This window comes from Mesoplodon mirus (assembly GCF_964341445.2).
Source record: "Mesoplodon mirus genome assembly, chromosome: 12".
NCBI classification, from domain to species: Eukaryota; Metazoa; Chordata; class Mammalia; order Artiodactyla; family Ziphiidae; genus Mesoplodon; species Mesoplodon mirus.
The window spans coordinates 103,824,682-103,967,910 of record NC_138988.1 but is presented as its reverse complement, the minus strand read 5'-3'; the positions used below and the strand labels follow the sequence as shown (position 1 = coordinate 103,967,910).

Below are 143,229 nucleotides of genomic sequence, written 5' to 3'. Positions count from 1 at the left end.
GTTAGGATGGAATATGCCCAGGTGTTCGGGAGAAAGCCCTGTGGATGATTCGGATTATCTTCACTGGCCCGTGAGCACGGAACATAAAGTTTTGGGTTCGGTAGGGCCATCTCAAAGGAAATAAAAGTTTTACTGTCAATTGTCCAGTATTTCTGAATACGTGCTTTGCTCGTTGTGTATATGTTTTGTTTCTGCAGCTGCTTTCAAAGAGATTGAGACTGACTCTGTGAGACGTATCCTCGGAGCTCTTTTCCTGTCTCCCCTTCACAGTTTCTACCCCTTTGCCTCTTTATCCCGGAGGGCACCTTCTTCAGTTCCTCTATCAACTCCAGAATTGTATTTTCAGCAGTGTTCTTTCTGCGGCTCGGTTCCTGGATTAAATATTGTACTTCTTGGGCTTCCCTGGTGGCGCAGCGGTTGGGAGTCCGCCTGCCGATTCAGGGGACAAGGGTTCGTGCCCTGGTCCGGGTAGATCCCACATGCCGCAGAGCGGCTGGGCCCGTGAGCCACAACTACTGAGCCTGCGTGTCTGGAGCCTGTGCTCCGCAACAAGAGAGGCCGCGACAGTGAGAGGCCCATCGTTGTCATCATTGGTTACATCGTTGTCTTTCAGTGAATAAGGATGGCATTTAATTCAACCCAAACTCTGTTCAATCCTGCTGATAGTTCTTCAAGTTGGTAAAAATGACACAGAAGATTTCCTCAGTTCCAGTGTAGTTATAACTCTTAAGATTCCTTTGGGGAGGTTTTTTTCTTTTCTTTTTTTAAAATTATAGGCAATATCATTATCATTCTCAGAAGTCTCCCCAAAATGTTTAACAGAGTAAATGTACTTTTCTGTCTATTTAAATACCTTTTAATGACTGAAATCATGAAATCTGTTTCAATTTTCTTATCTGTTAAATGAAGGTAGATTATTCAAACACCTTGCACCCCACCAGGATTACTCGTTCCTTCATTCAGCAGGGATCCATAGCCAGATATGGAACTATGCACACGAATATAAAAATAAAATACTAAGAGAAGAAGAGGAAAAGGAGGAGAAGGAGGAAGAACAGGGGGGAGGAGGACCAGGAAAACCAGTGCCTGCTTAATACTTCCTCACAAGTATGATATTTAAATTTAAAGGCACAACGGCCATTTAAATTAAGTTGCTGGCCAGTCCAAACAGAGCCGTTGGAAAGCAATGGGGGCCCGATCATTACTTCATGAGCTGAGTGACAACACCGTCCCCTCCCCGGCCACGTCCGGGATGCTGTTGCCAGCTCCCCTCCCAGCTTCCCCGGTTGCTGGCAGTTGCATCTCAAAGCTCTTCCAGTTAATGGCTCTTGAGTTAGAAATGGCCACTGACAATCGTGGTGCAGATTCCCACAGGTAACACATGGCCTTCAGAAGCTAACTTGTACCTAAATGTATTTCTAATTACGCAACAGGAACAATCACTCCAAGCAGGGCCAGCTCAGCAGTTCCACTGCGTCTCAGGTGGAGGTTGGGACACTCAAGGTGGAGTCGTGCCGGGGCAGGGAGTGTGACCCAGTCAAGGCACGGGCTTGTCTAGGGAACACCCACAGGGAGGATGGCATTACTAAACAGAGTAAGATGATTTCACCTTCCTTGACCTGCAGCCATCACTTGTTGGGATACACTGTGGCTATTGTTAGAAACAAGCCCCGTCCCTAGGTACACAGTCCTGATGGCTTGTCAGACACCATCTCAAAAGTATACACATCTTAAGTTTTCCTGCTATGGTTTTTCTACCCTACATTTGGTTACTATACTTACTTCATATCGACTCCCCCAAATCCTCTAGAGGCCCTCAGAACAAATTCCTGCCACCTGGGAACAGCGGCCCAAGCCGCGCAAATCCCCTCCCCTCTTGGCACCTCCTAGGACACCTGGTCACCCCTCTAGCCCTGCACCCCACTCTGGGCTCCCGGGCGGGCACCGGGAGTCCAGGATTTATTGCCGAGGCTGCACCAGGGTGAGTGTATTCCTGGCATCCCAAGTTGGAATGATAGTAGCTTTGCAAAACAATGTTTAGAAAAGCGATTTGGTTGTCTGGAATAATTAGTAATGTAGTCACAGTGCAGAAGAGCATTTGGAAGGGGAGACATGCTGCAGTTGTCTTTGGAAACACAATGTTCTGCAGGGTCTTTCCAGGTGAGGGGAAGGACCCGGGAGAATGGGGAGGACTCTGATTCTACCGTAGGAGACAAAGCAGTATTGGGCTTGCCAGAAGCTGCATTGTTTACTTCTCCCAACACTCTAATAGTATAACACAACGAGTATGTCCATTTTACAGGGGAACGTGAGTCATGGAGAAATTATGTCATTTTTAAATGTCACCCAGTTAGTAAGTAGTGGCGTCAGGATTCCCACCCTGTCCACACAGCTCTAGAATCTGCATCTCCATTGCAACTGGTACCATCTAGACCCGTGGTTCTCCTTCACAAACTCCTCCATCAATATTAATCAGGGGCTTCCCCGGTGGCGCAGTGGTTGAGAGTCCACCTGCCGATGCAGGGAACGCGGGTTTGTGCCCCGGGCCGGGAGGATCCCGCGTGCCGCGGGGCGGCTGGGTCCGTGAGCCATGGCCGCTGGGCCTGCGTGTCCGGAGCCTGTGCTCCGCAACGGGAGAGGACACAACAGTGAGAGGCCCACGTACCGCAAAAAATAATAATAATAATTGAGGTAGGGAAGGTGACACATGCAAATTTCAAAGCCCGTCTCCACTCATTAGGCTCTAGCTATTAATCCGGTATTTTTGTGGTATCTAATTTCCACGGTACTGAAATTTGCAGGCCTCTCCTGTTCCCTGTAATGTGGTCTGCTTTATCCTCATCATTAAAAACATGTTGATGTTGAATCCACGGTCCCTCTGTCCGTGACCGTTCCCCGCTCAGCAGAGCACAGGTAACTGTATTTAGAGATATTTCCCAGCCTTGAAGGTAGCTTGCAGCTGCTGGCAACACACTTTCAGTTTGCAGGCGCTAGGCTTCACATGCTGTTGGGAAGCTAAAGGCTTCCATTGTGGGAACAGCACAGGTGGCCCATCGATTTTTGCTCTAGTGGTGAAAGCAGCTATTTTAGCCCTGCTTTGTAATCCGCAAGCTCCAGTGAACCCGGCATTTTTTTGTTTTTCCCAAATGGAGCAGGCTCAGAGATTTAGTTGCTATTCAGAGAAGTGGCGAGTGTGTGTATGTACATGTGTGTTTTACAAAACAAAACCTGAGGTCTAAAAAGAAGCAAGTGAACACTCCCTGCTCCTGTCAGCAGGGGCTGGTGCCTCTCCCCTTTGCTCCTGCAGGTGGGTTTAGAGGAGACTAAGGCCCCCAGGACACACAGACACAACGTCTGTGTTAGCGACCGAAGACCAGGACAGGTGGAGTGTGGCTGTGTAAGGAATGGAGTCTCATCTGCTTTTATCTTGTTGTTTATTTTTTCAGTTCTAATATTGAAGTTCACGCTGATCTTGTCATTTTTCTGGGAAGGGCTCCAGGTTCATTTTGTCCCTACTCTTCAAGCATTTGCACACAGTAGGTGGTCACCAGATATTTGTCAAATAAATCAATGCGAAATTTTGCCTTTTTATTAAATAACTTTGTACAATGTGATGCCAAGGCAGGCCTAGATCTTACCAGATCTCACTGCTAACGCCAGGATGTCGTAGACTTCCGTGGCTGAGGTCCTGGCATCACCTTCCCATGTATCGAACAGCAGGTGGACAGGCAGGTGGGGGGAAGGATTGGTCACCAGTGCAGAGAAGACTGTCTGAGGTCTCAGGGACTGCTGCTGTGTGTACAAACAGCCCCGCCTGTGTGAAGATCACTGTCAAGGCTGCTCTGGCACAAGTGGGAATCCTGTCTGGATTTCCAGGGGTCAGAAAGTACAGAGGTGGAAGCACGGAAGAATTTCACCCATGGGAGGGCCTCACCCAGAGCCTGCCCGCCCTCATTTTAGTTGCAAACATGGTCATTCCATTTCCCATGGCAGGTTAGAAGTTGTAGATGACATGGGGCAGGGGTGATGCTGCCAGAACAGCCCAAGCAGGTGTCCTTACGGCAGCCTCTGCCTCTCGGTGGAGGAGCTATTCTGCCACTGCAGAGACCACGCACCACAAGTGGTCTCAGCATCTTTCTCAACCCGAGCTGCAGGCAGCTCATGGGAACCTACTATTCTCTGCTGTTTAGAGGGGCCGCGGAGAGCATCAGGATTAGGCCTCGGATTGGAGTTCTTGAGAAGGCAAATCAACGTGGTCCTCCTTGGGCAGGTTTTTTCTTTTTAATTAAAAACATGTTTTAAATTGCTCAGAGTTAATAGTTTTAATGATTTGGGATGAAATTTGTAATTTGTTTTCCATGGTCAAACTTTCCTGCAGTAAAAAAGCAAACTTTTCGTAACTGTGCTATTGGGACCCTGTATCCACCCTCCTTCCCCACAGGGGAGAGGCAGAGAGACAGACATGGCTTTGTTTTGTTTTTAAGCACTCATTTTTTTTTTTTTTTTTTTTTTTTTTGCGGTACACGGGCCTCTCACTGTTGTGGCCTCTCCCGTTGCGGAGCACAGGCTCCGGACGCGCAGGCTCAGCGGCCACGGCTCACGGGCCCAGCCGCTCCGCGGCATGTGGGATCTTCCCGGACCGGGACACGAACCAGTGTCCCCTGCGTTGGCAGATGGACTCTCAACCACTGCGCCACCAGGGAAGCCCAGCACTCATTTTTAAGCAGTTTTTGTTTCTCGGGTTTATAATCATGGTCTAATTCTATATGCCGTGAAGGCAGGGCCAGAAAAGGATGCCTTAAAATGTACTTGCAAAAAGAAACCCGTGGAGTCTGCTCTGGGGAAGGAAAGTTATCGGTACGTAAAGTTCTCTCTCTCTCCAAAGAGAGTCTGGCCCAGGGTCTCTCAGAGGTTGCAGTCCAGCCGTCAGCAAGACCGTCTCATCTGAAGGCGTGACTGAGGCTGGAGAAGCTGCTTCCAAGCTCAGGCCCTGGGCTGCGGCGGGAGACGCCACGGCCTCCGATGCTCCCCGTTCCTGACAGAGTTGGGGGTCTCCACAGCGCAACGTGCAGCCCCTTCCATGAGTGAGGGGTCCACGACAGCAAGGCAGAGCCAATGACTTTAATACCCTGGACTCCGGGGGACTCACCATCACTTCTGTACTCTTGGTCACACAGACCAACCCTGCAGAGTGTGGGAAGGAGCACACAAGGATGCGAATGCCAGGAGGCAGCTTCATGGAGGGTCACCTCGGAGGCTGACTGCCATAACCCTGCTCTGAGGGGCTGATTCATACTCGTCTTTTCATGCCCAGTATGTGGCACAGGTCTGTTTAGGTAGGAGGTACCCCAGAGAGGTCTGTGGATGACAAATGAGGGACACTCAACAGAAGCTGGAATTAAAATACTCCTGAGGATGAGGCATAATCGGAAGTATTTCCTAATGAGCATAATAAATCCTGCAGAATTTTTCTTTGATTTTTTCAATGGTTTTCATTTATATTAATGAAGTAAGGCTTGAGCCTAAATAGAATACAATTAAATGTCTGGGGGAAGATCTGGATGGGCTCTAGCTGATTATTTCCTCCCTAACAACCGTAATAGTCACTGATTCTGTTAAAAAAAAACATCAGAAAGATAAGGCATCATCAGAGAATAATCCTCACATTTACATCTCATGTCATTCCACATGGATTTATAGTGAGTCCTTGCCTCTTGTATTCTCAGAAAACTGAAGTTGGACTCCTTGGGAAGAATGAAAAATCTAAATTCAACAGCCGTTAACTAAGGATTTGTTTATCTATAGATTTGAAGGAAGAAGTTGTCTCTTCTCCTAACTTATTTGTTCTCCATGAGTTCTTAATTCCCAAGACCAGAAGAAAAAAGTATTTTTAGGTATAAAAAAAGTTTGGTATAAAAACTTCCCCATCATTTTTCACACTGTTTTCCAATTTACAGAAAAATAAAGCTGAAGTAAAAATAATGACAGCTACCATTTTTTGTGTGCTTCAATATGCCCTACACTGTGCTGTGAGGTGGACTCATTTTTTTTCTTCCATATTTCATGGTGATGGAGACCCAAGACTAAGGGAGTAAAGTAATTTGCCTGAGGTCATAAATGCACCGTGCGATGTCAGGGTCTCTTAACTACTACCTTATCCGTCACAGCCTACAAAAATATAAATCTTCCTTCAAGAGAAAATGGCACTGAATTATAGCGTTTAATAAAACTTTATATGAGAAATGACTGGGAGTTACATATGTAAGGATAACTTTTGGTAAATGAGGTCTCGGTATTTAATGTTTTAGAAAAGATGAACATACACTGGTCTTTCTTCTACTTGATTCATGCTTTACCTCCCAGAATAGGCTTAAAAGACAAGTCTGAGCAATACAAATTCCTTTTAAAAAAATTTTATTGAAATATAGTTGATTTACAATGTTGCGTTAGTTTCAGATGTACAGCAAAGGGATTCAGTTATACATATGTATATAAATATATATATTCTTTTTACATTCTCTTCCATTATAGGTTAGTACAAAATACTGAGCATAGTTCCCTGTGCTATACAGTAGGTCCTTGTTGTTTACCTATTTTGTATATAGTAGTGCGTATATTTTAATCCCAAACTCCCAATTTATCCCCCCCTTTCCCCTTCGGTAGCCATACATTTTTTTTCTATGTCTGTGAGTCTGTTTCCATTTTGTGAATAAGTTCATTTGTATCATATTTTAAAAAATTTTTATTGGAGTATAGTTGATTTACAATGCTGTGCTAGTTTCTGCTGTACAGCAAAGTGAATCAGTTATACGTATACCTATATCCACTCTTTAAATCTTTTCCCATATAGGTCATTACAGAGTATTGAGTAGCGTTCCCTGTGCTCTACAGCAGGTCCTTATTAGTTACCTATTTTACATATAGTCGTGTGTATAAGTCAGTTCCAATCTCCCGATTTATCCCTCCCTCCCTTCCCCCCTGGTAACCATAAGTTTGTTTTCTACATCTGTAACTCTATTTCTGTTTTGTAAATAAGTTCATCTGTATCATTTTTTTTAGATTCCACATATAAGTGACATCATATGATATTTGTCTTTGTCTGACTTACTTAGTATGATCATCTCTAGGTCCATCCATGTTGCTGCAAATGGCATTATTTCATTCTTTTTTATGGCTGAGTAATATTCCTTTGTGTATACGTACCACATCTTCTTTATCCACTCATCTGTCGATACACTGTTGGTGGGAATGTAAATTGGTGCAGCCACTGTGGAGAACAGTATGGAGGTTCCTTTAAAAACTAAAAATAGAACTACTATATGACCCAGCAATCCCACTCCTGGGCATATTCTGGAAAGGATGGAAGCTCTAACTTGAAAAGACACATGCGCCCCAATGTTCATTGCAGCACTATTTACAATAGTCAAGACATGGAAGCAACCTGAGTGTCCACAGGCAACACAGATTCTTATTTAATAAGAGCCTGCTCTCCGCTTGATACACTTGATGATGTTGGGTTGAGATATCATAATAAACTATAAAGCCAATAAGAAAAATTGTCACAAGAATTTGGCTTACAAGTGACATTTGGGTCAGTCTAGATGTATTGAAAAGAAACTTTGGAGAAAGAAAGACAAAGGAAAACGGAAAAGACTCACATGCTTGTGAGCCTCGTCCAAATGCAGCAGCGGGACAGGCATCCGATCTCATTGTTTCCATCGAGTTAAAAATGGTCACCTGGGCTTCTCTGGTGGCGCAGTGGTTGAGAGCCCATCTGCCGATGCAGGGGACACGGGTTCGTGCCCCGGTCCGGGAGGATCCCACATGCCGCGGAGCGGCTGGGCCCGTGAGCCATGGCCGCTGAGCCTGCGCGCAACGGGAGAGGCCATAGCAGTGAGAGGCCCGCGTACCGCAAAAGAAAAAAAAAAAAAAATGGCCACCTGATCAGCTCTCAACTGACTGTTCATTTTTTATCCTTCAGCAAGTATTGCTGAAGAATAGGTTTCTAGACTCCAATTACTTTGTCCCTCCAGAGCCTCTCACTCCCAGTTACCCACACGGACACTCAGCAGGGACACGGTGGGATGAAGTCTGGGCCCTCTTGCTGGGAAGAGGCAGGTCCTAGAAAAGCACTGGGACAGCCTCCCTTGGAAGGCATTCCTGGTGGCCTGGCCGAGTCCCTCCTTGGCCTTTTCTGAGGGGCAAGCCAGTTCCCCGAGGCTGATTAGAGCGCAGGGAAGTCACTGCTGTCCCCTCACCTCTTAGGGGGAGAGCATGTTCTCGGAGCCCCCGTAAGCCGTGTCCGCAGTCGTCCGGATGTCCAGGGAGCTGGCTCCTTGACGTGAGAAGTGAAGCAGGAAACTCCTCTGGGCATGGCTGGTCCTCATATTTTGTGGTTATTCTAAGAAGTTCCCTGCCTCTGTAAACAGTGCGTGGGCTCAGGGCTCTGAGGGCAGAGTGGCCGCTGGGGTTGTGCTTGTCCCCCGCGTGCTGCCGTGACTGTGAGCCTCAGTTTCCCCACCGGGGAAGTTAGGTTGCTGTGGGAATTAAATGGGACGATATGTTCAGAAAATTCACAATAGTTCCTGGCAAACGGCAAATTCTCAATAAATGTCAGTATTTCTTGTCCACGTGGCTGAGTGCATTTCCTGGAATCCTCACAGCTGGGTGAGTGCGGGTGCGATCCCATTTTACAGATGACGAGATGAATTTGGAAGGAACTCACAGCCCAAGGCCACCTGGTAGCAGGTGGGACCAGAAGGTCTGAACCTCGGGCTTCTGACCCCAGAAGCAAAGCTTGTCATGGAGGCGACAGCTGCCTCAGAAGGAGAGGCTGTGGTAATGGGCCGGTTGCGGGGGTGGCAGGATGGAGAGCCCGGGACTGGACCAGACGGGCTTCCGCTGCTTCTCCGCTCCTTCCTTCACCGCAGACTGAGCACCTGCTGGGACCCTGGGGGGTGAAGAGGCGCCACGCGGGGTCCGCAGAGACGGACTTCACGCCCTAATGGGAGGAGAGAGGCACAGGGCGGGGGGCGTTTGACCTGCGCGGAGCGGCGGCGTCTGAGCTGACGCTTCAGAGGACGAAGAGCACACGGGGGAGGGGAGAAGGGAGTCTGCAGGCCAGGCGCTCCCGGGGATAGGGGGCCTGCGGTGGTCTGCGGTCCTTCGAGAAGTCGGGGAGGCTGCAGCCAAGGAGTGGGTGGGTGGAGGCAGGGCGGGAGAGAGGTCTGGACCAGGTCAGTGGCCGTTCAGCCTCGTGCAGGGTGTCACCCCCGACGTGACAAGACGAGGGACGTAGGGATGAAGGATGGTCTGGCTGAGGGTGGACAGTGGTTTGGGGGGCAGCCCTTCAGAGGAGGGAGGAGGCCAGCTCTCTGCTCATCCAGCCTCGTCCCCTGCAGTGCCCCCCGCCCAGGAACATTCTAGGTACCCAGGACCATCCTTGAGTCACTCGGGACGCTAAGGGGCTCCAGACCTTCCACCACCGGCTTCCTCCCTCCAGTCAGCGTCCCGCTTTGCCTGTGCCCGGAGGGGGGAGGCCGCCCCTCGTGTCCCCTCTACCGACCGTCTTCTGCCTCTTCTCTTGGCCTCCTTGCCTCCACCCGCGGATGCTGCGCTTATTGTGATAAAAACGTCCCACAGCGCCGTCTCCCTGGCAATGCTTCTCCACTAACGTCAGAATTAATGATCTAAATTTGATTTGCACGGGGGCTCACGTTTCATTTGAACATTTCCTGAGTTAAAAGCAATTTAATAAATGATATTTAACATACCCATGAGGTACCAAATATTAAAATAATTTAATTTCTTAATATAGGGCTTTTTTTCATAAAATGAAAATTTTTTATTTTTCATAAAATGAAAAAGAAGAGTATTGCCAGTGAGAAACTCCTTGCCTGGACCATGTTCTTACTGTAATCTGTAGTTTTGCTCTAATCTCACGTTGCACGGTGACACATTCTGTAAGGGGGAAATGACAGAGAACTGGAAGAGTCCCAGGTAGAAGCTTTCCAGTTGGTTTCGGCACCGTGCTCCTCTCCTAGTCCCAGGGTTGTCACCACTCCCTCCCCTGTCTTGGCCTGAGATGTGGACTGAATCACGTGATTCCAGAAAAGCATAGAAAGGGGTTGGTTGGCCTCTGGCTTAGGATGACCATTGGCTGAAAATATGGTTTTTTTCACTGCGTTATGTTGAGAAATAAAAATGCTCATGTGTGTTTCATTGTTTGATCTGAACATTGCACCTCACGGCAAATATCATGCGTTTCATTATCCCAGCAGCTATGTCCACTGAAAGTGACATTTCTGATTATCATCCCGGTTTGAGGAATTCTGACAAAGGGGCTCATCCCTCACCTCCACCTCCACCCCCGCCCAGTGCTGCCCATCCCCACCTGTGTGCTGACCTCGGACCAGGGAAGGACTGGAGAGGAGAATAATCGAGGAGACACCTGGCCACTCATTCCTGCCTTGAGCCAGCTTGGCAAGCGTCCTGCCTGCCTAGCTGGGGTCCACCTCAGCTCCGGACACCCCGTGTGCCCTGCGTCCACCTCCTAAGCAGCAGGTGGCCGGGCTCTCTCTCCAGCTGTGCTCGTGGCCCCTCTAGACACCTCCACTCTGCCCTCATGGCCCGTGGCTCTCACCTCGACCCTCTCTGGTCCTCTGCATTTGGTGTTTGCCCACGAGCGCCCCATGTTTGACCCTCCCCCAGGGACTGGGCCTCGCTTGGCTGGTCCCTCTGGCTGGGCACTGATTTGGGGGAGGCAACGTCTTTTCTTGCTGGGAACAGAACTGTGTCCTCAGGCCGCTGCACCCCCCTAACCCCTCGCATACTGTAGGCCGATGATCAGGGCTCCCCACCAAGGTGGGTGGTCCGAGGTGTTTCAGAATGTCAGGCTTCTGAGCTCAAGTCCCTATTCCGACAGCCTGGCGCTAAGTTACACAGGGCCTGGTGTCATGCACCCGTGGTTCTCAGACCTGAGCCCCTCAGAACCCCCTGGGGGGTTGTGAAGACAGATTGGGGCCTACCCCAGAGGTTCTGATTCGGCAGGTCTGGGATGGGGCATTTCCAACCGGTTGCCAAGTGACGCTGTTGCCCCCGCCAGGTGTTTGGGAGACAGTCAGGCAGCTGGTGAGGGGAGGCTGGCCATCCCCTATGGGACCCGCACAGGGTCAGAGGGCACCTTCCAGCAGCCTGCTCAGTGGTGGAGGGGGCTCTTTTATTTGGGGGCCTGGCTTAAAGGCAGAGCCAGCTTTGCTGTGTAGCTGGGGAGCCAAAGAAAGAACATGGGCTTCGGAGTCAAGCACGCTTGGGTCAGAATCCGGCCCCCGTAACTGAAGGTTTGCACAGCCTCCCTGAACCCATGGGAGAGGGGACAAGCATCCGTCTGGAGGGCGAGGATGTCATGGGGCTTCGATGATGCAGCAAGGGGTTGCGGAAGGAGCTCACTGGGGGGTGGATGTCTCTATGAATGGGTCCCCAGGGACTTTTCTCCTGAATTCCAGCCTCTGGGAATGCAGGGTCGGGGGAGGCTTGCGTGTAGTTTTCCTCAGTATTTTTCCACCCCCTGCAGAGTTTCCATTAGGAGGCTTCTGACAGGCAGGAAGGAGAGGGAGGGAACAGACACCAGCGTCAGGAGCACCGTCACACTGGGAAAAGCAGGGACGGGAAGTGGGAAAGGGAAACACAGATAACTGTGTGCCTGCTCCAGGCCAGCATCGTGCTGTGTGAAGAAGGCACTGTTCCCATTTTACAGATGAGGAGACTGAGGTTGAGGGACTTGCTGTAGGAGAAGCAAAACTCATGGGTTAGCTCCAGGCAACCTCATTTCAGAGAGGAGAGAACCAGAGACATTAAGTGACTTGCTCCAGGTAACAGCTGGTGTGGTGGTAGAGTTATAGGACAGGCCCCTGCTTCTAAAATCTGGACTCGTCTCACTGTATCATAGGTTCCTCCTCACCCTGCACATGGAACAGCTAAACCAGGAGGAAAGGGGTGAAAGCATTTGAGCCCTAAATAACTTCCTGGTTCCGTTATGGTTGTTTTAAACAAATGGAAGCTGGCGTTGGTTTCCTCTTTTAGGAGACTAACTGTCATTTAGGGAAGGCTGAGGGTGTCTCTCTTGATGACAGGCTTTGATGTACAAAACCTTAACCCCAGTGGCCACACCACACCTGAGGAAGTGGCCCCAGGACCCTTGCCCAAGGCAGCTGTCACCTTCAATAAGTTTTGTGAAATGTTCTGCCCGCAGAGATTCATTTTTATGGACCAAATAATGCGTGATACGTGGTGATTCCAGCTCTGGGGCAATTCCAGACCCCATGGGAGGTTTTCACGTCATCAGTAGTGGGGGACGAGACCTCGGCTCTGAAGGATCAGGGTTAGCCCCAGGAGAGCAGCCTCAGGCTCATGGTTGATATGAAGGGACCCATCTTCTAGATCTGCCCTCTGGTTTCATCTCAATCCCCTACACACACACACACACACACCCCATTTCCTCTCTATTTCCTTGTATCCGGAATAGAGTCTTCATGATATGGAGTCTGAATAAGTAAATTGTTCATTAAAATAGGATAAAATAGGATATGATCCCGTGCTTCTGTTTGGGTATTTTATTTTTAAAAATCTGGATGTAGAATGTCTTAACTAGTTAAAAACCCCATCACAATCTAATTTCACTTTTTCTCCGTCTGAGAGCCATGGCACCAATATCCACCAGCATCTTCTTAGGGGCAGATGGGGTTGTGGGTTGTGGTGATACATCAGGGGACAAAGCAGACTCCTGCCCCCTCACCTTAGCAAACGGTAAACGATGGGCTTGGTAAATAGGGACATTTTTAAGGAGATAAATGCTAAAAGGACGAAGCAGAGCGGGGAGGGGCTGGGGCGGGGCGTCCAGTGTGCATGTGCTGAGGGCAGTGGAGGCGAGGTCAGGCTAGGCCTCACTAGGGGAGAGAGGTGAACGCAGGCTTGAAAGAGGTACCAGGTTATGGTCCATAATGCGGGGAGGGAAGCAGATTTTCTCTCCAGGGATTTTCCTTCCTACTCACAGGGAATAGCTCTCCAGAAGCAGCATGGAGATGAGGCTTCTTGCTCAGGAAACATCTAGAAGTTCCCCTATGTTCTTGGTAGGCTTTGCTGACATGAGTCAGCTGCTCGTATGCAATGGGATTTAGAAACACAACTTTTCAAGGCAACCTGCGGCCTCCCTGGGACTGAAGTGGATACACCATCTCGGGGTGACTTGGATGACGCTGGTCTCCACAAAGGCAGACAGGGACACGGGAGAGGCTGCTGCCGGGCTTGCTGGTTTTACTGCCAGAGTAGCCTTCCCAGCAAACCCTCACAGTCGGCAAGGCCAGGGACCAGGACGGGGCAGGGACGGCCAACAGAAACGCCCCTGGGATCCAGGGAGACAGACATAAAGGATGGACCGCAAGGAACTAGGAAAAACCAGCAAACACACCTGACGGAAGATGCTCCGGCCACCCCACTGACCTGGAACCTTAGGGTGGCAGAGCCTGGGGTCCTGGGGTCAGATCCTGTTCTGAAGATGGGTGACACAACGGCCAATGTTTGTTTTTATGGGAAGGATCGCCCTGTACATTTCATATCGAAATACACACAGATGCTCTGAGCCTGCTGCCTGCCGGGTCAATCTGGCTGCCAGATGGTTCTCCACCCACAGGAAATCAGCGGTGGGGACAGCTGCTTGGCACTGTGGGCACACCGGGGTGGAACTTTAGGGCCAGGCACCGAGTTTCATCATGCTCCCTCTTTGCTGTGTGGCCGGAGGGCGCAGCCCTTTCCCCGTCCTGCATTATTCAGAACTCGCTGCAGGGCCCGCAGACGCCGGTGTGGTCGCACGAAGGAGAAGGGTGACTTTAGAGGCCTGTGGCCTGGGTACCCGCCTACCCTCGAGCATGGACACCAGGTGCTGTTCCATCAAGTTCCAGTGACCATGGTCCTTAATGTCACCACGGCTGGAAAAATGGATCCTCAGAGCCTGGTTCGCTGCTGTGCCTAACTTGAAAGATACGCTTTAAAACATTCCTGCGGTGACGGAAAAAGGCCAGTTGGTGCCTTACCTTCCGTTAGAAACACGTCTTCAGCAATGCGGCTCAGAGAGTTCTTAGGAAACATCACAGGGATGAATGAGACAGGAAATGCAAGTGGTTCACATCAAAGAGATTCAGAATGAAGGTCTGACAGGAATGGAAGTCCTGTCTCTTTTGACTTCCAATTCCAAGTTTAATTACTGCCCAGAGAGATAGTCCTGGGAAGTTGCGAGTATATTGAATTTTTATATATTCATTTCCTTTACACCCTTGATGTATAAAGTCAGTACCACCCTTTGATCCAGGCAAGCTGCCTCCTGCCTGTGGAGGCTGGGGATGGCAGGGTACCCTGAGCCTGGTCTGAGACCGCGTGGGTCCCAGACCTCATTTCTACCTTTGGGACAGTCTCTCCAGCCCACTACTCTCCGTCCTCTGCCTAGGGTTGACCAGATGCCCAGAGCTCTGGGTCTCGCACAGCAGGGTCATCCTGGAGGGTTGCCTGGCAATCTCTCACCGGCTGGTACCCAACTTCTTTCATGGCCACACATGAAATCGGGCAGCCAAATGATGCCAGCAGGCTGGCTTTGAGTGACTCATATTGTTCATATAATAGGGACCCCACACAAAAAAATTTTTGCCTCCCTCTTCCCACAGTAGGTGTACATAGAGTACAATTTCCACTAATTCTGAATTTCTGATAATTTGGCCAGGAGATGATTTTTTTAATTTTTTAAAACTTTTTATTTTATATTGGAGTATAGTCGATTAACAATATTGTGTTAGTTTCGGGTGTACAGCAAAGTGATTCACTTCTACATATACCTGTATCTATTCTTTTGCAAATTCTTTTCCCATTTAGGTTGTTATATACTATTGAACAGAGTTCTCTGTGCTATACAGTAGCCAGGAGATGATTCAACATTTTAATTTTTTACCATTAAGTGTAAAAGTGGTAGGATTAAAAACTGTCCTGTCAGCACATGTATGATGGTCAAAATATTATATCTTGCTTTAAAACATATCAGGATAATAAACCAAATTATTATACAATTTACTCTAAATTTTATCAACTCTTAGGAGGTTGGTAAAGATTATAATTATGCTTTAGACTGAATCATAACTCTTAGAAAATTTACAGTTAATAATTGTGTTTATTATTTTTTTCTGGTTCCTCAATTTTATTTATCTTGATAAAAAGCATAACCCTCAAACTTGATAGTACAATATATGTGAAGATTTTTTCTCTAATGTATTTCTTTACTGGGATTAGAATAATAGCATATATTTGGCTGTTAGAAAGCTCATTACCTGAAAGCACCTTTTCTCACATTCTTATTTTTGCCCTCAAGTCTGTGTCTCTCTATGAAAATCACTGGTTAAGGTGAATTAACGGTCAACTAAATACCTGAAAAAAGGGCCTCCCTGGTGGCGCAGTGGTTGAGAGTCCGCCTGCCGATGCAGGGGATACGGGTTCGTGCCCCGGTCTGGGAGGATCCCATATGCCGCGGAGCGGCTGGGCCCGTGAGCCATGGCCGCTGGGCCTGCGCGTCCGGAGCCTGTGCTCCGCAACGGGAGAGGCCACAACAGTGAGAGGCCCGCATACCGCAAAAAAAAAAATAAATAAATAAATAAATAAATAAATAAATAAATAAATAAATACCTGAAAAATAATTTGTCTTTTACTTCAGCTGAGATAGTGTCAGCTTTGGGACCCTGGAGCAGGTGGCTTCACCTCTCTCAGGCCCCTGGTCCACTTCTGTGAAATGATGGGCTGGGCCAAGTGGCCAGTGATTCTGCGTCCTGCACTTGTGAGGTATTTTCCAAAATACAATTCTTTTTTTTTTTTTTATTGAAGTATAGCTGATTTATAATGTTGTGTTAGTTTTTGGTGTACAACAAAGTGAATCAATTATACATATATACATGTTGTTTTTCACATTCTTTTCCATTACGGTTTATTACAGGATACTGAATATAGTTCCCTTTGCTATACAGTAGGTCCTTGTTGTTTATCTACTTTATATTTAGTAGTTTGTACCTGCTAATCCTAAATTCCTGATTTACCTCTTCCCTCTTTCTCCTTTGGTAAACATAGGTTTCTTTTCTATGTCTGTGAGTCTGCTTCTGTTTTGTAAATAAGTTCATTTGTGTCATATTTTAGGTTCCACATATAAGTGATATCATATGATATTCCTCTTTCTGACTTATCTCACTTAGTATGATCATCTCTAGGTCCATCCATGTTGCTGCAAATGGCAATATTTCATTCTTTTTTATGGCTGAGTAATACTCCGTTGTGTATATGTACCACATCTTCTTTATCAATTCATTTGTTGGTGGACACCTAGGTTGCTTCCATGTCTTGGCTATTGCAAATAGTGCTGCTATGAACATAGGGGTGCATGTATTTTTTTGAATTAGAGTTTTTTCTGGATATATGCCCATGAGTGGATTGCAGGATCATATGGTAGCTCTCTATTTTTAATTTTTTAAGGAACCTCCATACTGTTCTCCATAGTGGCTGCACCAATTTACATTCCCACCAACACCCTCTCCAGCATTTATTATATGTATATATCAGTGAGGCATCAGAGAATGGAAGTAGTTTTCGTAAGATCACACAAGTGGGTGGTGGCAGAACCAGGACTAGAGCCCAAGTCCCTTGCTTTGCCCGTAAGTCCAAAGCCAGAGGGGCTCCGACGCCATGAGGCGGGCTTGTGTGATGAGTCATGGGCATCGCAGATTGAAACCACGTGATTCAGTGTCCCCATTGCTCAAACCCTTTATCACAAGGTGCACTTGTCCTGCAGGCATTTTTCACTCTCTTGATGTGGCAAGTGAAAGAAATATCCTTACTGAAAAGAAATCAGAACTTTGCTTGGAAATACACTCCCAAAACAATAGTAGGGAAATTTCAAGTTAGTGAGTATCTGTTAAGCTATTTCATTATTCCTTCCTTGGATGAAAGAGTTTGAAAGGTACCTGCCAGAATAAAACCACTGACGTCTACTAATTTCATGTTTCCAATTGACATATAGATATTAGTTCAACTCAGCAAATTGCTCTATGTAAAGAAGTGTTCTTTATTACCGGATGTAAAGATTTTGACTATCTACATCTTACATTTATGTGGTCCTTAAACTTTTTCAGACTAGTTTTCATTATATTTTTACCCTCCTTTAACCTATAAAATCTCCTGAGATAGACACTGTTTGTTACCCCCTTTTAAAAGACGAGGAAAGGAAGCCCTGGACAGAATACATGACTCATTTTAAGATGGTGCATCTAGATAATGTCAGTCTCCTACCTCCCACTTGGGCAATCTTTCCAGAAGACACAAGTTCTACAAGATCTACAAGATCAGGTCCTGTCCTACCTGTTTCAATGTTGTCTCTGATGCTGACACCAAAAAAAAAGAATATTGTATAAGAACACAAGCCCCCTGCTGAGACTGTGCTTGGTGGTTATGATTTACAGCAAAAGTGGTTTGACCTCCTTATCATCTTGGATCGCTCATTAATTCTCTTACATTTTACTGAATACTCACCCTGTGTGTCCGCTGATTTGACTGGGATCAGGGTACCTGGAGGTGTTGGCTGGGTTCTCTGGGCTCCCCTTACCAGCCTCTTGAACCTGGCTGTGTGCTGTGAACTTGCACAGACCCTCCTGGATTCCTGTGACCAGCACCTCCTCTTGCCTTTCTCCTGAGTGCCTGATGGTCCATGCAGCCCTGAAGGTGATGCAGGACAGGTTCCTGTGAATTGTGATTTCATATCCCAAGCTTGTCTCAATAGCTTGCTCGACAGAGAATTAAATTCTATTAGCTCCAATTTTTTCTGCACTGCCCTCTGGCCCTGAATTTGTCCTGGTCCCTTCAAAGAGGTAGGTTGGCCCTGCTCCTCCGGGCATTTAAATATGTGCCTGGATTTTCACTCATGAGCCTCTCACACATCACTGATATTTTAAGGTGACGAGTCAGGTATGAAGCCTCAAGAATTAATCCAATGGTGAACCCAGGAAGAAAGAGTTAAAATGGTCCCAGGAATCTCTGGAAATCTTACAAGTATTTCATGAGACCAAGCATTCCTAAATCATACTGACAAAATTACAGGAGAGTTAATTGTTGTCCAGGGCTTTTTATTCTTGCCTAGAAGTTGTAATGAGGTAGACTTCACATACAATAAACTGCACATATTTCACCTGTGCAATTTGATGTTTTGCCCTATGAATGTACCTGTGAAACTGTCACCACAATCAAGAAAATGAACATGTCTATCACACCCCGAAGTTTCCTCATTTCTAGAATCTTATGTAAATAGAACCACACAGCATGTCTTCTTTTTTTGGTCTGGCTTCTGTCAGCCGGCGTAATTACTGTGGATTTCTCCACTTTGCTGTGGACAGCAGCACACATTTTATCACTGAGTAACGTTGCATGCGCGCCATGGTTTGCTCACCCGTCCAACTGCTGATGGGTACCAGGGTTGTTTACCGTTTGGGCCTCTTCCAAATAAAGCTGCTATGAATGTTTGTGTACATGTCCTTCATTCTTCTGGGGGAAGTGCCGGGAGTAGACAGCTGGTCGGAAGGTGGCATCAGTGAAGTAACTGACAAGCTGGTTTCCAATGTTTTGGCACCGTTTTGCATTCCACCAGTTGTGTACGAGAGTTCCACTTCCTCGCATCCTCTTCCACCTCTGGCCTCATCAATCTTTTCACTTCCAGCCATTCTAATAGGTGTGTAGCAGTAGCTACGCGCTGGCTTTATCTTGCATATAGGGCTGTGTTTAAAATGTAATTTAGAACACAAGTTCTGGGATCATCACCTATACTATAATGTACATATACCTCTGTGTAAGTTATCCAATGCCTTATAATTCTGTTTCGTCATCTAAGACTTAAAGACATGAACACCCTACTTCTTCTCCGAGCAGAGTCAAGAGAAGCGTAAAATGTCTGTGGTCCTATGGTCGGACACACTGACCCTTCCTCACCTGCCCTCAGGTGTGGAGTCTCATGTGTGCTCCTGCAGCTCCCAGCTCTGCCAGGCGCCACAGACTTGGGCAGCGCATGTGGGCATCAGCAAGGCCTCTTGCTGGGGTTTGGCTGCTGGTCCCCTGAGCCTGTTCTCTCAACCACTGCGCCACCAGGGAAGCCCGAAAAGCCCTATTTTTATTGTCGGGAAATCTAGTACAATAACACCACTGAGAGCTCATATAACAATTTGAGATTTTCAAAACATTTTGGCAACAAGAATTATCTGAAGTCTTAAATAAAATAATCGTGTATCTTGCAGAGCTCTGAAATTTCTAGGATGAACAAAGGGGGTGACGGAAGCCAGTAGTTAATTTTTCAGAGCTGTGACGGGCGGTTTTATTGGAACATGGGCTTTTCAAACCCAGATGTATCCTCACATCATGTCGTTAGTGGAGTTTAAAGAGAGGGTGAAGCTTAGCGATTAAAGGACGGAATCAAGGAGCTCAATGTCACCTCTCTCATTCGGAGAGCCTTTGTAGCACCCACTGAAATGTTCTCTCAACGTGTGGTCTGAGAATCAAATAAACCAGAGCCTCCCAGGCAGCTTGAGAATTCCGATCCTTGGTCTCTGTTGCCTCTGAGTCAGTGTCTGGGGGGCCAGGGAAGATGCCTTTAAACATCTCACCAGGTGCTTCTCGTCCTTCTGGAGAGTGGGAGCCCCACTGCGGAGGGCGTTCTTGCTCAAAGTGTCACAGACACAGACAGGGAGATGTAGCAGCAGCCGGAGGAGAAGGGTGGTGGCTTTGGGCAGACCCCGGGGAAACCTATCAGTATTCTAGAGTGACCTGGGGCTGGCTCGTGGGTGATGCGCTCCCTCCGTGGTCTGCAATACGGCGTCAGCGCTTTTGAACGGTTCCCCACGGTGCAATTTCTCCATCTGGAAACCAGAGTCACATACACAAGTAACACAGTTCCAGCCCGAGCCCCTCAGACAAAGCACAGTGTATGGTCACCAAGAGCTGTGTCATCGTCACACCCCTGGGCCCTGGGAAAGCCTCTCAGACTCACTCACCGGACACCTGGCCAATGGTCTTGGACGGTCAGGCCCTGCGAAGGTTCAGGAAACTGTATCAGTAAGACATTTCTGTTCTTCCCTTTTTCTCTCTCTTACACTAAGTGAGAAATTATTTAATTCAATTCAACTTGGTACCCACTAAGAGCTTAGCACTTACTTAAAATTTTTCATTTATTTTATTCAGAAAACAATAACCAATAACAGCACTGAGAGCTGACGTCAATGGCACACCGCTGGGCCAGTTGACTCCTGCTGTGTTGAATGGTCTTCACAGCCCCGTGGGGAAGGCACCGTAATTAACCTCTTTTGTACCTTATTAGGCGTGTACTAACCTCCATCGTAAGGGGACAGAGGTTGAGGAGCTAAGTTACAAGGTTGTAGATCTTGTGAGTCTTGACCCCGGGCCTGCGCCGCCTCTAGCACAGATGACAGGCAGGTAGCCACCAGGTTCTCCCTTGGGGCTCCATCTGTAGAAATAGTTTGCTATTCAATATACATTATGTGAGAATCGACCATGTGCAAACCTGTGGGACAAAGCCTAGTAAACGTTCCTCAAACAGAAGGGACTGGGCTGCAGGTCGGGAGTGGGCAGTCAGTGTGGCCAGGAGCCCGGCCCTCCAGGCAGAGACGCAAGGGGAGACACAGCTGCTCGTAAGTGACTGTAAGTCAAGGGCAAAACATGCCACAAAAATGGCACTGAAATCTGCTGTGAGCATTTGGTAAAGTGAGAAATTAATCCTGATCTGCAGACAGAGACTACAGCAAACCCGAGGATGTTCCATTGAAACGGTGCAGAGGGTGACCTGAATGTCTGGCATCGGGAGCCATTAGATAAATTGTTAATCACCCACTCAGTGTAATATAAGACAGCGATTTTAAATGATGCCACAGCAGAAAGAGGTCTATTGGTGTGGAAAGACGTGCACAGTCCAAAAGCAGAAAACAAAACAAAGTGAAAATATCAGCTTACACGAGAGTAGGTTATACATCATCTATTTTTGAAAAATAATAGATATACACACATATAAAGGTACACGTGATAGGCATGTATGTTCTTATGAGCACAAAAGACACATGAGGTTCATATGTGTTTGTATACATATTAAAGCCACACATTATACACCTGTGTTTGTATGTCTATGAAAGGCACAAGTGACTTGCATGTGTGTTTGTATACATGGGAAAGACACATATAATGTATGTGTGCACCTGCAAGCATGTGAAAGAACCATCAGAGGTACCTATGTGTTTGCCTGCATTTGGAAGACACACAGTGCATGTATTTATATGTTTATATAGAAGACACATATAATGTACATGTCTGCATGCACAGGGAGGCATATGTGATGCACTCTTTGGAAAGTGTGGAATTTGCCATTTCTACCTGATCTTTCCTAAATGAAAATCTAGGAAGTAGAAATCCTTTGTAAGGCCTTTCCTCCTCCAGCACAAGACACACACGCTCTCACACATGCACTTTTACACTCATACACATATTCACACATACACCACACACACACTCTCACAGACATACACTTTCACACTCACATACACACACTTTTATACTCACACACACATATTCGCACACACACTCTTACACTCATATACACACACTCTCTCACATACACACACTTTTACACACACGTAAAGACACACTCTCTCTCACACACATTCACACACACGCCATACTCACAGCCTGACCAAAATAAACCAAGTTGGGGTGTGGAGACAGGGGGATTCCTGTGACCTTTGCAGGCACAAAGTGTCTTTTTTCCCCCTCCACCTGATTTTAAGATTTTCTCTTTACCTTTGGTGTTTAGAAATTTCACCCTGAATTTGCCAGATGTGTTTTTTTTTTAATCTTGATTTATGATACACTAAGTTTGGGCCATTGGTTGATCCTCCATCATTTGGAAAATTCTCACCTATTATCTTTTCCAATATTTATCCTGCATTATTCAATCTCCCCTCTCTTGGGACTTCTATGTCCTGGTCTTAGCTCATTTGATATTGTCCCACAGATCTTGTGCACTTTGCTTCTTTTTTCTCCTATTCTTCTCCATTTGGATAATTCTTGCCAATCTGTCTGCTGCATCCAATCTATTGAAAAGCCTATAGATTGAATTCTTCATTTGTGCTATTTTTTATATCTAGCATTTCCATTTGGCCCTTTTTTGTCTCTATGCTGAAATTCTCCATCTGTTCACACATACTGCCCACCTTTTCCACTACATCCTTTAACATATTTATCACAGTCACTTTTAAAGTCCTTCTTATTTTGAAGTCCAACATTTGGATTTAGTGTAGATGTAATTATAGTTACTGTTTTCTCTCTTGACTGAAGGTCATATTTTCTTCCTTTGTTGCGTGTATTGCAATTTTTATTGTGTGCCAGGCATTGTGCGCAAAACAGAGTAGAGACTGTAGTAAACATTTCCTGCAGAAAAGGACAGACCCTTCTTCTTCCAGGCTGCATCATGGGTGCTGAATCAGTCTCATCTGCAGTCGAGCTGGGTCTGAGTTTTGTTGAAACCTTAGTGACATTCAGTTCACCACTAGTTTCAAATGCCTTCGAGGAAGGGGGTCGCAACTTCTCCCCAGCACAACTCAGTGCCTGAGTCCTGGCAAGACTCTGGGATCTCCTCCTGCTGCACGGCTCAGACACCGGCCATGTGAGGTGTGGGAGTTTTCTCTGTGCCAGCTCTTTGGCTCACCGGGAATCCTTGCTGGCCTCCAGTCCCACTCACGTCTTTCTGTTCTTCACTCCACCTGCTGCCTTGCCCCAGCCTTTGGACGTTCATTGCCGGACACAGGGGCCCACAGAGATTTCTCTCAGCTCTCCTGCCTCATCCTGAGCATTCAGCAGGCTGCTGCCTTGTACTTGAGCCTGGATGGAAGTCTGACCCGTGGTGTCTCAGAAGGGCTAGGTGCTTGGTTTGACCCTTGCTGGCTGTGCAGAAATTCTTTATAGTCTATCTTTGACTTTGTGCTTTGTAAGTCACGTCTGATGGGCTCGTGGCGTGCGCACCATGGAGAGACACTGGGCAGCTGTGCAAACACGACAGGCCCAGGCCTGCCAACGTAGGAAGCAGTGTGGGCGCCGAGGCATGGGCCGGGGGCCCAGGTGCACGCTGCAGGGCCATCCAGGGCACTGGAAGGGGGCCGGGTCAGAACACAGGCCCAGAACGGCAGTGGCAACGGTGGCAGCAGCAGTGGGAGTGGCGGTGGCCATGGCTGTAGGCGAGGACAGGGGCCTGCACAGGAGCCGCTGGGCCCTGAGGCGGGAGGCCGGCTCATCTGTCCGTCTGTAGGTCCCATCCCGGTGGCATCTGCACAGACACTCACCCTGTGGCCTGACCACCAGGACAGGAAGGGCTGGTGCTCAGGAAGGAAACTCTGTCAGTAAATCATTACAGAAGGAAAGTGTGGACACCGCAATCAAGCAGATCGGGGTGTTAATTTAACAACCTCCATCCAGAAATATGTTCTGTTGGGCAACCCGCTCGTAAATCATGCTCTAACGCAAGACCATCAGCGTGCGCTTGGTCAGGCTTGAGCGCCCAGACCAGCCGTCTTCCCACTGGCACCTGCCTGCATCTCCTTTCTGCTTTCGCCACCCGTCCCCCCCTCCCCCCTCCCCCCTCCCCCTCCCCTCCCCTCCCCTCCCCTCCCCTCCCCCTCCCTCCCCTCCCCCCTCCTCCCTCCCCTCCCTCCCTCCCCTCCCCATGTCCTCCGGCTTTAAGTTATGACACACTTTTTTTTTTTTTTTTTTTTTTTGCGGTATGCGGGCCTCTCACTGCTGTGGCCTCTCCCGTTGTGGAGCACAGGCTCCGGACGCACAGGCTCAGCGGCCATGGCTCACGGGCCCAGCCGCTCCGCGGCATGTGGGATCTTCCCGGACCGGGGCATGAACCCATGTCTCCTGCATCGGCAGGCAGACTCCCAACCACTGCGCCACCAGGGAAGCCCTATGACACACTTTTTAAAAGTACTGTGATCTCTCAGGCTGGGAGCTTTATGGTCCTCACTTAGGGTCGCCCCCGGAGCACAGGAAACTGGGGGAAATTGTCCTTGGTGTTCACGTTGGGATCCTCACACCAGGATGTGGGGAGCAGCAGGCATAGGCCAACAGAAGGGGGCCACTTGATGAAAGAACCTTAAAGAGACCACAGTCACCCCTGAGCCTGGCGCCGTCACCCCTCTGCAAGCAGCCCCCCACCCCGCTTCTTCCCTCACTCTCTGGCTTTCTTCTTTTTTTTTTTTTTTTTTTTTTTTGCGGTACGCAGGCCTCTCACTGTTGTGGCCTCTCCCGTTGCAGAGCACAGGCTCCGGATGCGCAGGCTCAGCGGCCATGGCTCACGGGCCCAGCCTCTCCGCGGCACGTGGGATCTTCCCGGACCGGGGCACGAACCCGTGTCCCCTGCATCGGCAGGCGGACTCTCAACCACTGTGCCACCAGGGAAGCCCTGGCTTTCTTCTTTGACGTTGCCTTCAGTGTTTATTTTAGCCCATTTAAAGTGTTGGTGGCTAAGAAGGGTGGGGAAGGCAGAGAGGCTGGCTAAGTTGTGCTCAACCTCCGAGACCCAGCTTGGCAGCCATGCCCCGGGTCCCCCAGGCCCAGCCTGACACTCCCCGTCCTGCGAAACTGCCGCCCTAGGCTTCCCTGGCTCCTGACCCTCTGATCCCCGGGGCAGGAGAGGAAACAAACGTCTACAGACTCAACGAGGAGCTTAGCTGCTTGGGGAGCCCTCTCCCTTTCCCATCTGAGAAGGGTTTGGAATGGAGGTGTCAAGGCTTTAGGAAAAGAAGATTTAGGCCCTTGGAACGAAGCTGTCTTGTTCTTGTGGAAGAACAGGAGGGGAGAAGAAAGAACTTGCTGGAAGGTACACGAGGCAAAGGAAAGAAGATTTACACACACACACGAGATTTTTTGGAAAAAAATAAGCATAAATCATTTTCTGAAAGTGGATTTTTTGGGGAGGCCAATTAGTTTGCTCTAAGGTTAAGATGAGGGTGAAGAGATGTTATAAGGAAACAAGAGGGTGGAGAACGTTGTCAAAGACGTAACTTCCTGAATGTTCTTGATGTCCCCTCACCCCTACCGACAGCTTGGCCTGTCCACCTAGATTGGCCCAGACCCCAGGCCACTCCTGGAGGTCACCTCCTGTGATGGGATCACCAGCCGCTCCCAAAGGCCTCCGGCCCCAGCCCGGCAGCAGTGTGGCCGAGGGCCCGCGGGGGCAGCCGTGGAAAGGGCATCGTTCCCGGGCCTCCTCCAAGCCTTTCCTTGGGGGCACCTTGAAACACCGGTGCCTAGGCTCCAAGCTTCTCTCTGGGAATGAGCGAGTTAATCCATCAGCAGCCAGCTGATTTTCCAGCTACCAACCCGCGAGTCTCTCCTTGTTCGAGCCTTGCCAGGCTGCTGGATTCCTGCTGGCTAAGCACAGGTGGACAACCCTGCAAGGCCGCCTCCACAGCATCTCCACAGCATCTCCAAACCCGTCCAAAGGGAGGGTCACAGAGTCACGCTGGGCAGGGAGTGTAACCTGAGCCACATCAAGACCCCCTGACCTGGGATGGAGGTCTGTGGCGTTCCTAGAGCCCAGGGGTCCTTTGAGGGCGGGGCTGTGTCTTCTCTGTGTTTCTCCAGCACCCAACACAGTACCTGAAATGGCAGGAGCCCAATAATGAGGATGGGGGGGGGGTGGGGGTGGGGGCAAAGGATGGGAAGGCAGTTAGGACGTGGAGAGAGAAAGCACTGTCCCGGCCCAGTGGCCTCGGGGAGAGCGGGGTTCTGCCTCTAACTCGCGGCCCTGCCTTCAGAGCACGGACGGCGGTGGAACCAGGACGCCTGTTCCCTGCTTGCAGGCCCACCTCCCCACTGTTTCCTCCGGAGCAATGACCAGGTGACGGTCTCCTCCCGTGATGCCCCTGGGAGATGGAGCTGGCCAGCTGCAGCCGGCACTGGGTACGGACGCTGACATCCCTTCAGCCTGCTTGCCTTAGCCTGAAACACGCTGCCAGCTCATCCCCACCCTCGTGAGGGATGCAGCAAGGCGAGTCCCAGATAATCCCAGCAATGATGCCGTGACGACACTTCAGCGGGGCAAGACGGAGACGCGGGTTTCCAATCTCCAGGATCCAGAAGATGATACACAAGTGGTGATTCACTCTGCCCTGCAGGAGAAGCCACCTGGCCTGCTCCTCCACTCAGGAGGCCTCGCAAGCGACAGGGCTGCCCTTGCACATGCTGTCTATGAGACAGAGCGTCCGTTTGTTCCCGGAAATTGAGCGATTTGTTTGGAGAAGGTTTGATTCAGTCTTGGTCCTTTCTCTTGACCATGAGATACCTTACACACCTTCTTACTATTAGACAGGTCCTTGTGGGAGGGCAGGGATTGTGTCAGTCTTGCTGGATACCAGGCCCCTAACCCCAGCCGTGCAGTGGGGCCCAGGATAGAAGAAACTGTGAATGTTGCAGGACAGTTCCGAGTCTGACTGAAAAAACCGGAAAGGGCGTGGATTTTCTGAGGCAGGGAAGGTGCGGGGGGCGGGGGGGGGGCTGGAATCCAGGACTCAGGACTAATCGCAGGGCCTTGTCTCGTCCCGCAGTTCTGGCTGCCGGTACCCGGACCTCAGAACCTCCCTGAAGCCCACACCGTGCGCCAGCCCCTCCCACACCTCACATCTGTGACACTTGTGTTGTTTTTCCTAGAATAAGCTGGCACGGGACCAGAGGCGATTCAAATCAAGCCTGGGAAAGAGTTCTTCTCTTCCTCCTGAAAGGCTGGCTGATGAGGCCACGAGGAGAGAGCAGGAAACACACTGAAATAGCGCTGCTTTCAGCTTCCCCGCACCTTTCGTCTGAGGGTTTCAAAGCGCTCCCTGAATTTCAATCACATTTTCATGACGACACGTCTTATGGCAGGTGGGGAGCTAAACCTTCGCCACGGCTGTTCCACATGTGCACCTCACACACATGCTGCTGACAAAAGTTACTGACTTTTCCCAAAAACTCTTCTTTCCTCTGCATTCCCCTTGGCAAATGCCCACCAGAGCTGGGCATCAGTCCGGCGTCCAGCTGTCCACCCCCCGCATTGATTCCCTTCCCAGGGCTCCTTCTCTCCAGCCCTCACCTCACTGGGCTGTTACCCACGTCCTAACTGGAATTCCCACCTCCTCCACCAGCCTCCACTCTGGTCCTTGGGTGTCTTCCTTCAAGGCCAATGTGATGATGGCCACCCTCGGCCTGAAGCCCTTCAGAAGCCCCGCCTTCTCCTGTGGGCAAATTCAGACTCCTCGTCACATCGCACAAGTCCCTCCAGGATGTGTCTCTGCGGCCACCCCGTCACTCCTCAGCTGCTTCCCCACGACACACACTTGCAAGTGAGAACATGCACACATGCACATGCTCATACGCATACATACATGCTCACACACATGCTTACACATACTCACAAACATACGCGCTCTCACACACACACACATGCTCTCATACACATTCCCACGCTCACACACATGCACACACCCCTACACAAGTTTCAAGCCCATAATCCCCTGAGCTCGCCACGCGGATTCTCCCCTCCCCCTGGGCCCGCCCACTCCCAGTTCCCCCTCTGTCTTTCTTCATCTTGCAGGATGCAGCCCAAGTGGGACTTCCTCCAAGGGGCCTCCTGTCTCTCCAGGAAAATTGTTCATTTTCTTTTGTGCCATAGCTGGAACGTGCGCTTGCTTCATTTCCATCACTTACCATCCCGTGTGACAGCGATGAGGTTGGATCCACAGGCTTTACTAGACTGAGGTTTCCTCTGGGTGCGGCCTCAGCTGACTCATCTTCATGTGCCCGGCACATGGCAGAGCCTCCGTGCGTGTCCAAGGGCCTCGATGGGTCAGAAGTGGGACCCAGGGAGATTGCACACCTCACGCCAAGGACAGAGACAGAAGGGTGGGTTGCAGCCAGGAGTCCCGTCCACTCCGATGCTTCGTGAAGTTGGAACTCTTATTTTTATGGAACTACTTCAGACCAACACCCCATAGGAATGATGCCTGGAGGGACCGACACCAAACCTGAGGACACTTTCTAGAAATGCAGCTGGGGGAGGGGACGGTGTCAGGATGATCCCATGAGTCAGTGGGGCTCTAAAGTATCTTTGGACGAAGGATATTTATGCACCCATAGGGTATGCTCTAGTCTCACAACCTATGAAAAAATAGGTGACTCACTGATGGGAAAGCTTAACGGCAGGGAATGAATTCGTGACCAGTGGGCCAGAGTGAGGACTTGTGCGGCAGATTACACGAAGGGGCAGCTTGGAGGGTGAGCAGACTACGCGTTAGACAGGGACTGGGGGTGGGGGCCTGAGGATGCTGTCCTCCGGGCTGGCTGACCGGCGAGCTGACCGGACAGACTAAGAAGCCTCTTTGCCTCTAGAATTTTAGAGTGGAAGAAACAGTAAAAACGATGTACTTCAGCGTTTCTCATCCAGAGTGTCAGAATGTCCTGGGATTCCTGATCAGGTGTGAGAAAGGGTGACGTCCACTACAAACTAGGGAGTGTGCTCCCCCGGGCGATTGGACCACCAGTGCTGCTAAATTGCAGTGTCCCCACCGTCAACATGGATTCCAGCAAAAGAAACAGGAAAACCACAGGTTTGGCCCAATTGCTTCCTTCTAAGAAGGAAGGAACTAAGGGCCAACCCCCACTGTTCCCCTCCTCCTGGGTCCCAGAGCTTAGCTAGGTCTCAGGGCTCCAGGTCTGCAGCCCATGGTCCTCTTGGTCCTGTGGGCTGCTCTTAGCGTCACTTTTGTTATATCCCACAGATGTAACACGAGCGACCCTGAACTTTAACAAAGTGCTAAAGGTTTGTGGTTTGGAATCCTGAAATTCCTTTAGGACCCATCTGCTTTCTGTGCTAATTTAATAACGTAAATAACAGTAATTGTTGTTTTTGTGTGCATGTGTAATTATTATTGCTAGGGTAAAGATTTTAACCTATAGTACATCTAAAACAGTGATCCTCAACGGAGGGCTTTCTGTACTCTCCCACTCTCACCCGCACCCCCAAGCACTTGCCAATGTCTGGAGACAGTTTTTTGTTTTGTTTTGTTTTGTTTTGTTTGTGGTACACGGGCCTCTCACTGTTGTGGCCTCTCCCGTTGCTGAGCACAGGCTCCGGATGCGCAGGCTCAGCGGCCATGGCTCACGGGCCCAGCCACTCTGCGGCATGTGGGATCTTCCCGGACCGGGGCACAAACCCGTGTCCCCTGCATCGGCAGGCAGACTCTCAACCACTGTGCCACCAGGGAAGCCCTGGAGACAGTTTTGATTGATGCAGCTTAGGGAAGAAGTGCCACGGGCATCTAGTGGGCAGAGGCCAGGGATCCTGCTAACACCCCACAGGGCGCTGAGAGGACCCACAGCAAAGAACGATCCGGCCCCAAATGCCAGTTGCGCCCAGATTGAAAAACCCTCGTCTGAAACAAACACCTCGTCTTGAAACAGGGCTCTGTCTCCTTGGGGGCAAGTGGGTTCCGCAAGAATGCCTCCTCCTCCTGGATGGATCCAACCCTTTGAGTAATCTTGGCCAGAGGAATGGAAAAGGTTTCCAAATAAATCCTCCCAAGCTTTAGGCTCGTTCCAAGGTGCGTAGGTGGGAGTGAAGCCACAGCCTGTTTTCAGGAGCTAATCCCCAAACCACCCAGATGAACCAAACCAGCAGGAGAAACTGTCCTCCAGCGAAAGGTGGGGCTGTGAGGACCTGAAGGAGAGGGACCAGCCCTTCCAGCCTCAGAGAGCCTGGAGGAAGGTCCTGGCCCCGGTCCTGGGGAGGGGAGGGGCCGAGCTGGGGGTAGTCGCTGGATGGGGGCTTTGATCCAGTAACTGTCACTTTGACAACGTCTCCCCACTGTTGCGCCTCTCCCTGCCGTGACGTGGATGCTGAGGTGACAAAGATGTTCAGATTCTACTGTTTACAGGGAAGCTATTGAGAGAAAGGGGGTGAAGCCGTACACAGCACTTCTGCACAGCCAGAGGTTCCCATATACTTGTGCCTTTGCCCGTCAGCATTCTTTTCCTTGGGTTTTGCAATCCCAGAAGTCAGGGACGGGGACGGTTCATCTGACAGAGCCTCTGGCAGAGTCCTACTTACATGCATGCCAAGTGTGTGATAACGGTGATGGTGATGATGAACAGAAATGCACCGCGTTGCAGATTTCTCTCCCACAGGGACAGGTCTCCCAGGTGGTGAGTTCATCATACATCTTAGACCCTACTTCTTAAGGGAGAAGAAAGAGAAAAAAGTGCTTGTTGCTTCTAGTCATTTTAACAAGAAGACAGAGTTCTAGGCTTCTCGCCTTTAAACAACCAAGTATTAGATGAGAGTCCTTCAAATGTCAGAATGGCATTTAGCCTGACAGCTCTCTCCTTGTCATGCGCAGACAGCTGCTCTAATCAAACCTGTTCGTGTGGAGTCAGTATCTCAGCCTTGGGTCACTGTTTCGAAGCTTTGAGCAAGTTGGAGATAGAGAAGCCGGCCTGGGTGTCCTCTGACACCGCGGGACACCAAGGTGTCCCTCCCCACCATCACGTCTGGAAGAGGAAGGAGGAAGGCTGATGTGAGAAGGGCCCGGGAGGGACACCTTCAAGTGACTGCTCTGGGGAGACCCTAACGCCTCTGTTGTGATGGGTTCAGAGACAGAACAAGGCGCCATCCATCCGGGGAGCTTCTGGGGCTCCAGGAGCACTGAGGCCTCGCTGAGGTAGACTGGGATTGTGAGTCAGTTCCCACTTTCCACGTGGACTCCTGACACAATCTGTGGCACGGACACTGGGTCCACTGCTGCCAAGGAAGCCACGATGGATGGAGATTCGCCAACAGTCCAGGCAAAGGGTGCCATTCCTTTGGTGCAAGGGGAGTACACACCTCCCCACCCTCTGACAGCCTCGCAGGATGGGAGAAGCGGTTCACTGGGCCAGAGTTCAGGTGCCCCTGGGCCTTTGGCATCCACGGAGGCACCCGTGTTGCATCAGAACCGATGGTGCAGGAGAGAGTGGAGCTGAAAATGCAGAAGCTCTCTTTGCCACTTCCCCTGGGACTCCAGACCCTCCTGACTGTTCTAGAGGCCCAGGCTCTGCACCTGCCTCCTGGGCAGTTACTCTGGCAGGTAACCTGGACGTTTCCCAGGTCGACGCTCCGGCGCTTCCTGCCCCCCACGTACCCTGCAGGTGTGGTGCCACCTGAGTCTCTCTCCCCTGAGTAACTAGGGTGGAACTTCAGCACAGACCCAGCCCAGCCCTGACATCAGGCAGCCAAGAGTCACCCCAAGGCAGCAGTCAAGAGTCAGCAAGAATCATGAAAGTGATGAAGGCAGCACAGTGTCGTGCTTTTTATTGGAAGCGTGGGATTCATTCCATTATCCACGGTTTAGGCCGTTTAACTTGTTCACGGCTGCCAATAAATCATGTGGTTTGGAGAATGACATCTAACGGATGCATGTAATAAATCCCTTACTTTGGACAAAAAATAAAGGATACATGATATTTATTTGTGAAAATTGCCACCACTTCTAAATAAATGTTGGATTGTTATTTAAAGAACACTGTCAGGGGACTTCCCTGGTGGTGCAGTGGTTAAGAATCCACCTGCCAATACAGGGGACACAGGTTTGATCCCTGGTCTGGGAAGATCCCACATGCCACAGAGCAACAAAGCCCGTGCGCCACAACTACCAAGCCTGAGCTCTAGAGCCCGCGAGCCACAACTGCTGAGCCTGTGTGCCACAACTGCTGAGCCTGTGTGCCACAACTGCTGAGCCTGTGTGCCACAACTGCTGAGCCCACGCGCCTCAACTACTGAAGCCTGCGTGCTATAGGGTCTGTGTGCCGCAACTGCTGAGCCCGCATACTGCAACTACGGAAGCCTGTGTGCCTAGAGCCCGTGCTCTGCAACAAGAGAAGCCACCACAATGAGAAGCCCGCGCACCGCAACGAAGAGAAGCCACTGTTCGCCGCAACTGGAGAAAGCCCGCACGCAGCAACAAAGACCCAACACAGCCAAACATAAATAAAATTTAAAAAAATAAAGTGAAGAATGAACATTGTCCAGGAAGGGTCCAAATTATCCTTGGGGTGTCTGTCTGTCTTGCTTCTGCCCTGCAGGCAGAGATCGGTGGAGATATCTCAAAGTTTGGGAAAAAGTAGTTTATGCCTCAGCTAAAGGAGGGCCTTTTCTCTTTCTGCTACTTGCAGGGTGGGGTTGGGAGGGGGGCTGAGAGGGGAGGAAGGGAGGGACTTCAAGCAAAGATCGGAGTCCTATAGAGAACAGACTTGTGGCTGCCAAGGGGGAGGGGAGTGGGGGAGGGATGGAGTGGGAGTTTAGGATTGACAGATGTAAACTAGTATATACAAAATGGATAAACAACAAGGTCCTACCATATAGCACAGGGAACCATATTCAATATCCTGGGGCAAACCATAATGGAAAAGAATATGAGAAAGGATGTATATATATGAATCACTTTGCTGTACAGCAGAAATTAACACAACATCATAAATCAACTATACTCCAATTTAAAACCGATGGGGGTCCTTTCTTACCCGCTAGGGAGTCCATTTCCACAAGATTATGAGGCGGGGAGTTTGGGGACACCGTCTTTGCCACTGAGAAACTAAAGTTTGCCATGTGATAAGCCAGTGGGCCAAGGCTGGCAATAATTTAGGGGAAGAGAGCACATCACTTTCAGGGTCTGCCTCTAAGAGCTGGCAGAGCCGTGACAGGATTTTCATTCTGGACACACCCACTCCTCTCTGGGTTTGGGCTCAGAGTCCACGGCCAAATCTATGCCAAGTCTCCTGTGTTCAGACTCGGTAGGCGGTGGGTGGAAGGCGTGGAGACCCCTTCTTAGAGCGACAGTGTCGGCCAGCGCCACCGGCTAGGGCCAGCCAGGCAGGGAGCAGCCCACTCCATCATGCCGAGGGAAGCCAGGCCTCCTCAGTGAAGGTTTTGTTTTCAGCAGGAAAACAGGAGAGGAGGCCACGGAGCCACTGTGCGAACTGCAGTCTCTGTGCTCCCCAGACCCCATGCCCTCCGCAGCCCTGAGCACCGTGCTCGGCCCTCTGGGCAGCAGAGCTCAGGTGAGGGCCACCTCCCTGGGGAACGCGGCTCTGAAACCGGGCTCACAGCTTGGTGAGCGGATATTAGCTCTCTCCCACCTTGGCTGGGAGCCGGTCCCCCTGAAGACCGGCCACCGCCACTCTCTTAGATGACCCGTCCCATCACTGTCATGGTTCACTGTCCACGTGGCCCCGTCAGTCCAGGCACCGGTCCTGATGCGGGGATGGGAAGTGGAGCCGGTCCGCTTGGAATGAACCTGAGTCTCCCTGGGTGGCCAGTGGCCGCTGGGAGATGGTCACCCTCCTGGTCAATGCCAAGGCCCTGGTTTCAGCCTGGAGTCTGAGTTACAGGTGGTCTGGCTGCCGTGGTGAAGGCCGGTGACAGAGTCCCCTCAGCTCAGTGCTCAGGGCATCTCCTGACACCTCCAGCGCCCCTGTCTTTCTGACACACCGCCTGACCTGCCCCAGGAGGGACTTAGCTGTGAAAACCTGTGTTTCTCCAGGGCCGAGAGTCAAAACTCACATACATTTGTCCCCAGCCTGGGCGGACGTCACCTTGAATGTTTTTTTTTTTTTTTTTTTTTTTTCTTTTTGCGGTATGCGGGCCTCTCACTGTTGTGGCCTCTCCCGTTGCGGAGCACAGGCTCCGGACGCGCAAGCCCAGCGGCCATGGCTCACGGGCCCAGCCGCTCCGCGGCATATGGGATCCTCCCAGACCGGGGCACGAACCCGTATCCCCTGCATCGGCAGGCGGACTCTCAACCACTGCGCCACCAGGGAGGCCCTGCCTTGAATGTTTTGAGGTATCTTGGTTGTCAACCTCTTGAAGCTTAGGCTCTATGTAGAGTTCTCCTACGTCACGCAGAGCCCAGCCGTGTGCTTTGTGGCGGTGGAGATGGTATGTGATGGGTGGAGATCCACTTGGTACCCAGGAGACCGAGCCCTGCTCCCCACCGTGTCCCGACCGCCAAGCTCACACGCGGAGGGTGGGTGGGCAAAGCGCCGGGTGGACTCTCCATCTGGTCTTTGTCAGGACCTTCTCCACCCTTGGGGGGTCTTCCCCCACCCCGCGTGCAGCATCCCCCTGTGTCTCTAAGCCACGGCCCTTAGTGAGCTCCCCTCGGGGAGACACCCAAAGCTCTGCCTACTTTGACGCGTGAACAGTCATTTCTGTCACCGCGTGGCCATGAGGCTTCTTCTGGGAAGAGGTGTGGAGTCAAACATCTGGCGACCTGTCCACATGATGGCCGGCGGAGGGGCCGCAGGCCAAAAGGAGCCTGAAAGTCCTTGAGAGCCTCTCCTGCCGTGGCCGGGAGGAATCTAAGCCCCTTCCCAGCCCCACCCCGACTGAAGCCACTGGTCTCTCCTGGGTTCATTATCATCTGTTGCTGGGGGGGCTCGGAGGGACAAAGCGCCCTCCCACTGGGGCACATCCCACGTTCACTGGCAACATGACTGTCCTGCAGTGCTCTTCCGCACAAACGGACCCAGGGCCACACCCGGGCCCCGACAGGCGCCCTGACCAGGAGGTATGTGTTCACCCGACCTTCGTGCCATCCGTGCTGCCCCGGAGCCCACAAAGCTCCCTCTCCAGCCTTGGAGGGTGGGGCGTCTCAGCTGCCAGGCCAGCAGCTTCCAGATTTCCTGAGCCATGGCCATCCTGAGGAAGACATTGTGCGTTGGAGGGCTGTCTACGCGCACACGCACACTCACACACACGTACACACACTCACACTGGCCCACACCCACACACAGACATGCACACACACAGACATGCACACACACTCACACACATACACAGACACGCACACACTCACATTCACTCTCACACACATTCATACACACTCACACACACGTACACACACTCAATTCACCCACACCCACACACAGACATGCACACACTCACATTCACACACACACATGCACAGACATACACACTCACATTCACACACATACACACACTCACACATGTACACACACTCACATTCACCCACACACACAAATACACAGACACGCACACACTCACATTTGCACATACACATGCACACCCATGCACACCACACACACGTACACACAACAATCAAATGTGCAATGTGTCCTGATAGCTCCTCTTTTATTTTGCCCACTTCCCAGTTTTCATTTAAAGCTGCTCACAACCTACGAACCCGATTTTATGAGTTACTGACGGGTCACAGTCCACAGTATGAAAAGCATGACTTAGGTCTCCCAGGACCACCAGGTAAAACTGAGCCCAGGCCATTCCCTAAAATCAGGTCTGACCGTGTCTCTGCTTTTAAGCAGCCTCTGGATGTCTCCTGGGAGCCTGTCAGAGATGCAGATCCTCAGGCCCCACCCGAGACCTGCTGACTCAGAATCTGCATTTTACCAAGGTCCCCAGGTGACTCACACGCCATTAAAATTCAAGAAACACTGATTTAAACAACTCTCCCCGTGGAGCCGGCAAGAATTTCACAACTCGGTGCTGGCGAAGCAGCGCTGAAATCACCCCCAGGGAAACCAGCCAGGGCGGGGCGGCTCTCTAGTTTGTTTAAGGAGCAGTAGGAACACCAGCTGCCCAGGCCCCCAAACTCTGCGGAAGGGTGGGTGTGACCACTGGAAGCTGTGCGAAGGGGAGGGGTCACCCCGATGAAAGGCGCAGGAAGCTCGGGGTGACCAAGTAGGGTAGCCAGGCCTAGCAGATACGAACACAGGCAGCACGGGGGACACACTCATATTGAAAAGGTTTTTGCTGTTATCTAAAGTTCCGGTTGCACCGGGCATCCTGAATTTCCCCTGCAGCCCTGCAGCAGAAGCCGATCTCCCCGTGCAGTGCACACGTCTTTCTCTCTCCTGTCCCAGCACCGCCACCCAGCCCCGCCACCTCCCCCCTGCAATCTTCCAAAACAACGGACAGAAATGGGGCGCTGGGGACGCGGTGGCCCCAGGCACCCTGGGAGGTTGGTTCTCGCCCTCTGTCCCTCTGGTCTGTTACAAGGTCTACCGGCACCTGGCAGCTGGGCTGGGACCGCCCCCCCCGCCCCCCCCCGCCGCCCCCGCCGCCCCCCGCCGCCCTGGTTCTTTCCACCCGGGGACCGCCTCTGAGCGGCCGCAGCCCAAGAGCCCTCCAGCCCTTACAGGCAGCCCTACTCCCCCCTGGGCAGGAGGGCAGACACGCCCACAGGCCCCGAGCAAAGCTCTCCGGGACCCCCTTCACTTTAGCTCAGTGAGGCTTTCCCGCAGTGGCTAGAAGGCTTTCAGCAATGGCAGCCTCCAGTCCAGTGGGGGAGAAGGGTGGTTTCTCATGGGAGAATCTCCCTCTCTCGGCGAGCGCATCATCGTGTGCCTTCAGTGGAGGCTGGAGAGAAGTGCTGCAAGGTGAGGGGTCCCCAGGGCCAGTAGGGGTCTTACTCTCAGGGGAGATGTCAGGGAGAGGGGCCGGAAGGCACCCTGGGCGCACCCAATCCAGGCCGCCTGGTGTTGGTTCTCAGGTAACTATGGTGTTTCCTACCATCCGGTGTGACAGGCCACCTCCCACCCCCAGGGCTGCCCGGCAGGCTCCTGGGCACCCTGCTATTGGAGAAACCCAGCAAAGTGCCTGGGGATGGGGGCAGCAAATGAGGAACTGCTGGATATTTTGCAAAAGAGGCGACTGGGTTATTAGACAAATTATTTTAAATATTCAACACGATTCGGGCTGCTGCAGAGTTCATAGAAATATGTTACAAAACCAGACAAAACATGCTCCCTTCCCTTAAGGAAGGGAGACCAAATACTTACGTAGCTAAACCGAAACAGAACATGGGCTGTAGCACAGCGATCCTTTGCAGGAGATGCAGGCAGCTCTCTGGTACCTTGGACTTGTGCCTGTGACGGTCACGGCCTCAGCTGGCTGTGTCACCCGCCCTGACCTGGCCAAGGACCCTTCTGCCCTGACATAACATCCATTCATTCCTTTAGTCGCAAAAGCTGATGTCCTTTTCCTTGGAACACAGGCATTTCCAATGGAGCCTATAGCGTGGATTAGATTTTATTCTGCCGGGAAATTCTGTAGAACACAACGATGCCCTTGTTTATACATTGGGCAAATTTAGAAAAATTAAATAGGAATTAGCCTATCTTTCCACCATGTGCCCTTTGAGTGTGTGCATTACCTTCACTCACCCAGTAGAACATGGAGACTGAGATGAATGCCAAGGGCAAGTCCCTGAGGGGTGTCAAGCAGCCTCCAGGCGGGGGGAGGAACCGGTGAGGAAAACACAGGGGAGGATGGGGTCACAGTTGTCGAACCAAGGGAGGGTTTCGTTGTTGTTGTTTGTTGTTTTTCCCAGAAGGAGGAGATGCTGTCATGAGGTGAGCATAGACATGGGGGTCTGATTCCCCCACCCGTGCAATCTTGCACGGGTCACTTAGTCCAAATCAGCCCAGTTTCCTCGCGAGGGAACAGAGACCCAACAGTGCCCATCACCCTAGAAGTTGGTTGAGAGACTCCGTGAACTGCCCAGAACTAGGGGGCCTCCCTGAGGTTTCCTCCTCCTGGGGAGGACGTTTTCACAGCCTCAGATAAGCAGGGGTGACATGACCCAGCTCACCAAACTGACACCTCACTCTTTGTTCACAGCCCATCTCCATAATTAGAACATGAGTTTCAGGAGGACAAGACAAGAATGTCAGGAGGGAAAAGACAACGTCCTATTCACAGGTAACTGGCACTTGATAAATGTTTACTGGACAAGTGGCTGAAAATGGGAAAGAATGAATGGTTAAGGGCTACTGCTGCTGAGTGGCAGAGTTTTGTTCACACATTGGACACACGCACTTGAAAATCAAAGGATATCCTTATTTGCTTGGCAATTATGTAAATGTTTGTCCTTTCCCCAGAAGGGTTCTGGGAAGCAAGTTGAAAAGGGCAATAGAAACAATACCACAGCTGTATTCGGAGGACAGGTATGGGCAGGTGTTAGAAAAAGCGTTACAGGAAGAGCTCAGGCATTCAAAAGAGGGAAAAGGGCAAGGCTCGGTGTGGCAACACCACCACTTTTTCAACCCAGAAATATTTGGAGAAGGATTTGCAACTTTGTGCTTTTCTTTTTTTTTTTTTTTTTTTTTTTGCAGTACTCAGGCCTCTCACCGCTGTGGCCTCTCCCGTTGCGGAGCACAGGCTCCGGACGCGCAGGCTCAGCGGCCATGGCTCACGGGCCCAGCCGCTCCGCGGCATGTGGGATCCTCCCGGACCGGGGCATGAACCCACGTCCCCTGCATCGGCAGGCGGACGTTCAACCACTGCGCCACCAGGGAAGCCCAACTTTGTGCTTTTAAAGCCAATTGTCATTAGTGAACACAGACGTAAGACCACACAAGTGAGTGTGACCGCAGTTTACACTGAGTAGCTGTACCCACGTCCCCACCTGCCCGCCCATGGTGCCCTCCAGGTTAGAATCACAAGGAAACGTGGCAGGTTCTCTTCTTTGCAAAGGGGCCTGGAGGCCAGGCGGTCTTCTGCCTGTTATTTGGAGCTTAATTTCCCTTGTGAAAGAGGCACATACGCCAAGAATGCCCACAATGTGTCTATTTTTTAAAAAAATCTTGAACGTGCCAAGTTGCATGTGATGCAGGCATCAAAAGTTAAGTGAACGAGATTAGAAGCCAGATACAACTGAGCGGGTGAGAAGCATGGATCGTGGAGGGGCTTGGCAGTGCTGGGGAGGGCCAGCCCATGGTCTTAGACTTGGAGCTGGAAACTTCTGAGCCGAGCCGGCCTGTCTTCCTCTGGAACAGGAGTCCTTCCACCTACAGTCCCGCCCTCATTTCCAAGCCTCATCAGCAGACAGTACAGACCATCTCCCATCACTAGCCCTTTCTCCGAGGGCTCCGTAGGGAGTGGCATTTGCTGGAGAATGATTTGCCTAATTGCTGGCAATGTCACTTTCTTGAAACCTACTTTGATGGCCAAGGACCTCAGCAAACCATGCCCTGTCACACAAACGTCTTGTCAAGTGTGTATCAGTGCTTGATGTGCCTCCACCACTAAGTTCAAACTCAAAACTCTTAAAATAGGGATGATTAAATGCAACTGAATCTGCGTGCTTTTTTTTTCAATTGCCTTGAAAGTTCACTCTCAATTTTTGTCTGGGCGCCTCAAAAGAAATGTAATCTATTATTATTAGATCATCACTATTATTAGATCACTGAAATGCCACCTTATACGAGAGGAGCTGCTTAGGGGTTTAAGCACCCCTTGAAAGGAAGCACGGAACTTTCTGAGAATAAATTAAAACATTTATCTTTTCTCTTCCATAAAGATAAAATGCAAATGAAGAAAATCCGATTCAAACTAATTTAGGAGAAAGAGTAAGTTACTGGCTCTTGTAAGGGAAAACAGAGGTGGAGTTGGCTTCAGGGACGGCTGGATTCAGGAGTCAGATGCCCCAGCCTCCCCTCTCCCCACTCCTCTCTGCTTCCCTCTATATCTGGACTCTGTTCTCTCCACATGCAGAGTGGGTCCCTAGCTCTACTAGAAAATCCTGGAAATGAACCTTGGCCCCCTAAGGTCAGGTGGCCAAGCCAGTTGCTTGGCCACCTGACCAGTTGCTGAAACCATGGAGACGATTGCATGAGAAGATGCATCATGACAGAGAAGGGAAGAACTTCCTCAAGAGAAGAAAGTGCTGGGCAGACAGAGCAACAATTTTCTCATTAATCATGTCTCTTTACTCTGTATTTGATGCTTTGATGTCTGGGATGGACTGCCCCTCCCAGGGTCAGCCAACGCCTAGAGATAGTAAACAGCTCACCTGCTGGGGAGCCTTTCATACAAACCAGCCAAAACAGACCAACCACCTCCTATAAGGGGCTCTCGCACTCAGGCCACGACCCCTCTGCCCCAATTGCTCAGGTCCAGGGACCAGACAACCAGGGTCTGCTTGGTCTGTGTGGTCTCTGCTGGGCTCTCACAAGGCCACGGCCCCAGACAGGCTGCCCTGGGCGAGGAACCCTCCCCGTTCCTGTCACGTGCGTCCAGGGCAGCGGGCCTGGTCACGGCACGATGGTCACTCAGATGGTCACTCCGTCCAGCGCGGCCAGGTAGCATGCTAGGTGCTGGAGACAGTCCCAGAAGAAAACCTCTCCTTTTCCACTGTGTTAGAACCTGTGACAGCTGAGAGGGACCCTTGGCAGCCACACGTTCCATGATACAAAGTGGGGCCCCAGGGCCAGGCAGATGGTCAATTATTCACTTTCCCTTGGGGGAAAGGAGATACAGTGGCTCTTTTTCAACCCCATGGAATTTTCCAGCTTCCAGTGTGGCTTTTGTGAGGTGTTAATTATTGGTTAGGGTCTTAGGAGAGGTCAGCATATCCGAGGTTGGAAGCAAGGAGTCGCTTGACGGAGGGGAGGGCGGGGGAGCGCGGGCTCATCCTCAGCTCAGCCCCCGACACAGCCTGTAAACTCACGTCCAAGAGCCTCCCTAAGCTTCGTCTTCCCACCAGTCAAATCGCGGTGATACCTCCCCACCTCACAGTCCAGCCGAGGGGATCAAATGAGACACTGACTGTGAAGATTTTTTGGCAAATATAAGGTAACCAATATTATGGCTGTTCATTGTGTGTCATCATTAATATCACTGGTTCTCAGTTTTGCCCCAAGCCTGCCACTGAGAATTATTTCCCCTGTGTCCCAGTGGGCAGCTTTAGCAGCCCTCTTTTGAGATGGGGATGGGGAGCATCACAAACCTGAGGCTAAAGCCCACGACCAGACTTGCCTCATCACCCCACGAGCCACGGAGGAAAGGAGGAGAAGCCTCCTGGACTAAGTTCTGGCGCGGGTAGAGACAACGGGGACCTTTGTGTCGGCAGGTTTCACTCGAGCATGTCCCCAGGCCCGTCCCGAGTCCCCATGCGCCCCTTCACTACGTACTTGCTCCATCAGGGCCTGTGGCCTCCATCCTTCTTAGGGAAGGCTGTTCTAGCCACTTGTAAGTTAGGGCCGCACGGAGCCATAACCAAGGCCTAATGTGAGCCACGTGCCTCGTGACCCTCACCTGGCCCGATCTTTTCTTTTGACAGCTCTGCACCACATCCTTCTGACACATAATGTTAAGAGTGTGACAAAGCAGAGGCTCACTCCCTTAGCTGGGCTGACACCTGGCCAGTCACTCATGGAGCAAGGCCTATGACGCTCGCTGCTCCATGCGAAACCCAGGGTCTCAGGACATCCCCCCCAGAGGTGTGGCTGGGCCCACGCAGCCCCGCAGAGCTTGGGGATCTGCAGGTAGGATTCCCAGGATTGCCAAGGGCATCCTTCCCACAGGCAGGGGTTTTATCTCCTCTTTCCTAGTACCCCAGGCCAACACAGTGTCTGGAGTTTTCTGTTTCCACTAAGCAGTTAATTAAATGGGTTGGCCAAGCACACGTTCTACATCTCAAAATCCCATTGCCTGCTGTGTTCTCCATTAGGTGTTTATTGATGTCCCATTAGTAAAACATGCACTCTTGGGAGTGTGAACCTAGGTGAAGATAGGAATTTAAAACCACATATAAATGGTCATGTCGGTGACGTGTGGGAGGAACCTTGGCCCGGGATGATGCTCCAAAAATGGAGCTGGGGGCTTCCCTGGTGGTGCAGTGGTTGAGAGTCCACCTGCCAATGCAGGGGACACGGGTTTGTGCCCCGGTCCGGGAAGATCCCACATGCCGCGGAGCGGCTGGGCCCGTGAGCCGTGGCTGCTGGGCCTGCGCGTCTGGAGCCGGTGCTCCGCAACGGGAGAGGCCACGACAGTGAGAGACCCGCATACCGCCAAAAAAAAAAAAAAAAAAATGGAGCTGGATGCTTTCAAGTCAGATAATCACTTGAATACAAGAGTCCTTAATACTGCATCTCAAAGGAAGCTTATAGATCCAAAGGAATGAGTGTGACTAAAACCTAAATATTGTACAAAGCAATAAGTGTGACTAAAACCTAAATATTGTAACATCTATTCCTTCTGTTTTTGGAGTTATATTTAAAATGTTGAGCAGTTGCTTAAGGGAAATCAGATATGAGATCCAGTATTTTTATTGCCGTGACTTGTAAATCTGTACTCTTAGAGCCTCTTCCTATTTACACCCAACAGAAAACAGTTCTTTGCCAAGAAACTACCGAGGCTGCAATGCTGGAGACGGGGCTGCTAGCTGGCTCAGGACCTCCAGGACGTGGCTCCCAGCTGGGAGACCACCCATTTTCTCACCTGTTATATGGGGGTAACCAGAGCCAATCAACAGAGCTCATGTGAGAATTAAGGAATGTGTCTGTAAAGCACATTAGAAATTCACAGCCCTTTACTAACGTTGGTTGTTAGGAATAAATGTCTGGGCTGGGGGCAGGGGATGGGGAGGGACTGCTTGGCGGGCAGGGGATCCATCCCTCCTTCTTCTTAATTCACAACAAATGATTGGTCTGGCGGAAGGTGAGAAGTGACATTTCTTTCATTTTTCAGCATGGGCACATTGAGGACAGCTTTATCCCCTCGCACACCAGCTGTGGGGTCTGCTCTATGGACCCCCAGGTATCCTCACGTGCCTGGCACCTGGCTGGAACCCAGGGGAGGCTGCACAGAAGTGCGTCCTCAAGTTTCTTCTCTATCAGCATAAACCAAATTATCTGCTGCTGCGGCCAGTCCCTTAAGACTTGCCAAGAAACAGTTGCAAAGCATGAGGCATATTGAGCTTATCCCTTGGCAGAGAAAATCAATTCAGTGCTTGTTGGAGAAACCTCATCTTGTATAAGGTCAGGTGGGTGAGACGTTTCAGTCCCTGTCTTTTATGGTCTTTATTTTTGTCCATCAACACACATGCACAGAGGCATCCCTGTGTGCCTATAGCTGTCATTCCCTTTCTGGGTATTGAGTCTAGGTTTGGAGGGAAGGAGGGAGGGAGTGGAGAATTTTGCTTTAGATAAAGAAAGAGCCCTGCCATCCTCCTGGAGCCTCACTCCCCCGCCTCAGCGCAGGCTGCGTGGATGTGTGCGTCCGATTAGTTCGTAGGACAGGAGACCGAGAGGGCACCCGCTGCTATTAGAGATCTAAAAACATACGTGAATCTCCAATAATATATGCAGATCTTGCAGAGGTCTACAACAGATGTGATGTTTGGGGTTTTAAATAAATTTATGTGTTAAGAATATGCTATTTAACCCTTAGCCGCTATGATGATTGAGTGACAGAATTCAGAATGGTTATGCCCTCTGTTGGAAACCTGAATGTCGAAGATGGATCCAGGCAGCTCTTCCTGGAGAAGCATCCCAGACAGAGGTCAAAACACGTCTCCTTGGTTGGACCCATGACCACAATCCAATAATGCAAAAACCAACTTGTGAGATGTGTGCAGAGGTATTATACTCACATTTTAACCAAGGGACCGAGGTCATTAAGTATTTAGACATCATCCCTCCCTTCTTCTATCTGTTCTTGCAATGGTTATGACATTGACTGTGCGTCTCATTCATTGTCAGCATTTACTAAGGGTCCATTAGGTGCTAAGCACACTGCGCTAAAGATGAAGTTTTCAAAGCCCATGGCTGTGAAGGGCTGGTAGCATTTCACAGAGAGAGACACATAAACATACGAGGCTGGGGGCGAGTGGGGAGATACAACAAGAGTAAGCTGTGGCCTCTAGTCTGGGGGTGTCTCCACCAGCCCCCGGGCCCTTCTCCCGGTCCAGGTGAAGACCTCACATCAATAAATACCCAAACCAAGTTCAAGTCACAGCGATACAGCCCAGCTGGTATTCCCAGCTTTCACTCACCCACACACACCCAAAATGCACATTTGATACAAATTCTCATTTACACATTATTCCTCACTTGGAGGCTGTACAATTCTTGATAGTTCTTGCTGCCAACTTAGATTTCCAGTAATTATTTTAATTTGTTACCCTGAGTCTCCAGATCTTCATCCATTTCCTCGGCAATGATCACACTGTGTCCCCCCCCCGACATCTCCCCCTCTGCCCCTGTACTGTGAGGGGACTGCTCTGAGACGCACAGATTTGTAAGTTTCCCAGGTAACGATTTGGGGGCTTTGAACATGGAGTCCTTGGAAGTTCACAAGAGCCGTCCCACCTTGAGCCCTTTTCAATCCTTTTCAATCCTTTTCAATGGCGAGTGCCAGCATTTCTACCGAGTCACACTCTTCTTAAGACCCCCCGACTCCCAAAGACATCCCACCTCACCTCTCACACCTTTGTCACCAAACCTGAATCCCCTCTGAAGAGTCTTAGGCAAACTTCCCTTTTCTCTGGACTCAGTACCTTGATGCAGACCTGAGATCACAAATATGCTTAATTCTTTTTCAGACAGTCTCCTACCTGGACCTAGCCTCCAGAAGGGCTTTAGCCACTGATTCAGTTAGAATGCATCCAGTTGCCACCAAGACAAACTCATCTATTGGTGGCCTAAAGCATGAGGACATTTATTGCTTATTAACAAGTCCCAAAGCGGCCGGCCCCAGGCTTCGTTCACTGACCCCGCGATAACACTGAAGACCCAGGGTCAATCCTTCTGCCTTGACAACCTCAGGGTGCAGGGGCTGTTCCGGCCTTGATCACAGCATCCGTGTAGGAGCTCTAAGCAAGGGATCTTCCCCCTCCTTTTCCATCTCAGAGACAGACTTGCTGCCCACAGCTCCTTCCCTGCCCAGCACACGTCCACTCGTGCCCCCAACCCTGGAGCAAGCGCCACAACTGACGTAGAAAAATCAGGATTGGTCCCTAGGGAAGGGCACTTTGCCAACCCCTCCCCCTGAAAATCGGGATTCTATCAGCAAACTGGATGGGGGGGTGGCAGCTGGGAAGCAACCAATATACTCACCACAGTTGCTTTCTCAAGAAGTTACCTAAGAACAGACATAAACCTAATATTGGACCTGGGGCTTCATTTCCACTGTTTGTCACAGCATCTCTGCGGAAGAGGAGAACAGGTTCGTAGGTCCTGCCAGCCCCAGCGTTCTCCTGGCGCATCCTCCAGCCTCTGGCAAAAGGGGGTGTGTTTGACTTGGCTCGGAAGGGTTTGGTCCTTCTTCTGGGGGTGATATAAAAATGTCCATCCACACAGCTTTTCGGCTAAATCTACAAGCACCTCAGGGGCTCCTGGGACGTGAATGCAGGACCCAGAACACAGGATACGCTGGGTCCTGCGGTGAGAGAGGGAGGGGGCTGTGTGGTGACTGTTTCGCATCCGCCCTCCTTTGCCCTCACGGGACAGGGGCGGTGCAGTCTGGGGAATCGACTCGACTCCAGCTTCAAGGAGGGCTGGGGCTTTGAACAAACCGGCTCATTGTGGTTGACTCGTCTCCTTTCTCTGTTCTGGGTTCAGGAAACCAGACCTAAGCCAGTTCGCAATTGGTGTTCCGACTGCGACAGACACTGGTCAGAAGGGAGGAGGTGGCCCCCGCAGGGACGACTCGTTCTGCGATTGCAGGAGCGATGCTCCCCACTGAGAGAGCCAGCTGCCATCAGCACCGGCTTTTCAGCACAGGGCTGACGCTGAGCACCAGACAGAGACGCAGAGGAACGCCGTTCTCGGTGACGTCATGAACCCCGACGTCCGCGTCTGCCCTTACCTGCAGGTTTCTGGTCCTGTGGGCTAAGGAACTAACTCTGCATTGGTTTTTCTATTATTTTCAGCTGGTGGCGTCTTAACCGATTCATGGGACCAGCAGAGGCAGCAAGAGCAGGTGCTGGGATGCAGACGTCAGGGTCCCGACACAGAGGCAGCTCTGAAAGGGCAGCCAGACATTCCAAGTCCCAGTGCAGGAGAATCAGTCAAGGGTGATTCAGGCAAGTCTGCATGCCAGAAAGGCCAGTCTTGTGGAACCGGGCACAGCGGCAGGAGACCCAGGCTATGGCGAAGTACTCAGGAAAGCCCCAGATCCACCCAACAGGCACAACCTCACTATCCAGTCCTCTGGCGGGGGTGGGAGGTAGGGCATGGGCACCCACCAGAGCTAGTAATTAAATGATGGTATCTACTACAATTTATTGAGGGCTGACTGTATGTCAGATGCTGTGCTGTGTGCTTTACATACGTTATATCATCCTAAATGCTCTTTTTTTTTGTCTGCATTGGGTCTTGCATTGAGTGCGGGCTTTCTCCAGTTGTGGCGAGCAGGGGCTACACTTCGTTGTGGTGCGCGGGCTTCTCATTGCAGTGTCTTCTCTTGTTGCAGAGCATGGGCTCTAGGGTGCGCGGGCTCAGTAGTTGTGGCGCATGGGCTTAGCTGCTCCACAGCATGTGAGATCTTCCCGGACCAGGGATCAACACGTGTCCTTTGCATTGGCAGGCGGATTCTTAACCACTGTGCCACCAGGGAAGCCCTTAAATGCTCTTTTTTAAAAAAAAAGAAACCTTAGATATAAGTAATGGTTGCCCCTGCTTTCAGATGGAGAAGAGGTTTAGCATTTAAGTGGAGTTGGTTAAACATTCAAAAAGTAAACTGCATCATTCACTGGATCAATAGACCTAAGGACATGACCATGTCAATAAATGCAGAGAAAGCATCTGATAAAACTCAACCATCACTCACGGTAAAATCTCTTAGCAAACTAGGAATTAAAGGTAATTTCCTCACATTGATAAAGGGCATCCACAAAAAGCACTATAGCTAATATCATCCTTAGCGATCAGACTGGATGCTTTTCCCTAAGAACAAGAGCAAGGCAGGAATGTCCACTCTCATCCCTCATATTCAGCATCGTGCTGGACTTGCTAGCCAGTGAAATAAGACAAGAAAAAGAGATAAAAGGCATCCAAAGGAATAAAGGAAGAAATAAAACTGTTTCAATTTGCAGATGATATAACTGTTGACTTAGAAAAATCCTAAAGAATCTACACAAATAAGTGAGATTACCAAGGTCACAGAATAGAACATCAATAGACAGTCAATTGTACTTCTCTTTACATGCAGTGAACTGTTGGTAACAAAGTAAAATGTGAGCAATAGGTGCGAGAGTAGGAATCAGGAGACTGGAGAATCAGATGGGCTGCTGAGTCCTAGCGTGTCTGTTCCCAGTTCGTCTTATTCTCACTGCCAGCAGGAGGTGGGGATAGCTACACCTGGCGTCTACACGGGGTCACAGCACACATCTCTGAGCCAGGTGGTGTGGACTTGATGTGAAGTCAAAGAGAAAGCAATTGGTGTCCAGATTGATACCAAGATTTTAACGTGAGAGACTGGCGTGAGGGAACATGCATCACTGCGATGAAGAATCCTTAGAGGACCAAGTTGAGGTGAGGAACGTCAGCAGTCCAAAGCTCCACTCGGTTCAGGTAAGTAGCCCTCCTTGGCAAGCAGTGCTAACGACCAACCCAAAATCCATTCTCACCTTTTCGGGCGGGCACTGATTCTGGTCAGTGTGGATCTATGCTCAACCAACTCTCTTCATTGCTCAGCATCCCTTGCAGCCAGCATGCAGAATTCTGGCCAGTTGGAATCCTGCTGGGGATTTCTGGGATATTCTTGCTTTCCGGATATAAGCATTTCTCTTTATTCCTTGCCATTTACTTAGTCTAATTCCTGCCTGGAGTTGACGTGAGGCTAGAGGTGAACCATAAGGGTGAAAGACACATGCAAAGGATGACACAGAAGAGAGACAGAAAGAGCCTGGGACAATTAGGACAGCATGAAGCACTGACCAGCCTGGACCGCTGTCTTCGGTCTTCTTGTTAATTGTCAGAAATAAATCCCTATTTGGCTAAGCCACTGCTGTCGGGTTTCCATTACAAGAAGTCAAACATAATCTATATTAACTTCATCTAAGTCATTGATTTAAAGAACGGTAAACTGAGCACTAGGGACCAACTCTTTTTAGACAGGCATCACCTGTACATTTGCAGTCTTGGGGTACTAAGTTCACTAATCATATTATCATCCATCTCTCCAAACTCCAGTGTCCACAAAGATGTAATGAGAAGCTCTGTCTTCTAGAAATCCAAATGTATATACCCACATCACTCCCCTCATCTGTCAGTTTCCTAAAGTTATTCATGTGGGTCGGAGGTTTGTCTGGTCTTCCTTGTTCTCGGGTGAGCCCAGGTTGGCTGCCGTGGCCTCCAGTTCTCTCTCTGAGCTTTCACAGACCACTGATCTGATTGTGTCAGCACTCTCCCTTCGAGGCACATCAAGCCCATGGTCTGTAACTGTGGCAGCTGCATCCTTCCTCACCACCCACTGCTCCCATTTCCGTTCTTGTTCTAAACACAATGCAGATGCCTCCTTCTCAGCTTGCTGGGGGGTGGCACGTTCTAGGACCAGACCTCCTCACCCTCCCCATGGACCTCATGGATCGTGGCTCTCTCTCACATCCATCCTTGGAATATGCCCTTCCTCCATCTGCTTTGTTCATTTTCTCTAATAACCTGGAATAATTTTAGATTTACAGAAAAGTTGCAACCATAGTACATCGAATTTCAGTGTACCCCTCCACCCGGTTTCCCCTGATGCTAGCATCTTGTATAACCATGGCACATTTATTAAAACGAAGAAATTAACATTGGTATATTACTACTAAACTGCACCAGTTTTCCCACTAACGTTCTTTTTCTGTCCCAGGATCCAGTCCAGGACCCCACGTTGCACTTCATTTAATCTCAGATATCAAGACCCTTTAACAATTTTTGCTTCCTCGTCACAATTATTTGATTTGGACCAGAGGGATCACTCTGTCTTCCTCATAACTAATTTTGTTTAATTTGCAGGCAGTTGAGTTTTTTCTTGAAATGCCATTGAATGAGATCCAGAAGTCAATCTGTTAGGGCCAGGGTGCCTACCTCCATGATGACTGAGGAGGTCCTTGTTAGCTCAGAATTTGTGCCACGATGGTCAGCTTATCAGAGTTTCCTTTTAGCAATCTTTCACCAACTATTCCTCCCTGTTGGCTAAAAGCTGGTCTTGAATGGGCATCCCCTCAGTGAGTCCTAATCTTCTAATAAATTGTCCTAAGATGATTTGCTCAGAGCAGAAACTTGGAAGGATGCAGAGATGCCTACTGGCAGCCCAGCCTCCTTGTGTGCAGGGGGAGAGGGGACAGGTGTGTGTTCTGAGGGGTCTCAAGAGAGTGGCAGCTATTCAGACACAGCATGTTCATCCCTGGGCTGCAGGCTGATTGTCACTGAAAGAAAAGTCTTTAGTCTCACAAAGTTAATAAACCTTTAACTAGGTTAAAAGGTAAACAGAGTGGTGATGAGCACGGCTGGGAGTCCAATCCTGTCAGAGGGCTGCCGGGCCTTCCGCCAGGACAGGTGACAAGTCCGTGACCGGATGGAACAGTCCACCTGCACGATGGTTTCAGCAGAAACAGAGCAAGTTAGTGCAAAAGTTAGTGCAAAATAGAAAGAGTGCACCTATTAGATGATAACTTTAATGTTAGTTAGGGAGTCCCTGGTCACTTCATATGACATTTCTTTTTAATTACTTAATGTTACAAATGTACAAATTGTTGAACATTTGTTTAAGTATTTTTCTCTATTTAATGCTATCTCTATACATCAAGACAGCTGGAATTCTGAACTGGCTATAACTTATCTCAAAAATACAAATAGTCTTGGGGCTTCCCTGGTGGCGCAGTGGTTGAGAGTCTGCCTGCCGATGCAGGGGACACAGGTTCGTGCCCCGGTCCGGGAAGATCCCACATGCCGCAGAGTGGCTGGGCCCGTGAGCCATGGCCGCTAAGCCTGCACATCTGGAGCCTGTGCTCCGCAACGGGAGAGGCCACGGCAGTGAGAGGCCCACGTACCACAAAAAAAAAAAAAAAAAAAAAATACAAGTAGTCTTGAATTGAAGTGAATTGAATTTCTAGTGCAACAAAATCTAAGCTTCTTGGTGGTGACTTTTAAAGGCCTACTTAAGAGTTACCTAACACAGAACGCTAACGACAATTTTTTTAAGTGAGAGTAAATGTCACTTGATGACCGGAAGTGGCCACAGTCCCAATATCGGAGAACAAAGCCTGAATAGTGGACAATTTACCAAGTGACTAAGACGTGTGTGTTGAAGACTCGCACCATTAAAGTTCTACGCACTGTTTCTAGTCCTGTTAAATCAGCCCATAACCATCGACAGCTGGTTCAGGAGGCAGATTTGCTTGAAAATAAAAGATTCTAATGTAAAGATGTCAGAAAAATTTGAGAATCTTATCCTAGGATTTAGGTCCATCTAAAGCTATGTGGATTTGCATCTTCCTTTTTTTTAAATTAATTTTTATTGTGTATGTATAACTGATTTGCATCTTCTTTTGAAAAATAGGACCCAGGACCTGATGGAATTCAATGAGGCCCAGGGGCACGAGGCCGGGAGAAGGTTCTGTCTTGCCATATCACCCAAACAAACAAAGCGACGGCACCCAGCACCCGCGTAGCACTTTGGGGATTCGACACAAGCCTCAAGCCATGACTAATATCTTCTGTAGATGATGGGACAGCCCTCTCCTTCAGCAGCGACCCTGGAATGTTACCATCTATGAAAGTGAGGAATGTTTTCCTAGACACAGACATTTCAGGTGGCTGGTACCTCCAAGGAGCCTTCAATTACCTGTGATCTCAGCCTCTAAGACCTTCACACCCAGAGTCTGGGCACTAATCTTAGAGAATAAGTTGAGTAATCATACAATAAGGATGAAAATAATAATGAGGGGAAACAATATAATCAGGGGCATAATATTCATTTTTTAGCTATCATGTCAAAATGGATACAGTTACTCACTTGAAAAGCACAAAAAGATTGAGATTTTTTTAAATTAATTTTTACTGGAGTATAGTTGCTTTACAATCTTGTGTTAGTTTCTGCTATATGGCAAAGTGAATCAGTCACACATATACATATATCCCCGCTTTTTTAGATTTCCTTCCCATTTAGGTCACCACAGAGCACTGAGTAGAGTTCCCTGTGCTATACAGTAGGTTCTCACTAGTTATCTTTTTTATACCTAGAAATGTGTATATGTCAGTCCCAAAGATTGAGGTATTACTGGGATATTGAATTATTGCTGGCAAGGCTAGTTAAGCAGTATTAAGAAACTCCTGCAAAGGAGGAGACATTTGGCCAGGACTTAAGTTCTCCCTTGGAACGTGGTTCAAGGACAGTAAGAACAAATTCCCTTTATTTTCATAGCAAAAATGATGCAGAAAATTGGCCCCAGGTGGGTGAATGGGATGAACGCACAGTTTGGCAGGTGGGGTCCAAAATCTACAATTGAGAAATATTCAGATTCAAGCATTCAGAGTGGCTTTTTATGGTAAGCCTGCAGGGTTTGCTCATTAGTGCTCGCCAAATTATAATATTTAATATTTATCAAGCACTGATTATATGCGAGGGGCTGCCTACACACTTTACATGAATCTTACTCTATGCTCATAACAGCCCTATGAGCTCGGGTTTGCTACCCTATTTTGCAGATGGAGGAACTAAGACTGGGGAGTTATCTTGTCCAAGGTCATAGGTCTGAGTCAAGATCCAACAAACGAGTGAGGATGGGTGCTCTGATTCCAGCAAATCCCAGGTCCTTCAGAAGCAAAGACACACAGAATAACCAAGTGTATACTATAAACTTTGGCTTGTGAAGAGCTTTCACATATATTATCTTGTTTAATCAAGCAGCCCTGTGCATTATGCATTTGTATTCAGTAAATTTTTTTGGTTCCAACAAAAACCTTTTCCAACTAACTGATGCACAAGAAGGATGTTTGGAAAGAACATTGGTGCAGCTCGTGGAATCCAAGAACCGGAAACTCGAGCCTTGGGAAGAGAGAGAACCAGCTGCCCAAACCCCCAGCGTGGGAGATCAGGAAAATGGTTCCAAGCACAGCCCTGATCCAATGATCCTCCCTGTCTGAGTCCCTGAACAGTTTCAGATTCCTGGGAGAGACCACAGGATGGGCTCTGCCTGTGCCAGAGATACTGCAGGTTAGTCGGCCATGGCCAGAGGGGCAGGACCACAGAACACAGATGGGACAACAGGGCCACCTCCAGGATCAGGACCTTCCAGAGCACAGATGGCCCGTGTATGCTTTACAGCCTAAGCATCTTCACTCCCTGGACATTTTCGGCAGAAAATAAAGGGACATTCCATCCCCAAAGCCTCCACCTCCTAGGGGCTGCTTGCAGCTTGCTAATGTGTTTTCTCTCCCCAAGCTTACATCCATCTGAGTTTTAATAAATTCTTCAGCACCAAGTGCTGGGCTTTACAGATAAAGAAATAAAGCTCAGGGAGGCTGAGTGCCCAAGGGATGCACCTCATTAGTCCAGAGCTGGGACCCGTATCCATGTCTCGAGACCACAGCCCTGGGTCGCCTGCACTGGAGGGTTGAGTGGTGTCCAGGACACCAACCTTCTGTCCATGAGGTGATCCATCCCATACGGGCAGTATCATCAGAACAGAGAACAACAAACAAAGCTTTCAGCCTTAAGCCACAGAATCAGCCACCAGTTGGAGCACTTCTGCCAAGATGCCAGGCGTGCAGCAAATGCTCAGCAAATATTTGTATGACGCGGGCATGACTTCAGGAGTGACTGAGGGAATTTATCAAGGAAGCAACGAGGGGGAGGTTGTTTGGGGACAGGAGACATTCTTGGTGTGTGGTCACCTTCCTCCCCCACTTAGGTTTCTTGGTGGAGACTGGAAAGACTGGACATGGCCCTTTCTCTGGGTCGCACTCACCATGAGTGTGAAACCAAAGACTTGGCCCAGATCACAGGCATTTTCAAGAAGGGTTTTCTCTCTGCCTGAACCCTGTCTGTGGCCTGAGGGGGTTACCGTGATGCTAAAGCCTCAAGCCCCCGACTCACGCTGGCCCCTTCCAAGGCCCTGGGAAGGGCTCCAGCAGGGTGTTCAGAAACTCACATGTTCCTGTGAAATTTGCCAAGTACCGTATTTTATTCTGTTTATTTTTTTGCAAACTTATAATGCCTTTATTAGATATTAAGATGATAAAATTATAAACTCAACCTAAGACAAAACTTACAGTAAAAAATAAACTGCTTAAGGTATGTCAAGCATATCAAAAAACAAAAAGAAAGAAAAGAAAAGAAATCTGTGTGTTTAACTTGTCCAAAGACGTGTTGTAGCTGCCGGTCAGTTAAGGCCCTGCCTCTTTCCATCCTAACTGCTCCCCCACCCGCTCCTGCGGGGCGGGCAGGATGCTGCGGCATTGGTGGCAGTCTCTGAGGGAAGCTAGGCTGGGATACATTTAGTTTGGTCTTTTAGCATAATACATGAGCAAGGCTGGCAGCCACTTCTGTGTATGGTTAAGATGTTGCTAGCCGCCCAAATGCAGAGTAATGGCTTCCAGAAAGAAATTACAGAGTATTCAATTTAGAGCAAGATTTTAAAAGATTTGAACACTAAAATATAAACAGTTACCTTGAAAAGCCTACATGGTCATCTAGATGTTAGCAATGACCAATCATACTTTCTCAAGGCCTTTGTTCTCCCGCCTCACCCTGCCCTGGAGAGATCTTCCGAGTCACTTGCTCTGGCTTTCCTGGAAGGAACGTGCTTCTCTTCCTTTCCTTCCTCCTTTATTGCTCTTTTCCACCCCCACGTGGCCTCTTTGGGGTGGTGGGACTTTCTTTTTATAGCTTAATGTTTATTCTCTTTACAGTGTGCCTCTTATTACTCAGCCATACAAAAGAATGAACTCATGCCATTTGCAGCAACACAGATGGACCTAGAGATGATCAGACTGAGGGAAGTAAGTTAGACAGAGAAAGACAAGTATCATATGATGTCGCTTATATGTGGAATCTAGAAAAAAGGGTACAAATGAACCTATTTGCAAAACAGAAATAGAGTCACAGACTTGGAAAACAAACTTATGGTTACCAGGGGGGAAAGCTGGGGGTTGGGAGGGATAAACTGGGAGACTGGGATTGACACATACACACTACTATATACAAAACAGATAACTAATAAGGACCCACTGTAGAGCACAGGGAACTCTAACCAGCACTCTGTAATGACCTATATGGGAAAAGAATCTAAAAAAGTCTGGATATATGTATATGTATAGCTGAGTCACTTTGCTGCACAGCAGAAAAGTAACACGACATTGTAAATCAACTATATGCTAATAAAAACTAATTTTAAAAATGTGCCTCTAAGTTTATGGGCTTAAAAAACTTGAATACTATATTTTTATTTTCGACCACATAAGAATGTTCCTGTTCGATTATTGTACTAAAAGCTTCTGTTTTCGTGTGAAATAAAAGTATGATGGAGCTGAAGAGAGGGCCAACCTTAGCTGAGCAGATCAAGTGAAGGCTGGAGGCCTTTGTGTGAATATGAAAAGGCCCTCAATTCTGCTCTGGAAAGAGGGTGCAGTACACCAGGAGCCCATCTCCACACCATGACGTCATCAGGCTCCACTGCTCTGTTTGCTATTTTCATCAATAGACATCGATATGTTGCTTATATATTTATATATTTTCAGTGCATCTCCAGGTTCGGCTTGGCTGTCAGCAGGACATGCTGGAAGCCCGTGACCTGAGCCTCCGTCAGTCCCCCTTGGAGGACCTGGATCACTCCCCGCAGTCTCTCCTCCCCCTCCTAATGGCCAGTGCTGCTCAGCAGGTGCCAGGTGCGTCCTGCGACTCCCCATGTGGGGCCCCAGCACTTTCTGTCTTCCTCCTTCTCTACTTCTAATTTTCCTTCTTTTTTTTTTTTTTTTAATTACCACTTCTCAGGCTGTGAAACATGAGAGAGACATATCTTTCCACCTTTTGTATTTTTGGCCCTTTTCCCCGACTTAGAGCTAAGTCACGCCCCTCACTGCAATGACGCCTTGAGTCACCCGTTCCTCCCAGCCCTCCCCCCAACCAAGACTTCATAGGACCCTGCTGCAAAGGGGCTTCCATGGAGCAGGACCCTGGGTGACTTTACAAACCTTCCTGGCACTGTTTTCCCAGCAGTTACTGAAATGAAGTGTGAGAAAGCCTGGAAGTATTTGGGCCACGGACCACAGGAGGCCTGCAGTCTGGTCCCATAGTGTCTCATTCCCCACTGCTCACGTGCTTTGTAACCGTCTAGCGAGCAGATCCGGGGGCCAGGCAGCGACCTCAGGCTAAGGGTACGGATCCGAACAGGAACAACCAGATCCCTGCCTGCACAGAGCTTACAGTCTAATGGGACGAACAAACAGTAAGCACTGAATTGCATAAATAATCAATTTCAGTCATGGAAAGCGCTACACAAACAGTGATAGAATGAAAACTACACTCAGTCTGTCCCAGGTGCCCACGAGTTTTAAAACCCTTTGGAATTTCCTTTCGTGAGGGGAGGGGTTCTGTTATGCTAATGAGGTGGCCCTGGAGGGTCCCTAGAGAGCTTCAGGCCGGGGTCTGGTCACCAAAAAGACCAACCACGCGGTTAGAGGGCTGGAACATTCCACAGCCCAAGCTGGCTGGGATGGCCCGCGCTCCTGGGGGAGGCTGTCCCCACCTGAGCACCGGGCTCTCCCGGGAAGGGATGGAGCCCAGTGCCTGCTGTCCTGTCTTCAGGGACTGTCCTGCCAGGGATCACAGCATGAGGGCAGTGAGGACTCCAAGGTCTGCCAGACGCAAACCCCGGGTGGAGTCAGATAAGCTCTTCCCGTCCGGGGCCTCCAGCTGCTGTGAGAGCTCCCTCCAGAGCCAGGTGATTTTTCTGAATTAAAACAAAACCACAACAACAAAACACACACACACACACACACACACACACACACACACAGATGTCCAGGTGCTGAGCGTCTGTGTGAGTGTCCGTGTCCGTCCGTGTGTGTTGGAAGAATGAGCAGGGACAGAAATCACCTACTTGGACACACTCCCCTCCAGCTGTCCCTGAAGTCCCCACCTCTGGAGACCCCAGTCACTAACACACCCGTGTTGGGGGTGACTTGACAACAGGGGCAAGCCCTGCAGCCTGGGGTTAATCCACCCTTCAGAGGGGGGTTTCTCCTTTCACCCACATAGTTCTGGAAACTGACCCCCAAGTAACTTCCTCTTTGCCGCTCCCCTGTACCCCTGGAGGGCCAAAGCCCCAGGCAGCCAGTTGTTCAGATCAAGAGAAGTGAGTCTGGAAGCACTGGGTTAAAAACCTGACTTGATTCAGGTACAATAATCCACAGATACCCAGCAAAGAAAATCTGCTCTACTGAGGGGCTTTCAAGGCCAGAATGGACCCAGGTGCCCACTCCCAGCCCCTGCCCTTGGCCTCGTGATGGACTCCTGCTGTGATTGGAGGGGGTATCCACCCAGTATGAGCCAGTTTGTGGACGCAGAGGCCTGGCTGGGGCTGAGCTCAAACCCTGAGATCTGGTGGACTGGGGCTGGCAGCTGGGAGGTGGCAGTGGGGATGGAGGTGACAGGTGATTTGGAGGTGGGGTTTCACAATGGCCCGAATGGGGGGGTACAAGGGGTGGGGAGTGTCAAGAACAGTTCCCGAGTGTCCGGATGGAAATCGCTGGGAAGAGTGGGTTTGGAGAAGGAGAGAGGAGGCTGCTCTGGGCACGTGAAGCCAGAGGAGGATGTGAGATCAAGAGAGAATATGTGGGGGGCAGGGGGGCAGCCCGGACAGGCACAGGGGCCGGGACGGGAGGCTCCGGCCATCCCAGTGGGATGGCTCAGAAAGTCCCCGCCACCTCGCCGGCCGAGGGGTCCACATTCACCTGGGGCCTGAGCTGTGTGGCTTTTCAGCCTCACATCCTCCACGCTGGGACAAGGATTCGTGCCAAAGATCTGTTTCACGACGGCTCACGAAGACATTCCACAACGAATGGTGGAGAATGCAGACACATAAGAAGTCTTGGCAGAGCTACGGCCAACCTGAGATCAGATACAGCCTGGTGGCAGGAGCCAGGCCTAGGGACAGGGTCCAGCCACACTGCCAGCCCTGGACCTGTCTGGGGAGTGCCTGTGGGGTCATTGATCACTCCAGCAGGAGCCCTGAAGTCAGGGCAAGACACAGATGCCATCAGCAAGGGGCCGGCGGGGCCTGTCTCTCCTGCCCGATGCTGCTCAGGCCTCTTGTTTACTAGCAAGCCTGCAACGCACACGCCAATCCGTCGTCCTGAATAATTGATCCAGCACGTATGAATAATTCAGGCTCAGCTGGGACCTACGGCGAAGAAATCCTATAGTCCTTCGACTTTCTCACCCTGTGTGACAAAGCAGGGACTGAGCAGGAACCCCCCCCAGGGAGCCGGCCCTGCAGGGACCAGGTGAGGCCGTCCCTGCCCCTGCTGCCTGCCCCCGGCTGCAGGACAGCACTTCCCCCTTCTGTCGCAGGCCAGTCCTGGGGTGGGTGGCCCCTCCTGCTGTGCGGGGCTTCTGGCTTCCTGGATCCCTGTTGCTGCAAAACCTTCTAAGTTCCAGAACATTCCCTTTTTGTGAGGGGAGCAAGATTTTCTAGGGCTTTCATAAGATGGGCATCCATGGCCTTGGAAAGGGGCGAACCTGCCCTGTGCCAGCATGGTGGGGTCTCACTGTCTCCTTTCCCTCATTGCTCTTGGACAATTTGGGGGAGAAGCTGGTCAACTGAAGTACCCGGTCGCTCAAGGCCAAGATCCTTCTGCTCAAGGGCTTTGCAGTGCTGTTCCCTCTCCTGGGCTGCTGTTCCCTGCACCCCCTCCCTCCAGACCCCCGGGCATGGTACTGGGTGGCTGACCCCATGCATGCAGCTCTGAGGATTTCAACCCACATCTGTCAGCCTCCAAAGCCCAAACACTTTCCTTCAAACTGAAGCAGAAGGGGGCTTCCCTGGTGGCGCAGTGGTTGAGAATCTGCCTGCTAATGCAGGGGACACGGGTTCGAGCCCTGGTCTGGGAAGATCCCACATGCCGCAGAGCAAGTGGGCCCGTGAGCCACAACTACTGAGCCTGTGTGTCTGGAGCCTGTGCTCCACAACGGGAGAGGCCACGACAGTGAGAGGCCCGCACACCACGATGAAGAGTGGCCCCCGCTTGCCACAACTAGAGAAAGCCCTCGCACAGAAATGAAGACCCAACACAGCCAAAAACAAAAAAACAAAAAACAAAAAAAAACTGCAGCAGAAGGAAAGGAGGGGAAGACGGAGGACTTCTGAGGTCGTGACCACGGCTTATACTGATGGCTTTACATAAAACCAAATCTTAGTGTCCTGGAACTTCCCAGAGCTGTGAGCTGGGGAGGAAGCAGAGTGAGGGCTCTCCTAGCCCCCGTGCCCCCATTTCCTGGGCCCTGAGGTAGAGCCTGGCACCCATCACAGCTTTGCTGAGAGCAGTCAGGGTCTGCACTCAACACTCCAACTCAGGGCAGCTTCCGGGTGCTATCCTGACACCAAGCCCCGTCCTTCTCCCGCCCACAGCCGAGCTCTGGAATTCGACCATTAGAGCCCCTTCCCTGGGGTTGAGGTTTTGATGCCTGGTAACATTTCCAGTACTCAGGGAAGGGATGTCTCCTTATACTGTCATGAGGCTTCAGGGTAAGCAAGCAGTCTGGTGGCAGGTTTCATGAGGCAAAGGAAAGCTGGGAAGGTTTGATGGGAGACTGACTCTGCCCGTGAGAATGTTTGGGGGGGCCTGGGGGGGTCACACAGCAGGTGCACCGCCAGATGGAGAGACGGCGCAACCAACGTTTACCTGCGTGTGAGTTTGCAGCCCTGCACCACCCCGAAGGCCGTGCTTCTGTGGGTTTGAATAGTGATGAACAAAGTTGATTAAATCAAGGCAAAATGCCCTCCACCCTTTTCTCACCTTATTTCTCCCTGTCCTGTTCCTCGAGTGTATTCCTCACACACGTACTGGGCACCTTCATCTGAATTATCCATGAAAACGTAAGAAATGCCCACTGGTCAGGCCAGCGATCCGTCCAGCTCATGGCCACCAGCACAGAGCCCGGCGATGCCCTGTACCTGTTGGTTAAGCTTCCCTCTGAAACCAGCCTCGGACACGCCAGCTGCAAATCGTTCCAACCCGCTTTGTCCTCATTCAGAACAGAAACTTGTACCTGTGAATATGAACACGAACAGCCTGCTTTGTCTTTAAGGAAACAAATCAGTTGTTCGAGACCAAATTCTACTATAACTTGCTCCAAAAGTGGATGTCTTGTACCAGAATCTATCACCTATTGACCGTACTATTTTCCAGACATTGCCAAGTGTTTCCCATCCCTTCTTTCATTTAATCCTCATAACAGACTGTGAAGGACTTCTGATCTCTCCTGTTTCCAGCTGAGTAAACTGAGGGGCAGAGAGGTCATGTGACTGGCTGAGAGCTACCCATTCAGTGGTGTAGCCGAGATCTGAACCTCCGTCCATCTGGCTCCAAAGACAGTACAGCTACTACGGTCTGCGCTGCCTAGTGATTTATCACAGCAGCTTTGACCCTCATCACTAACACACAGCTGTAAGAGGAGAATTACAGCCTGAACCATTTCACTCGCAATGTGTAGTAACTATTACGAACAGTGATTGACAACAGTAATAACACTTGAACCTACTCTAGGTGGATCATCAGGACAGAGGGCGACAGTAAGAAACCATGAGCAGGCTTGGCTACTTTGTGTGTGAGGAGGAAACAGCCAGGCCCCAGAAAGGACAGGTGATCCCCCAGCATCAGGCCGCTTGCAGACCTCCCAAGACCAGCATAATCCTGGCCCTGGTCAGAGTCAATTTTTCAAACTGATCACCGAGGAGATACTAAACTAAATGGTGACGTCTAATCAGGCTCCTTAGAGTTTTGGAAAAGATTTGTGAAAGGAGAACTTTCTGGAATGTTCTGTCCAATTCACCCCCGAACTGGTTTTTATCTCCCTGTGCAGAGCCAGCCACACACGATGGATTATGTGGGCTCTGAGCCGAGTGTTTGGGGGCTGGGGAGACGCAGGTCTGTAAACAGAACCCAGAGGTAATGAGTCCGCTGGTAACCGGAAGCCCTTCACGGTGATGGTGGAGGACGGGTCGTGCGCCTGGGGCCGGGAGCGGCCGGGGCTCCAGCTGTAGGTGGACGGTGGGAGTGGGGCCCTGCCAGAGGAAGGCTCCACGCAGAACGGGCAGGATGGGGAAAGGCCTGCCTGCCAGGAGCCTGGGAGCTGCAGCAAGCCCAGACTCAACCCAAGCTCCCCTGAGAGCAAACGTGGCAGGGGCAAAGCCAGAAGCAACGTGGGCACCCAGATGGCAACCCACCTGCCGTGGGGAGGACTCCCCCAAATCCGGCTGCCCCCCACCGAAGAACTGGGATCTTCCGAATCCAAACGTCCCCCTTGCTGCTGGTGACCCAGGAAGCCGGAAGACCCATCCCCAGGGACCCCAGGGACCCCGGGGAGCGAGACCCCTGAGGACACCAGGGCCCTGGCCCGACTGTCTCCCTTTGTGTCAAACACGAACCGTCAATTACACGCCCTCATTTTTTTCTTATTTTCTTTCCGGGGAGGGACTGGTACAAGCATCCCCCATGACCACCCTGCACCCGACCATCCAGTGGAGCCAGGTTCCTGGAGAGAGTGAATACTGCCTAGACCGGGGGTGCCGGGGGGACGGTACTAACCTGTCCAGCCACTGGGGAGACAGAAGCCCTGTGCGGCGTCTTTGTGGGGCTGGGATGACAGGGGTGACCACGCCGTGCCAGGTCTCTGAGCTCATCCGACCAGATTCCAGGGGCCCTGGAGGAACTCCTGGTCCCCACTAACTGCTCAGCTCGTGTCTGGAGGCTGAGCCCAGGCCCGGGGAGTCCAGCTCTGAAGAAAGCAGCTCTAACTCAAGTCTGAGCTGGGACCAGACTGGATGGCAACCTGCCCCCCAAATCGGAGTGGACTTAGACTGTCCTGGAAGCTGACTGCATTGTGAAGCTCCCCAGAGACTGAAGCAGTCAGGCCTCCTGTCCGCAGAGTCCAAGAGGACCGTCACACTCTGTGTGTTTCCACCTGCTGGCTGACGTCTGCTCAGGACCGAGACGGCCCCACACACACGCCTGTACATGCGTCGCCCCTCATAGTACCTGGGGCGTCGGGGATGCTCGGCGAGTGTCACTTCTCTTCCTTCTCCCCCTCCTTCTTCCCGTGCCTGGTCTCCAGGCTTGGGGACTAGTGACACCAGTCCCATCCCAGCAACACTCCTGCCTTAGGGCTGGGAAGTCATGGCAGCTCTGCCTAAGTGCTCAGAAGACTAATGTCGTGGATTTTTTTTTTTTTTTTTGCGGTACGCAGGCCTCTCACTGTTGTGGCCTCTCCCGCTGCGGAGCACAGGCTCCAGATGCGCAGGCTCAGCGGCCATGGCTCACAGGCCCAGCCGCTCCGCGGCATGTGGGATCTTCCCGGACCAGGGCACGAACCCGTGTCCCTGCATCGGCAGGCGGACTCTCAACCACTGTGCCACCAGGGAAGCCCTAATGTCATGGATTTTATTGCAGGCTCCTCTCCCCAAAATAGCAGGCTCCCAGGCTGACTCAATCAAGTCAACTCCACTCACGAAATGAAAAAAAAAAAAAAATACAGTGGGTGGAGGATAAGGGTCAACCAGACTGCTGTCAATGAGTCAACATCTCAAGTTACTGGAGGGCTTTTTCATCCCCTCATCCGGCTATTACAGTTTCTCAAAACCCCTGTTTTGATGTCATCTGTTTCCATTAAACACATTTGCAGCTGAAATAGGCAAAAATCAAACCCTTCCTGCTGGGTGGGGTGGAACACCAGAGGGATACCTGGTCATTAAGCTCCCTTAAAGAGAAGGAAAGCAGACTGTTCAGAAAATAAAAATATATTTTCAAAACCACCAAAAGGAGGTGTGTCCTGCATTCAGCAGCAGCCCTGTCCCTGGGTCTCAAGGGCCCCATCGCTCTAGCCAGAGCTACTTCTCTTCAGAAAAAATGAACTTTAGTGGAAAGAAGCTTGTATTCTAGACCTGAAACTGTGTGACCAGCTGCTCCAAACCCAACCAGGGGCCTGGAGACCATAACTCACCTACCCCCATCCTACACTGCACCTGGCTTTACCACCAAGAGGAACTAGAGGGATAAGCCCAGATTCTTAAAGCAGAGACTTAAGATCAGGCCTTTATGGGGTGAAGTGAGTTGATTGCAACATGGCCCCAACTTGTCGATACCTCCCTGTATCCACTGACTTCCCACACCATCTCTGGGCTTAAGCTTCTGGGAAGGTAACAAATGGGATGGAAACAGACTTGAAAAGACCTGCACTTTGGGGCGTGGCCTCTGTCTGCCCTGGAATGGTGAGCCGCAGTGTGAAAAACCCGAGCTACCCAACTGGAGGATAGAGGGCAGGGGATGCAGAGATGACGGTCCAGCCCGCCAGGCCTTCCTACACCAGCTCTCCCTCAGTGAGCCCGGCCAGCATCACCAGGCCTGAGCCCCAATAGCAGAACCACCTGGTTAAGCCCAATCCACACTGCCAACCCCAGAACTGTTCAGTCACTAAGTTTGGAGCTTGTATTAGGCTGCAGAAGCTTAGTGACATAAAGGCCAATTTCCTTCATGAAAAGAGCTACGTATCTTTCACATCTAAAAAAACTCCCACAAATCAACAGTCACCTTATTCTACAAATTCATTCTTATTCATGAGGAGATTTGTGTGTGTTCAGACACATCCTTTGCTTCTTGTTTTGTGAAATAGTTGAAACGACCTCAATTTCTATCAATAGAAGCCAGGGCACAGCCACTGGTGGTGGGTATGACTTCTCTGGAAGACAACTTGGCAACATCTTTCAAATGCGGGGACATAACAAATGGGTCTAGAAGATCATGCTTTTCCAGGAAAAAAAAAAAAAAAAAAGAAGCCAGAGAACACTCTGATGTGTTTTATAGGAAAACAAATATCCAAACATCTGAGATCTCATTGTGCATTGACTGGAAACAGTGAAGCTTCTTGCATGAAAGCTGGGGGGGCGGGTCTTGGGGAGCCAAGCTGGGCCGTGAGGGGGTAACACAGCCCCCGTGAGCAGATGAACTCAGGGGGCTGCCATCACTGTGGCCCCAGAGCTGGGGAGAAGTCCCCTGCAGAATGTGGATAACGAGGAAAACCCAGGAATCAATGACTGGAACTTGGACCCTGCCAGGTAAGAGGCCCCGTCCTCTACAGACCTGAATTTTACCCCCAAGAGAAGAAGGCAACTGGTCGACCCCACTGGCTGCCTGACAGCCTGTTTGGAAGCAGGCTGTACCCAACCAAGCACAGCTGGAAGCAGAGGGAGATGCAAAAGCCACGGGAAGCCCATCTGCTGCGCAGCTGGGTTCCAGGAGGCTTCCCGTGGCTGCCAGCACGGAACATGGAGAAAGGGGAAGCCCTAACTCAAGAGAACACTCTGTTTACTTTCCAGTTTGGACAGATCATTCCCCAGGGGGAGAACAGCACATTTCCTAAAGGACAATGAGACGGGAGCGCTGGGGGCAGCCCGGAGGCGCAGTGTGCGAGGTAGGCGTAACAAGAGCCACACCTTAAACCAATAAAAGTAGAGTAATGTGTTTTATTTAATTAAAATAGATTAAAAAACAGACTGTGTAAAAGAATTAGGATTCTCAATAATTTACTATTATTTACACGAGAGATTCTGGTCGTTAGTATTCTCTGTGAAGCGACGGACACGAAGAGCACAGACCCCCCACCCCGAAGGCCGAGGGAGACGCATCGGGGGCGCTCGGTGACCCCCTGATCCCCGTCCGCTCAGGCTGATATGGCAAGTGTGTCACTGAGATCTTGGCGACCAGCAGGAAGGGGGACCCTCGGCCGCCCAGGGGTCACTGCGCTGTCACCCCTCGTGGGATGGGGTGTCCCCAGGTGGGGACTCCTTCCTCTCGGGAGAATCGTCACCACTCAGAGTTCATCACATGGGCACCAGTCAGTGGTCCCCCTGTGCCCGTGGCCAAAACCCCGTTCACGACCAACCTTCTGCAAACACTCCCTTGGCTGGCATGAAGCCCCCAGTTTCTGGATAGAAGATAAAAAACAGGAATGGAAGCTGCACGTCCTGGTTTCCAGGGAAATCCGGATGACAGAACACACCGCCTGTGCTGTCCAGGACTTGGTGACTCACCGAGATGCCACGCAGAACGTTCTGTGCGCTTGTGGAGGGAGGAAACGTGGGGGGAGGAGCCAGTGTCTAGACCCGGCCTGGGACGTCCTGCAGGCACTTGTGGCCCCTCCAGGCGTGGAGGGGGCATGTCCCGGGGATGCATACACGGGCCAGGAAGACCCCTAGAAGCAGCAGGGGCACCGGACCCCCATAACCCGACTCCTGGCTGTCGGAGACTGAGGGTCTCCATGGGTGCGGGCGGCTGGGTAGGCCTGGTCCCTGGCATGATGGACTTCAGCGGAGCCACGGTCACCGGCTGGGGGAGGAGGGGCCCCGTGGAGACTCAGTCCAGAATGTCCGTCTCGAAAGGCACCAGGTGGTAATAGGACAGGTTGGTGACATAAGCTGCTGGGTCATCCCCATCCTCCAGCTCGGAGGCAAACTCACCGCCATTCTCAAACCTGAAACGGGAAAGCAGAGGTGAGGCCAGGGCTGGCTCACTGGCCCCCAGCCCCGCTGAAGTGGACAAAGGGCAGACGGTCACTGGCAGGAGGGTCTTTGGATCAAACAGCACGGAAGGGCTCTCCATGACACCGGCCCATCCACCACCAGGCTGCGTGTGGAGAGAGTGTGGAAGGAACCGTGACTGCAAATTGATCAGTCACATGGGCCCGACTCCAGAGCCATCACAGCTTTGGTTTTCACTGCCTTAGAGACTGTGATTTACTCTCACTGACCAATATTGAGGCATCCATCCATCCATCCATCCATCCATCCGTCCAGCCAGCCAGCCAGCCTGCCAGCCATCCATCCATCCATCCAACCATCCATCCATTTATGCATCAGTCCATCCATCCATCCACCCATCCATCCGTCCATCCAGCCAGCCAGCCTGCCATCCATCCATCCATCCATCCATCCACCCATCCATCCATCCACCCATCCATCCACCCATCCATCTGTCCGTCCATCCATCCGTCCATCCATCCATCCATCCATCCACCATCCATCCACTCACTCAGTGAGTATTTCTCTCTCCATCTGGGGATTATTCTGGGTCAGGCGCTGGGGACACAGAGTGGACCAGGCACAGGAACCTGCCGCGTGCTGGGCCGGTGGACCATGGCAAAGACGGGTGAAGAAGGCCGTGTGGTCCCAGCTCCAAGCCTGACTGCTTCCTGGACCACTTGCACACACGACCAAGGAGGCAGGAGGAGTCCAGGGAGGAGCTGGGTGAGGGCAGAGGAGGTTAGCGGAGGGAGGGGCCCCACATTCAATGTGGGGCATTACATGGGGCACGGGAAGGGCTCAAGGAAGGGTTTGTGCTCCAAATGTGAGGTGACCTGAATACCCTCTCAACGTGGATTCCCCAGGAATGGAAGCCATTTCCACGCCCTGCCTCACCCAGTCTCGGCTTAAGCACACTTGCTTAAGCTGGAAAAAAAGGACGACAAATTTTAAAAGATGCTTCACAGAGAAAACAGTGCACGGAGGACCTTCTCCCCAGGAGGGGAAACAGATGCTGCCTGTACCTTTTCCGGTGTTCCCCAGCTAAGAACCAGTCCAAACAAAGGGGAGTGGCAGAGGCGGGCGGATGCAGGCCCTGCCCAGGGCAGCGGAGAGGGCCTGGGGCCACCGAGCACACTGTCCACACTGTCCCTGCTCTGACTCCCGGTGACTGAGACCTCACAGGAGTTCAACTACAGCGGAAAGCCGGGCAGCGACGGGCAGGGCACGAGGCGTCCAAACCACAAAGCCGCCGGCTTGGCTACACTGGCTGGGGAGCCAGCCGGGATGGGGGAGGGGGAGGGCGGAGAGGTGCCCCACCAGCCTCCCCAGCATCTGGGGCATGTGGGGTGGACGGGGTCCCAGGGAGGCTTGCTGCCTCTGAGCTGCAAGGGAGGAGCGGAGGCGGCGGCGATGGCAGCTTCGAAATCAGACAGGAAAGGCAGGGAGGTGGGTTTCCCTCGAAGTCCATGCTGACGGGCGTGTGTGGAGATGCGTGGAGCCCTGCGTCCATGCAGGCAGTGAGGCCAAGAGGGGGCCCTTAGGTGCAGGGAAAGGCTCCGGGCAGGCAAGGGACGGGCTCGGTGGCGGCCACGACACAGCCCTGCCCAGCAGCTTCCTGCCCCTGCGACCCCTCCTGCCCTCAGATCCCCTGAGAACTGGGGAAGGAAGTGGACCTGGGATGCTCAGTAGAGTCCGGGGTCCTCATCAGCCCCCGTGGTCCTCAGCAGGCCTGGAAAAACCCCTGCTTCTAACCCGTGCAGACAGGGTCAGGGCTCGCCCCAGGCCTGGGCAGAATCTCCCGGAGCCTGGCAACCCCTCCAGCCAACCGGGGTGGTCACGAGGCAGAGGCCCAGCCATCCCACTCTCACACACGTCCCCACCAGGCACACACGCTTGGTCCCTGAGTGCAGGGGGGTCTCTGGTCTGAGTACTGTAGCTACTCTCCCCCAGGGACAGTGTGGGGACCAACAGGTCCTAACAGCAGGCCCAGCAGCATTGATCCACAGCCTTGGGGCCACACAGTCGCTGTCGAGGACCACTGAGGGGAGAGGCTTCTCTCTGTGACCTCCTGGCCCCTGGAGCATTCAGACAGACCCTCCTGAGACAGACGGCAGCAAGCCATCACTGCGGGGCTGCCCGAGGTCAGGCACCTGGAGAAATGCCTGGCAAGCCCAAGTTCCCTGGAGATGCTCCCGGGCCGCTCAGAGGCCGACATCTCCTTGTTAAGCTATCCTGGGATCGCAGAGGTTTCCCCGCGATCTTTCTCTCCCACCAGCCCGGCGCTGCAGGTTGAGGATGGGTCGCCCTGTCCACGCAGAGCCCCGGGCTGGCTGGAAAAGTTACATTACAGACCTTGCTTTCTCTCCATGCTTCTCCTCCAAAACGATCCATGGCTGAACTTCCTTCTCAGAGCTGGCCTCATGCCAGGGGCAGAGGGCCTCTTGGGGCCTCTCAGACACAGAAAGGGTCCCTGGGACCCTTGCAGAGCCAGAGCCAGGACCCTGCAGCCCCTGGTGGCCCACCAACCACTCCACTAGGACAAGCCCGGCCAGAAGCTCCTCCCATGAAGCAGGCCCTCCTTCCGTCACCGTGTAATCCACGTCAGCCTCGGACCCACGATGCCAGCTCCAAGTTGGCTCGGGGGACCCTCGGGCTGGGAGCTGTCTGCACACACGGTGCATACTACATGCGTGGTCCCGGCTGAGCGCGAGGCATGGCAGCAGTTGGGTCGGTCCTGGTCCGCTTTCACGTGGGGCTGACGGAGTGCGGAGGGACCCCCGGACTCTGAGATGCCCCCTGGTTCCGGGCTTGTGCCGGTCAAGTGCCCGCGGGAGACCCTGCGCTTCCAGAGCTGCCTGGGGGTCCCAGTGTCAGGCGTCCACACTCGTCACCTGAGCCTTCAGGAGACCCTGTGAGAGCACAGCGGTCCCACCTGGAGAGAACAGGAGCCAGGAGACGGGAACGAACTCCCTGAGCTCCTGAGCAGGGAGAGCCCCGGGCGTGGCCTTGACAGTCACCAGAGCCAGGTCCTGCCCTATAATCCCAAGACGGCTGGCGGCACCCGAGGTGGCTTTCCTAGAGCCCCCATCACGGTCCAAGTTCTATCACCCGAGGAAGGAAGGACGGAGGGCAGGGGGTCTTTAGCTGCCCGCCTTCTCTAAGCCCTCCCCGCAGGGCAGGCCCGTGAGCCACACAGAAGCCACCTGGGAGGCGACGAGAGGCCAACATGCAGCTGACACCCCCCCCCCAGGAGACCAGGGCCCCACGAGGAGGCTTGCGGCCCCAGACCCTCCAGGGCCCAGCACAGCCCAGAAGTGAAGCCAGGCAACTCCTCCTGAATGTCCCCCCTCCCCACTGCCAGCCGCATGGTCACACTCTGTCCCCTTCCTAGAGCCCCGAGTGGGTGGGGAACCTGGCCCGGGCTGACGGCTCGGAACCTCGTGTGTAAAATGACACCCAAGGGCTTCCCTGGTGGCGCAGTGGTTGAGAGTCCGCCTGCTGACGCAGGGGACACGGGTTCGTGCCCCGGTCCGGGAAGATCCCACATGCCGCGGAGCGGCTGGGCCCGTGAGCCATGGCTGCTGAGCCTGCGTGTCTGGAGCCTGTGCTCCGCAACGGGAGAGGCCACAACAGTGAGGCCCGCGTACCGCAAAAAAAAAATAAAATAAAATGACACTCGAATCAGTGCACTTACAGGTGCTCCGAGGGGTCCACAGCTGCGTGCTGGTCTTTTCCGTTGGGTATACTGTGGTCAATAACGATTGTTTCGGTATTTGCTAAGCAAAATCCATTGGACCTCATGATTTCTGAAAGTGAAAGCAGTGAGGGAACTATTCAGAAGGGGATCCGATTTTGAAGTTTTGAAGTCGGGGCTCACACTGATCTCCCCACATCCCCCTCCTCCTACTGTGCTCCCTCCTTCCCCACACTTTAGAGAACGCTCCGCCACCCAGACTCAGGGGCCACACCTGCTGACCCGACACCAGTCAAGAGGGGCCTCTCTCCCGCCGCAGAAAGGCGCTCTGGCAGTCCGAGCGCTCTCGCCACGTGCCCGCCCTGTGGGTTTGAAGCTGGAGCAGAACAAGGCTGGGTTTCAGGCCAAGACGACTGCACACAACGTGGGCTCTGCCCAGGTCCCCCGATCTCTCTAAGCTCTCACCTGTCTCAGGTGAGGATAACACGGCCCAGGGTCGCCATGAGGATACAGCGCGATCCCTGTGCGTTTTCAACCAAATGGGTGACTTCACCTTTTACTTTATATAATCCTATATATAAACTGGCTTCTCACCAACAAGCACAATTTGGGGTAATTTTATTTTTTATTTATTTTTATTATTATTTTTTTTGCAGTACGCGGGCCTCTCACTGTTGTGGCCTCTCCCGTTGCAGAGCACAGGCTCCGGACGCGCAGGTTCAGCGGCCATGGCTCACGGGCCCAGCCGCTCCGCGGCATGTGGGATCTTCCTGGACTGGGGCACGAACCCGTGTCCCCTGCATCGGCAGGTGGACTCTCAACCACTGCGCCACAAGGGAAGCCCTTGCGGTAATTTTAAAAGGGCAACAAACAGATCGTCTTTGTGTGTCTACAATGGCTGTGCAGTTAGATTCCAAGTGCAAAGTCTGGTGCTCACCCAGCTCTAGAAGGGGAGCGGGGATGGGGAAGCCCGAGCATCGGTGGTGGCGGGGTTGTGTGTGTTTGCAGAGGCGTGGGCAGCTGCAACAGCACCGGCCTGGGAGCTGGGACTCCACGGGGCAGCCCAGCAAGGAACCCCGAGACACTGGACGCAGTGTCCTAACTGGAAATTTCAAAATTGTCCTGGAGGCTCTCCAAGGGCCCTTCCAACTCTAAGAGCCTATTAGCTCCCAGGCTCCATCACGTCATCTGGTCCATTTAAACATAAGTGCACTTGACTCCCTTCTCCGACCTGGGGAAGCTCTTGTTGACATTTCCCGGGAACTGTGTGTCCTTCCCTTCCCTCAGTGGATCACAGACTCTCCAAGGATAGACCTGGGGGGTCACCAGGGCTCCAGCTCCCCGCGTGCTGGCTCATCCCCAACCTCAGCCCCTGGTCATCGAGCTCTGCGCTCAGGGCCTTGTTTGTCCCATCAAATCAGGGCCTTCACTTACCTCACCTTAAAAACGTGCTTCAAACAGACTCTAAACTCCTGCCGGGTTCTCAAATCCAATGATCATCATCTTCCCACTCAGGGCCTGATGCACGGACACAGCTCAGAATAGCCCTTCCTCTGGCCCTGGCACAGGCCACAGGGGTGTCCAGTGCTGCCCCGTCTTATCGGGCATCTGATGCTATTGCTGTTTGCGGGATTGTTTTATTTCTTACATCTTTCCATAATTTAGATTATTTTATCCCCATGTACAGATGTGCTTTTCTTTAATAAGTGAAATTGTAACTTCCTATTTACTTTTCATCTTTCTGGGTATTTGATTCTCAGTTCTTTGAATTTCTCTCCATATGAAGACACTTAGGGAAACTACACAAAAAAAAAAGAAGAAAAAAAAGTAGATTTCCTCCTTACCTCTGCCCCCCAGGATAAAATGACTATCCATCCATCGGATTTGCCAAGTAATTGCTAAAATTTCCAACTGACTTTCTGGAGAAGTGACAGCACTCGTTTCACTGGCCTTTCGAGGTCGGTCACACTCCACGTGGCATCAGCACGTGGCTCTTTCCCGACCTCCTCTCCCCGGCTGAGCCCACCCAGAGCCCACCCGCCTCGGACAGCCCGTAAGTCATGAGAAGGAGCTGAAAACCAGCAAAAAGTCAGTGCTTGGAACCTCTGGGGTCAACTACACCACCAGGTGCAAAAAGAGCACGAAGATGTTGACCAAAGCCTGAGTGAGGAGACAGACGCTGCAGAGGACGACACCCCGACAAGAGAGATTAAGATGCCCCTGCGTCACAATTTAAAATGCACAACAGCACAGAACCACTTGCTTTACTGCTTTTATTAACTGACTCAAACCTGTCCCAGGAAGCATGTAAAACCTCAGGGACCTCAGGACAGCCAGCTGACAGCCCCCAGATCCTCTCGCCCACCTCCTCCCAAGGGAATTTGGAGGGGAGGACCCTACAAGTGAAAACAAACGTCAGTGCTGCAAAACATTTGTGAATGTGGCCAGGAGTCACCTTGTATAGGAACTTCCTAATCTTTCTTAAATGTGAGATTTGGAGCTCTAGAAAGTGGAATCTAGAAAATGGAACCAGCCCCCCAAACAAATTTGTTACAAATCCTTCCTTAATTGTCTGTGCAGAGAAGCCAATTGTCTGCAAGGCCAGCTGGGCCCTCCGGGAAACTCCACTTCTGCCACTTAAGCGTGGGAAGCAGGTTACTCCTTGCTTAGCGTTTTAGTCTGTAAAAGGGGAATAACAGTATCCAGCTATCCTAAGGGGCACAGGTGTGGATTAAACGAGATGGTTTTTATAAAGAATCTAACCAATGCTAAGGTTCATAAATGGGAGTTATTGCTATCGTTCCAAATGTCCTCATACCTGTTGGGTCACCCAAATAAAAAGGACCAAAGGAAACGTTACGCTTACTGAAAAACTTCAGCATCTCAAGCCTACCTTCAAATATACTGAAAATGGGAATTTCTTAGAAGTCAGCTTAGTACCTACAGCCAAAATCACTGGTCCATTTAATGACTTTAATCACATACATGGCCAGTTCCATGAAATAGTTCCTTTACAAGCCATTTTTTTGCATACAGAATTTTTTTCACATGAAGAAGAGTCCTGCTTTGCCATTTCTTATTTCTTAAAACTTTTTTGGAGCTAATTTTAGAATTACGGAAAAGTTGCAAAAACAGTATAGAGCTTTCACAGATTGCTCAGCTCATCCTTTGGTTAACATTTTACACATAACCATGGGACGACAAGCAAATCCAGGAAACGAACATCTGAACAATACTCTAAACTAAAACCTCCTGCACTTGAGTTTCAGCCCTGTCCCTCTGTCTGTTCTGGGCCTGGCCCGGATCCCTCGGGGCAGGAAGATGCGGTGGTTCAGCCTCCTATGACCCCTGAACGGCCTCGAGGGCCTGGGTCTTGCCTCATCTCTCCTGGCTGCAACACTTGGGACGCAGACTGGTGATTCTTTCATTGACTGTGCCTCAATTTGCCTGGCGTTTCCGTGCTTGGACAGAGGTGGATGGTCTGGCAGGAACCTGCAGGGACGCTGCCTTCCCTTGGGCATCAGGAGTGTGATGCCCACGGGCCTTACTTATTCCTGGGATGTCGTCTGGATTTCTCGGGTCAGGAGGTTTTCTCCAAAATGAGGATATCATCTCTCTCTTTGTAGTTAAGAACTATCCTGGTGGAGATGCAAGTGCAAATCCTGCTTCTCCTCAAACTTTCACCCACTAATCTCAGCATCTACCAGTGAACATTCCTACAACAATGACCAGTGTCCGGCTGGTGGTGATTTGCTATTTTTTTACTTGCAGCCCTGTTTTCACATGCCCCATATGCCACCATAACTCAGTTCATTAATTCATCTATTCTTTTTTTTCTGCGGACAGTCTCAGCCCTGAAAGCGTTCACATGCTCTCCGATCCCCTTTCCTATTCTACTTTCAATGTCTCTAGCAACGGAGACATTGTCGTTTCATTAACTGGAGACCAGGACTCTCCCCGTGTGGTGAAAATTAAGATTGAGACTGTACAGATGCCTGGTTACTAGAAAATGAAATTATATTTCCAGCCTTCCCAAACCTGAGTACTATGATTTTTGAGGCCAATATCAATTAATCCAAGCAGCCAGACCAAGGCTGAGGTTTATGCTTTCTTTTAAGCTGCACAAACACAGCCATGGTGTAGAAAACTAAATTTAAGTTTTCCTAGACTCGGTAATAAACTTTTAGATTAACACGGATGAAGAATGTTTAAGGTTGCATTGGTCCAAAGCATCACCTAAGAGGCCAGAGCACTGCGGAATCCTGGCCCCGGGGGCGGCTGGTTCTCACACCACGGGCGCCTGGCGCCATCTAGTGGAGTCCCTGATCCCTAGCCGGTCAACCTAGAGGTCACTGCAGGAGGCCTGAGAGTGGGCCAACGTCAGGGCTGTCCACCAGGGCACCACCTCCCAGGATGCCACATCAGAGGCTTGAGAGGGTGCTGAGAAGTCTGGGGGAGGGGGTGACAGCGGGCACGGCCGTTTCCATGCACGAGTGGAATTTAGCTGGACCGCAGTGGATGTGGACGGGCAGGGTTTGTGGGGAGGGAGGAGACAGGGCCCAGCCAGCAGGAGGCCCAGGGCCTGGAGCAGAGTGGTCGACGGTGATGTGGAAAAAGCCAGAGTGACCACAGCCTGACACGCCCGGGATGACAGGAAATCCCTAAACGAATGAGCCAGGGAGTCAGGTCCGGGCGGCCGACGTCGGTGCTGAGGACACACCCCGGGGAGAGGCTGGGCTGCTGGGGACTCGGCCCTCGGGGCGCCTGGCTCTCCGGGTCCTGAGGCCCAGCGCCCGGGGACTCCCGAGTCCATATGCAGCTCAAACACGGGCCCAGACTGAGGAGCAGGGCTGCCCACGCGGGACCAGGCCCTCTGGGGCCGGCAGGGCTACTGTAAGGAACAGTTTTCGTTAGAAGTTTTTCTGAATTTGCCACACCCTTGCCTCAGCACACTTACTTCCTTGCTCAGTGGACAACGAAAGCACGTCTCACATGCCATGCGTGGGAGCCCCCCGCCCAGCCACGCTCTCGGGCAGAGGGAGGGCCAGCGATGAGAGCGGACGAGGAAGAGGGACCCCCAGGCATGGGAGAGCCTCAGCTCCAGAAGGGGCCACCCCGCCAGCTTCCCGCACAGGGCTGCCTTCAGGCCGTGGTCTTGGCACAAGGCTTCAGGCTCTCTGCAGCTGACTCGCAATAGCTGTTTCCCAAGCCCACTGTCAGGCAGCCCTGTGTCACAAAGTGTTCCGTGCTGAGCCGCAGTGACTGCAGTGACTCCCCCCCTGCGATGTCCCCAGGACCCAGGTTCCCGGCCTGCACGGGGAGGCCAAGGCCTTGCCTTCCCAGACATGCGTGCCAGGCCTCCTGAGCTCGTGGGCAGGAGGGACCCCAAACCTCTGTCCTCAGTCCTCGAAACAACACAAGAACGTGGTTAAAACCTCGACGTGGGACCCCAGCGCTACCCCTATTCAATCCTGTCTCCTTCCTTTCAGCGCTTTGGGGTAAACCTGGGTCGTGCGTTTATCCGAATCAGCAATAAAGACAAGGCACTAAGACAGGGGCCGGGGACGCCAGGTTGTCGCCATCAGAAGCACCTGCATGCAGCGCCGGCCTGTCCCTCTTACGCCCTGGGGCCTTTGGGGTAAACCTGCTGCCTGCCACCGACCCCAGGCCCTGAAAGGCTCTCGGTTCTCCTGTTGGCTCAAAACAGAAAGAAATAAAGCAAAATGGAGACGCCAGTGCTGGGGCTCCTCCGCGCAAGACTAAAGGACAGAGGTGCCCGCGCTCCATGTGACAGCACAGGGAGCCTGACACGCTCTGAAGCCTCTCTGAGCCTTGGACACTGGGGTCCCCGGACATCCGGTCAGGAGGGCTGACCGCCATTTTCACTCTCCTGTAGAGAAGGTTCTGGACGCTGGGTGTTAGCTAAGAAGAGGCCCCCAGCCCCCTGCTCATCTTCCTAAGGACACACACGAAGCTCTCCTGGGAAGATGACAAGAGTGGCAGACACGCAAACCCAGGTTGGACCCTGTCCTGCTCACACACGGTCAGAGCAAGAAGTAACTTTTCCGTCCTGGGTTCCCAGAATCTGCCAGCCCTGCCCGCCTCGCCCTAGCACACAATTAAGGAATCTCATCCTTGCCGTGGTGCATCACTCAGTAAGGACACTTTTATACCAGTGGCGTCAGCCGTCACCCCCATGTGCCCCCTCCGTCTTCCCATCACTGGGACCCAGTTCCTTTTTAGGTCATGGCTCTGGGCTCAGGTCCCGTCACCTGCTGATGCTTCCCCATCACCTCCCTCTGAGTCCCCCTCCTCCACTCCCTCCTCTTTCCTTCCTTCCACTCAGAACTCAAGTGCTGGACACAGGGGCCCCGCCCCCCCGCCTCCCCTCACATCAAGGTGCCCTGTGGGATGTCACCGCTGGCCGAGCTGTATCCCCTCTGTACCCGGCAAACGCCCACACAACCTTGCTCAGGCCAGACAAGTTGCCTGGGGAAGCCTGGTACCTGAGACTCCCAGGACAGACCTCTTCTCCTACAAAATGCCCCTCACAGGCTTTGCCAACGCACTGCAAGGACAGAGCCTAGTGTTGTAGCAACACGTGCGGCCCAGATCTGAGGAAGCGGCCACCGGGCTGGACCCAGGCTTCCCTCGCTCCCCTCTGACCCGCAGGACGGCTGACCATCCCCTCTTAGCGCTGCTGACATTTGCCAGAAGGCTCAACCCAGCATCCACGCTAAGGAGACCTACACCGTGTGTCCCTTTCTGTCCCCCCGCCCTAAAGCCAAGAACCAAGTCAGTGTTGCACTAGGTGAATTCTTATTTTTGCAGGCTGGATGACGCATTCTAGTAATTCACTTCAAAATGCCTCACTGAGGGCTTCCCTGGTGGCGCAGTGGTTGAGAGTCTGCCTGCTGATGCAGGGGATGCAGGTTCGTGCCCCAGTCCGGGAAGATCCCACACACCACGGAGCGGCTGGGCCCGTGAGCCATGGCCGCTGAGCCTGCGCGTCCGGAGCCTGTGCTCCGCAACGGGAGAGGCCACAACAGTGAGAGGCCCGCATACCGCAAAAAAAAAAAAAAAAAAAAAAAAAAAAAAAAGCTTCACTGATGCTTTCTTCATAGACTATTTAAGTACGTTCCAATTTATATGCCAGATAACTCGCTTTGGAGGTAGGAAGGGTGTAAACTGCAGGTCAGTAGGTAGAAACACACACTTTCATAAAAATCGGGAAACGGTCCCTCCCCTGCTGCTTCCACCCTTCTGTTGGGCTGTCTTTCTGGATCCCAAGGGGGGGAGGTGTGTCCAGCACGTGGACAGTGGGCTGGGAAGGTTTCTGGTGGCCCTGTGGCTCTCACCTGATATTTTCACCGGACTTTGAAAGCTGGGTTGAATTTTATGGACGTTGTCATTTTTTAACACCTGATCCAGGGGAGATCTTTCAAAGAAGGTGAGCACAACTTCTGACCTGGAATACTGGGAAGAAACACGTTCATTCCTATACATTTTCCTCCCGCAAGGCAGCCCGTCTGACACTGGTGGCCCCGCACTGCTCAGACTGCGGGACTGAGCGTGGACGGGGCCGCCTCCCCACTTACCTGTCAGGTGCTCAGGTGGCTCGAGGCCCAGGGACGGACAGGATGGGGACAGTGGGAACAGTTCGCGCCTGGTCCGCACCAGAGTTCACGCACGTCCATCTCCCCTCACTTTCCAGTAAACCGCGAGCCCGTCACTTCCGCTTCCTCCCCAGGGAGAAAGCACCGGAGCCCCCAGAGCCCAAGGAGCCTTCCTTCCCTGGGCTTACACCTAACCCCACCTGACACTTCCAGGAAGCACGCCCCGGCCCCGCCCGTCCGCCCGCACCCACCTTGCACGCCCACCTTGCGCACCCACCTTGCGTGGCATGCTGATGACGGCCTTGAGCAGCTTCTCCACTTCGTTAAGCCTGGTCTCGATGTCATGGGCATCCTTTATGGCGACCAGCCCTGGGATTGAGACAGAAATGCCTCCATTAGAAAAACACACCAAGAAGTGTGCTCCCGAATTAAATATAGAACAACAGGCACCCCGCAATGGGGACGCCTCCCTGGCGTCACCCTCCACGAAAGACATCTGGGAAGTTTACTCGGCCTCACGTGGGTGCAGGCCTGCCCTGAAAGCCTGGCTCTCAACCTCGTTTTAAGTTTCAGCGACGCAACGAGTGATTCACGTGTGTGCTGCAGTGGACGCTGTCCGTCTGAAAGCCACAGAGACACCATCAGAGGCGTCTCCGAGCGGGACTCTCCAGCCGCACCCTGGACAAGGCCAGAGCTCAGCCCCTGCCAGCGCGGTGGCCGTAGCTGGGGGAGGCTGGACCCACTAGACCCCAATGACACAGCTGAGATGACCACAGGCCCCGTGGAAACGGAGCCTATGTTTAGACAAGTCATTTAGATACTGGCTTTGGAAGGGAAAAAATCACATCTTTACCCAGAGAAAACCAGCGTGGGCATGACTCACAGCACTTTCCAGGAATCGGCTTCTACCCTCGTTCCGGTTACCGGAAGTCTCGACTGGCTACTAAAAAGCGCAGTATTCTGTCTCTAAAGCACGAGAGGTAGTGGCACGGAGACTCGGGGTGCGTTTCCATCTTCCTCTGAGCAGCGCAGAGCGCAGACCTTCCCGGCACAGCTTCTACACATCAGCTTCCCAGGGATGGAGCAAGTCAGATTCCCAAGGACATTTCACGTGCCCCAGGATGTTGGTCCCGGTGAGCTACGACCAAACCACAGAGGCTGAAATCCCAGAACTATTTGCAGTCACTGAATCCCAGTTTTCAGAAGTTCTGGTTTTGTTTTACAGACGAAAGGTTTGTTCATTTTGCAGGCAGCTCACCAAGTCCACATAGTGTTAAAATTAACCTCCTAAACTACGTGATTGAAATTAGGAGGCCCCAGAACACGTGGTCCATGGAAACCAGGGGCGCCCCAGACATACGGCGAGGGCACTTCTGAAGGCCTGGGCTGAGCAGGGGGTCCCTCGCATTAGCTGGGGTCAGGAACGTCCAGTCAAGGCCAGGAATCAGTCCCTGGACTTCCTGGAGCACAGGCTGGGTGCACCTTCACCTGGCCACCCGGGGGCCTGCTTCTCGGTGGGCTGTCTGGTCCTGCCCACCCCACCTCAAGCCACACGGGTCCAGGCAGCCAGCCAAAGACCCCAAGCCTCAGTCCACACAGCCCGGGCTGGCAACCTCAGCACGACGCCCCAGCCATCGCCGGAGAGAGGGGCCCGGGCCACCTCCTCCCCTCTCACCTAGGCTGCCTGACCTACCCACCACCCTGCAGGCTGGGGGCAGCGAGAAGGGAGAAAGAAAACACCAGGGTGCCAGAGTCTCAGCCCTGAGTTTCTTGTTTAGAATTACACACACGCACAAGCACACATGCAGACACGCACACACGCCCCTCTGTGACCTCTTGCTTGCTATGGACAAGTCTACAGAGGAAAAGAGGGACACTGAAAAATCCTCTGAAAAGTTGTTTTTAGAGACAGGACAATTATGTAAATCGTCCCCACAAAAAGCTGCTTTCTTCTAAGACAAGCAAAACTACTGTCCTGTTTCAACTTTGATTACATCTAGCACACCGGTGCTAAATCACTCGAGTTTATGACACAGTAGTTGTGTTTTTGTATTCCGTAAGGACAATGTACAGGATCAGCCTCTTGTCTGGTCAATGCATACGGCATATTTATACCCATTTCCTAGGATGCAAAGCATGTTTAGCCCATGGTTGGGTTTATAACCACCAAGGGTACCATTCAGTCAAATAAACACATTCTGCTCTGTGCTGATCTTCTTTTAGGGTTGCCAGAATTAGTGAGCAAAAAGCAGGACACCTAGTTCAAGGTGTGTTTCAGATAAACAATGAATAATGCAACAGTATGGATAGACACACTAAAAAATTATTCAGTGTTTATCTGAAACTCAAACTTACTTGGTGTCCTGTACTTTACCTGGCAACCCTATCTTCTTGGCGACCTGCTTTCCAGAATGAAGCAGAGAAAGGCGAGAAGTACGTGGTCAGGCCTCTGGGAACACATAAGCGTTTAGGCTCAGCGCACAGACCCTGAGGATCCGAGCCTCGCCAACCTCACCAGCTACCACAGCCTCATCCCAACCCCGAGGAATGGGTCCAAACCACCAGAACACGGCCCCCATGCCCACACAGCACTGCCTCTGGGGAGCTCATTCCCACTGGCCTTCCCCCACCTCCAGGCTCGAGTGGGAAAATCCCACCATCCCTTAAAGGCCACGTGGGACACGCCTTCTGCTCTGTGAAGCCCCCCACCCACCAGGCGGGACTCAGTCTGCTCTGAGCTCTGGGAGAGCTCCATCCACCCCACCTCTGCAGCACTCACCGCTCTGCAGCAGACCTGCTCCCTGCCCAGTGGCCTCCCCAAGCCCACCTGTGAAGCTGAGTGTAGGAGGTACCCAGGGTCCCTTCCTGTGCCGTCAGCACAGGGCCTGACACTGACACTGACACCTGCAGGGGATTCACTGGTCGTTGGCCGTTTGTTGATGGAATAAAGTTGCACAAGAGAACAGAGTCAAGGACAAGTCATCATGTGTGTGTGTCCACCAGCTTACAGATGCCAACCGCATCTCTTGCTTCTCGGCATCACTGACCCCAGCCGGATCCCGGCCAGCAGGCTCAAGGTCACAGGCCTCAGAGGAGAGCTGCCCAAGACCAAGGTGGCAACAAACCCACTGAGTTGCCACCCACTCTGGTTTGGTTCTATCTGTGGAAGCTGCAACCTTATCGCTGCCTTTCACCTGCCTTTATGCTTCTGAGAAGCCAAATGGTGCTCTCCGGAAATGAAAACATGCTTCAAAACAAGAGGGGCTGAAAACATTTCAATGGCGAAAGAACATGCTGGAATCCCTCCTGCAAGAACAGAGCGACAGGGGATAGTTCTTTAAGCTCTGGCTTTTGGTTGGGGGCCCTTCTTCATAATTTATTTCCCCGTGGCATAGCGGCTTCTGGGGTGACAACCAAGGCGATCGGGATCAGCGTTCCCACGGTACGTCCTCCTTTTTCCCCAAGGAAACCCATCCACGTGAATGACAAGGACGCTCACCTCTTCCCTGGGGAGGGAATCAAAGGTGGAGATTCGTGAAGCTATGGATTCAGCTGGGCCAACTGGCATCCATCTACGGGCGGCCCCCAAGGCTACCTGGCCCCCACAGAGCCCCTCACCCTCACCCCACATCAGGGCAGGAAGGGGTCACCACTGGCTACGGGGCTTCCAATGGCCTGGTCCCTCTTCAAACGCCAGCACCCACATTTCCCTCCTCTCCTGAGCCTGGAAATCACCCTCCTTCAGTTGTTTTAAAGGTGTTTCCCATTAAACAGGGAGGTGTACTAAATGCGGAAGGAAAACATTCAAACAAACAAACAAACAAACCCAAAGCTGTGCTTTGGGGCCATAGTGCAGAAATGAAATAAATCTTCCTTTAAAATTTCATGTCTCGGGCTTCCCTGGTGGCGCAGTGGTTGAGAGTCCGCTTGCCGATGCAGGGGACGCAGGTTCGTGCCCCGATCCGGGAAGATCCCACATGCCGCGGAGCGGCTGGGCCCGTGAGCCATGGCCGCTGAGCCTGCGCGTCCGGAGCCTGTGCTCCGCAACGGGAGAGGCCACAACAGTGAGAGGCCCGCGTACCACCAAAAAAAAAAAATTTCATTTCTCAAAACCCACTGAGGTCCGCCCCCATCAGGTTTCTCAAGTTCACAACTGTTGGAAGACGAAACACCTGCTGGCAACACCCAAGATCTAGATCGATTCTCAAAATGACACAGCACCAGGCGCGGGTTGTGAGCAGAGCCCACATCTGGGGCCTGTGTCACTGCCCAGGACAGACGGCGTATGGAGACCCCCAACTACGTACAGGCAGTCGGGGGGCTTTCTGTTCTACCTTCTGTATTCTTCCTTTGTGACCCAAGAGCTTTGGCTTTTGATGACCGGCAGAGCTTTTCCAAATGTCACTTGTTTACAGTAACTATTTTAAACTTCATTTTCAAAAATGTGCTTACGTACAATAATTTAGGATTATCTAGAACTTTTAGCTTTTGTATTCCAAATATTGCTGATTGAACGAAAACTGTGGGGATCTTGTTTGACTCAGTTTTACTATCTGAGATCGTGATTCTAAAAAATGCAAGCGGATAAAATGGTTGTAAATTTGCACAGTTGGACAGAAAAACTCAAACCCCCCACTTGGTTATGAGGCTGCCGTTCCAGGGCCGGCCAGCAGGAGGCGCCAGCAGTCCATGGAAGGTACGGGACGCAGTCCAGCGAGGCCGGCGGGAAGGGATGCGTCCACCCGCCACACCCAAGTTCTAAGGAAACTGACTCAGAAGACTTCACAGCCCCAGGAAATTTTCTCATTTCTGATAAAGCATCATCACTAATATAATCTCAATTTTTAAAAATTTCACTTACACAATTTGTCATGTGAGAAATTTATCCAGATATAGCCCCAAACTGTCAAAACATCTGAAACTGTAAGATTGATAACACGACTATGTACATTTCAGTATGTCAGTTGCACATCCCTCTGGGGGTTGAAATTCAGCCTTGAGCAGCCAGGGTTCCCCTTCTGTCTAAACCAGTTTACCCTTGAAAATAGAGAACTCCAAGCGAGCTTCTGTCAGTTCCAGGGTTAGGTCTTTCTACAAACACAAACACCTGACTCATTCTCGGAACCCAAACTGTATCAGCACAAAGATCTGGCTGAGAGAGCAGACACAGACCAGTGTCCTAACCTCAGACACCTGGTCCCACGTCCTACTTCCATGGGTGGAGGCTTCCGACTGAACATCTCTGGGGACTGTCCCAGCCTCCAGGGACAGACTCAGGCCTGAATCCGGCTGAGCGCCTTCTGCCGCTGTGATTCTGGGAGTGAAGACAGATGCTTCTCGGGTCAACTGGGAAGGAGTGTCCGTTACCCAGAGGATGCCTGTCCCTTAAGAGGAGACTCCCATGGCAGACCCCAGGGAAATCTTCTGTGATGTGGACTTTCCAACTGAGCTAAAGGAGGCATCGTTCTAAAGTCCATCCACGCAGAGCCCAGAGAAGCAGGCGGCTCTGGTGAGGTGAGGACGGCACTGTCACGAGATGTATATTCTTTAAAGGCTGAGCATCATACAAATTCTGGAAATAAAATATTTTAAAATTTCCAGGAAAATTCTCAATGATTACTTCGTAAATACTTGTCCTCTAAATAGGGAGTCAACATAAAGCCAGCAGGGACTCACTCAGCGATGAGCTTGAGCGCAACCAAGGTGGTTATTCTCTGCTGAACTCAAGCATCCCGATGCGGCCCTCGCTCCCCGGGAACCCGTGGCGACTCTGACCTCACAGGCTCCATCCATGGGGGTCCCACCCTCTGCCCCCATGCCCACCCTGCTGCACACAAGGCTCGGTCCCCCTCCCCCCATCGCCCTCCCCTGGCCCAGTGATGCCCAAGGCAACACTGATGGACAGGAACATCTCCTCTCTGTCTTTGCAAGGACGAGAAGCAGGGCCGGGAAAGGAGGCAGAGTAGAGAGACGAGCAGAGACAAGGTAAGAGGTCCGGGCTTCCCTGGTGGCGCAGTGGTTGAGAGTCCGCCTGCTGATGCAGGGGACACGGGTTCGTGCCCCGGTCCGGGAAGATCCCACATGCCGCAGAGCGGCTGGGCCCGTGAGCCATGGCCGCTGAGCCTGCGTGTCCGGAGCCTGTGCTCCGCAACGGGAGACGCCGCAACAGTGAGAGGCCCGCGTACCGAAAAAAAAAAAAAAAAAAAGATAAGAGGTCCGGAGGCCCCGGGAAGGGGCTGCGGGAAGACTTCTGTCCGCTTCTTCCCAGGCCTGTGAGATGCCCGCCTCTCACCACATCCCCCCCCACCCAGTCCCTCCTCCGGCCGCCTCGTTCTTCTCCCACCACAGGCAGAATTCCTTACTAAGCTTCAGACTCAACCCGGCTAAGGAGTCACTCACTCCGCCTTAGTCTGTCTTAAAACTTGGAAGGAATTTAGGGAATAAACACCAGCCGTCCCAGGCTCTCAAAACAGGAAGCACTTGATCCCGAAGGGGGCACCAGGGTGACAAGACCTGCCCCTACATGCTGGCCAGGATGATGGACACGAGGCCAAAATTGACCGCAGGGAGGTGTCACCAGGAAAAACCTCTCCAGGCCGGAGGCCCAAGGAGGGAGCAGCGCAGGGGTGAGAGCGGGGCGGGGTGGGAGGGCTGAGGCAAGCCTTCCACACCCCTGGGGGCCAAGGGGGGCCGGCTCTCCACCCAGGCTCTGCCCCCGTGGCAGCTCTATTTCTCATAGAAAATACACAGAAAGCATCTGCCCCGGAAAACTGCCCCAAGCCTGACCCACGCCAAGCACCAAATCCCAACTTCTGGACCAGCAAAGCCCCAGGCCTGGTTGGTGGGGGCCCCACTGAGGTATCGGGGTGACCCACTTCCCGGGCTCTCAGGCACCATCGCTGTCCCCACCTCCCTAGGATGGGAGGCTGGAGGCCACACCTGGGGGCTGGCACCATTCCACCGGGAGGGCTCTGGGTGAGGGGACGCTGCCTACCCAGAGCAAAGGGCAGAAGCTCCGCCTCACGTGGTGTTCACCCGTCCAGCATGGCTCTGTCGCAGCTTCAGCGCTCACAGCGGCCAGCCATGCGGATGCCACCCCTGCCATCTTATCAAGCCTGCAGCGGTGGCTTGAGCTGAACCACCTGCCTCAAGTCATGTGGGAGGGTGCAGGAAACAGAGCCCGAAACTGCATCCTCACCTGCCTGGTCCCAGAGCTGCTGCTTGGTGCTTTCGGCCGCTTAGCCCAGCCTCCTCCCGCCGTGACCTCGTGTCCCCAGGAGGGACATCCGGACCCTGACCCTCCCGCCGTGACCTCGTGTCCCCAGGCGGAACATCCGGACCCTGACCCTCCCGCTGTGACCTCGTGTCCCCAGGCGGGACATCCTGACCCTGACCCTCCAGCCGTGACCTCGTGTCCCCAGGCGGGACATCCGGACCCTCCCTGACCCTCCCGCCGTGACCTCGTGTCCCCAGGCGGGTCAGCCAGTCTCGTAGGGCCTGGATTTTCCCCCACGGGAAGCAGGGGGGTCCTGGTGGTGCGCAGGCACCGTGGTAAGAGCCTTAATCCCACGTCCGCTCCTTCCCTCCCCCCACCCTCGTCCAAATGCTGATGTCGTGTTTCCTACTGACTGTAAGTCACACACCAGCAGAGGACGACTGAGGTGCCTGTTCTTAAACGTGCAGCATGACTTGCAGTGTAAGTCGGCAACGGAGCAGGGCGGTTGTGCTCAGCAGCAGGACCCACGTCGGGCGGGAGGAGCGGGGCCCTGCGGGGCCTGCCTGGAGGACAGCGTCGCGGCACACGGTCTGTGCTTCTATGTGACACAGGACGCGTCTTGTCTGTGCTGCCACGGTTCCAGGGAGCCCAGACCCGACCAGAAAAGAAAGGCGCCCAGCCCTTCGCCTCAGCCCCCTCCCTGCCCCCGTCACGGGGAGGATTTGGATCCAGGGCCTGGCGGGGGGGTGGGGGAAGCTTCTCAGGCCAGTTCAGGGACATGGGGACCATCTTTTCAGTGGTGACGACCGAAAGGGCTGGTGGATGCCTACTGTCACCCAAGGAAGTGAAAGTGAACAAAAACACGAATAAAAACGATTTCAGTGGGACAACGTCAACCCCTGGTAACGCCACGTTCTCACTCACTGTCCCCTATCTACTCTGCTGACGGCCGCTGCCCCTGCAGGACGCCCTGCACCAAGGGGCCGGGGCCTGGGGCGCCCGTGGTCGCCTGTGGGGCCCATCACTCCTGGCCAGCCTCTCCGCAGCCCCGCCCCGCAGCTCCGCACCAAGCCTCACGAAGCGGGCACCCCGGCCCGACCCTGCTTCGTACCTCGGAGGCTTTGCTGCCACCTTTCGCTGCACTGCACGCCCGTCTTCCCTAGTTTTGACAGCTCCCAACCAGAAACACCTCCTGCTGTTTGGAAAAGTGTTTATAAAAACACACAGTGGGGCTTCCCTGGTGGCGCAGTGGTTGAGAGTCCGCCTGCCGACGCAGGGGACACAGGTTCGTGCCCCGGTCTGGGAAGATCCCACATGCCGCGGAGCAGCTGGGCCCGTGAGCCATGGCTGCTGAGCCTGCGCGTCCGGAGCCTGTGCTCCACAACGGGAGAGGCCACAGCAGTGAGAGGCCCGCGTACCGCCACACAGTGGAGGCACACCAGGCCCAGACTTGTTTTAAAAAGAGAAAAGGTCGGCGTCCCTGGGGGCTAGCCTGAAGGTAGCCAGATGCTACCAGCCGGTCCAGTGCTGAGATGCAGAACCAAGTTTCCCCTTGGAAATCTGGTGGGAAGTAAGCGAGGCCTAGAAGCTCCAGAATGAACAACCTCTGTGAGTTTCTGGCCGCTCCTTCTCTGACTGGGAGTTAGCCCGAGTCACCTGGGCCCATGGCACGGCCTGAGCTCTGACGGACGAGACCATGGGACCACGGAGCACACCGTCACTTACGGAGGAAGGAGAGTCCGAATTCGGAACAAAGCCTGAGCGACAGCAGGGTGCGGGTCTGGGAAAGAAACGTAAAACCTTAGGAAGAGAGGAGACAGCCGGCTCCCAGGAGGAGGATGGTGCCAGCACCAGACCCGGGGGGACGGCAGAGCCCGGCAGCCCTATATATGGAAGAGATTCAAAAATAGGTCTGTGCATCAGAAAGATCACCCAAAATGCCCCAGAGAAGTGAAAACTGCCCCTCTCCCCCTTAGAAGGGGCAGGACCCCCCCCCAGGGAAGCCATGCATGGGGGCTGGGCTGTGAGGGGGGAGGACAGGACCCCAGCCCAGTGCAGGGCCCGTCAGGCCGGACAGAGGCGGCCTCGGTCCCCCTGATCTGCTGCCCCGACCTGTGGGTGGCCTCTGCTCTTTTTTAGCCACTTTCACTAAGAAAGGAAACTCAGGGCTCTGCAGTTCACCCCCAGACCAGACGGCGATCTACCCCCGCTTGTTTCGGGGAAACACAGAGCTTCCCCCCATCCACGTGAGAGCAGGGCCTGGGAGCACAGCGCTGTCCCCTAGAGCCGTGGGGATGCGGCGTGTCCCGGCTGGCGGACCTGCGCTCAGGCCTCTCTGGTCGGCGCCGGACGCCTTCGCTTCTGCCCCTCCATGTCACACCTAACAGAAGGTCTATGAAGACACAGGCAGATCCACGTCCCCGGTGACAGGGGTGACCAGACGTTACCCCAGCACCATGCACAGGATCCCAAGGAGGGGCCTTATACGGAGAAAACGCTAAATACCGTGTTCAAAGCTGGGCCCTCCGTCAGCTCCCCCTGCGGGCTTCCTGCATCGCCCAAGGCTCCCCACACCCACATCTGGTCTCTCCACAGGCCCTGCACTGCCTCCCAGACAGTCCGTGTCTGACCACCTCTCACGCCTCCCCTGTCTCCCCGGCTCGCCCTGGCCCTTCTCCAGCCATGCTCGGCTCAGCAGCCAGAGCGCCCTTCACGTCAGGTCGCTCCCGTGCCGAGCTCTCCATCTCCCACGAGGGCCCCACGCTGAGCGTCATCTGCCCACTGCCTACCCCGATCTCCCATTGCTTCCACCCCCTTCTCTCCCCTCCAACCACAGCGGCCCCCCCAGGACTCAGGGCCACAGGGCACATGCCGGCCCCAAGGCCTTTGCACTTGCTCTGGCCACTGGCTGGAAGCTCTTCCCCAGGCACCCACATCGCTTCCTCCCCACTTCCTCCCGGTCTCTCCTCACAGGTCACTTCCTCTGAGCCCTCCCGGACCGGCCCATCTGAAAGTGACCCCCTCCCCGCCCCTGCAAGTCATACCTCCTCTCCTTCCTCCCTTTTCTTTGCTTCTGAGGGTGCAGAACCGTCTAACATTTGTTTTAACTTCTCTGGTCTATTATTGGGCTTCCCCCACCCGACTATAGAATCAGGAGGGCAGGGTTTGTGTCGTTCATTGCTGCATCCCCAGCACCTAGAAGATGCTGGTGCAGGGGAGGCATCTGGTAGAGACTTGCTGAGTGAATATAAAACCAAAGTGTGGATTTGACAGTAATCAGGAATCAAAGGTCACCTGACTACTTTGGAAATAGAATCTGTTTCTACAGTGATAACTTCATAAGGCCTGAAACAGGTGTTATTTTTTAAAAAGGATCAAAATAATCCAAGAGCCCCAAACAGTCACTGGGGAAATTCTGCACGCTTGTCTTTTAAAGTGTGAACCTTCCCAGACGAGAGATGTAACAGGCAAGAGACCTTGCCATATCTGGTCAGGAGCCCTGAACCATGGTAAATATTATGTAAAGGGAATTTAAGTCAAAGACTCGGCCCTACCTGTGTCAGAGTGTGGAAAGCGCAGAAGGGGACACCTTGGTCATCCAGAGATAATATGCACAGAAAGCAGCTACCTCCCTCCCCCAGGCAAGGGGACAAGAAAGGAAGGACGGGTATATCAGATCCAGACGCAGAAGAGCATAAGGTGAGAGGCCAAGATGCCAAGGAAAAGGCTAGAAGAAGCAAGCCTAGTCCTGAGGGCAGCCTCGCCCAAACAGAAGACCAGAGAGGTGGGCTAGTGAGCCCCGTGCCGCCACTCCACGCAGGGGTTTAAATATCTCTGCGCACGTGTCACCAGGAAAGATACGCGTTCCACGGACAGACAGCCAAGGCCAGCACCAGTGTGAGTGCAGAATCAAGGAAAAGGACTCTCTGCACAGAAGCACTCTCCCACTGCAGTACTCCAGGGACCAAGACAAAGGGCTCGGCATCCCCTTCACTGCACGCAGAATCAAAGATGCAAGTCGGACCCAAGGCTTTCCCACCCTCTGGAGGTGTTCAGTCCTACATTTACAAGAGCTACCAGCCTGCTGCCAGCACGAGTTCTCAAACCTACACTTGCAAAGCTTTTTAAAGAGATGAGCGGGCCAATGTAACCCAGCCCAGAAATATGCAATAAATTTAAACTGAGGGGGTCTGATGGGGAATTACACTGAGAAAACCTGGCATCTCTAAAACAGCACACACATCTGGATGCCTTTTGTGTGTACGGTTTGTATGTCCAGACGATCTGTTTATTCAAATAGTAAATCCACCTGGAAATAAGGTGAACTCTTCTTTTGCATTATGGCGATGTATTTTACTTAGCAAACAACTTCCCTGGACTCTCCTTCCTTCTAAGGAAGGAAAAGTCCTTCCCTTGGGTGTACAACAAACTCAGGTAGTGCTGGGGGAGGGGCCAGCTTGCCTCCAGGCAGAGAACCAGGAACCAGACAGAGGGTTCATGTCGCCTCTCCTCCGGCCCCGGGGCCTCCACCTCCTCTCCTCCAGGGGTGCCGAGCTGGCCTTGCAGGAGGCCCTCTGGTCAGGACTCCAGCCAAGAAGATGTTCCCACAGTCCATCGCGGGCTGTTCGAAAGGGCTTCACACCCAACCTGGTCCTCGTCTGACTCCTGCCCCGCATGTCCCCCACCAAACCTAATACCCATTTCTTGCTGATTTTTCTCCCTTTAGACACTTGAAAGCAGCTATCATACCCCTTCTGCGCCTTGCTTTCTCCCTGGTGGTCACCCTCTTCCTGTCTCCTCGCGGATGGCCCGCTCCGTGGAGGCACTCGGTGCGCTGACACCTCACAAACCCAGAACCAACCAGGCACAACCTGCACGCAGGGACAGAGCCCAGGGCGTGCGTGTGCACAGCGCACCCTAACCCTTCTGCTCCGGGCGAGGTGGTTTCCTCACCAGATCCCAAGGCGACCGAAGCTCCGCCCTCCTCCCCACTTTCTATGACCCTCACCAGAAGCCGCTGGGGGTGACAACAAAAGCCACATTTGTGGAGGGCTTACTACTGCTGGACACTGAGCATGCACTCCAATCCGCAAAAGAAAAGTGAGCCTCAGGTCCTATGTTACAGGGGCGGAGCCAAGTGGGGAGCCTGGAGTCACAGTTGAGCTGGGTCCTCTGACAGAGTGAGACCTGGAGGGCAGGCGGAGGGCAGAGGGGAGGGCAGGGGGAGGGTATGGGGGGAGGGCAGGCCCTCCACCAGCTCTCAGGGACTCCTGTTTGTTTATGGCCTGCCTTGTTCCAGAAAGGATGTAAGTCACTGAATAAACAGCTGTGCCTTCATCTAAACTTTCCGGATTCGGGCATCCGTTTGATAAATAACAACACACACACCCAAACAGTAGGTCAAGGTGAACTGCGGCCATGCTTGAAATAATACTAAACTCCCTCCAGAACAGCATCAAAGCGAGGCTCAGGGGAGCAGGGCCTGCAAACGTGCTGGCTTTGGGAGCCTTTCCAAGTGACGCGTCTGCCCGAGAATGTGTCATGAGAATGATCTAATTACCCATATAATTCACACACTGGGGTGGGAGCTGTCCCGGGGAGAGGGGCATGGGGCAGAGTGGAGATTATCCCAAGACCTCAGGCAGATAGGCAGCTTCAGTAAGTGCCCCCAAAAGTGCCCCAGAGATCTGCTTAGAGGAAGGCGCTGGGAAGTGTCACCAGAGTCTCAGCGCTGCAGGTGGTCACGCGTGTGTGGGAGAGGGGGCAGGGGGGGCCCCTGTCCTCCCGCCTCGGCTTCGGCCTCTCGCTTCCTCTCCGCGGCCTCCAAACGCCAGCCCGTGGGCCGAGGAGAGGAAACGGGAAGCCACCCAGTCCCTGCGAGCCAGGAAAGTCACAAGGCCCGGGAGGAGGCCTCTGGGCTCATCAAACTCGAATGCGGACCCACCCTGGTGGCCCCTCCCGAGGAGGGAAGGAGGCCGCGTGGCACCTCGCACTCGGGCTGTCGGTCACCGGGGACAAGAGGCGCGGCCCTGCTGGGGGAGGCCTCGGAGGGGGCTGCCAGACACGACGCGACCCCGGCTGGACGCTGTCCTTAACTCCTCCCAAACGTTCCCCCGGCCTCTCCAGCCGCGGCCGCGACGGGGGTCGCAGGGGCCGCCCAACACTGGCGCTGGCCGGTGGCTCGCCTTGGGGACGGTCAGAACGCCCGTCTGGCCGGCCTCGGGCCCCGTGCGCCGACTCCTGCGCACCCGCCACTGCACATCACCGCCCGGGGGCGGGCGGAGGTCTGAGGGTCCCTGTCCCGTGCGGGGGGCCGGGATGTCGCGATTCCCGCTTAATAACCGCCCCTGCGCCCCCTCCCTGCACTTCAAAGGAGTCCCCCCGCCCCCCTGCCCCAGGCCGGGTCCGCGCCCACCTTCGCGCAGCGGCGCGAGCGCCAGCTCGGGCCGGTCCTCGGGGAAGGCGTCGCGGAGGCGCTGCCACAGGCGGCCCAGGTCGGCCAGGCTGCGGTGCAGGTAGAGCACGCTGCGGTCCGACCACTCGGTGCGGATCTCGAAGAACTCCTCCTCGTCGCCGCGCCGGCTGACGATGAGCCGGCGGATGCCGTTCACCCAGCAGCCGCGCACGAACATGTTCACGAGCGACGTGCCCTCAAACACCGCCGAGGCCATGCCGCGGGCCGAGCATGCCCCGGCCGGCAGGGGGCGCGCCCGCCCGGGCCTGGGTCCGCGGGGAGCCCGTCCGGAGCCGGGATCGGTCTGGAGCCGGGGTGTCTGTCCGGGGCCGGGGTGTCTGTCCGGGGCCGGGGTCCGTCCGAGGTCTGTCCAGAGTCGGACAGATCCAGGATCTGTCCGGAGCCGGCGCTGGTCGGGGGTCTGTCCGGAGTCGGGGTCTGTCCGGGTCGGCCCGGCCTCCGCGAGCTCTCCGGGATGGCGCGGCGACGAGCCGCGGGTCCGGCCGAGCGGCGGCTTATAAGGCGCTTCCCTTCGCGGGCGGCGCGGTCGCCGACGTCGAGGCCGCGGTCGCGTCCGCCTTCCCCGCCTCCGGGCGAGAGGACGCGCCAAGCGGAGGAGGGGGGCCTGGCCTCAGCGCCCCGCGCCGTCTCCCGAGCCCGCGCTGCTGGGGCCGCGGGGACCCCAGGCTGCCTGGAGGGGCGGAAACCCGGGCGCCGGCCCCGCCTCTGTGCCCCCGCCCCCTCCCTCCCCCTCCGGGGCCCCGAGCCGCAGGCCGGGACCGGACGAGACTGGCGGGGAGGGCGGGCTGGCCTGCTCTCGGCGGGCTACGGGGAGACTTCTCTCTTTCCGTTTCTCGATCCTCGGAAACTGTCGGGTCGGGGGGCTGCGCGCCCCACCCGAGCCGCGGGGGTGGAAGCTGCACGTGTGCCGGGAGGGGGGCGAGGGAGGGGGGCGAGGGAGGGGCGCACCCGCTCCGGGGACCCGGCGCCGGTGCTGTCGGCCAGGTTCTCGTCCGCGCGCCGCCCGCCCAGCCACCCTGGGCCGGGCCGGAGGCCGAAGCCGCCCGCCCCGCGTCCCCCGCGCATTCCAGTCGCGCCACCGCCCGGCCACGGCGCGGACGCGGCTGGGGACAGATGGGGACGCGGCGGGACAGACGACGCGGCAGGCCCGGGCCAGCCAGCCACAGGGTCCCCCCAAAAGGAGAGTGGACCTCCTGCTAAGAAGTGGGATGGGCCGGCGGTGGGAAAGGGTCCCCTCGGAAAGAGCGTCCCCGCGTGAGCTGGGGCGCTTGGTGAGCCGGAGAGATTTCGAAGTGGACCCGGGGAAGCTGCCCCCGTGGAGAACCGGGATTCACGGCCGCCTGCTCCTTAGGCTGCTCCTAATTGGGAGGTAATTTCGAGCGATAGTTAAAGAATCCGGTTAGTTCAATATTGGAAGTTGGTTCTAGAGAGTCTCGGGTGACCTCACATCGCCCCAGGCTGGGGAGGCAGAGCCAGGGCGAGGCCCGTAAGCGCTCTGCGCTCCAGGAAAGTATCGAAAGCCCAGCTAGGGCGCAGAAACGATGGGGACCGAGGGCAGGTTGTCGGTCACGTGACTCGATCCAGACCCGGGGTTGTCGGTCACGTGACTCGATCCAGCCCGAGGGCAGGTTGTCGGTCACGTGACTCGGTCCAGCCCGAGAGGTGTGTCTCACTGCTACACACACACACACACACACACATACACACACACACCCACCCACCCACCGCCTCCAGGTTTTACTCAGACTGCTCCAGTGACTTGCCCATATCAGACCTTCAAAGTTCATCCAAGTTTATCTTTACCTCCCGTTTGCCTTGTGAACTGGGAAGAGAAGGTGTTTTCCCCAACCTGGAGACCCCCCAACGTGGCGACAGTCAGTAAATGCTGGTAACTGATGGACTCACCACCTCGTCCGCAGGAGGGACCTGAGGGTAGAGGCTGGGGAAGCGGGCAGAGCTGAGTTCTGCCGTCCCCCACAAAGCCCCACTGAGGTCTCCCCCCACCGCATCCTCCCTGGGCACACACCTCCTCTCCCACTGCCACTGGGCTGAGCAGAACCTCTCCGACCACAGTGAAGGTGTTTTTATGCATCCAATAAATCTGTCCTAGGAGCAATCAGGTCTTTTTCCCTGTTGCCTAGGAGACCTAACTTTGTGAGGCTGCTCTTCAGTTGTGCCAGGCACTCTGGTCACTAAAGAGAAGGAAGCTTTTTCCTGTCCGCAATATTTGTTTGTTAAAGAGACCTGGAACTAGAGAGTAAAAATAAAAACTGCCCCCAAGTCACTAATCATCATAGAAATTCCGAGTAAAACACAATGAACTGCCACTTTTTAATCCATTGCATTGATGCAGATTTTAAAAAATCTATTAAGAGAAATTATCCAAAATCTGGAAATACGACCAAAAGGATAGTGCTCCTTTCAACCTCGTATTGAAGCGTTGTTTAAAAGCCCAAGGATTACTTACTTTTCTAAGAGAATGTACTGTTGTTTGATGTTGCTGTTTACTATTAATGAAAAGCTGAGTCTCTATAAGGTTATGTACCAACTTGTAGATTTGTGCCTGGTAGGGATGCAAATAATCTTTGTTCCAAAGAAAAGGTAACTTCAAAGGTTATAATTATTTCCCTGTAGGACATTAACCATGTTTATATCTAGCCTAGCAATCTTATTTTAATATAGGATAAGGACTCTGTAAACCCATTTCCCCAAATGGTCTTTGAATCAGCTTTTTCATCTTACAAATGTCCTCATTAGTTAATGAGGTGTGTAAACTTTTGGCCCATGTGCTGCCATATTTGTAGAAAGATTTGAGAGTCATATTTAACTTTGGAAAATTATACTTGGGGAAGTCTGACAAGAACAGGAATTTTTGCCGGCTTATGGAGAGACACGTACCCTCGCGCACTGATTCGGGGCATCTGGGTTGGAAAAGGCTCTTTGGAAGGCAGTTTGGCCGTTGTTGTTGAAACTGAAAACGCACAGCCCTTGTGACCCAACAGTTCCTCTTCCAGGAGTAAGTCCCGAGAAACATTTCCACACGGGCACTGAGAGAAATGCGCAGTGTTTGCCACGGTGAGAAAGTGGAAAGGACTTCAGTGGTCATCAAAAGTGGAATGGAATGTAGACTGGATGAACAACAAGGTCCTAGTGTGTAGCACGGGAACTATATTCAATATCCTGGGATAAACCATAATGGAAAAGAATATAAAAAAGAATGTATATATGTGTGTATAACTGAGTCTCTTTTCTGTACTGCAGAAATTAACATTGTAAATCAACTATACTTCAATTAAAAAATACTTTAAAAAGTGGAATGAATAAATTAGCGGCACATACATGTGATAGAATACTATACAGCCACAAAAGATGAATCAGTCCTAAAAGTATGGATAGATCTCAAAAACAAAATGTCAGTGGAAAAAAACTGTCAATGAAAATGACTCTGGGTACAGCACAGTTATATGGATATCTATGACAAAACAAATAAATGGAAAGATACCTGCCAAATCCATCAAGGTGCCTATGGCGTAGTGAACAAAGTCAAGATGGGAAGATGTCAACAGGGACTTTTGCTTTATCTGTAGTGTTCTTGTGTACATTTCTGAATTAAATGGATGCACGTATTACTTGTGTAACGTTTTAAAGGGGTATCTCGGCGCTGTGAGAGTTTGGAAATAAAGAGCCAGAGTGTGCCCAGTGCTTGACTCTGGGAAGTGAGATTAGGTCCTAGTGAGCTTTTCTTCTCAGGCTTTTTCTGTTACTTAAATATTAGATGATGATGATGCTGAAAGAATCTCTGACGTAAGTACTAGAACTTCTGACTTCTGGTCCAGCCCAGCCACCAAGTCCAATGTATCATCTCACACGGTGCACCTGAACTCTCTTTGCCTGGATTTGCCTCTCCATGTATCAGGAATTGAACACAAAAATATAAGAAGCCCATGTATGCTGTGAGGACAAATAAAATGATAAAGGGCAGGCAGTGTGCTGGTACACCTCTGAGAACCTGTGTTGCATAAACGTCAGGAACAGACACAGAAAAGACCAGTGGTTTCAGGTTGTAAATCGGGCTGACTGGGTAGCTCGGTGCCTGAGGCTACATAATACAATGTGAAACCGGGGAACAAAGCTCTCTGTGTCACCTGCCTGTCTGCCAAGGTGGGTAGAATTACAAAGGCGTGTCCGAGGAGGAGCCCTGGTTGTAGGCAAGCGCTTGGGAAACCAGATACTTTAATCTGATTCTTAAGAGTAACAAATGGGAATAAAAGAAAGACTTCATGAAATTCAAGGCCTTTACTTTGGAAGGGATGATCATTTTTCTGTTTACTTTTCTTCTGTGGATGTTTTGTTTGGGCTTAGGTTATTTTGTAAGCTCTGTCCTTGCTCCCTAACCCTCACAGTTAAGAAAAGAAAGAGCAAGGGTTGGTGGTCACTCCAGGTCACCCTCCGTATCCCCCTCGTTCTGCATCGGAAAACATGGTAGGGAGCTGGGGGCTCAAGCCAGGAGATTAGGCGGGGCTGGGGAGGTGTTCCTGGCCGCAGCGGGGCCCTAACCCCACTGGTTCCACAATTCGTAACCACCCCCCTCCATGCCACCACCGCCATATGCAAAGTTGGAGCTAGAGCGTGTTTTCCATCACTGCCTGTGCTTGCAATGAGTTGGGTAACCTAGTTACAGGGGCACCGTGATTTTTAAAAAATTTTTATTGGAATATAGTTGATTTACAGTGTTGTGTTACTTTCTGCCCTACAGCAAAGTCACTCAGTTATACATATACATATATCCACTCTTTTTTAGATTCTTTTCCCATATAGGTCATTACATAGTGTTGGGTAGAGTTCCCTGTGCTCTTCAATGGGTCCTTATTAGTTATCTATTTTATATATAGCAGTGTGAATACGTCAATCCCAATCTCCCAGTTTATCTCCCCCCGCACCGTAACCATAAGTTTGTCTTCTACATCTGTGACTCTGTTTCTCTTGCAAATAAGTTCATTTGTACCATTTTTTAAGACTCCACATATAAGCGATATCATACATCTGTCTTTCTCTGTCTGACGTACTCCACTCAGTAGGACAATCTCTAGGTCCGTCCATGTCGCTACAAAAGGCATTAGTTCATTCCTTTTTATGGCTGAGGAATAATTCACTTTGAGTTCCGCCCACAGGGAGGCGGGTCAGTGAAGGTCCTGCCAACATAGCTCTTCTTCGTCCCTCTTCAAATGAAGAGCAGTGGTGAGGCCTCAGCGCTGTGAATGTTTTCGGCACGGGACTGGTCTGACGCTCATGACAGCCCTCAGGGGTGGGGAGGAGAGCTGCCCCTGCAGATGAGGAAACTGGGGCTCCAAAAGGGGCTGAAGTGGGCTCCAAAAGGGGCTGAAGTGCTCCCAGACCCAGGGCTGGCCCCAGACCCCGGCCTCCTGGCTGATCCCACAGCCTCCTCTGGCTGTGGCCCAGCCGCACTGGCTTCCTCTGCTGGCTCCAAAGTATCTCCCATGCGGACGGTGGGTGTCAGGCTCGCAGGCCTGGCAGGCCTTACCTGCACCAATGCCCCCCTGGACTGAGGAGTCCCACATCCTTTAGACCAGTGATTCTCAAGCCCTAATAGGCCTGTGAATCCCCTGGGAGCTTGTAAGAAAGCAGATCCTGATTCAGTGGGTGGGGCCTGAGAGTCTGCATTTCTGACAAGTTCCCAGGAGGCCCCAGAGCTCATTTTCTGCAGGCCGCTCTGAGTAGCAAGGCTGATTCTAGCTTCAACCAGACAAAGCGAGTCTGGTGTCAGGCAACCTATTGTACCATCTCATGGTGTCCTCATCGGTTCATGATTGTGACTAAGTGTTAATTATGTTTTCCTGGCTGGAATGTCATCTCTATGAGGACAGGGACAATGACTGTCTCCTTCATACTGGTACACCCAGTGCCTAACTTAGTGCCTGGTGCGTGATAAATGCTCACTAAATATCTGCTGAATGAATAAAGTGAGGGAGGGAGACGAGTGGCTGAGCCACCACTGTTCTTCCCACCAAAACGACGCCGTCCCCCGATTCCCAGCAATGAGACATTTGGGAGGGTTTCATAGTCTTATCATCAAATCCATATTTTCCTGGAGACCCAAATCCCATGCATCAAACCATCTAAAAGGGGTTCGTGGTGATCATCCCTTAGGAGTGGGATTGCAGGCTTTTTATTTTCCTTTGTGCACTTTTCATGTTTTCCAAATTTAATGCAATAAGCGAGAATTACTGCAGTAATTCACAGGAAATTTAAAAGCAGATTCTCTCTTGGTCGCTTCTGCTTTATCACCACAGACGCTGAGCTGGCTGTACTGTAATCAGTCACTGTGCTCAGTGTCTCAGTTTCCAGACTATAAAGTAAGGTTGGGCTGCAGATGACCACTGAGCCTCACTGGGACGTGAATTCTCTCTGAGTTTGTCTTTTCATCCATGTATTCCTTCTCATCCCTGTTACTTGCAAGGAACCCTAATCTCATACCCGCTGACCTCACCTCTGTGGGTTCTTGCCACCTGGAATACCATTCCACGATACCCCTTTTCTGAGGATGGAATTTGATGCTTAAGTCCTGAGTAACAGACTTCCCCACTGCAGCTGAGGTGTTTACATAAACTTAAGTCACCATTTTTTAACGTGATACTGAAAAAACTCAATGAAAACCCAAGACTATCTGTCTTAGTCACAGCACGAAATAATCCTGTTGGGAAGGGCTGCTGGAGTTTTACAGTTTTCAGTGTAAAGTTTCTTTTACATTTACATAGTGTAAAACATTACGTTACAGTAAATAATGATCACTTAACTGTAGTGAATGTTGGTTGTAAAGTTATTCATGCTCCTGGGGGTAGAGATATTGTCCTGGATGTATCTGCACTGGTTGCATCTCACAACCTAGAGTCTAGACTGGTACCCTGGGCGCAATTCATTCTATGAGTGAATGAAAAGGAGACGGAGGTACTTCCGGCTCATTCAAGAAATCAAGGGGGGAGGTTTGGGTCGATGTTCACGTCCTTTGACATCTGCTCATGTCTATATGCCCCAGCCTCTTGTCGATTTTGTGCAGCGTCCATATCCACTCACACCATCGGCCACTTAGCACGAGGTGAGAGAGAATTCCTAGGAAAGAAGACCAAGGCTGAATCCCACTGCCCCTCACTTTATGCAGTAGATGTTTCTGAAAAGATGTGGACTAAGTAAGTGTCTATAAATTTGATTAAAAGGAGCAGAACTTTGTAAAGGGGGGATGTATTTGGCCACTCAGTCTCACCCACATAGAGGGGCTTGATTTGTCCCCAACGGCATGGCTGAGCAGCAAGGACCTACTTTGGGGGGAAATTATATGATTGGGGCCACTTAAGAAAGGAAATATGGGGCAGTTCTGGGGCTCAGCAGGTGTTTGGAGAGGTGGGCGTCCCGTCCACAGCAGAGGGCAGGCCGGGGTCCACGAGGCTCCTGAGCCGGTGACGAGAACGAGCAGGTCCTCACCACCTGCAGCCCCGCGTGGCGGGGCTTCCACGGGGCGGCGTGTGACGGCTGCCGTGTGTCCTCCGGGTTCCCACTTCACCTCGCACCCACCTTCCAGAGCATCCCTACTGCCACGCTCCCGGCCACAGCCCCCAGGTGACAGCCTCTTCCTTTCCCCTCTTTCCAAGGCATAAACTCTTTCTCCTGCCCCACTGTGTCCTTCCTTTTGGAAGAGCATCCTTCTGGGGTGGGAGACCCTTGTTTCTCTTTGCCTTCTTGACACAACAATTCTAGTTCTTCCTGAGTGTGAGTCTAAGGAAATGAGAGGAAATGTCCATCAAGATCATGTTTGAAGTTATCATACACAGGAGTCACAGGTGATCCTCCTTTCTTTGTTTTTTTTTGTGGTATGCGGGCCTCTCACTGTCGTGGCCTCTCCCCTTGTGGAGCACAGGCTCCGGACGCGCAGGCTCAGCGGCCATGGCTCACGGGCCAGCCGCTCCGTGGCATGTGGGATCCTCCTGGACCAGGGCACGAACTGGTGTCCCCTGCATTGGCAGGCGGACTCTCAACCACTGCGCCACGAGGGAAGCCCGACCCTCCTTTCTAAGGCTGATACCCACATCCTGATTTCCTCTTTAGCTTTTGTGGACATTTGTATTTTCATTCCCAGATGGGCTCAGTGCAGGCAAGGCCATGTTCACAGAGCCTCTGATTTTAGTCTTCTCTCTGACTCTCTGATCAGCCTGGATGTTGACTTCCACGTGGTAGCCCCAGTGACTTCACTTGGTTGTTTGCGCATCCCAAGTATTTCAGCTAATTGTCAACTTTCTGCTATCAGTTATCTCAGGACTGTGAGCACCTCACCAATGGGGCTTAAACAGGCACAAAGCATTCAGTGAACTGAAACCAGAAAAAAGGCTCAGGGCAATGGCACAAATGCCCATGTCGCGGTTCAAGGAGTTGACTTTTATAGAAGTTAAGTACATTTGTATTAGTTGTTATGATGAATTGTTCTGACACTCACCCAGACAGGAAAATAATGGAAGTTTCTTTTCCCAAGTGCTCCTGAACTCAAACATTCCGAATGACCTGGCCTCAGCTGGCCCAGAGCAGAAGTCATAAGATCGAAAAAATAAGTAAATAAATTTTTAAAGAGATGGAGGAACCACCGCTTTCCAAAAACATTTGATTCGGGCCAGTGATTGAAGATGAGCTCAGGATATGTGGAACGCTTGCTTCCTCCTTACTTAAAATTGTTTAGGTTGCTTATATTGACCCTCTAAGTGAGAAGAGAGTGTCTGTGTGGAAAGTTTATGCTTGAGGGACTTTCTCTCCACCATCACCTCCCCATATATATATATATATTCAAGAAAACCAGTGCTAGTCTGATGACCAACTCTGGGCTGAGCTGCAGTCTAGAAGGTGAGCAGTTGCAGACTGCTCTGCCAAGCTTTGCCCTTTGTTAATCATCTCTTTACAGTTCAGCACGCCGGCACCTCCTTTGAGTCTGATTATACTCCTAACCCTCCAAGTTCAATGTCAGCAGATCCCGGTCTGACAGTAAGTGAGATTGCTTTCTGGGTTTGCTAGTGTACCGCGTTTGAAAGACAGACTCCGCCCAAAGCAGCTGCCATGGTGGAGCCCGCACTGTCCCTTGCAGGATGGTTTTATTAAAGGCCATCTCCCTGGGAGAACTGGTCTACCTGGGTGGCAGTGTGGACCTGTTCCAGGCGAACGGCCAAGGTCTGCGTGATCTCCACGTACTTCACCCCTGTAACCGTGACCTCCTGGATATTAGGCACTGTCTAGTCTTCCATGATAATAGCTCTTGGTGATTAATTTTGCTGCTTTTGGTCGCTTTCAGGGAAACGGGTTTTGACATGTAGTCAGTATCTTTCAAACTGAGAGCAAACGGAATCGAGGAGACTGTTTTCCAATTTATCCCAACAATTTAAAGTCCCACGTTAGAAAAATGCAATTCTTCCTGGAATACAAACACATACCAAGGGTTCAAGTACTTATTATAACAACTTCATTCCAAAACGTGTTCAAAGTGGCTTCCAAAACAACGAATAAAAGAATGAAATTGACAGCTAAGGATTTGGGGCAGAAACCAAGCATACCTAAATCACCTCATTTTCCCATTGCTCTGGCTGTTCATTTCACCCCAAGAGGCATAAGAAATGAGGAAGGATGACCCTCCGGAGAAAATGACATGGAATCTGGGAATACCCTGTTTAAGTCATAGGCTCACAGGAAAACAAATAGGCCTAAAGTGTGTTATTTAGACCATTTTTTACACCATTTAACTGTTATATACAAATCTAGAATTAAAAGCATTTTAATAAGGTGGGTAAAAATATTTACACATATTCCAAATGATCAAGCATTTGATGCTCCATCATACAGGAAGCTTGCACCGTCCACCTCCTTCTGCCTGCAAGGTTTGTTCCTTAATAGCTGAACTTTTCCTCTGAATTGGCTCCCAGCTGGGAGGAACAGTCAGTGTTTTCAAACAAAAGGCACTTCCAGGAACTCTTAAGTCAAAGAACTGGTCCAGAATTCTTTCAGTTGTGGGGAGTGGGCAGGAGGGAAATTTTCTGTCTCCTCTGAATCCAGTGCTTGGTGGTCCCCTGCTTCTTTAGTGAAACAACAAAATGGCCGGAAAACACTTTAAAAAATGTTTCTATGACAACGTGGTATGAATGAGCACACTTCCTAAGGAAATGAAACTCCTAAAAGCTTCTGTGACTTTACTGGTGATCTCAAGAGAAGGCTTTTTTTGTTTGTTTGGTTTTTTGTTTTTTTCTTTTCAGTTCACTGATTATAAATCCAGGTTCAAAGCTTATGACTCTTTACCCAATTAAGCAATTATTTTTTTCACGTGTCATTTTTTTCACCCCTCTAATTTAATTTTTTTAAATATTCATCAACACAATCTCCCTTTCCTTGTAAAAGTCCCTCCTTGTCACATGTCCATCTATTTTCACCACTCACTCCTTCACTGATTCAACAGATTTTTTATTGCTGGGTCATAAATCTAGTGAGAACAGCACCAAAATGAGCAGGAGTTTGTCTGAACTTTTGGTGCTTCTTCAGAAAAGATAAACAATCCCTCTGGATCTTGAGAAGTAACCAGGTGGTCTGGGTTTTCCTTTATGTTTTTTATTTTTATTTATTTATTTATTTAAAAATTTTCTTGAACTGTAGTTGATTTACAATGTTGTGTTAATTTCTGCTGTACAGCAAAGTGACTCAGTTATACATATATATGTATATTCTTTTTCATATTCTTTTCCATTATGGTTTATCCCAGAATATTGAATATAGTTCCCTGTGCTCTACAGTAGGACCTTGTTGTTTATCCATCTTATATATACTAGTTTGCATCTGCTCATCCCAAACTCCCAGTCCTTCCCTCCCCCAGCCCCACCCCCTTGGCAACCACAAGTCTGTTCTCTATGTCTGTGAGTCTTCCTTTATGTTTTTTTAATTTAGATTTGTTAGCCCAAGAGATCAGGAATTCCTGGCTCTTGAGGACCGGGAGAGAGGGAAGATGATATTCTAGAAGCTGGTCAGGTACCTCTGATGAGTTTATCTATCAATTTTTAATGCCACCAGGGTTTAATTTCAAAGTGGAAGAAATTTGTGGCAGACTGGAAGCAGTAGCTGCCGCATCCCTGACTGTAATCAGTGTGAGCTCTTTAGAGCCCTGTTTCATTTTTAGTAGATGGCCGTGCTGTCTATTCCTTTTCTAGAATGCACCCTGGAGATAAGGCTTGGGGTATTTGCTGCACACCCAGACATCAGACCATTCATTTCTGCACCAGTTTTTCTCCCCCATTTTAAGGGACCTTTCTCTGTGGTAATGAGCTCAATTACAGATTGATATCTCTAGGGGCTCCCCTGTGGGACCTGTGTAGTAAATTTAGAGCAGCACATTCAATTTGTCATAGCAAATACCTCCTGTTCTCTTTATAAAATTCACATACACATGTCTTGTCCTGGATTTAGTTAGCTTGTTGACTAGGGGAAACACTCATCAAGGAGAGAAGCTATGGATATGTCACTTTATGAACAGGAATTTCCCAAACTTCCAATTTCAATCTTCAGATGAAAAGAATGACCACCACATGGTAAACTTTTGCTGTAGGAGTTTTGCTGAAATGCACTACTAATTTTCAGCAGTGAAGAGCCTTGTGTCTGAAAGAAAGAGACAGGAGAACACAGTCAGATCTCACAATAGATTGAGAGTAACTGTGAGAACGACGAGGATAAAGATGAACATAACCATCTCCTTCTTTCCCCCTTTTCACCCTAATGTGCCGTTTGTTTGCATCTTCAGTGCCAGACGGGGGTCTTTCCCAGGTGCATCCCCAGAGCCAGCCGTCCATGTTCTGCACAGCCAGGCATCCTCTCAGGGGGACAGCTCTGGAGCAGCCACACCTTTTCTTTAAGGAACACAAAGACCTCGAGATTGCTTTCTTTCTATTTTGCATCACTTCCCTGACGAATACAGACACACTGTATTTGCATAACATAGTTTTGGTCCGCATGGGACCCCACCTCCAGCTTCCTGAATATGCATTTTATTCTGTGCGATGTCTGAAAGTTGCACCTCTAATCTCATTACCAGCCTGTGTGCTTCCACTGAATTATTCTCCACGCTTTAGAACCGCACCTCCAATTTGTAAGCTGAGCTAACGATTACATTTTCATCTCTGAAAGATGTTAAATGAAAGCATGCCTTGTGGGGAGAATAAATCAAAGATCTCAGCATGAGTGGCCCCCTACCCCCAGCCCAACTTCTCTGCTTGCTCAGTGGAGGCTGGAGAATAAACTCCCCTTTCTCTCGAACATTCATCTTCGCCCAGAGAACCTTGCAGGAACTACGCTCTTAATACAGCATTGTTTAGCCCCCTTCACTGAGATGCTTTCATTTGATCAGCCCAGAGAATAACCATTTCGCAGCCTTGGAGACAGGGTTCAGTGATTGAAGTGCCAGCCGACTGAAACTGCGTGGGACCCCAGATAGCTGGGATCGATGAAGAAACTGTCCATCCCTAAAAGTATAGGACAACAGACAGGTTGCAGTTGCAAAAACTACCATCAGAATTTCGCTGAGATAGGTCAAAGGCAGAGTCAAAATCACTCTTCCAAGTCATTTCCATTTCTTTGCATTCTCACTTGGGGTTAGCTGCTTTGGGATCAAATGCTTTGTCCAAATGATTTCGTTTAACCCTTAGCACAATCCTTGGAGGTTGGTTTTTTTTTTTTTTTTTTTTTAATCCTCATTATACAGATGAGGGGCCGGAGGCAAACGACTTTCTCTAGGTTCCACGGTAAGGGACGTATCAGAGTCCGGTCACCGGGTCTGTGGGTTTGCAGGAATATGTGCAGGTTCAACTGTCACCCAGTACTGGGTCTATCCCTTCAGTGTCTTCAGGCCGGTTTTCTAAGACCTTCCAGGGCAAGACCACACTCACATCAGACCTCCTTCTGCCAACTATGTGCTTTGCCAGCTGACACTTCCTCTTATGGCTTTTTTTTGCCTCGGGACCTGCTTTCTGACAAATGGGCGTTTTCTACACCAGGCTCATCACCAGAGTCATCTATTAAAAATAGAAGTGCCCCCACAAAGAATAGAGGTGCCCCAGCATCTCTTGGAGACTCTGATTCATGGAGCTGGGGGTGGGCAGGGGCCCAGAAGTTTCTTTGTGTAATTCTGATAAATAATCAAGTTGGGGAAGAGATGTCATTTCCCCAAAGGTTTTGACCCATGCACCCCTTTCATGTAATATATAATCTGAAAACACCTTCAAATTAAAAAAACTCCTTCAAAATTAAAAAAAATTTTTACATGATGTTCGCCAAAAGTCATTTATTTTAGTATCTTATTTCAGATCAATATATCAAAGGATGTCAAAAAGTATTTCTAATGTAATGTTAATGATGATCATAATTTATAAGATGCATTTTTACTTTTTCTCCCTTCACGAGTGGCTTGTGATATGTAACATACTTTAATTTTATACAAAAACAAGGATACAGTTTTTTGGCAAACCAATTTTTAAATGATTTTTATATTGTGTTTGGTTTGGGCAAACAACAAATATTACAATGCAGCTTGAAATTTAACCACGTTACGGGCATCAAAAGTGGACCATGGACTTAATTTTTAAAGAATTTTCCTATTTTGTTTCAAAATGATAAGATAAGGGAGAGGGTGTTTCTTTTGTTAAGTTTTAATTTCAATAAATGGGAAAGCAATTGGATACAATGATTACTGTTTTTTCTCTTTTAGACAATGGTCTGGAGTTACTGAACTGACATCCTGTAAGAATTTCAATTTATTGAACATAACTGGTAAAATTTTGGAAGCTTATGTGAAGAATGATTGTTATTTTCTTCATAAACTTGGATTTAAATGTCCGTATTCCAAATGCTTTGTTGACTTAACCAATGGCCCATTGCGGGCATGAATTACACAGTGTAAAACTAAGATAAGAAATCACGTAAATGCTGTCAGGAGAGGCAGCGCGGCCAGCTGTTCTCAGCGAACTGGGTGACAAAGTCCCATCCCTCCTGCACGCCCACCACGGGGCCTCCCTCCTCAGTTCTCAGAGCTGCAAGCTGTCCAGTAGTAAAGGGGAAATCTCTGAATAGCTATTTGGTTCATTTATGATTTTAAAACGAAAGGAGCAGCAGGTTCTGTCAGCACCTTCATGACATGACCCTCTGGAACAGGTTCAGAGACGCTCCTGGGGACCCGGGAAGGGGTCGGGAGGCTCTGTGGCTCTGGTACCTCAGCGAGGTTCTCAGTCCCGACCACCCATCAGAGTCATCGGGGCAACTTTTAAAAAATGGGTGCCCAGGCCCAGCGCAGCCCATTAACCAGACTCTTGGGTGGAAGCTTCCAGTGTCAGGACCAATGTCCACAGGTGATTCCAACGTGTGGCTGTGAGCCAGCCGCCCAAGGGGATGAATCGGACACTGTGACAGGCTTAGCGGTGGAAGGAGTTTGGGGGCAATTAGGCCTCAGGCCTGAAACCCCATCAGGATCCTGGCCTTCTCCCCGATGCTCCGTGTCTTCAAGGAGTCCACAGCGGCTTGAGGAAAGCACACACAACCGAAAAAGCATTTTGCCTGAAGGGTTTTGAAACTTGCCTGCAAGTTACTGTTAAAGATGACACCTTTGCAAATGTGGGTTTTGGAGGCCACGCCCACATCACTGAGCACACTGTCCCCTCCACCCCCGCCAGTACAGAGTTCTCCCCAGGTCCCGCCTGAGGACAGTGTCTTATAGGAGACGCAAGCTCCACCCACACGCGTTCCTGAGCGCTGACTCTGTGCCCGGCCTCACACTGACCACTGACAACATGCAGGTGAAGCTGTGGCCCTGCCCCAAGAACCTCCATCCAGTCGGGGACAGATGAGCAGACCAGGGGTTAACAGCCGCTGTGCTGAGAGCCGAGACGGGGGTGCCGACAGCATCCTCACCCCTGCCACCGTCCCGAAGGTGACAAGGGTGGGGACCAGCGTTTGAGCAATTTCACCTTCTTCGTACATTCAGATATATTATATAGAAACCTATAGAATACATTAAAATATCTATAACACGTCTATTTCGCGCATGTCTGTGTATGTGTACCTGTGTGGGTGTGTATATATACAGCTTTCGTTGTTGTCTACAGAACAGACGAACAACCGCAAAGTATCCCATGGAAAACTTCCTTCCACTGCAAGGAATGGGCTCATTTCAAATAGTGCCTAAACGTGTCATCTTTGGATCGGGGGCTCGTGGGACAAGAGGCTGGGGAAGTGGGTTGGAGCTAACGTGGGAGCTTTGCATGCCAGGCTGGGCATTGTTTAGAGGCGTTATTCTGAATGTTATGAAGAGCCGTGTGTGTGCGCGCATGTGTGTACACATGCGTTGGGGGAGGGTGGTTGTGTATGTGTGTGTTGGGTGTATGTCGTGTGGGTGAGTGGCGTGTGGTGCGTGTGTGTGCATGCCCAGGCACGTGTGTTGGAGAGCATGTGTGACGTGAGCACACCTATCCTGGGGGACCCCTAGTAGCAGCTGTGCTCTACACTATTGGGGGACAGTCTCTGGTGGGGCAGGGCGGGCGGGTAGGTGTCCGTTGAGTCAGAAAGTTCCCTTGGAAACAGTAGGAAAGGGGTGGGAGAGGGAACGTGGAAAAGGGACTGATGTCAGGTTTGGTACCAACCAGATGCGGGGCCTGGGGGAGGGGAGCAGGGCTGTGAGCTGTGCTCCTGTGCCTGATGGCACCTCTGATGGGCGAGGGGCACCCGAGGGGATGGGAGAGCCCCTGAGCTCAGGTGGGGCTTGGTTGAGCCTGAGATGCCGAACTCAAGGGAAATTGGAGTTCCAGACACTAGTTAAGACATCGTCTAAGAGAGAGGACGGGACAGGGAGGAAAATGCGAGGAACAGGAAGGGCCTGAGGGGTAGCTGCCCAGGGCAGCGTGTCCAGCTCTGGGGCCCCGTCGGGCCAGCTCACTGTCCTTTGGATGTGATGAAGGGAGCAGTCAGGACCCTGAACCGGTGGAGAAGGTGAGGGAAGATGCAGAGCTGCCGAGCTGCCCTGAAGACCCCCAGGGGCCTGCTGGGATTTCTCCGGCTCTGTGCCTCGGGGGGACCCACATCAGGGCCCTCAAGGTTCACCCGCCCCCCCAGCAGCAGCTTCCCTCAAGGGCCTGGGGGTGTTGGCCCTGATGCCCTGAGGGCCGCCCCTCTTCTCGGGAGGGGTGCGCTCTGCTGATGTATTCAGCACAGAATTCGGGAGACAGCCTCTTTTGTCAGCTCTTTTCTCCTCCAAGTAAATAGATCAGTAAGTGACGATTGCCAGCAGGGCAGGAAGAAAGCTTCCTCAGCCTCCCAGCCTCCTGTAGGACCCCCTCCACCACCACCACGGAAAGCTGGTCGGGAAAGCGGCTTTGGGGGTTTAGCTTCATTTTCCCGTCACCAACGTGTAATTTTCATGCAGCAGCTTGAAGTTCCTTCTAAGAGAACAGAATGAGGTGGAGTCAGCAAGACGTGTGAGTACACGCAGCTCGACGCTGCCAGACATGGGGGTGGGAGGGGTAGGGGGAGCCGCCAAAGCCTCCGGAAGCTTGTCCTGCCCAGGCCGCCTGCTTGGCATGAAAATAGAGCCTTTCTTTACCAGAAAGGCTGTCTGAGTCTGAGTTAACCCAGTTCAGCCGACTTGCATCCCTTACTCATAACTGAAATCGGTGTCTATGTTTGAAACCACATCCACGTTAACTCATTATTTCTATACGCCATCCAGGCATGAACCTCTTGTGGCCTCACAGTGAGTGTGTGTATGTAAGTGTGTATGTGAGTGTGTGTGTGTGTCTAGGTGTGTGTGTGAGTGTATGTGAGACACTTTATCTCTCACACTGCCCACAGCTCTGGACGCCAGCAGCCCCGTCCTGCTGGACGAGCTGAGCTTTGGGTACCAGTACAAGGCCCAGGACTGCGTCCCCTGGTGGGTGTGGAGTGGATCCTCCGTACGACGTTCCCCTGACCCCAGCCATGGTTTCCAGCCCCTAATCACCTCTGCCCTGGGAAACGTGCTGTGCAAGGCCGTATTGCGGTATCTGAAAAACTGCACTAATTTGTGTCTTAATTAATCCTGTCAACCACCTTTACGGTTCTTGCCTCCCGTCCTGCATGTCCTAACCAGCCTGAGGTTACTCCGGGAGTCTGCATTTGACGGTAAACAGCGATGGCTCTCCTTCTTAAAATGCGAAGTATGCATCATTTTTGTGCTCACCACTTTGGTATGACCTGAAGTGCACTGCGGCGATGGAGCTGCCGCTCTGCAGGGTCCGCTCAGGTGGGACAAGCCTGCCCTTGGCCGAGCGGTGGGCTCCCTCCAATGCTTGGTTGTTCCGGTTCCAGCCGGCACTTGTCACGAACCATCCATCCTAGGTGCGTGTTCGCCAGGAAGCTTTCCAAAGCCCTGTGTGATTCACCCCACTGGCACAGAGCCAAGAGCACTTTCGTGCCAGGAGGCTGCCGCCCCCGTTTGCTTATTGCCAGGGTGGTCTCACTTCTGCACGGCGGGTGAGCATCTGAAACTCATCTGCCGGGGCCCAGGGCTCCGCTGGGTCGTGGTGGAAGGGCCCTGAGAGGCTCAGGCCAGCGTACTCTGCACCTGTGGATCTCCTAGCTGTCATTATTTTCTCTTCTGTTTGTTCTTACCTGAAACCATCAACACAAATGGAACTTTTACCGCAAAATATACCACAACATGCAAGGCAGGGGCACCCAAGGGTCAGCTTGGGCACTGGCTGAGGAGGGTTCCAGAGGCTCTCAGCTGTGACCCCTTAGATGCAGCTTATGGAGAGATCTGGGGGTGCTAGGGGAGGGGCCAGGGAGGCCAGGGCACCAAGGGGGCCCACGGCTAATTACCCGCCAGTTTGGAAGCTTTGCAATGCATAGCAGTCTCTGTGGCCTTCCTGGAACGCGGTGGGGACCTTCAGCATCGATGTTAACCAAGCTTCTGTCCCCTTCACTCCCTGACCGCTTCCCGTCTAAGATGTCTTCCAAGCAGCTGAATTGATCCAGGAGCTCTGCACAGAGATAGAAGGTGCAAATATGAATGAACACGCCCTCACCTGCACGCACTGGTAAGTGGAGGGGCAGCCCTCCCTCACACAGCACGACCTGACGGGGGGCTAAGGTCGTTGGGTCGTGTTTTATAGCTGTTGAGAATGACGCTGCCATGAACACTGGTGCACAAATACCTACTCAAGACCCTGCTTCCACTTCTTTGGGACATATGCCTGAAAGTGGAATTGCTGGATCATACGGGAATTCTTTGCTTTTTTTTTTTTTTTTGCGGTACGCGGGCCTCTCACCGCTGTGGCCTCTCCCGTTGCGGAGCACAGGCTCCGGACGCTCAGGCTCAGTGGCCATGGCTCACGGGCCCAGCTGCTCCGCGGCATGTGGGAGCTTCCCGGACCGGGGCACGAACCCGTGTCCCCTGCATCGGCAGGCGGACTCTCAACCACTGAGCCACCAGGGAAGCCCTTTGCTTATTTTTTAAGGAACCTCCATACTGTTATCCCAAGTGGCTGCACCATTTTGTGTCCCAACCAGCAGTGCACAAGGGTCACAATTTCTCCAAATCCTCACCAACACAAGTTATTTTCTGATTTTTGATTGTGGACATCCTAACAGGTATGAGGTGGTATCTCGTTGTGGCTTTGATTTGCATTTTCCTGGTAACTAGTACAGAGACTTTTAAACTCCGCCCGTTTTATTTATTAATTTACTAGCACACAGAAGAGTTGAAAGAGTAGCTGCAGCACCCAGACTCAATTATTGAGTCCAAGTCGCAGCCCCTATGACACCTGGCCCCTGAACACCTCAGCAGGCGTCGTTCTGAGACTTTGAACCTTGGCCTGTTGGTTCGTTCCAAACAGGGTCCCATGGGTCAGGTTTGAGCATCACTGCCAGGCAGCACTGCTGTTCTTGACCCAGTTGGAGTTTCTGCAAAAGCAGCTTCCAATTTTCTAATAAACTGTAAACTCTCACTGGTGCCTTTTGCCTTTTGGTTCCCAACAGATCTGAGCAGTGCAACTCATGCTATCACGTGCCCCCTCCCCACCCCCAAGAAACTTCCGAAGGACTCCATCTGGCATTCAGCATCTTTACATTTGCTCTTCTTGTAAATATGTTCTGCAGTGAAATGAAGGGTAGGCTTTCTGATCACGTGATCCTTCCCGACTCCCGCAGTCATCCGTCCTTTCTGGATTAGTGACATGTAGGCATTTCCATGTTCTCCTGGAGCTGAACCATGGCAGCCGGATTCTCGCTGAGTGCGGCCGGCCCAGCTCCCAGGGCCCGGCATCCTCCGTGGCCAAGTCTGTGAAAGCCACGCAGGAACCTGCTAGAGATGACGAGAACCAGCAGTGGCAGTTCTGCCTTTTGGTGGAAGGGTCCTCACAGGGCTCATCCTCAGGGTTAGGGGCAAACAAGGCGCATTTCGTTCTCAATAGCTGAGCCAGGGATGCTAAATGTTCTGTCTTTCTCATGGGCGGTGTCCTTTGGGTTTGAGTCATGATTAGGTATGCTCAGATGACCAGGTCTATAGGTCTGCAATTGTGGCTGCACATTAGAATCAACTTGGAGCTTTTAAAGATCCCCATGCCTGGGCTCTATTTCCTATCAAAGAAATCAGAATCTCCGGGCATCGGTGCTTTTTACAGAAACTCCCCAGGTGACACCAGTGAGCAGACATGCTTGAGAATCAGCTTCTAAACTTGAATGAACATGCAAATCACCAGGGCATCCTACTAAAGATGCAAATTCGGAAGAGCAGGTCTGTGATGGGCCTGAGACCCTGCATTTCTGACCTGCTCTCCACTGATGCAATTCTGCTTGTCCACACTTTGAATAGCGAGTCTGAAACAGGGCTTGGCAAAGCGTGGCTCAGAGGCCAGATGCTTTTTAAAAAAATTTTTTTTGGCTGCATCAGGTCCTTGTTGTGGCACATGGGATCTTTGTTGTGGTCCACAGGATTTTTTGTTATGGCGCGTGGGCTTCTCTCTAGCTGTGGCGTGCATGTTTTTTCTCTCTAGTTGTGGTGCGCAGGCTCCAGGGCACGTGGGCTCTGTAGTCTGCAGCACCCGGGCTCTCTCGTTGAGGCTCATGGGCTTAGTTGACCCACCGCATGTGGCATCTTAGTTCCCTGATGAGGGATCGAACCCACGTGTCCCCTGCATCGTAAGGCAGATTCTTTACCACTGGACCACCAGGGAAGTCCCTCAGATGCCTATTTTTGTAAATAGTTTTATTGGGGCACAGCCATGCCCAGCTGGGTACTTATAACAGACCGTATGACCTGAAAGCCTAAAATATTTACTATCTGGCTCTCTACAGAAAAAGCATGCCAAACCCTGGTTTAAAGCATGTTAATTAATGCTGGTATATCTCTTATGAACTCAATGACCCAGGCTGTAGGTCATGATCATTATAAGATGATGGTGACTCAGAGGGTCTCCCTCCCTCAGAGGGGCAAGGTACATTTTTAAGTCACAGTAATTATTAGATCGTCTGACCTCCTTTTGAAGCTTTCAGATTTGGTTTACAATTGTGGAAGTGAAAATTGTTTTTTGTGCAGAGAATGTACTAAAAAAAAAAGAGAGAGGAAGGATAATTTATACTCCTCTGAAAGTTCTTTGGCTAATGTCTTAGCTGTGCAGTCTATTGTCCATAAAATTCTAATGAATTATTGTCACTTAAAAGTTTTCTACCATTTAAAAATTATACAAGTAATATATGTTGGTTGAGAAAATATGAACATATGGTACTTACAATCTGAACATCCAGAAAAGCCACTAAAGTGTTTGAATATACTCTTCAGGCCATTTCTGTACATACATATACCACATGCCACAGTGTAAACAGTCTCTGTTTTCTCATCTCTAAAGTGTGGAGAATAATAATACTTCTCCAAGGGGTTGTTGATAGGATTGAATGAGATCATGTGTGTGAAGTGCTGAGCTCTCGTTAATAGCTCAGTATACGTTAAGTTTAGAAACGGGGTTCTATTGTTTTATAAACGACCCCCAGGGTTGTGGGGCCAGTCATAAAATCGGTACATGCCACTTTCATCATTCTCTTCTGGAGAGAACCTGGTCGCAAGACCACACACCTTCCTCCAAGGGATGCTGGAACATGCAGTGCAGCTGGGCAGGCACCCAGATTGAAACCAGGACCTCGGGGTCTGGGTGAGGGATTTAGGTGGAAAGCTAATCTCTACCACAATAGGCTTTACCTCATTTTTCTATGAGAGTGTTCATCTTTTGCTATTTGATGCATGTGAGTTCTTTATAAGTTAATGATAGTAATTTTATGACACACATATATTGCAAAATTTTTCTTTGGTACCCTTTTTCACTTTTAATTGTGTTTATGGGGTTTTCTATTTAAAAAATTAATTTAGTAATATATGCACATATGGACATTGTAGAAAAATTTGAAAGTAACCAAAAGAATGAATTGAAAATTAAAAATTGCTCAGAATTCCACAACTATAGATAACAACTCTGTTAACACCTTGATTTAGTTGATGTGTGTGTGTATTTGTGTGTGTATATGTGTATGTGTGTTTCTTCACACACAATTAGATTTATGCTTTATATTCTATATATAGTTTTAAATCCTGCTTTTTTGCTTAAAATTCTACCGTGAGAATTCTCCCATCCCACTGGAATTTAAGAGATAACTTTTTTTTTAACATCTTTACTGGAGTATAATTGCTTTCCAATGGTGTGTTAGTTGCTGCCGTATAACAAAGTGAATCAGCTATACGTATACATATATCCCCATATCTCCTCCCTCTTGCATCTCTCTCCCACCCTCCCTATCCCACCCCTCTAGGTGGTCACAGAGCACGGAGCTGATCTCCCTGTGCTATGCGGCTGCTTCCCACTAGCTATCCATTTTACATTTGGTAGTGTATATAAGCCCATGCCACTCTCTCACTTTGTCCCAGCTTACCTTTCCCCCTCCCCGTGTCCTCAAGTCCATTCTCTAGTAGGTCTGTGTCTTTGTTCCCGTCTTACCCCTAGGTTCTTCATGACCTTTTTTTTTTTTCTTAGATTCCATATATATGTGTTAGCATACGGTATTTGTTTTTCTCTTTCTCACTTACTTCACTCTGTGTGACAGACTCTAGGTCCATCCACCTCACTACAAATAACTCAGTTTCGTTTCCTGGCTCTCAAGGGCTGTGGAAGGGACTGCAGCACCTCCCTGGCTCCTGGGCAGATCACAGGGTGTCTATAGCCCCAAAGCTGCTTTGTTTGGGAGGTATTTTGGCTCTGTGATCCTCTAATAGTTTCTCAAAAGCACAATGCCTTGGAGGAGATTGCTGATGGGGCTGGTGGATAATTTACCCAAATCTCATTCTGACACAAGGTTTCCTTCTGGTGGTGGCTGCACCTGCCCAGCACAGGACACATGGCTTCGGGCTGCCCCAGGGGCGCGACCACACCCAGCATGGAGTTGTGTTTGGGCAGAGAGAAGCTGTGTGACCCCTGGCAACTCCTCCTAAGAACAAACACTTAGAGCAAAGCTTTTTTGCTGTGACTTAGAGGAACAAGGTGAGGAATTTCTTCCAAGAATGATTAACCCTAAAGATAAGCAAAACACGCCTGAGCCAACAATGAGTTTAATGATAGACATTCTTCCTGGCAGCTAGCAGATCTCATCATTCTCCTGTGTCTGAGATGCTCTTGTTTAAACAAAAAACAAAACGCCTCTTGTCTAAGGCTTGGTCAAACTTAACACCAGAGGAATGCGTTTTAAAAGGCTTATAATTAGAGGTGCTGGATGCCATGTTGCTGAAACAACTGTTCACAAAACAATATACATGTAATTGTGTTGTTAGAAGGGGAATAGATTTCTAATTTTTAATAAATCTAAAAAGAGCTCCAAGTCTTTTCAGTTACTGAAACTGAAATAATATTTAACAGCTCGGTAACAGACCGACATCCTTGGCCTGTATGCTCGGGCTGGGGCACTCAGCACTCTTCCTACAAACTTTTATTGCATGTCTCTTAGGTACCAGACACCCTGTAAGAGCCTGGAGATATAAAGACAAAAAACACACAGGCCACTGACGTCGGAATGAAGTGGCTGGAGAATGCTTTCCGGGGCTTGGCAAACTACAGCCTGAGGGCCACACGCAGCCCGCAGCCTGGGGTTTATTGGACCAGGGCCACCTCCATTCACAGACACGCTGTCTATGGCCATTTCTACTGCGACAGAGTTAAAAAGCTGGGACAGAAACTGTACACCCACAAAGCCTAAATGTCTGTTATCTGGCTCTTTACAGAAAAAGTTTGCCAGTCCCTGGCCTCGGAGGAGAGAATGCAGACCTAGACGATGGCACTCATATCAGGATAAAGACAAGGACACAGAGCCTGGTGAAGTTGAGGGGGTGGGATTTGCAGGGCAGAATGGGGACAGAGAAAGGGAGAAAGACAGGGGATAAGACCCAAGATAATCTCTCCGGAGAGGGAGGGAGGGACATCTTTCCCACCCCAAACACCTTATGTACACACCAGGCCTAGCATTTCCTGGACCTAATAGGCAAACTATATGTTTTTCCAAAACAACCCTGTATGAATGTGAGTGGCCTTTTGTCCTGGAGAGCCTGGGACAATGTGTCTACATGAACACCTCTTTTTTGAGTTACTAGTTTATTGGAATATTAACTACTTTATCTAATTCTGCCATAGGACTCAAACGGGGGCCAGCCACTTATAGAAAATATAGCAATATTGAACTTGGCAAGGTGGAATCTATGAAAGTGTTTTTCTTAATCTTTATCATGACTGAACTAACCCAGAATAAAGCCCTATCAGACAATGTAATCTTTAACAGATAATAATTTCACAAAGTAGCCGCTTGACGGTAGATCTTTGCTTGATTTTTTAAATTTTAATTAGAGAATTAAGGACAGGTTCTGGGCCGGTATATAAGTGTGCTATGGGGGAAAGATGACCTTGAGGAACTGTTCACTCAACCTCCTCCTTGACCCCCATGGTTCAATGAAAATATGCAGAGATCCTAAATCTTACAAACTTCATGAATCCTGTTACATTAAGTCCATCCCTGCAAAATAACCTTATTAATGACTATTCAACTCAGCAGACATTATTGGGGCCCCCTGAGTGTAAGGCATGGCACTGTGCTGCTCTCAGGGGACCAGAAAGATCAGAAAGACCAGGTGTTTTCCCTCAAAGAGCTCTCAGACCAGAGTGAAAGCACAGAGGTTCCCTGTGGGTCCAGATGTATCTGATGTGATCTATTCTTTTTTTCTTTTTTTTAACCGAAGTATAGTTGATTTACAATGTTGTGTTAATTTCTGCTGTACAGCAAAGTGACTCAGTTATACATACATATATTCTTTTTCATATTCTTCTCCATGATGGTTTATCACAGGATATTGATACAGCTCCCTGTGCTCTACAGTAGGACCTTGTTGTTTAGCCGTCCTGTATAGACTAGTTTGCATTTGCTCATCCCAAACTCCCCCTCCAGCCCTCCCCCACCGCCCCCCTGGCAACCACCCGTCTGTTCTCTACGTCTGTGAGTCTGTTTCAGATGCGATCTGCTCTTAATAGAAGCAGAACCGTCCTGTTCCTGGTGGCCACTGTTCCCTCTTCCATCACTTTCCCGGTTCTTCTACCAATACCATGGGCCTCCTGCTCCCGCCCACCCTGTCAGTGGTTTGAATGGACGCGGACACCCCCGACCTGCCCTGGCCCCATCCGGATGCCTCCTGCCCCCAGCCCCAGTGAGGATCCCAGGGTTCCTCCCCGGGACTTGCTGAGCTGCTGCTGAGAGGACAAAGCCCTTCCTTCCTGGGAGTGAGGCTGTGGCCTTGGGTCGGAACACGGCCGCCGTGGGGTCTCCCGTGGACGGGGCCTGGGACGCAGGCTGATGACACTCAGAGAGAGGCCAGGAGAGCTTCGACCTCGGCCCAGGCTCTGCTTCCTGGCCCCTCTGTTCTTCCCGCAGTTTGGCTTCAAGATCGGTAAATTGCCTTCTTTTGCATAAGTCAGTCGGGGTTGGGTTTCCGGGCCTAGCAGGACAATTCAGACTGATAAAAATGTGGCCAAGGAAGCAGGGGAGAGAGGGGGCTGGTTCTCACTGGGGCGTCAGGGAGGCCTTCCCGGTCGGGCGTCCAGCTGAGGCTGAAGATGTAGCAGGGTGTCTCCAGGCAGAGGTGGGGGCCAGGCCAGGCAGCAGCCTGGCACGTGCAGAGGTACGGCCGGCTGGGGCTGGCCCGGGGGGAGGCCCAGGTCTGATGTGATGGGAGGTGTGGGGAGGGCCGGAGAGGACCAGGGAGAGAGAAACACTCGAAGGCAGGGTGAGGCCAGAGCATCTGTGATGAGCTTGGAATGCTTGTAGGAGAGGTGTTCCTAAAACCTGGGTCAGGAGTGCCATCCTTTTAGCCTGCCCTTGAGTAGAAGTTACTCCCGAGCAAGTGGCAATCTGTAGGGCAGTGGGGGGCTGCGCGTGGCTGGACTCTGGCTCTCATTGCGACGGCTCACGTCCCCTCTGTGATTAGGGCTTGCTTTCCTCTGCCGATGACCAGTGTCAGCCACGAACTCTCAGGAAGGAATAAGCCATCTGACACACATTCTACTCTGAAAATACAGTATTTTGGTTGGTTTTTTTTTTTTTTTTTTTTTTTTTTTTTTGCTGTACGCGGGCCTCTCACTGCTGTGGCCTCTCCCGTTGCGGAGCACAGGCTCCGGACACACAGGCTCCGCGGCCATGGCTCGCGGGCCCAGCCGCTCCGCGGCATGTGGGATCTTCCGGGATCGGGGCACGAACCCGTGTCCCCTGCATCGGCAGGCGGACTCTCAACCACTGCGCCACCAGGGAAGCCCTTGGTTGGGTTTTAATTTGCCTGTAGCTTCTGCTAAAGATTGAAACATACATGTTATGGGTCTGGCCCTTGGAATATAGAAGCTAAGCTTGAAAAGAGCAGTTGTGTGTGCGGTTCACAAATAAACAGATGTTCATAGCTAAATGTGAAAACCCCTCAGGTTTCTTGCAGGAGCTCATTAATCCTCTCTGTCTTTGTTGACAGGAGACCTTAGGTTACAAGCAGCGCATAATTCTCAAAGGCAGTTTCCAAAAGTCTCGGAGTCTGACAGATTGCTGCAACAAAAAATAAAAACTGGGAGCAAACCCAGGACCTCTTTGGACTATTTCTGCAGCTTGCTGAGAGCCTGGAATCATTTCCAAGTGAAGATTTTTGAAATGGGGCAGGGTCTGTGGTTAAATGCACTTGGGAAAGGCTGGCTACGCCATCCTTCTGTTGGGGATGCACCAAGCTCACGGTTTCCTGAAGGTTCTGAGAAGTCCCGCAGCAGAGCAACAAGAGTCATTAGGGGGGCCTGGGGCGGCTTGGGACCCACTTCCACATGGCATAGCCACACAGGACATGGGTTGAGTTGTCGGTTTTCTTAAAGGGTCCAAAACAAAGCTTGGAGAGGCCACAGCTGGAGAAGAGAATTCGAAAGGGTCCGTGGCCACCTCTGCCGAGAAGCACGTTGTGAGCCAGCCTGTCCTGCGACGTGCCGGGCAGAGACCGTCCCCAGACTCAGACACCTGGCCTTCTGACCCGTCACTAACATGCCACCAGAAGGCCTGAGGACACTGCGGCCCACTGTCCCCCCTGAGGACACGAGCGGGAGTGAGCACGGCACACGCGGGGCAGCGAGGAGGCCGGAATGACCAGAGCAGAGACGGCAACGCTCTCACACATCAGACCGGCAGAGGGTGATGTGTGTAGATGGGAAGGTATTGCCATCAAGTAAGACAGCTCCTGGCTTTAGAAGCCCAATGTCTAATGGATTGGAAATACCAGGATCGATTAAACCAGAGCACAGTTAACTGTATTACAGAGAAGAATACGGCTGTCTCTGGGGTGTGGGGTGGAACATAAAATACCATAAGGATTCAAAACAGAGGAATCGTAACTTGTGGGAGCAGAAGTATCATGAAAGTCTCCCCGGGGAGGAAGTCGTGTTAAGGAGGACCTCAAACAATGAGTGGAATTTCCTACGTGGTGTCCAGTACCGTTATCACTTAAGAGAGATGCCAACCTCAAGGCGTGGAAAACCCACGTGACGGCAGCTGAAGTGTTAAAGACGGTTCGTCATCTCACGTGAAGTACGGAGGCCAATGGATGAACCTCAAGAAACTGCTGAGAGAACCAAAGCCGCATGCAAAAGATGACGTTCCGTGTAATCCCATGTAGGTGACATTCTAGAAAAGGCAAAACTATGGCAACAGAAGACAGAGCGGCGGTTTCCAGGAGCTGGGACAGGGCTTGACTACAAAGGAGCCAGAGGGCGCTTGGGAAAATCGGGAGACATCTCTGGTTGTCATGACTGCGGGTGGTGCTCCGGGCACCCAGTGGGCAGAGGCCAGGGATGCTCCTAGACATCCCACAGCAGGACAATTCAGACTGATAAAAATGTGGCCAAGGAAGCAGGGGAGAGTCTTCATGTCTCAGGCACAGGATAGCACCCGCGAGAGAGGTGTGTCGTCTGGTCTAAAACAAACATCCCACATGGTGAGGCTTCAGCCTAGGTTTTCAGGGACCCAGTGGTACCCACGGCACCTCCCGCAGACTTCCATCCTGCCGTGCCCCCACATCAGACACCTGGATCTTTACCACCATAGTGGATGGGGCTCGAGGCAAGTTCGTTTGGCTTCGGTGGGGGGGTGAAAGCTGGGTGTCACAGGAAGTGAGAGACATCTGTTCTAAGTCATGACAGTCGATCACTCACCTCTACGGATGAACACCTGCCACAAACAAAAACTAACAGTGCTGGGAGCCGACGCAGAGAAAAGGTACAACAGCAAGTTGTGTGATTCTGGAAATGCCACGTCACCTGGAGTGATGCCAGGTTCCGTGAAACTGGGGATGACCTGACCCAGTGGATGCTTCATACATAGCCGCGGGCGAAAGAAGTAGCGTTGCAGGAGGAGCTTTGAGAAGGAGCCTCACCTCAGAGGCCTCGCCCGTTAGTACTCAAAACCCTTCGAAACGACGCCAACCGCATTTCCGGAACGTCGTGGAAATAGTGTTTATGAGTGTGAATTGCTATGTGTGCAGACGGTAGCGTAGAAGTGCGTGCATGAGTGAAAGAATACAAAGTATTAGGACATATAAATCTACACAGATGAGGACGGGAGGCTGAGCTCTGTAACCCACATGAGACAGCGGAGCTTCACTGAAACGTTCGGCCGGGGCTGAGGGCGGAGATGGGGTCGGAGGAGGACCACCTGGGAGGCAGGACCAGGTGCAGGAGCCCGAGCTGGACCCCCGCACTGGGGCCTGATGACGTGCTCCTGACCCCCCTCCCAGCCCCCCTTCCAGCCCCCGTGGGGCGCAGCCCTGCCCCCCGGCCCCTCGGGCCCTGCTCCTGAGACGCCTCGCCCCCCGGGAAGCCAGGGCCCCCCATTCCCATCCCCACTCGAGTCCTTGGTGCTCTGTGACTCAGAGGCCCTGGAAGGGATGCTCAGGGGGGCAGGGGCTCAGGAACCCGGAAGCCTGGCCTCTGTAACAGCCACTTGGTGGCCTTGGGCAGAGGCGTTTGCCACAAAGTGCAACCCGCAGAGATGAAGACTCTTCCATGGATGGGTCGGGGACATCTTAGTCGAGGGTCTTGTAAGGCAGGACGGGGCTCCTGGGCCACCTCGGGGGACAGTCCCCTTCCAGGTGCCCCAGTGGCTCCCAGACTCACACCTGTGCTCAGAGCCCGTCCTGCCACCAGCTCTCCCCCACAGCCCTGCACCCTTCTGTCATAGAGCATCCTGTCCTCGACCTCGCTAGTTCCAGGCCCAGCGCCGGGGACGCAGCCGACCCCTGGCCCCTGGCAGAGCAGCTGCCTCCATCGCATCCCCTCAGCTGTGGTTCCTGCCCAGCACCACCGTGGGACCCTAAGTGGGAGTGCAGCCCCCAGCCCTCACCTCTGAGGGCTCCACTCCGGGCCCTGAGTCCCCCCAGGAGTATATATATACATACACATAGGTATATGTATACCCACATAAGGTATATATACACCTATACCTAGTTATGTGCCAGTCACTGTCCCAAATACTTTACAGCTAGAAACCCGTGGACTCCTCCCAGCAACCCTCTGAGACAGGACCCCTGGCTTCGCAGATGGGCAGACGCGCACCAACGCCCTACGGGACACAGCCAGCGAGGCCCACGTGGATTAAATGCATTTGTGTGGATTTGTTTGAAAAGTGAATCCTCCACTGATGGTACTGTTTCCACAGAAAAATGCTTTCCCAATTCCAAACTATTCCTCACAAACTTTTAAACATAGTCCACCAAGACATGTGGACATTTTAGCAGCGGTGTTTCAGGGTCCCTGGGACCCGGTGGGGAGGACCCTTCCTCCTGCCCCTCAGTCCGCAGCTCACAGGCGCCCCTCCCTCCCCGCCCCCATGACGGGACACTTTTCACAAGGAAGAAAAACATGAATTTTTCTTCTCGTTCAGATACATTTTTGTGAGAGCAGAACTTCCTTCATGGAAGAAATCACCACAGAGATTACCCCTAAAGTTTGCCAAAATGACGATGTACAGCAGGGTGACTATAGCTAATAAATAATACAGCACATTTGAAAGTTTCTCATCCCAAGAAAAAAATGTGTGACTAAGAATGTTAACTAGACTTATCGTGGTGAGCATTTCGCAATACATACAAATACCAAATACATACAGATGTCGAACAAAAGAGAAATATATCTTTACATGGACAAACATAAAAATAATAGCATTGAAATCATGCTAGATAAAGCTATTTTCCTGCAACTTGAATTTTCATCTCACAAGATGTGCTGGAGATGGTTCCAAGTCTCTGTCATCTATAATCTACACTGTTGTTTTTAACAGTTCCATAAAAAAAAAAAAGAAAAGAAAAAAGAATTCCTCAAATTGTTTACAATAATAAGAAAGTCTGGAAACAGCAGCACCTCTGATGGATGTATTAGTGAAAGAAAAACGTTTCCAGAGGGCAGCCACGTGGAAGCCAGGCGGGCGAGAGACAGGTGGAGCAAAGCTGACTGCAAACGTGTCACAGCAGGAGGGGTGGCTGGAGGTCAGAGTCTAGGGCAGGGAGTGGGCCGGGGATGGCCTCCTTGGCCTAACTGCCTCCACAGGCCCTTAGAGCTGCCCCTGACATCCCCTGCAGGTCTGAGCCTGAGGTCTGACCTCGGGCTGGGGGGCTGCAGGAGCCATAGGTCAGGAGCTCAGTGACTCAGGACAGGGCCCCTGAGGCTGGGCCCTTTCAGAACCTGGGCCCCGATGTGCGTAGCTGAGTCCTGCCCGGTTCTTACACCGGTTCTATTGACTGAGCGCTGACGACGTTTGACCCCCTCTGCGGCCCCAGGGTGGAAAGTGTTCCCCTCTGCTTGTCCGGCCCTCCCGAGCAGCCTTCCCGGGACGGGCTTCGCCAGGGCCAGGCTTTCCCGGGTGCCTCCAGCCACCTGCTGCCTCTGCTTGTCCCCGGCCCTGGCTCTCTCTTATGGCCTGTGGGGCTGCCTGTTCTCCTGAATTCTCACCACCTGCCTCCTTGGGTCAGCCACCCTCCACGGGGACCGGACTCATCACACCCTCCCAGTGGCCCCAGGCCAGGGCTGTCCGCACTGCAGCCTCTGTCGCAGGCCACACCGTCAGCACCAAGGGGGCTGGTCCTCAACTTGGCTCCGCCTGGGTTCCCCGCAGGCCAGTTCGGGACCTGAGGATGTGGCAGGAGCCTAAGGGGACCGTGAGGCAGTGACGTCTGCCACGCCGGGTGCCCGGCCCTCCCTGGTGGCATGGGCGCTCGGCCGGGCAGGCTCCTTTGAGCTTGGGCTGGAGCTGGCAGGTGAGCGGAAGCCCTCTGCCCAGCCTCCCTCGACCGTCCAGCGCATCCGCCCACCAAGGAGGTCTGCTCTGCCCAGGCCCCCGGCCACGCCCACCCGCCAGGCTGAGTCCCTGCCTGGGGCGTGACTTCTGCTGAACCAGCTCTGTCCCTCGGGGCACTTCGGTTTCTTTATCTTCAAAATAAAGATACCAGCGATAAGGGGGATTAAGTGTTCATATTTGTTCATCGCTGGAGTAATATCCGTACAAAGTCAGCCACGTGACAAACCCAACGCCCCCCCCCCACCCCCGCCAGGGAAAAGTGCCAGACCTGCCTCGTGAGACCACTTGTCTCAGCACAGCTTGGCTCTCGAGACTGTGTCCTGCTGGTCACACACCCTCTTGGGGCCAGAAGAGCGTGAACAGTAAGGCCTTCTTTCACCTGGTCCCCGTGCCTTACCGGCCCTCAGCCCGCCCCCCGCCCCTTCGCCCACTGCGGCGGGCGGTGTGCGAGGGGCCTCCGGGACCGGGGGGACAGCCGGCACATCAATGCATTTCCGAAATACTTCCCCGCCGAGCCCGGATGCACAGTGAGGTTCTCCACGAGCAGCTTTGGGTCGTTGCACACAGAGGCCCTGCGCTTTCCTTCCTCGCTGGTGAGTACCTCCCGTCAGACACACCTGCCGAGGGCGCGCTGCCGAAGGCTCCACACACCCTCCTTCCTCTCCCTTAACTGGGACGGCTTAGGCAGAAACCAATTTCTCAAGGCCTGAAGGACAGACAGGAGCACAAAGGGGACCCGGAGGGCCCTGCAGGGCTGGCGAGGGACGGAGAGGCTCCTGTGGCCCGGAGCGGGGGTAGGGTGTAGACAGGAGCATCCGCGCAGAGTCCAGGGCCGGCAAAGGCTGCCCTGCCCTCCCCACGCCTCAATTTGTGCCCTTACTTTCAGAACCATTTGCAACGTGGCATCGCTGAGGAACGGTCCAGAATTCAAGGTGACTACGAAGCAGGCAGCCGTGTGGCGGGGCCCCGGCGGGTGGGACACAGACCGGGACTAAGACCGGCTCCACCCTCCCCAGGGTTTGACCTCAGTCCAGTGACTGAGCTCCTGGGACCCACCACACCCCCATCTGTAAGATGGAGGAAGGGTTTGCAGACGTCTGCTCAGCCGCTGTGACAAGCACCGCGACCCGGGGGCTTCAACAGCAGAAATGGATCTTCTCACAGTCCTGGAGGCTGGAAGTATGAGCTCAGGGGGCCAGCCAAGCCGGGTTCCCGTGCAAGCTCTGTTCTCAGCTTGCAGACAGCTGCCTTCCCTGTGTGTCCCCACGTGGCCTTTCTTCTGGGTGCCCTTGTGTGGGGAGGGAGGGAGAGAGAGAGAGGGAGAGAAAGAAATAGAGAGAGAGAGAGAGAGAGAGCACTTTGCCCATCCTGAGGGCCCACCCTCATGACCTCAAGTAACCCTCATTACCTCCCAAAGGCCCCATCTCCGAACACCATGGGGGGTTAGGGCTTCAACACAGGAATCTGGGGAGGATATAAACATTCAGTCTATAACAGATGTCTACCTTCCAGGGCTGGTGTGAGGGTTGAAGAGAAAATCCCTGGACTATATCAGGCACTCAAATGCTACCCCTTAGATAGATTACAGATAGATAGCTAGTAGATATAATAGACAGATATTGATAGACAAATGGATGGATGGATGGAAGGTAGGTAGAAACTGCAGTGCAGAGAAGAGGGCGGGGGATGAACAAAAGAAAATGGGAGACAGACACAGAGAGAGAAAGAGAGGGGAGGGACAGAGGTGATTTTCCAGCCTGTCTTCCCCTCCAGCTCTGACCTTGGGAACTTGCCCAAGCACCCAGCTCTGAGCACCTCGTGCTGGGCCCAGCCTCCCGGATCCCAGCACGCAGGCAGCGAGGCTCTGCTCAAACACAAACCAACAAGGAGCCACCCAGTGTCTGCTGTGCTCCTCCTGGTGGGATGAGACTGCAGGGGGCCTTGGGCGGGGTGAGTGCGCTTTGCACGTGGGAATGATGGAAATAATTGTGGCCAAGGGATAAGATGGAGTGGGTTAAAAATAGCTGCAAAGTCTCTGCAGTTGCCCCCATCAAGAGATGTAGCTTCTTTCCCCATTCCGGGAATCTGGTCTGGCCTTGCAACCTGCTTTAACTGATAGAATGTGCTGGTAGTGACGTGCAAATTCTGAGCAAGGCCAGCAGAGATCTTTCAGCGTCCACGTCCTGCTCTCCTACGGCTGCCGCCACTGTGTAACAAGCCCAGGCTCACCTGGCCATGTGCAGGAGAACCAAGGCCCCCAGGCAACAGTGCGGCTCACAGCCCACTGTGTCTGTCTCAGACCATCCCTGGCTCATTGATGCACCAGGTGGCCACAGCTGCGAGAGTGACCCCAGGCGAGGTCGGCAGGGGAACCTCCCAGCTGCCTCAGCCCAAATTGCTGAACCAAATAAACAGTTGAATTTGAACAAATAAACAGTTATTTATTTGAGCAGCAGTTGTTATTTGAGCAAATAGTTGCTGTTTTAAGCTACTAAGTTACGGGATGCTTTGTTTCATGATAAAGGTCATTAAGACACAAGAAAATAACCCGTTATCATCGCAGTGGTGATCTATTTTCCAAAACCGCACTGAACCACGACGCAGCTGTCAGCGGGGACGGTTTCACTGATGCCCGCTCCTGCGCCATGGCTGCCAGAGCCCCAGGGCTCCTCAAAGGAGTCACCACCTCCCACCAGCCGTGTCGCTGATGGGAGCTCAAGGCGAGACCCCTCCCCAGGTCTGGATGCCGGGGTGTCTGCCGAGGTTCTCAAATGCTGGGGCATCTGAGGTAGTCATCTGAAGCCAAACTTCTGGGACTGTAACGCACAAGCGAATCACCCAGGGGCCTTGTTAAAACCCAGGTTCCTACTGAGAGGTCCAGGCTGGGCCTGTCTGACGCCCCGGGTGACCCAGGGCTGCAGGCCCACAACCAACCATGCGAGGGAGCAGTAGCGGAGCCAGGCTGACCCACCTGGAACCCAGGGGTCTCCACCTCAGCTGTGCATCCCTGTGGAACTTCACAGATAGTTCCAGAAATTCTGATCTCCTTGGTCTGGGTGTAGCCTGGGATGGGATCTCCTGACCTCAGTTCCTCAGTGATTCCAACGTGTGGCCCGGGTCGAGGATGCCCTGCATGAACGGACTGGTCCACTGGCTGTGGCTCTTCCACCCACGCCGCCGGCTCCTGCCCACCCGGTGAAGACCTGGCCTCACCCCCATAAAGAGCCCCATTACCAGTTCCTTACGCATGGTTGGAGCCAGGGCGAGGCCTGCTATGAGGCCCCGGGCACCGCCAAGTGTAGCAGAGAGCAGGGTTCACACACAGATGTGCCGGCAGCTGTGGACCTGGGTCGGGGCCCCAGGCGGCTCTCACCCTCCCCTCCCCCGTGCAGCGGGTCTCAGGCCACCCTGCGGGTTGGCAGGCCGATCTGGGGCAACTTATGTCAAGTACCCAGTTCGGGGAGAGACCCAGTTAACTGGATGCTCTAATTCACAAGCACAGTGGCAAGAGGCCTGCACAACCAGCGGCAGAGGACTCGAGGGGGCTGAGAGCTCAGGTCAGTGTTTGCCAATGTGCGGTATCCAGGCTGGAAGGCCCCTGCGGTGAGCGCAGGCCCTTTGCACTGCCTGCCCTTGGTGCAGCGTATGACTTACACCTGCCAGGACCTGCCGGGGAGCCAGGGCCTGAATGGCTTCCCTTTAAAGACTCCAACAGTGAAAAACTAGAAATTTTAGAATTGAAGGTGCTCTTTGGAATGGACCTTTTCTGCGTTTTGAAGTGAAAGAAACTCATTTTCAAAAACTGAACTCAAACAACCTTCATTTTATAACCGAGTGTGTGGAATAAACCCCACGTCAACGGGAAGCCAGGAGATGGTGGGTGTATTTGCTCATGAAGAGAAGGCAACTTTGTAAGCAATTCTTGGGCGGCTTGTCTGTGCTGTACAGCTCGGGAAATAGTAACGCCGGTCTCTTGGACAGGATAAGCAATTCCAGCAACTGCCACCTTGCAGATACTAGTTTGGGACTGTTTGGGGGCTTTCTGGGAGGGGGTGTTGTAGTGGTACTTGCTTGGTGGGGAGTGACAGTGTCTGAGAGGGAGAGAGAGAGAGAGAGAGAGAGGGAAGGAAAAGCAGAGGAGAGGGGACAGTGTGATGGCAGATTGTGAACGGCACGGTCCAGAATCCAGAGTCAGGGAAACGGGGTTCCTACATCCAAGCCCCACCCCAAACTATGCTGCCTTTTTTCTGTTCTCCTTCCTTTTCTTTCTTCCCTCAAACCTGTATTTTTTTTAATTACAGAAGTATCAAATACTGCGCAGTCTAAAAGGAGAAAGTGGACTTCCATCTTTCTGCCCAATCCCTCGAACAGCGGTTCTCATCTTTCAGTATAAGAACCGCCTAGGAAACATGTTAAAAAGCACGTAAAACTGGGACCCAGCCCCAGAGCGGGTGATTTACCGGGTCTGGAGAGGGTCTGAGAAGCTCCCCGCTCAGCCAAGTGCCACACCCTCTGCCGGGGATTCTGCCCCAAGCGCAGGTGCCGGGGCTGGTCACAGGCACATGCCCCTCCTTCACCGATGCACACACATGCATACAACACATAAGCGTGCTGTGTGACATGGAAAACACGCACAGAACACACACACACACACACAGAGGCAGGACCACACCACAGACTGTGGGCAGCGCTCCCAGCCTGCCCACGGAGCCCCGACCGTGGCCCATCCATCACAAACCCAGCATCTCCTGCAAGAACATGCTCGAGGGCTGCTTTCTGCAGTCCCGGACTTCGACCCCTCTCTACGTAACAAAATCTGCCCACATGGAGTCAAATAAAGCCACGCCTCGTGGCAGTGACACGCTGGAAGTTCCTGCCGGACTTTATCTTCCATTGGCTGTAGATAAGGCTCTGCTGCCCTGAAGATGGCCTTGAACCTCTGCTGCCTGGTGATTAGTATTTTGTGGGCAGTGGATACTCCAGTGGGTATTCTCTGTGCCTTGCCAGGCAGCACACAACAATGAGTTCTCTGAAAGAACCAGCTCCAGGGCTCCAGGGACCATGTGGGATTACGGAAGGAGCACAGATCCTGAGGTCAAGCAGGTCTGAGCTCAGATCAGCTGTCCCTTTCACCGGCTGTAAGTATGGGGACAAGTCTGCCTCTGAGCCTCAGTTTTCTCACCTGTCAAATGGACACAGCAATGTTCCACCCACAGTTACGTCGTAAGGGTTCAGTAAAAGGACACAGAGGGAACTTTACCCAGAGCGATGTTTCAGCAAATTCCCCCAGTTGCAGCTGTTCACTGAGCACCTGTTTCTTGCACCCAATCTGCTGCTTCCCACGGCCCCGGGAACCAGCCGCGCGGCAAACACACCCACCTGGGTGGGGCTCACACTTGGGGGGAGCTGTCGTCATTATCCTTATTATTTCATGGCCATCCGTCACCATGAGGCTGTATGTTGATTTTGTCTTCTGTTGGAAGTAAGTGACAGGCCCAGGTTGGAATTAAGGTACCTGGTGTGAGATACCAGGCACCTTTTCTGGGCCCCAGGCCCCCCATGTGCTCAGGCCTTACTGGAGCCAGTCACAAATGGGGCCTTGGTTAGTGCAGGTTCCCATGGATGACTCTTTAGATAAATGGCTTGATATAAATTGGTCCTCTCCCCACCCACATGGTCCATTCCCCCAAGTGAAGAGTGAGACGAAGCCCCTTGGATTCGTTCATCTTCCCAGCTGAGTGAATACTGAAGGTGCAGCCACTGGTCTCCATCAGCTGAGGCTGTTCCCACGCCAAGCGAGGTTCTGACACCAGATAACATACTGAAGAGGGTGCTTCCCGGGACTGAGTGGTTAGTTTTATTGCACAAGTTTCAGACTGTTTAGTGTGTAAACAAGAAGTTGTATTCAGAAAATTGCAAAAGAAAACCCAAGAGATAATAAAGACTCCAGAAAAATGGAAAATGTTTTTGGGATAATGAAAGCCAAGAAAAATAAACTTAAAATCCATTCTGAATAAGGCTCTGTGTTATTTCAATTCTTTGTGTATATGAGTGACTCACTGTAACCCAGTCACAAGTGATGGAATGAGTGAAATGAAAGACAACTCCAAATACTGTCAGTTTCGATGCTACGTTCTATCCAATGTCTCTAATAAACCCCTAGGTGGAAGATATATACAATTTTCACCAAAAGAAAATGTATTTCTTCTCACTAAATAAATGTGGACTACATGGTAAAAGAATACTGGCTTGAAGTGGGGCTACATTTGTAGCTGCCCAGAAACTGTCATGTCTGGGTCCCTTCCTGCTGGATGGAGGCTGTGTGCATGTGATAAGGGCCTCAACTCATTTCTTAATTTAAAATTTTAATCCATTGTTTGCACACTTATTAATTAAAATCAGTGTATTGAACACCTATTATATCGTAGGTACTGAGAATGCAAAATGAGTGAGCCTCACCTGTCCTCACAGAGCACAGAGAGAGAAGGGAACCGCATCACGGGGGTGGGAGAGGCTTCAGGGCTGGAGTGAGGTCCAGCCCGGCCGCAGGACCAGCAAAGTCCGCGGGAAACTCCGGAACAGAGGCTGTGCAGCCAGTGCATCACTTAGCCAAACGGCCCTGAGGCGGTGAGGTCAGCAGTGTGTGGGGGGAGGGCTCGTACATCTGGTTCTGGGAGGCCAGAGGGGCCCTCCCCTTCCTGGCAGTTCTCTTGCTTTGGACCAGGAGGTCAGTAAGCTTGTTCTGTGAAGGTGAAATACTGTCCCTTTGTGGACCAGGTGGAAGAGCCTTAGGTATAGTCACCGTGTGGGCACAGCACGGACCCTGTACCCTTGGTCCTCCTCCGTGAAAGGAGCTGAAAATCCCATCTCCTCCTCCCATCACCAACTCCCCCGCACTGGCCTTCCCTCCTCTCTAAGAAGTCTCTTAGAGGACATAGGATTAAATATATACGTGTCTGTGTGCGTGTGTGTGTTGGTACAAATGTATATACACATAGGATTAGATATATATGTATATGTGTATGTGCAGATATATGTGTATATATGTGTGTATTCCACTGGTGTTTTAAGTGAAGGGTTTTGTTTCTTCTTTGGTTTCTCCTGGAGTTCTTGGCGGCCGTCCACATACTGACATTTCACCCTTCAGGCGCTCTGGGGGATAAGACTTCCAAAATCCAGTTCCTTGTCTCAGGAGTTGGCCAAGCAACCAAATAGCTTCTGTCTCCTATGTCTCAAAATCATCAGGGCGGCGCAGGCTGCATTTTTCCAGGATGGGACGGGATGCCAAAGTGATGATGTCACCGCCCTGGCACCAGCCCCTCCGTTTCCTGTTGCTTTCCTCCTGGCAAACTCATGAATCATATCAGCTTTATCATTCAGCTCAGGGCTCATTTCCCTGTTCCACAGACATTTGGACTTACAGGAAGTGGGAGCCAAGTGTCATCAAAACACGAAGCCTGAGCAGTTTCTTTCTTACAAAGTTCGAACACATGTTCTCCCTCCTGAAAAAAAAAAAAAAAAAAAAGCACAGTGTCTGGCTTAATTCGGAGCATTCTGGCCAAACGCCCTGCTCCCGGGTTCAGACAGCGGTGATGTCATCCGAAAAGCTGGAGGCTCCCAGGGCCGAGGTGGGCAGGGTCCTTGGGCGCATCCAGTCTTGGCCCTCGAGGGGCGGGCGCACGACTGGGGTCAGAACAGTGACCCCAGTCGAGCGTTCCAGACTTTGAGGCACTCAGATGCAGGCTGTGATTGTGCTGAGAGATCACGTCTCCCCGTCCCCCTCGACGTTTCCCCGGTGTCTCTCCTTCTGCATCTCACATCTCTGCCCTCGGGTAACAGCGTTGATAGAAGAGTGAAACAAGGTCTACTGTACAGCACAGGGAACTATATTCAATGTCCTGGGATAAACCATAATGGAAAAGAACATTAAAAAGAATGTATATATATGCATAACTGAGTCACTTTGCTGTACAGCAGACATTAACACAACATTGTAAATCAACTACACTTCAATAAAATACATTTTTAAAAAAAGAAAAAAATTTCAGCTGGTGAGTTTGAAACTAAAACATCAATGACTCGTACATACGAGGAGGGTCTCAGGGTCAGAGGCAGGAGTTACACAGATGCTCCACTACCTGGAAGGTGACCTTACCTTACCTCACAAACTCCCACTGCTGGACTGATCAGGCACTTACTGCCCGACCCTCTGAGGTAAATACCATTTCACAGATGAGGAAGCTGAGGGCTGGGAGGCACCTTGGCTAAGGTTGCATGGCTGACGAGTGTCCAAGCCTGGGGAGCTGGGGAGGATTCTGAGTGCCTATGGGTACATGGGTGCTGTGTGATATGAGCATAATATTACAGCTGAGAATCCCAGTTTGTAAAACTCATGTACACATTTCAGAAATTCCAGGTATATTTTAGTGTAATATATTTGGTGTAATGAGATGTGACGTTCGTATTTACTGAGCCACGTTGCCGTGGGGTGAAAACATACAACCTAGTACACGCACAGGGGGAACAGCAATATCATCTGACACTCGGGAGCCTGTGCATCCCGGGCTCAGGTCTGTGTCCCGCCTGGCTGGTTCCACAGGCACCTCTGCAGCCACCGGGGCTGCACGTGGGGAGCAGGCGAGGTCCTTTATCCCTGGTTTGCTTCCAAACGTGGGTCCTCTTGGGCTGCAAGGCTATTTCGACCTGGTGATAACCTTTTTCTGGAGACCTTACACTGGGCTTGTCCACATTTAATGGGCTTTCGTGCATCTTCTTTGGATAACAGTTATTTTGCAAAAAAGCTGTGACTGATGAGCTCTGATTCCCCCAGCACTTGTCTAACAAGGAGGAGGAGGTGTTTGCCGGCCGGGAAGCTGTGGGGTTCGGACGGTGGCCTCCTTTAACCCAGGACCGCGAGGCCCCTCCACTGGCCCATTCGGCTCGTGAGACCCGCTTCATCCTCTGTTCTGGCTGCCTGTCTGACAGCTGTTCTGCACTCTCTCGGGGGAAGCAAGCTGAACCTAATTTTGACTTCAGAAGAGAAGCTGACGATCACAAGTGTATCTTTTGTGTTTACCATTTTAACGGTATTTAAATTTACAGTCGGTGACATTAAGTACATTCACACTGTTGTGTGACCCCCGTCCATGCACAGAACTTCTTCATCTTCCCAAACAGAAGCTCTGTCCCCACTAAACACTAACTCCCTATGCCCCCCTTCAGCCCCTTGAGACCATCATCCTACTTTCTGTCTCCGATCTTGACGAGTCTAGGAACCTCTTTAGAATCACACGGTATATGGCTTTTAGTCACTGGCTTTTTTCACTGAGTGTAATGTCTTCAAGGTTCATCCATATTACAGCCTGTGTCAGAATCCCTTCCTTTTTAAGGCTGAATCGTATTCCACTTTATGCATGGACCACATTTTACTTACCCATTTATTCTTTGATGGACACTTGGGCTGCTTCTGCCTCTTGGCTGTTGTGAATGATGCTGCTGTGAACATGGGTGCACAGATATCTCTTCAAGACTATTTTCATGTCTTTTGGGTGCATATGCAGAAGTGAGATTGCTAGATTATATGGTAATTCTATGTTAATCTTTTGAGGAACTGCCAAACTGTTGTGTTTTTTTTTTAAGGGCTACATAAGATGGGCAGGTAATTTTTTTTAATTAAATTTTTTTAAAGAAAGAGCATGATAAACTTAGGTTTCACGACAGATTTGAAGTAGTTCATGGATGGGGCTGCAATGTGGCCTTTTGTTTTTGGTTTATCCACTTTGAGAAGTGTTACAAGCTTCCTTATCTTTAAGGATCGGATCGAATTAGAATCTATTATTAGTAACATATAGTCAGTGTTATAACATAAAATCAATAACGGTTATTTTGGTCACTAGCACTGTGTTACCTAGTGCTATAAACAACCATCTTATTGCGCTCATGGATTTTCTGGGACAGAAATTCGGACAGGGCACAGCATGTCTCTGCCCCACAATGTCCAGGGCCTCAGCTGGAAGACCCCGTGGAAGGGGTGACTCTATCGCTGGGGCCAGAATCACGTCTGCTGGTTGGTGCTGGCTGTCACCTGGGACCTCAGCTCCTAAATGTGGCCCAGGCTTCCTTCCCAAGGATGGCAGCCTCGGAGGAGCTCAGCTTCTTACATAATGGATCAGGGCTCCAAAGGCGGGAATCCCAGAGAACAAAGTAGCATCTGTGTTGCTTTTCCTGGTCTAGCTATCTGTTGATTACAACCAAATCACAAGTCTACCTAGATTCAAGGGGGAGGAGACACAGATCCCATCTCTCAATGAGAGAAGTGTCAAAGAATTTGGGGGCCACGTCTTGAAGCCATCACACAGATAAAATATCGTTGGCTATCCTGGTGCTGGAATGGCTTTCAGGAATTTATCCAAAGGCAATTCAAAGAGCATCCCACAGAAATTTAAATCTCCTGAAATTTTACAGCTCAGACATGAAGGAACCTTAGTAGAGGTTTCCTCATATATGACAAAAATTCTAAGAGTGTGTGTCATCAATCATAAATCTTTGAAGCTGAAACTTTTCTAAAATATCAATAACTATTTTTGATCAGCCATGTTATAGGAAAGACTGAATTATATCTTTCTATTCTCTCTACAGAAAATATCATGAAATTGTTCCCATATGAAAAGGCAGTAAAGTGCTGCCCACAACTGCAGGTGTTTTAGGCTGTTACATCATCACATGAACAGCTTTAAGAATACACAGGACACAAGCCAGGAAGAAGGGAAGAACAACATAAGTAACAGCAATCCAGGAAATCTTCATGGAGGACAGGGAGAGATGGGGTCCAACAGACACAGCAGAATGGCAGCTGAGCCAACTGGTCAACCCGTTTGTCCATTACACCTGCCATCAGTTCTGACTGGCTCAGACCTCATGCCAATTGGCCAGTGCCTGCCTTGGCAGTTGGTAAATGTTTTGCATGTCATCCCTGTCAGTTAGAGGGAACAATATTAACAAAGGCACAGAGAAGGAATAATCTTGGCCTGCTTACCAAACGGTAAGGAAATTAGACTGGCTTGAGCCCAGCTGGGGCAGTGATGGGGGGAGTACAGCTGTTTAATGATGGTAAAACCGATGGTGAAGGATACTGAATGCCAAGCAAAAACATTTGTACATAATCCTGCAAGCAGTGCAGAGGAATGAACACTTTCAGTAAAGTAGTGACAAAATGGAAATTTTTAGTGTGTTTTAGGAAGATTACTGCAGTAGTCGAACTGAGAAAAACCAGGGAGACCTTTTCAGGAGGTGGTTGTAATACTCCAGGCATGAACTTATCAGATGTTAGCTAAGGAAACAGGAATTCAGGCTTGTTTGTGCATCATTTCGTTAACTCCAGCTTTGTTTTATTGGCTTATAATGGATCACATGTTGAAGACCCCTGGTGCCCCACTTAAAATCCTCTTGTCCCATCTCCTTCTGGCCACTGCAGTGACCGGCTGGGATGTCCAACCAACCCACTGGGCACTCACTTATGCACAGCTCAGAAATGCAGGGCTTTTGACACCCTGAGAACCACCAGGGATGACTGGGGACGTGAGCTGTAGGATAAATGCTTCCCCTTTTCTCCCCACCCCGTGATGACCCACTTCTAGAGCTTCCAAAAGTTCCTGTGGGGTCAGGCAGTCCCCTACAGAGGTGGCTGCCTTGACTGTCCTGGCTGTCCTCCTCAGCCTCCCGTCTCACCCAGACTCTCCCTCCTGTCCCCTGTGGCCACATTGCCAAACAAACCACCCACACATAAGCCTTTGTACCATATGCTCCTCTTTGGGGGAACCTGGCTGAGGTAGACCAGGATCCTCATGTCCAGTTCTTCTGAAGCCACCATGGTGGAACCTCATATAATGCTCTGCCCCTATTAGGAGCATCAACTCGGCCAATGGCTAATATCTCCTTTTGACCTTTTAATTCTTTAAACTCATTTGTAGAACTGATGCAGTCCCACGTACTAAATGGTGATGTTAAGCTTGAAGGGAGGTCATTTGAGTACTGGGCAGAGTGGAGAGTTTAGAGTCATATGATTTGAGCTTTGCCACCATCTATGTGAGCGATCAAGGCAAATCATGTCACTCTTCTGGCCTTTGGTATTCTCATCCATAAAATAGGGAAGTTAGTAACTACCTGCCTGCACAGGGTTCTTATAAGTAACAAACAGGATGGTGTATGCATGGTAGGGGTTTGCTAATTTGGGTGCTCAGCTTCCAGCCTCCCAGCCTCTCAGTGACGTGACCCCAATTTTTGCTTGGATGGATAGTCAGCTTTCCCCAACACATCCCACCGCTGCCCCACCCCACCCCACCGCCTGCTCTAGAGAAGGCTCTGATTGACTAAATCGAAAGAGACCATTTATCATTTTCCTGGACACCATGGCTGGACAAAGCAAGAAGAAGTTTATTATGGGATTTGAGAAAGAAACGCCCTCACTCTTCTGAGAGCGATCAAACGAACAATCTCTCTTTGCCCTGGATATGGATGAGATAGCAGGTAATTCCTGGAACTTGCTGGACATCTTCTGACCCTGACAAGCGTCAGCCTAAGAACGAAGCAGAAAGGAGGGTGAGCTTACTGACCTCCTGAATGCAGCTACGTCCAAAGCCCACATGATGCCTGGTCTTTCCAGATAAGTGTGTCATTGAATTTCTTATTTAAGCCAGTTTGAGTCAGGCTTCTCTTACCTGGAACAGAAAGATTCCTAGCCGATACAGTATGTAAACAAGCTTTTCACATTGCAAATCCCTACTAAAAATTCATTTTTATTGTTTTTCTTACTACTAGTAAGAAAAAATACCTATGGTCCATGGAGCAGGTTGAGAAATATTCCTAAGTTTTCATTTTAATTTAGTACCTTTTGGAAAAAAATCTAAATCACTGCCTTAAAGTATGTTCAGAAATAAGATCCCAGATCATAAAAAAATGCTACAAAACGGAGTGAGTTTTAAAATATATATTAAACTCACAAGTCAAAAAAAAAAAGACTGTCTTTTGGCTACATAAAAATGAAAATACAAAACAATGCTCTGTGGTAAGAAAAAAACAAAAACAAAACCCTAAACAAAGTTAAAATGCAAAGAACAAACTGGTGGAAACGTTTGGAACTTATATGGCAGATAAAGGGTTGGTATTCTCAATATATAAAGAGTTCTTATAAATCAATAAGAAAAGAAGAAATTTCCTCAATAGAAAAGTAGGTTAAAAATTTTGTCATGAAATTTAAAGAACACAAGATGCTCAACTTAAAATCAAAGAAAGTCAAGGCTATCAGGTTAAAAAGGATTACTAATAATTATAATAACAATAGATATTAAATGCCAGACACTATAAGAGTTCTCTCACAGATATGTAGTTTTAAGAATGATCATTGTAGAGTTAAAACAATTTAAATGTCAAGCAATAGAAAATTGGTACACTGTAATACTTTCCTGTATTGAAATACACTGGGGCCACTGAAAAGTATCTGATAGGCCTTTAAGTGTTAGAATGGAAAGAAGTATGACGTATCATTTGAAGTTATCAATGTACACAATGATCTCATTTTTATTAAAATACATATTTACATACGCATTTGAAGTCTGGAAGTAAATGCCAACTACGAATAATGATTCTCTCTCAGGCTTGGGTTACATAAAGACCATTTTATATAAAGTTTTTACAAAATTCATGTAGTATAAAAACATTTTTATTTCAAAAAATTAAATGAACAGAAATCAGAGAGCAATCTGGGTTGGGTAATCTGGGGCCACCTTGACAGTGCAATTCATCCCTCTTGTCCCTGGCTTCTGAGCACTGATGAAGCATGTGGCAGGTGACAGTACTGTCACGTCTGGAAAGGATGGAAGGAAGGAGAAGGGGCCGAGTGAGACCTACACACTCCACCCTCTCAAAGCAGTGCATGGAGTGAGTTTGCAGGGCTGGCAAGGGCACAGGGAAGGGCTTCTTAAGAAAGTGAAGAACTTCCCCAATCAGGAAACTAGGAATGGAAAAATCTCACAATCAGCTCCAAGTGAACGAAAGGGGTCTGGTTCCTTATGTTCATTTCCCTAGACTAAGCTACTAGTGAAGACATTCACAACTGGGTCCTTGAAAAGTCTGAGAAGCACCCATTTGCCAGGTTCTGGCCGTGAAGGCCAGAGGCTGCCCCAACTCCTCTGCCACCAAATCAGTAGTTTCTTGGACTTAATCTACTCCTTTCCCAGCCCTTTGGATTTACCTTTGGACTAATTTGATAACACGTCAGCCCAGCTGTGGCCAACCAAAGTCTGATATGGTCTACGAGCTAATGCCTTTGGCTGAGCTGGCATCTCCCCACCCCACCCAGAGAAATTTGGATTTCTAGATAACCAGCAGCCAGTAGGAATTACCCAAGCAAAGAAGCTCCAGGCTCCCTGAGCCATGGCTTGTGATCAACTTAGATGAGCTATGAGCAAGTTCTCTTGATTGAACCCTAGACCTGTACAACTCAAAAGGACCTGATAATCCAGTTTGTACTTTTTCAGATGAGAAAACTGAAGCGTGGAGAATTATTCGACTTTCCTCGAGGCCATAACAAATTATAGAGCTGACATGAGAACCCAGCCCTCCTCACGATTCCCACTCTGCCATCTACATCTCAGGCTGCCACAATTCCAGAGTTTCAGGCGTTTTTAAAGAGTGAACTTTCACACTTTCACTCTAGCGAGAGAATTGAAAATGAAGATGTGGCACTGAACACTTTTATTTTAATGCCCAGTGTTGCTAATATCAGTAGTGCCTCAAAGTCATATAATCAAACAATGTGACATTTGTTCATTCATTCATTCATTCATTTGTCAAACATTTACTGAGCATATACAATACGCCAGGCCCTGGAACAGGACAATGAAGACACAGAGCAGTAGCAAGAGGCCAGGCAGCCTAGCAAGAATGTTAAGCTGTACATCCTCACACAATCGGCCCAGTAGATTCTTGGCCTTTGGCCATGGCTACCCTGGTACAAAGCGCTAATACATCAGTGCAAAACACACTGGCAATCAGCTCTGGGATGCAGCCCCCGTGGATGGTGGTCTGACGGGACTCTCAGAGAGCCAGGAAGTGAAGAAGCTTTCACCTCGTACTTTTCACCTACCACTGGAATCTTAGCATCCTTTAAAGCACTCGCGGTGAGCCCTGCCAGGTAGGACAAGCTGCATCACCAAGACCCAAGACCCAGTCCTACCCCTGGGACCATTGCGGATAATTCCATTGGCTCAGCAAAGAGCCCAGTTAATTTTAGCTACAAGGAAAGGGTAGCTATATGTTAGTGCAGGGCTCCCCAACCCCTGGCGGGGGTTCCGCACCCCGTTGGGAACCGGGCCGCACAGCAGGAGGCGAGCGGAGGGCAGGCGAGCGAGCGGAGCTTCATCTGCCGCTCCCCGTCGCCCCCTCGTCACTCCCCGTCGCCCCCCCGTCACTCCCTGTCGCCCCCCGTCGGTCGCATTTCCGCCTGAACCATCCCAGCACCGCCGCACCCCGTCCGCGGAAAAATTGTCTTCCACGAAACCAGTCCCTGGTGCCAAAAAGGGTGGGGATGCTGTGTTAGTAGACTCGCAAACCACCACATCTTATGAATGGTGTGTCTGAGAATGGGCTTCCCTTGTTTCAGAATGGCCACCTGTGCACGTATTGAGGGGCCGCAGAGGGAGCCGCCCCGGAACCCTGATGATGGACACCACTGACGGCCAGTGTCTGACCACGTGCCGAGGAGCACGTGCACGAGGCCAGAGACACAGGAGATATCCCGTGTGGTGCCCCCGCCTTTATTTTCAGCAGTTGGCCCCTGAAATCACCTTCGCTGAAGGCCAAAGTCCTGTCTTCACCATATATTCGCATTATAAAGGGAAGGTGCAGTCTGATTTTTTTTTTAATCTAGGAGACAAAATTTGTCACTTAAAGCCAAGAATGATGCAAGAAGTTCTTTAGATGGAAGGGAAATGATACTGGAGAGAAACACGCAACTTCAGGAATGAAGAGAATAGGAAATGGCAAATACCTGGGAAAATATAGGCAATTGGCTCCTTTTCTTGAGTTCTTTAAACTGCGAGTGATGGTTGAGAGCAAAAATCCTAACATCGTCCGATGGGGTTTCAATGTAGATGTAACACATACAATAACTACAATATATACGGGGGGATAAGGGACTTAGATGGTGGTAAGGTTTGTACATTACTCTGAAAGGAGTAAACTACTAATCTAAGTAAACTGAAAAATAAAGAATACATGCTGTAATCCCCAGAACCACCACTAAAAATCCACAAAAAGATACAGTAAAAACCTCAATAGATAAATTAAAATTGAATACTAAAAACTAATCAAGTCATTCAAAAGAATGCAGTAAAGGGGAAACAGAGGAATGATAATAGGGAAAAATAGACAATAAATAATAAAAGGGCAGATGTAAATCCTAACATATCAATAATAAATGTAAATGGTTCTGAACCAATAAAAAAGACAGGGCTTGTCACAGTGGTTAAACAAAAGCCCCAATTATATGCTGTCTACAAGAAACCTACTTTAAATATATTTACAGAGGTAGGTTAAAAGCAAAGAGATGGAAAAGATATGCCACGCAAACAATAATCAAAAGAAAACTGGGGTAACTCAAAGAGTAAGGAAAATTACTAGGGATGAAGAGAGACATTATGATAATGGGTCAACCTACCAACAGGACATAACAATCCTAAATGCATATGTACCTAACAACAGAGCTTCAAAATACATGAAGCAAAAATGAATAATAAAGAATGGAAAAATAGAAAAATCTATAATTATAAATGGAGGCTTCAATACTTCTTTCTCAGTAATTGATAAAACAAGTATATAGAAAATTAGCAAGGTATAGAACTGAACCAACTGATCTGACGTTTTTAGAGCACCCTAATCAATAATAGCAGAACACACAGTCTTTTCAAGTGCACATGGGAAATTCACTGACAGAGACCATATCCTGGGTTATGGGATAATCCTTACAGATTTAAGAGAATAAAAATCATACAAAGTATGTTCTCTGATCACAATGGAATTAAACTAGAGATCAATAACAAAAACATGACTGGAATATTTCCAAATACCTATAAATTTAAAAACACACATCTAAATAAATAACCCATAGGTCAAAAAAGAAATCTCAAGGGAAATTAGGAAATATTTTGAATTGAATGAACGTGAAAACACAACATATCAAATTCAATAAAGATGCAGGATACAAAATCAACATACAAAAATTTGTTGCGTTTCTATACACAGTAATGAACTAGCAGAAAGAGAGATTAAGAAAATAATTCCATTTACAAATGCATCACCAAGAATAAAATACAAAAAAAATAAATTTAACCAAAGGAGTGAAGAACGTGTACACTGAAAACTGTAAGACACTTGATCAAAGAAATTGAAGAAGGTATAAATAAATGGAAGCATATTCTATGCTCATGGATTGAAAGAATTAATATTGTTTAAACGTCCATACTACTCAAAGCAATCCACATATTCAATCCAATCTCTATCAAAATTTCAGTGGCATTTTTTACAGAAGTAATCAAAAGTATATGGTATTGGCATAAAAATAGATACACAAACCAATGGAAAAGAATAGTGAACCTAGAAGTAAACCCGTGCATACACAGTCAATTAATTTACAACAAAACAGCCAAGAATTTACAATGGAAAAAGGATAGTCCCTTCAATAAATGGTGTTGGGAAAACTGGATGGCCTTGTGCAAAAGAATGAAATTGGACCGCTATCTTACAACATACACAAAAATTAACTCAAATGGATCAAAGATTTGAACTTAAGACCTGAAACTATAAAACTCCTAGAAGAAAGCATAGGCTGTAAGCTCCTTGACATTAGTTGTGGCGATGATTTTTTGAATTTGACACTAAAAGGTAAGGCAACAAAAGCAAAAATAAACAAGTGGGACTACATCATACTAAAAAGCTTCTGCACAGCAAAGGAAACCATCAACAAGATGAAAAGACAGTCTACAGAATGGGAGAAAAAATTTGCAAATCATATATCTGATAAGGGGTTAATATCCATAATATATAAAGAACTCAAGCAACTCAATAGCAAAACAAACAAACAAACTGATTAAAAAATGGGCAGGAGACCGGAATAGACATTTTTCCAAAGAAGACATACAGATGACCAACAGGTACATGAAAAGGTGCTCAGAATCACTAATCATTGATCATCAGGACAATGCAAATCAAAACCACAATGAGATATCTCACACCTGTCAGAATAGCTATTACAAAAAAGACAAGAAGTAACAAGTATTGGCAAAGATGTGGAGAAATGGGAACCCCTGTGCACTGCTGGTGGGAATGTAAATTGGTGCAGCCACTATGGGAAACAGTATGGAGGTTCCTCAAAATTAAAAATAGAACTACCATATGATCCAGCAGTTCCTCTTCTGGGTATTTATCTGAAGGAAAGGAAATCACTATCTTGAAAAGATGTCTGTGCCCTTATGTTCATTGCAGCATTGTTTACAATAACCAAGACACTGATACAAGATGGACAAATGGATAAAGAAAATGTGGTATACATATACAATAGAATAGCATTTAGCCATAAAAAAGAAGGAAATCCTGCTATTCGTGACAACACAGACTTTGAGAGCATTATGTTAAGTGAAGTAAGTCAGACAAAGACAAATACTGTGTGATCTCACTTACGTGTGGAATGTAAAAAAACAAAAACAAAGAACACCAAGCTCATGGATACAGAGAAAAGAATGGTGGTTACCATAAGTGGGGAAGGTAGGGGCAACGTGGGTGAAGGGAGTTAAAAAGTACATCTTCCAATGGCCATCATCAAAAAGTCTACAAATAATAAACACTGGAGAGGGTGTGGAGAAAAGGGAACCCTCTTGCACTGTTGGTGGGAATGTAAGTTGATACAGCCACTATGGAGAACAGTATGGAGGTTCTTTAAAAAACTAAAAATAGAACTACCATAAGATCCAGCAATCTCACTACTGGGCATATACCCTGAGAAAACCATAATTCAAAAAGAGTCATGTACCACAATGTTCATTGCAGCTCTATTTACAATAGCCAGGACGTGGAAGCAACTTAAGTGTCCATCGACAGAGGAATGGATAAAGAAGATGTGGCACATATATACACTGGAATATTACTTAGCCATAAAAAGAAACGAAACTGAGTTATTTGTAGTGAGGTGGATGGACCTAGAGACTGTCATACATAGTGAAGTAAGTCAGAAAGAGAAAAACAAATACCGTATGCTAGCACATATACATGGTTGAAGCTCCTTTTGGCGTCTGGTTGATAGGTCCTGCAGCTTTGCTTGAACAACTAGTTCGCAATACGGTGATGGCTGCTGGCCGGCTCCCTGAGTGATGAGGCCATCAGGAGACACAGCCTGGACCCAACCCGGGCCCCTGCAGACGCTGGTCCACCATCAGTGTTCATGCAGGGCTGACTCTGGGGAGGGGAGGATACCGGCCACTTGTAGGATTATCGCCTAAGATCAGAATTCAGACTGGTGGGAGGTAAGCTGAAAAGCAAACATGACAAAAGGTGTCCTGTTTGGATTCGTTGTTGTTGTTTGCAATGGAAACTGAGGGTTTTTTTCTTCTGTTAAAATAGTTAAGGCAGTAGCTTTTAGTTTTGTGGAATTTTAAAAATTTGCTGCTGTTCCTTTGCATGTTTATTTCACCTTGTAACTAAGTCTGGAGTAGATTACATTTTCTCTAAATTAAAGTTTGCTTATTTAATCGGCATTTCAGATTCACTGAAGCAGACTGCGGCTCCGGCCCCTCTTCTGTTACTGTTATCTGTAGATAAAGTTGAAAAGAGTTTAAGGCAGTAGCGTTTTGCTTTTCATAGAGGATTGAGGTCACAAGCGGTTAGCATCTGGGAACGTGTGGGGAATATTCTTAAAGTCAGGATTTCAGACTCTTAAGATAGGTCTGCTTCCTCCTGCCAACCTTTTCGAGGAGTTTGAGAGTCACTTTGTTCATTCTGGGGGACCGGCTGGCTCTGGTGTACGGAGACTGTGATTGAGTTGAAAGGGCGGATGCCGGCTAATCGGAAGCCCGGATGCTGAGGTTTGGAGACGACACTGGACACTCAGGCTGTGATAAGTTGGGAGGAAGTGCAGTCAGTGGCTGTGGCCGTCCTGGAGTTGAGTGGATTAAAGTGCGACGGGTTGGCTTATCTAATTGAGAAAGGAGGCCGCCAAGCAGTCCGATTTGTATGATGTCTAAGAAAGGTTATGATTTGGGGAGCCTGGAGACTGGAGGGAGTTGGTAGCTTTGTGCACCTGGGAGGGGCTGTGCTGGGAGCTGCAGGTTTTCTGTGGGAGGTCCTGAGGGACCCCCTGGAGGGAGCAGGACTTGTAGGAAGAGTGTCCCCAAAGGGAACAGCTCTGTTCAGGAACAGTGGAAAGTTCTGGGTGGCTGCTGGATGCCAGGTGGTGTGGGGCGTAGGGAGATGGGGGGGGGCGTTATTAGAGACCTGGGAGGAAAAGGAAGGGTTCCCATTTGATCTTAAAGGGAGAGCTGGAGGAGATTTTCCAGGAGCAGAGCGACATTACCAGGTTCCCTTCTCACGAGGATCCCTGGACAGTGTACGCAAGATGGACAAGATTGAGAATATGCCGACAGGGCACCTGTGGGCTTTAGGTGGGGAAAAAGCACAATTCCTGGGTTAAGGCAAGGGGTGGGAACGGAGAGAAAAGGAAAACCTATAAACGATCTGGGGTGGGGGGTGCGGTCACTGACTACGTGTGAAGGACAGCAGTCCAGGACATCACCTAGGTTTCTTGTTTGGCCATTTGGTGAGCAGTACCACCGCCCTACTGTCTTCTGGGCATGTAGGTGCCATGTGCTACCCTCATGTGATAAAGGGTTTCTCGTTGAGGCTGTGCTCACAGGCACTGCTGCTTCTAGAAGGGCCAGGCTGAGAAGCTGGCATGTATCTCACAGTCATCTTCTCCAGACAAGATGCCAGGAAGCGCTGGTTTTGGAAATGCTAACGGGTACTCTGTAGGGCGAGAAACCTTTAATGATCCAAAACTTCTGGGAAACATGGAATACTCTACCCACCCTTGGAGAGGCCCAGTGGGAACAAGCACATCAAAGACACAACCCTTTTTCGCAGAATATATATTTGGGGGAAACTGCTGTATAGGAGAGATCTAACCAGACTGAGTACAGTTTTTGTGTCATAAAATTTGGGAGGGGGGAGGATTCTATTATCCAGACCACCTGTGTGTTTTCCTCCAGTGGTAAATTTTACCAGGCAACTTGGGGGTGGGGAGAGGCGGGAGAGTGTTGGAGGGTGAGGAGGGACAGGAGGAAGTAAGAAGTAACTGTCCAGGGGAACAAACGGCCTCTCTGGGGCAGTAGGAGAATTTCTAGGCAGTTTTGAGTCCCCTTTGGAGAGCTAAGGTCCTGAATTTAAAGTGGGAGGAGCCAGCAGCAGCTATGTCACTTTCTCCAGCAATATTCAGCTGCCTGGGTTTAGGGGACGAGAAGACAGGCGAGGTTTAACCAGGATCAGAGTTCTTTCAGGTGAGAATTACAGGAAGGAAAGGAGCATGAGAGAGTCAGGAATCTGTGACTCTCTGGTGGGCAAGGAGCCAGGACGCATACGAGTGTATGGTGACACTGGAGAGGTGACAGGGTCTTTGGATGGGGGGTCTCGAGCTCTCAGAGGGCAGTTAGAGCTTGGGTACTGGAGTTAAGTGACAGGAAAGGAGGGGATTTTGGAGGTTAGGATTTTGGAGATGGGCACTGACGGGTAGGATAAGAACTGGGTGTGGAAGAGAGGAAAGAGGTCAGGGTGATGGGCAGGTGATGCGAACGGCATCCAGCACGATGCGGGATGGGGATGGAGGAAGAAAGCAGGTAAGCTAGGTGCCAATCCTCAAGGATTCAGGAGGACAGGGCACTCCAGAGAGGTCAGCCGCAGCAGGGAGAGTATCGCTGGGTTGCATGAGCTTCAGGGGAGCTGGGAGTTTTTAAGGGAAACAGAAAAAATGTTTTTGAAACGGCAAGGACACTCATCCCACTTTCAGACTTTGCGATGATGAGGAGAACGTCTCTCCTTTCGGGGGCCGCAGGGAGAAGTAAGTGGTCCTCGGGGAACAGCAGGCTCCAGGGTGGGGCAAGAAGGCAACGGGAAGCTTCCCAGAGGCAGCCGCGGGTTTAGGAATCCGCTTGATGAGCTGCTGCATTCCAGGGGTCACAGTGGGGCAGGATGGCTGGATGAGACGACATCCAGAGCTTATAGGGGTGGGGTTCAGTGGGGGATGGAGCTGTGGGGCCCGAGGCAGGACAGGTCTGGTCCCAAGGGAAGACGGTTGGCTCAGGTTGAGATCAATGAATTAGGGGGGCCTCTCTCTGCTTTGGTTAAAACGCCAAGAAGTCAGTTTTGTGCTCAGATCCCCTCTGTCCCCTACGGCTCCCCCAGCAAGGGCTGTGCCCACACTGCTTCTGGGAACT

The 143,229-nt window shown here is 50.9% G+C and overlaps 2 protein-coding genes and 1 long non-coding RNA gene across 4 annotated transcripts; 2 read left to right on the top strand and 1 right to left on the bottom strand.

Moving 5' to 3' along the window:
• Positions 1 to 63,654: 63,654 nt before the first annotated feature.
• On the bottom strand, positions 63,655 to 90,360 carry PXDC1 (PX domain containing 1). Of its 2 annotated transcripts, XM_082638874.1 has the most exons (6): positions 89,666 to 90,360; positions 76,312 to 76,403; positions 75,777 to 75,894; positions 68,693 to 68,794; positions 68,419 to 68,530; positions 63,655 to 64,675 (listed from the first exon to the last, which is right to left on the bottom strand). In XM_082638874.1, the coding sequence occupies exons 1-6, from the start codon at positions 89,919 to 89,921 to the stop codon at positions 64,558 to 64,560; spliced, it is 798 nt and encodes a 265-aa protein (XP_082495000.1). In that variant the 5' UTR covers positions 89,922 to 90,360; the 3' UTR covers positions 63,655 to 64,557. The 2 variants fall into 2 exon arrangements, with proteins under 2 accessions (XP_082495000.1, XP_082495001.1); XM_082638875.1 differs by lacking the exon at positions 68,693 to 68,794 and having other exon boundaries at positions 89,666 to 90,350.
• Positions 89,183 to 104,748, top strand: LOC309813180 (uncharacterized protein; the record flags this gene model as incomplete). Its single annotated transcript, XM_082637759.1, has 4 exons — positions 89,183 to 89,553; positions 89,624 to 91,094; positions 96,780 to 96,930; positions 103,509 to 104,748. The coding sequence occupies 2 exons, from the start codon at positions 89,183 to 89,185 to the stop codon at positions 90,981 to 90,983; spliced, it is 1,731 nt and encodes a 576-aa protein (XP_082493885.1). The 3' UTR covers positions 90,984 to 91,094; positions 96,780 to 96,930; positions 103,509 to 104,748.
• A 16,311-nt stretch (positions 104,749 to 121,059) lies between these two features.
• On the top strand, positions 121,060 to 123,098 carry LOC309813795. Its single transcript, XR_014295546.1, has 3 exons — positions 121,060 to 121,293; positions 121,587 to 121,632; positions 121,717 to 123,098. It is a non-coding gene; the product is annotated as an uncharacterized lncRNA (long non-coding RNA).
• Positions 123,099 to 143,229: the final 20,131 nt, after the last annotated feature.

Bases quoted from the DNA above. Each gene is read 5' to 3' on its own strand.
- PXDC1 (XM_082638874.1), bottom strand. From the start codon at position 89,921: ATGGCCTCGGCGGTGTTTGAGGGCACGTCGCTCGTGAACATGTTCGTG. The intron at 76,404-89,665 runs GTGGGCGCGGAC...TCTCAATCCCAG, and splicing joins GCTCGCGCCGCTGCGCGAAG to GGCTGGTCGCCATAAAGGAT. The intron at 68,531-68,692 runs GTGTGGCCCCTG...TTTCACTTTCAG, and splicing joins GACTGGTGTCGGGTCAGCAG to AAATCATGAGGTCCAATGGA.